Raw genomic sequence first — 142,996 nt, forward strand, 5'->3', positions numbered from 1 at the left:
TTTAATATGTATCATCACATAGACCAAATATTGTGTGTTAATCTTTGTGACATCATTGGACGGGTAATATTTTTTTCATTTCCTTGACAGGAAGAATACAAAATGAAGGTGCCACATGCCTAAACCAGTTGTAATCTGGTGAGTTACAGGCATAGGAAGATTAGACTTCAGGACTGCATTGCATTGTAAATAGGTCTTTACAAAGCTCCTGAGACTGACTTCTTTGAAAATGGAATTGTTCAAAAAACAAAGTAAAAACATGAATTTTAACAGCCAGTAGATATTATAACTGAGATCAATAGCCTAAAATCCAGTATCATGTATGAATTCATGTGGCTTTCAAGACTATCCTACATAGAGATATATCTTGTACCAACATTATATATATTTTACATATTGTTAAAATGCAGCTTAGAGAGTTTAAATGACTGTCCAAGGTCACAAAATCAATCAGATTCATATTGTTCTACTTTGAGTTTCATTTCATGCCTTAGAATGCTGAGCCACTGAACCTGGTTTCCTTTCAAATAATCACAGCTCTTAATTTGTTAATTTCCTAACAATAATTTTTCACAGAAATATTTGTTAACTACAAACTACAAATATTTACACATATTACTTTGACTAAGCAGCACTTCTGGTTACCATCAGTAGTGCCATCATGATTATTGTCATTATCACTTAAAATATGAGGATACAATGATGGACCAAAATATCTGCTCTCCTTCTCCATTGCAAAGCTCATAATTAAATAGTCCTACACATGTGTGCATGCAGTGGTGATGAGTTCGCTGAATCTGAGTTGATAGAATTATGCAGGTTAGAGAAGGTCTTAAGGAAATAATACATGAGCAGGAATTTGAAAAATAAGCTGGTATTAACTAGACAAAGATGAGAGGCATGAGCACTTCATAAGATTAAGAAATACAGCAAGAATGAGGGACTAAAAAACAATCAATATATTTAGAGGGGAAGGATAAGAAGAATAGGGGATAAAAAAGGGACGACATAGGCATGGGACAGATCATGCTGGACTTTCAGATCAAGTAGTTTCTTTGTTCTACCCAAACTTCAGTGGAGAGCTATAGTGTTAACCAGGGACTGTGACATAACCAGATCTTGATATCTGAACAACCATTCTGGCTGAAGCATGGAATGAGGTGGAAGAGGGCCAGCTGTTGGATCAGATACTCTAGTAAGGCGGTGCTTAACAGCAGTCCAGGTAAGAAATAAAGATATGCGTACTGGGATCATAGAGGTTGAGAGGGAAAGAAATGGACAGCTTTGGTAGATATTTGGGGGATAAAATCAACAGGACTTGGTAAGAACTGGATATGGTAGGTGGTTGAGAGGGAGTTTTAGAGATCATATCTTGGACATTGATTGGTGACAGGGAAACAAGTGAAGTAAAATGAATACCAGAAGGATGGAGAAATTTACCAAAAGTTTTATTTTCACATGAAGAGTTTGAGGAGATTTTAAGACAGCCAAAAGGAATTATTTAGGAAGCAGTTGGATTTATGGGTCTTGATAGAAATATACATTCATTGTCATCTGCATGAAATGATAATAGAATATTATCACAATATTATCTACAAAACTATAATGTGAGAAGAGAGAGCTTAGAATATAGCTGCTAATAAATCCAGTGGTTACACACCAGGTAGAGGAAGAGTACCTGGCAAGGAGACCAAGTAGGAGGCAAACTAGGAGTAGACTGTTTCACAAGGTCCAGAGAGGAAAGTGCTTCAAGAAGAAAGAAGCCAATGAAGAAAGTTATCATGGAAATGCCAAGTAATATAAGTAAAACAAATGTTCTTTGGCTTCAGTTACAAGGAATCCATGGGTAGATTTAGGAAGATCTCTTTCTTTGAATTAATAGGGCTAAAATCCAGATTGAGGATGCTGAGAAATAAAATGAGGAGGTTAGACAAGATCATGTCTAAAGTTCCTTCCAACTCTAAAATAATATGTGCCATGATTTCATTCTACTGGCCAGAGTCTCCTTTTGTCACAGGTTTCCATACTCACCCCACTCCTGGTTAATAACATGACTGTTGTTAAAAGAATTACTAGAAAAGACTTGCACTGCTTTAAGCATCATTAGAACTTTAAATTTGGGACAAATCATTTTGTCCTATTTTTACATTTGTATTTTCTTTTGAAAAGAATCCCAAGCACAAAAATATTGTATTATCATCCCATATAGTACCAATTGAAGAATGTATTTACAGAAATTGATTTTATTTTTGGGTCAAGGCTGCAGGGATAAAATCAGACCTAGAGTTTCTATGTGGATGAATTTGGAAGACAATAGATTTGATGCTGCAGTCCAAGGATGTCTTACAATATTCCATACTGTTTTCCTTTTACATTGAATCACATTCACTAGATCAAGGGTTAATAACATGCATCCAAAGACCTGATTTTGTATGTAAGCAGAATGCTTGGGTGCTGCTACATTCATCTCAGAGGCAGTTCCTATATTTTCATTGTCATGGTGGTATAGAAATGTAATGAAATGGCATAAAGAGCTTTGCTGTTCAAATTGTGATCTGTGAACCAGCAGGACCAGCTTCAACTAGGAACTTGTTAGAAATGCAGACTCTTAGGCCCCATGCTGGACCTACTGAATCAGAAACTTGCATTTGAACAGGATTCTCAGGTAATTTACATGAACATTAAAAGATTAAATAAAACTTGCAATTTTTCTCTCAGAATTCACTTTTCTAAAACACAGAATTCTTTGTTACTCTGCTGTAATATTTAAACTTATTCAAGGGCAGGGCACTCGCTTATGGACTAAAAATTAATTATATTACCTTGTTTTAAAATTAAAGCTGTTATGGAATGACAAGGTGACTAACAAGGTTTTATTTCACAGACAAAATGTAGAAATTGCTAGTTACTTGCATTTTATTATTATTTATTATTGCTTTTATTATTAGTAATATGTGTAAATATAACTTCAGATAACAGGGTTACCTGTCAAGAGTTTGCACTGCATTTTTTAACTTTCATTATTATCAGTCACTTTAACCAATCTGGGAGAAGAACATCTTACACTTTATTACATGACCCTTCCTAGTGGTTAATGTATGGCATGGGCAAATGAAACTGAAACCCCAGCCTCACTTTTCCTTCCTCCATTTCTAACAGGGAGCCTGATCCTAACCTTTAACCAGGGCAGGAAAAGATTGCTACTGCCCCCTGCTGGTCTATTATCTTTTTTTTTTCTTTTCTACAAATCTTTTTAACGTGAAGAGTATACCCAAAGATTTTGAGCCACTGAAGAAAGCTCAGTGGAAGGGACTTTCCCTTCAGAGGTAGAGAGGTCCTTGGAGAACAGACAGCTAAAATCAAATGAGAACACTCAAGAGGTGAGGCAGGTATAAAGGACCTCTAAATTAAATTATTGATCTACACGAACGTTTTTCTGTACACGAGCTTCTCTATGCCAAGGACATGTCCCCTTTTCTTCAGCACAGGACTTCTCTTTTGCCTACGATTTCCACTATCTAGGAGTGGACTACTCACGCCCTTGTTATAATTGCAGTACTCTGAATCCTGTTCTCTGTTTCCCCCAATTTGCTTTTCCCACGCCCAAACCTCATTCTCTTTTCTGCTTCAAACTCCCGTCCTGCCCACCCAACGACAGACCAGCAGTTCCAAAAGCACAGAGCCCTGTCGCCCTCATCCTCTCCTTTTCGCCTGACCTCTGCTCTCCCCTGGTCGTCATGGCACCCCCTTTTGCAACCGTGGGGGACATCTAAGTCGCTCTTTGCCTTCGAACAGTAGGCACGTCCCCTCTTGAATGCCTCTTTCCGACCCCCCGCCCCAAGCGACTGAAAAAGGAAACATGCGCACTTCAGAGCTAGGAGCTGTCCGAGTGCTGAAATTTATAGGCTGGGTAAGATCACGTCTCCGTCTCTCTCTGTAGCCCTCATTCCAGCACAGGATCTCAGCAATTTTCCTCTCTTTTCCCCACCCACTCCAACGCAGAGAGTCTTTTTTTTTTTTTCTCCCTCATTTACCAACTTCTTTTTTTTAAAAAGAACATTTTCTAGAGAAAAGAGCTTTGCTAAACAGAAAGCATATAAAACAAAAGCCACAGCAACCTGACTTCCAGCATGGCATTGTCACCAACCCCCTTTGCATGGTGATGTGATTAAGGTATCAGCATTTTTTTTATTATTCAGGAAAAGCAGCTGGGGGATTCATCAGTCCTGAGGCTTTGTCTTTGCTTGGTTAACTGATGGTCCTGAGCCTCGGTTTGACCTGACCATGATGCCCAGGACTGGCACTTTTTGTTTTTTCTCAGCAAACTGTTCAATTCCAAATCTCTTTTTGATTTTCAAGGAAACTAGATTTCTGCCCGATTTTGAATCTGGACAATAAATAAATACTTTTTCCTAGCTTCTTTCTGGAATCATTTCGGGATATCTTCCACAAGCATCACAGAAACAGGAATGAACCGGCAGCTAGTGAACATTTTGACAGCCTTGTTTGCATTTTTCTTAGAAACAAATCACTTCAGGTAGGTGAAACGACTTTGCATGCTGATATTTTGCACATGAAAACTGTTTGAAAGAGAACGGATCATGTAATTATTATCTATTTTTCTGTGTCCTGGATCATATTGTTTTAATTTTATAGTGAATAATTAATTTCTTTTTCTTCATTTAAAAAGCTTAATTATGGTGGGAAGGTGGTAAATTTTTACAAAAGCAAGTTTAATGTTCCATAGCTCCACTCTATGCATTTCAATACGCGTTTTCACAGCCAATACAATATTAAGGTAGTCTGATAAGTTGCATGTTCTTTATATTGCAATATAAGGGTGATATTTTTGCTTTTGAATTCTTCTGGAAGTCATTTAAAAGGATTATTGGGTGCAATATTTTTCATGTGGTGCAAGTGATTGGATTAATTTACCAGGAGCATGCCCATTTTATATAAACTATAAAAGAATCCTAATCCTCTGCCAACTTGGGACTTGTATTCCAGCAACTAGAAGCACACTACAATTGAGAAATTTTCTTGAAATGTTGGAAATCTCTTTTCAATGCTACGTTCTAGTGTATAGTCTATTTGGAAATCAATTGCCTACCAAAATTTAATTAATATGAGATCTTTGCCTTTATGTAGGTATGCAAAATGGAGCATGCATAATTAAAATAAGTGATAAATTATTTGCACACTTGCATTTTTCCACTTAATTGTCAAATCAATTGATACTTCAAAATATCAAATTATTACCTGTAAGTAAAATAATCATCTAATAGTAGATGGTCTAAGACAGGATAGAGATAGGAGATATTCTTACAACAAAGTGTAGGACTCTTCATTTAATTTATACCACATTTTATATTTTTTTCACAGAACCAAGTGAAATGGAACACATAGCAATAATGCTATGAATACTGGGAAAACTCACTATGTTCCTTTCAGGTTCACACCTCCTACTATGATTAAGAAAAAAATATAGACTGGGTTTTGTTAGAGTCATCATCCTCATCCCCATCATCATCCTCACCACTACCACCATCATCATAATCAAATAATACTTGATTAATCAGATGAATCTGCATATGGGAATGTGAGTATTTCTGGATGATTGTATCAATTTTAAGTCCTACCAAATATTTATGTTACCTTCACACTTACATTTGTGTCTCTTCATCGAAAAACTAGCAAAAGTGTAGTATTTTCTTAGTGACAGCCTTAATAAGACTTTTTGTCAAACTATTGAAAACAAAGCTTGTAAAATATATGCTTTGGGGGGAAATTAACATTCAGGCAACTGCTATGTATTGTGAAATAATTGATTTTGTTAAAATCCAAATATTATCTTTTATTAGATTTCTATTAATTTTTATCAGCAATATGAAAATTTGAGAAATTTCCCAATCTACTTTTAGCATTTTGATAATTCAAAAGACAAAATTATTTGTAAGTCTTTCTTATGAATTCTTATTGGACAGTCAACAATTTGAAGGCGCATATATAAATAACTACTGATAAAATAACATAGGTAAAGACTTGCTCATTGTTGACCTATTTTAAAATGAAGCTAAATTTCTAACTGAAGGTTCTTTTTAGTCATCACATTGAAAAATACTAATGTGATACCTGGAATAGAATCTATCAGGTGATAAAAAAAAAAAACAATGGGATAATTAGTTGCACCATTTACTTTGTTTGGCTTCCCACATTACATATCTCTTATAAAAGATAGAGAATTTATATTTAGGGCTGAAATACTGGAACATTTTTAAGCCAAGGGGAAATGATTTTAAACCGATCACATTAATTTCAGAAATTATCATCCTCACTTCTCTGATAACTCTAGAAAGAAAAATATATGGGCACAAAATCTACATCCTAAAGCTATGTAAATTGTCTCATCTTAAATCTCTTACAGTTTTTAAGTTCAGAAACTTATGACATATGACTCAGGATTTACACTTATCATTTAAAGTTAACTTCAGACCATGCACAAGTTCAGAAGTTGACCAAAGAGTTTGTTTTCTCTATTTTTCTTTTGAATAACACATCAAATAATCTTTACCAAAATATAATGTTAAACATTCTATGAGCATTCATTCTCAGAATACGAGAATGGAATTGTTGCTAAAATAGTTAATGATGTGTTTAGGACGGGTTTCTGCAAAGACCATGACTCCAGGTCTGGAAAACAACCTTCACAGACTCTGTCTCCCTCGGATTTCTTGGACAAATTAATGGGAAGGACATCAGGATATGATGCAAGAATCCGGCCAAATTTTAAAGGTAGGTTCCACTTAAATTTATAGGAATCCTTTGAGAAACTTTCTAAATGTTTGAATAGTTTATTCTGAAAATGTTTTACAGGTTTTTTTAATTATAGAATGCAGATGATAGCAAGTAGAGTACTTATTTCATTTTCACATTATTTGAAATAGCCCTATATTTAAAAATTTTATATTTTACTTATTATTGGCCAAGTTCGACAACTTTGTGTCTTCTTCCACAAGTAAAACTAATATCAGAGATTATTGCCACAGTTCCTGTTTTGTCTTAAGGGAGAATGTGGCTGGAAGGCAATTCAAAAGCAAGTAATAGACTTGATTTCATGAAGTCTACCATGACATATGAAAGATTCAGTGGTTACACCAAACATCTTTGGTTTTGCTTTTAAATATCTACATTAAAGTGCACTAAATCTCATAAAACCACGTCATTTTTCAAACTTCAGGCCTCTTTAACTTTTTACTTTGTGAGAAGAGGCTCTAAAACATGAAGAATTTTAGGTTCCTTCTTGTTTAAATATTCTAATTGTTTATTTGAAATTATTTATCTGAAATAACAAATAATATCATAGAATTATAAGGTGCACATGGCAAGGCTGGTGGATACTTTGTTCAATTAGATATCAACCAAAGAGTATTGTGGCTTTGTTTGTCTAATACTACAGAAATGTAGTTAATAGTCTACATAAATTGTCATTTCTTCTATTGTTATTCTGAATAAAAAGCTGTAAAAGGAAAGAATTAATAATTGAATTCTTTCAGTACTTTAGTTTATAGGCTCATATTTTAAATAATTATATTTTATCTTGTAAATGAATTTTACATAATGCATTGTGAAGTGTTCATATATTTTATAAAAAGAAATCTGTAATATTCTATATTATATATATTATATATTGTGTAATAATTCATACATTGCTTTGGTTTTGCTTATTAGCAATTTAATTGCATTGCTTTCTTTCAATTTTGATTAATTTTTATTGTTGGCAAATATAAGCCTGAAAACTAAATCCTAAATTCATTTGTTCTTTAACTGGTACACCTCTGAATATACTCAGCTGTGGGCACATTTCATAAAGCAATATGTCAGAATTTTGTCAAAACAAGCATTTTTAATTTATAAATTATTTCCAAACAGATGACTAAGTTCAGAGCTCAATTTTCCTGAAAAAATCCTCATGTTCATTCTATTTCCTATTAATTTTGTGGTTACTGCTTTGGAAGTCAATATTTGAAATAATATCCCATGAGTAACAAGCCAAGAATCAGCTTTCAGTGGAATGGCTCATTCATACATTTATTCAACAACTTTTGGGCTTGGACTATAAATAAAATACTAACTGCTGGGTGCTTTGGAAAGTTGAATAATGAAACAAGTTTGTGTTCACATCAAACATTTCAGTGGGGAGAGAAGATGTTACCTTATTGTATTAGAAATAATGAAGTATCACCAGGAAATATAGATAAAATGCCACCAGATCCCCAAGAATGGAGAGACGGTTTCTTATTATGCCACTTATGGAAAGCTTCATAAGAAGATGCAAAGATGGAAAGTTGCTTCAGATGAATGATAATCTTGTTTGATAGCAGTTATTAGTAAACGTTTCTAAAGATAAACAAATGATGAGAACATCAAGTTTAGCAAAACATGTCTGCTTTTTTCTAATCTATCCACTATTTAAAGGCTTCAGTACGGGATATTGTAATGATTTACAAAAGAGAAATGGAGTCGATATCATTTAAGACTCTAACATTAGTGAACTTCACAGAGTTTTGTCTATCTCTTTAACTCTCCATGTCAATGAGCACTGCTATTCCTTCATAAACTGTATTTATATAGAACATTTATATTATATCTCAAAGTTCTCTTCATTCTAGAAAACTTTGTTTTCCTAGATGTAAAATAATTCCCATTATTTTAGACTATACTAATATCTCTTCCTTGGTGTGCTCATGGAAGTTTATATATCTGTGTAATATGATTCTTTTTGCATATTTGTGTTTCATTGACCCACCCCCACATTGCATCTGAGAAGGCAGGAATGTGCCTTCAGTCAGAGTGGCAGGCAAATATGATCTTAGATGATCTGAAGAGAAAGACAAAAAACACAGAGATAACGAAGAATTCAAAGAGGCTAGGAAGAACTATATAATACTTAACCATTGTTATTTAGCAATGCATCAATGAGGTATTTCATATAGTAGGTAGAAATGAAGCGTGATTAGGAAATGTAATTGTATCTAGAATAGTGACAGGTTTCTGTAAATGCCAAAAAGCAAATTGGCTATGATAACAGTACACATGATCATGATGATAATGACAAGAACAATAATGGCTATTAATCAACAGAGAGAATGGCAAAATTTGACCACAAGTGTAAAAGCAAGAACCAAATATGGGCCATTCAGGTAAAGGAAGTGGTTATTTTAGAAGTCATATTAAATACGAGAATATTTGTTTTCATTGCAGTCATGCACGGGCAAAAGAAAAAGAAATAAATATATTAAATGTTGCTTATTGCAAAGAATGTTTTCTGCATACCTTTAAGTCAGTAAAATATTGCATATCTATGCCATATCCCTGATGGATTCTGAAAGACATCATAATGGACATATATACAAGAAATAAGATGGATATAAGCTAGAAAAGGGAACCAGAAATGATTCAGACTCAGGCTCTGTAATTGAGAGACATTCTTAGAAACTATAGGGAAAAAATAGCTTTTCTGATGTGTTGAAACATAGGAGTATAAACAAAGCTATGAGTCAGAGCTGCCAATTGCCAATTGAATTCTATAAGATCCTTAGAGACCTGGATCAGATCCTGTCAAAACATAAATTTCCAAAACCCTAAGTTCAGATAAAATACCAGCTATGTCCACTCACAATCTCCTGGTCCTAAAACCATGTTGATAGAAAATCAGCACAAGAGCTTCTTTCCCACTTGGGTGATTTGTCTCATTTTCAGTTGATTTATCATGGTGATATTCCATCATCCTATCAGATATTCCTTTGTCAGTACTATTGTATCTTGAAAATGTCACTTTAAGCATTAAGCTTTTACTGAAATGCTCAAACCTGAGCAAAATGCATTAGTTCTGTTACTCCCTTTTTGAAACAAGGCCTTTATCTATTTTAATGAAATTTTCTCTCAAAATAAAATTAACTTAGAGCTATATCCTGAGCTTCATTCTGATGTGAATAAATACATTGCATCATAACATTCTTTTTAGGGTAGGATCTAAAATAGATAATGCCAGGAGATAATTATTTACTCCACTTCCTTGTGCATGGCATGCACATGATAATTCTACATAAGTTTGAAAGTGTGACATGTGACATTAAAACCTGAATTTGGATGCAGCATGTTTTCTTGCAATTTCCAAGCAGTTAGCATCTTGAAAGGTATTTAAGATATAAGTAGAACCAAATTTGCTTCCATGAAACCAGAGGTCTTCAGGTTTCACCCCTTGGTAAGTCTCCTGTCTGTAGTCAAGTAGAGATCAAGTTCAAATGTGAATATCAACCCCAGCTGGGATGCTACTCTCAGTTAGTGAGAATGAAGCCCCAATATGAGCATTTCATTAATCAGTCTGGTGAGTCCTGGAATGAGACATTACTATGGGTCCTAAGAAAGAAGAGAAGCAGCTTCCAAGTGTCAGAAGCTTTAGACTTGAAGGTAGAATGTAGCTGAAGTCTTCAGGCCTGAAGGGGGTAGAACTATAGTCATTGCTGAGATTGTGGTTTTATCAGGAAAGGCAGAAAATAATTGGCTCAATTATAAATCACTTTGATAGAGATTATAGAACTTTCTGGATTATTCATTTGCTAGTTACCTGCTTCACAAAAGCTTCCTATTCTCCCTTAATTCTAGTTATCTATTAATATTCAACAGGCTTGAGGTAAACTGATTCTTAACTGCTAAGACGAAAAACGAAAATGCTGTTGGAATGAAGCCCGCATGGAAACATCTGAGAATCATTGTTAAGCATACAGAAAAATAGATTTGCAGGTGTCTATAAACTTCAAACGTGAATCAGAGGTGTGAAATGTAAAATGGACATAAATACAGCATATGATTTTTGAGGACACTACCTTTTAATTATGATAAGTGCATCCATTTCAACTGTCATACAACTAAGCCTGATTGCACAATTGCTGACATTCCAACTGGGGGAAAAATGTTTGCTTTTGGCTGAGTACATAAGCTATAGCTAGTCACTGAAGAAACTAGAGGACAGCTAAAGGAGAATAGAAAGGAGGAAACAGAATTACATGGTTGAAAGAAAGAATGATTTATTTTAGAATAAATTATTATAAAAATACCTGACAAAGTACAAATAGCATGCTTATATATCCACCTTCCAAAACACAAATAATACAGAGGAAAATGTATATGTAGTATGTCTGCATGAGTGTATATACATATACTATGTTTTTATTTGCCATACAGTATCTCTGAAAGATACACATAAGAGTATAAACATGGGTTGCCTCTGAGAAATGGAGCTGGATGTCAAGGGAACAGGAAGAACAATTACTTTTCTCTGCATGCGCCCTTGAATTTGATCATTATACAAATTTCTAATTCAAAAGCATAATATAAGTACTTTGAGGAAGGCAGAGTCCAAGGGAGCTCCTCTAGTACAGCACAGTCTATAGTTGCAGATTAGAGTCAGCATCACAATTGGCGTCAGTGAAGTAGCATGCCTGGGGCCTGATTGCAATAGCACCCAAAAAGACTGCTTGAAATCCGCTGTCCAATATACTTCCTAAATTAACTTGCTACTATAATGACTCTAATTACAGAACTGTTGCTTCTGTCTTTGGGTTATAGATTTTACCTCAGGGGACAGCATTGTGGCATAGTGGGTTAAGCTGCTGTCTGTGACACTGGCATTCCATATGGGCACTGGTTTGAGACCCGAGTTCTCCTCTTCTGATACTGCTCCCTGCTAATGCACCTGGGAAAGCAGCAAAAGATGGTCCAAGTCCTTGGGCCCCTGCATCAACCTCAGAGACCCAGAAGAAGCTCCAGGATCCTAGTTTCAGCCTGGCACAGGCCCAGCTGTTGGGGCGATTTGGGGAGTAAACTAGCAGATGAAAGGTCTCTTACTTCCCCCCCCCCACCTCCTCTAATTCAGCCTTTCTGATAAATAAATGAACCTTTAAAAAAGATCTTTATCTCATGCTAAAACCACTTGATGAAAATGACAGTAAGTCTAATCAGGCACTTACTCCATAATTTAAATGATAGTATTTGGTTTTAGTCTGGAGTTAGGGTAGAACATGAGGACCCTAGGAATTTTAGAACAAGACAACATGAAATCAAAGTAGGAGAAAAATTTTATTGAAAGGAAAGGCTAGGAGTAAAAAAGGGGGAAATTTATATATGAATGTTATGTTCAGAGATGATTTTCATAAAGATTTTTGAACACCTGAAATCTACTGGCTATGTCATGACTTATTTTAGCTTTTGTGTGCTTCATGAACACTAGTCTAAATTCATTTTTACATACTTAGCTCATACCATGAGCTGACAGGGTACTTGTCATGGATTTCAGGTGATGTCCAGAAGACATAAATGCATTTATAGCATTCTTTGTTTTCAACTTTTATTAAATAAATGTAAATTTCCAAAGTACAACTTTTGGATTATAGTGGTTTTCCCCCCTATAACCTCCCTCCCAGTTGCAACCATCCCATCTCCCACTCCCTCTCCCATCCCATTCTTCATCAAGATTCATTTTCAATTATCTTTATATACAGAAGATCAATTTAGTATATACTAAGTAAAGATTTCAACAGACTGCACCCACACAAACAAAGTATAGAGTACTGTTTGAGCAGTTTTACCATTAATTCGTACAGTACAACACATTAAGGACAGAGATCCTACATGGGGAGTAAGTGCACAGTGACTTCCGTTGTTGATTTAACAATTGACACTCTTACTTATGATGTCAGTAATCACCCGAGGCTCTTGTCATGAGCTGCCAAGGCTATGGAAGCCTCTTGAGTTCACAAACTCCAACCTTATTTAGACAAGGCCATAATCAAAGTGGAAGTTTTTCCTCCCTTCAGAGAAAGGTACCTCCTTCTTTGATGGCCCCTTCTTTCCACTGGGATCTCACTCACAGAGATCCTTCATGGAGGTCATTTTTTTTTTTTTTGCCACCGTGTCTTGGCTTTCCATGCCTATGAAACTCTCATGGGCTTTTTAGCCAGATCTAAATGCCTTAAGGGCTGATTCTGAGGCCAGAGTGCTGTTTAGGACATCTGCCATTCTGTGAGTCTGCTGTGTGTCCTGCATATATAGCATTCTTTTTTAAAATATTGATTTTATTTACTTGAAAGGCAGAGTTGGAGACAGGGAGGGAGAGAGAGAGAGAGAGAGAGATCTTCCATCCTTTGGTTCACTCCTGAAATGGTTGCAACAGCCAGGGCTGGGCCAAGCCATAGCCAGAAGCCTGGAATTCCACCCAGGTCTCCCACATGGATGGCAGGAACCCAAGCACTTGAGCCATCTTCCACTGCTTTTCCAGGTGTAATAGAAGGGAGCTAGATCAGAAGTGGAGCAGCAGGGGCCCAAACTGGCACCCATTTGGGATGTCAGCATCTCAGGTGACAGCATAACCTGTTGTAACACAATGAATGTTCAGCATTCCTGCGGGTGCAGGAACCCAAGTATCTGGGTTATCTTCTCCTGCTTTCCCTCTGCTGCACTAACAGGGAGATGGATAGGAAGTGGAGCGGCCAGGACCCAATCCAGCACTTTGATATGGAATGCTAATGTCACAGGAGAGGCTTAACCCATTGCGCCATGAAGCTGGCCCGCTATATAACATTCGAATGCCCTCTGGAATGAATATCAGTATATCTTCCATTCTGTGGTGATAGGGAAGTACAGTGGATAGAGCCTGGGAACTGGATTCAGAAGACATACACTTATGTCCTGGTTCAACCATATTTCAGAAAAGGTGTCTTTCCTATCCATACCTCAGATTTTCTTCTACCTTTCTCTATCTCATTTGGGTTTTTCTGAATACCAAATGATACCCTGTATTTAGATGACTCATTTTCAACTATTAAGCTCATTCTAAATAATCTGAATTATCATTCTTTTTTTATTTTATATATTTACTAGCTTATAGTATACATTTATCTTTTATGTATTTAATATATATTGTCAAATCTTACCCTTTGTTTTTGTGATGTGTTCTCATAGTTGTTTGATTTTTTTAATGCTGAAAGAAACTAATCAGAAAAAAAATCTAGCATTTTAGATTTGTACTGGAGTAATTACAATATAGATGTTAGCTTTCCTTTCATTAGTTCAGGGAGAAGATTTTCAACCTGAAAGGGATATTTAGTATTTCCAAATATAAAATAAAGACTGAGTGATTTGTGGGAAGTAATGATCTTTATACATTCAAGTCCTACAACTGATTATTTTTCTTGGCCTAATTTTAGAAAATAAACCAAGTAAAAGACAGGTAACACATTTCCCTTGGTCCTAGAAACGAGGACCTCAAATTGTTTAAACTGAAGATAACATGACTGTCATTTCTGCTGTATTTTCTTGTCCAGTTACTATAGTTGCAAGGTTCATTGAACAAAAAGTACTGAATTGATTTCCTATTTTAGAATCAGTATTTTTTCAAGATTTATTTATTTGAAAGAGTTACACACACACATGCACAGAGAGAGAGAAAGAGAGAGAAAGTCTTCCATCTGCTGGTTCACTCCCCAATTGGCTTCAGTGGCCCGAGCAGCACTGATCCAAAGCCAGGAACCAGGAGCATCTTCCGGGTCTCCCATGTGGGTGCAAGGGCCCAAGGACTTGAGTCATCATCTGCTGCTTTCCCAGGACATAGCAGAGAGCGAACCAGAAGTGCAGCAGGCGGAACTCAAACCTGTGCTCATATAGGATGCCGGCACTGCAGGTGGTGGCTTTACCTGCTACACCACAGCACTGCCCCCAGCATAAGCACTTTAAAGAGAGCATTTGGTCTCTACAACATGGCAGGTTAAGAGTACCAGAAATGGAAGCCCATAATTTAGTCCTTGAGAAAGTATTGCGTTGCCCCTTGGTTGATTCTCAATGATCCCATATCCTTAATTTTCATTATTGAAAGAGCCTGAATATTTTAACCTGAATTCTAGAGAGCTTGCTGCTATTCCCTATGCTAAAAGATATTTTAGTAAATTTTTTCTGTTAATCTGAGACTTCATTAAAAAAAAGATAATGGCATCAATATCAGGGTATATTGGCACCTGATGACTAACAGTTCAATGTGTCCATTTGGAGCAGTTAGATTTATAGTGAAAAAATATGGTCATTAGTTTTATTCTTGATGCTATTGGACATTTTCTTGTTGTTCTCTATCAGAAATTCTTGTAATAGGGTCTTTTTAAAAAAGATTTATTTATTAATTTGAAAGGCAGAGTTACAGAGAGGCAGAGGCAGAGAGAGAGAGAGAGAGAGAGAGAGAGAGAGAGAGAGAGAGAAGGTCTTCTATCTGCTGGTTCGGTCCCCAAATGGCTGCAACAACTGGAGCTGTGCCAATCTGAAGCCAGGAGCTTCTTCCAGGTCTACCACACAGGTGCAGGGGCCCAAGGACTTGGGCCATTTTCTACTGCTTTCCCAGGTCATAGCAGAAAGTTGGATTGGTAGTGGAGCAGCCAAATCTGAAACCAGTGCCCATATGGGATGCCAACACTGCAGACGGTGGCTTTACTGGTTGTACCACAATTCTGGCCCCAGAATAGGGTCTTAATTTTGGAAATATATCTGGTCAACCACATAATGAGGTATTTGTTTTGAAGATTTTTTTATTTATTTGAAAGGTGGAGTTATGGGGGTGGGGGCACAAAGTCAGAGAGAGATCTTTTATCTACTGTTTACTTCTCAAATGGTTGAAATTGCTGGTGCTATGCCAGATCAAAGCCAGGAGCCCAGAGCTTTCTCCAGGTCTCCTGCATGGGTGCCTGGGCCCAAGAACTTGGGCCATCTGCTGCTGCTTTCTCAGGCACATTAGCAGAGAACTGGATCAGAAGTGGAGCAGCCAGAACGCGAACCAGTGCCTATATGGGATGCCGGCATCACAGGTAACAGCTTTATCCACTATGCCACGATTCTGGCCCCCATAGTGAGATCTCTGGCCATGTTCTGTGCTCCCTTTGGAGATAACACTTGAGGCTGCCTCAGTTGTGGAACGCGGCATTCACTCGCTGACTGCTCCTCAGAGGGCCACTCTGAACCTTTGTGACTGATTTCAGATGCATTTAGCCATCTGAAAGCCACCAAAAGAAGAAAAAGGGCAAAAGACAGAGGTCTGTAAGTGACATTCTCAGATGTTCAGGACATTTAAAGAACAGAGTCACTAGGGGACTCTCTTGGAGTCACGTCTATCTGGCCAACCAAGATGTGTGTGAGGCAAATACAAGACAAAAGCCGGACCATCTCTCTAACTCATGTCCTGGCTTGTGTATCCACCATTCCATTAGGAACATGTACATACCAAATGATTGCTCTATTTTATAAACACACTTATCCAAAGGAAAAAAAGAATCTTAGATAGTACTGTTTACTACTTCTTCCTTTTTCTGATGGAGGTGGTGAGAGCTATATATTTTCTTGAGGGAAAAAAAAAAACACACTTGACTCTGCATTGTCAAAGTAATAGAATAAATTTGTGGCACCAAAATATTACATGTAAAGGTTTTACATCTTTATATTTAAGTATAAACACACAATTTATTCTTTCAATAAATATTGAAAAACTATATACCAGGCATCATAGTAGGTGCTAAGTTTATAGTGGTAAACAAAATTTTAAGCTTTTAAATTACAGTTTTTCACTGCTATTTTGTCATATTTCAATAAAAACTAGAATATAATTTGTAAGCTGAATGCTGTATTATCCAAGATCCTTGCCAAAAAGAGATGGTATACTCCAACTGGCTCTGGAAAGGTTTTGGAAGACTAAGCTCTAATAGGAAAATGTAGTACTCTGGGACTATCAGCACGTGATCTGAAGAAGCAAAGGAGGGAGTGGTTATCAGAACCTAGTGAACGTAGCTATATTGAGAACCCACCCAGTGGAAAATGTGGAACAATGTAGACGATCTGTGTTGTCTATGCAGAGAGCATGTTAGGGAATAAATGTCCTGACCTCATTGTCCTCTTCCTTTGCATTCTCCTGTGGAAGACTTTCATTGACAAAATAAACTAGTATTCATAGAGGAAGGTAGTCTTTGATGCAAAGCCTTAAGAGGGTACCTCTGGTGGGGAGAAATGGAACCAGAACAAATGTCCTCTTAGGAGCAAAGTTATACTTCAACCTTCAGATGGTCAAGTGGACATCTCCAAAACTCATGACAAGTTTAATAGGCCTTCCTTTATCAGTCTGAGAAATATGGAAATAAAAAAGGGATACTATTTGTATATATTAGTCCAATAGACAAATGCTCCTTCCAAGAGCAGAGGAGTGGGGAACATAATGTAATACGATAGTTCAGTCTCTTAAACAGTAAATTGGAAAAGGCTCAACCAATGACTTGGTGTATATATGTGTAGCAGAGAGAGCAAGAATGAAAGAAAGAAATGGAGGACAAGTGAAGGGGAGGGCAAGAGAACGAGAAGGTGAGCAAGGGAAGAAGAAGAGGCCGGGAGGGAGCAGAAGAGGAGGGAGAGAGATGGGCATTTGGCAGAAGCAGTTAAGTCTTCACATGGGATGTCTGCATCTCATATTGGAATGCCTGGTTCAAATACTGGCTCCTTAACTTCTGATTCAGCTTCCTGCTAGCGCATACCCTGAGAGGCAACAGATAATGACTTCATTCCAAGGATCCCTACTACCACATTGGGTGGCCCTGATGGGATTCTTGGTTCCTGGCTTCAGCCTGGTCCAACCCTAGCTGTTGTGGGCTTTTAGAGAGTGGGCCAGGGCATAAAACTCTCTCTCCCTCTCTCTGTTGCTATACCTTTCAAATAAAAATGAAAATAAACCTTCAAATATCCTAGAAAAAGAAAGGAGGCAGAAAGGGAGATTGGCACAGGGGAGGGGAAAACTATCTTCCTGTGGAGTATACGAAAATAATCAATATAGTTTCCTTCACATCTGATTTAATGTTTGCTAATATTGGTGTGTTTGTCCCAGCAATAATCCTCTTCAAATTCCCCATATTGGAATGTATTGCCAGCTTATATTTGAACACAAGACTTAATATCAAGTCTCTTTAGGGTAGCACTTCTGAGACACATTCTTTCTGTCCATGTTCTTCCATTTTAAGTAGAAATGGAGAGAAGCTTTAAAGGAAGGAAAGATTAGATGACAGTTCATAAAAGCATGAAGACGAGGAGCCGGGTAGCATGCAGGTTTTGAGGAAATGGTGAATGCTGGGAACAGTGGCTTCTTTCAGGTTGTTTCTGCTTATCAGGTTTGATTACCAACCTGAAACAGCAACTCACTGCAGAGATTTTGTTTCTTTAGGAAAACCTCAGAACCACTTTATCACACAGTTTCTCTTTCATTTAAAAAACCCAAGTGTACATAGGAAGATAATATAACCTATCCTCTTCGATTTATTTGCATTCAAGTACTTCAAGATGTTGGTTTCGAAGAACCATTTCATATCCAAATCTCAAAGCAGTTGAGACTTCTTTTATTGGGATTTCTCTTTTAAACAGTATTTTATCCCCACCCAGAATATTCAGAAACAGTAAATATGTTTACTTAGCATTGAATCTCAATATCTTCAAAAAGTGAGTCCTACACACATTTAGCAAACCACGCTATAACAACTTAAGTTAGATGACATGATTTCGGTAATTCATATATATACTATACATGTTCACAATGGATTCTTGTATTTGACTTTTTCAGTTGAATTACCTCTGGTTCCACTACACGAACTTTGTATGCAATATACCAAATTAAAGGATTTAGGTTTAATACTAAAGCAAATTAGCAACCATTCACATGTGTTTCTCAAAGCACATTTTTCAGAGTCATCTGAGGGTCCTATTCTTCTCCAGCTCTAGGTCTGAAGAATCTCTGGATAATGGTATCTTAGAATATGCATTTTAACAAATTCATTACTTTCTGCAGTTTAAGAACTACAAGACTAGAATGAGAATTTTTTGCCACTGTATCCAAAGCTTTCTCAAGGTACTTTGCGCCTTTAGGCCTTATCAAATGAAGTGGTGGGGGAATCTTACAAGAGAAAAAAATCTAAACTGAGATTCGTGAGGCCTGGTTTTAACTTCAGTTTTGATAGCTGTAGCCTAGCTTGTGCCACCTAACCTCTCTGGGATTCACTTTTTCACCTTCAAAATAAAGGCCTTAGACCCAGATGTCTCTTTATGTCCCTTCCAATGGTGGCAGCCCTTGGTCCCGAATGTCCATATTAATGTCTCTGAGTATATCCTTTCTTAAATGATTGATTAATCCGCAGAAGAGTTTAGGTGTACCTGACCTTCCCTGAGAACTGGCTTCTCCTCTGAGAAATGATCCAGAACTTTTTGCATTTGCCCATTTCTTATTTCAACTCCCAGTGTTTCAAGGATGGTCAGTCTCCCCTGAGAAAAACTTGGAAACTCATGAAGGAGTTACTGAAGAACTCATACATTTAGTTTTCCTTGCCTTTGCTTTGGAGGGAGCAAATTCATGGATAGAGGTTGTTTCTAGGAATAGTAGCTCCATGTTTCTTTAGTTTAGCATCTCAGTAAAGATATTTTATTTAGTGGAAGGTTAAGCTTGTAAAAATTAAAAGAAAAAAGGAGGGATGGTGGGAGCAAGGGAAGGAGGGAGGGTAGGGTGAGAAGTATCATTACAATCTTCAATCTGTATATATGAAATACATGAAATTCCCTTTATATAAATAATTTTTTTAAAAAGACATTTCTAAAAATATTTCACAAGTCCCATGAAGTGTTGTCTGATATAAATTTCTAAATATAAAATAAGTATGGGACATTCATCAAAATGTGCTCTAAGAGGGCCTCAATGTCCATTATTATATTTAAAAGTTTTGAGAAAATTCGTAGTAAAAACATTTATACAAGTCAATAAATATTCTTAAAACTTTTCTTTTTTTTTTTTTTTTTTTTTTTTTTGACAGGCAGAGTGGACAGTGAGAGAGAGAGACAGAGAGAAAGGTCTTCCTTTGCCGTTGGTTCACCCTCCAATGGCCGCCGCAGCCGGCGTGCTGCGGCCGGCGCACCGCGCTGATCCGATGGCAGGAGCCAGGAGCCAGGTGCTTTTCCTGGTCTCCCATGGGGTGCAGGGCCCAAGCACCTGGGCCATCCTCCACTGCACTCCCTGGCCACAGCAGAGAGCTGGCCTGGAAGAGGGGCAACCGGGACAGAATCCGGCGCCCCGACCGGGACTAGAACCTGGTGTGCCGGCGCCGCTAGGCAGAGGATTAGCCTAGTGAGCCGCGGCGCCGGCCTCTTAAAACTTTTCTACACAAAGGTTTGTCCCATACTCATTTATCATAGATTCCTTATAATGAGTAATATCTTGAGGGAGCTGGTTTCTTTTTGAATACTTATTTATTTTCATCTACTTAAAAGGCAGAACAACTGAGTGAGTGAGTGTGTGTGTGTGTGTGAGAGAGAGAGGGGGTGGGGGTGGGGCTGGGCCAGGCTGAAACCAGGAACCCAGAATTCCATCTGAGTCGCCCATGTAGGTGGTAGGGACGCAATCACTTGAGCCAGTATCTGCTGCCTCCCATGTTGCATTAGCAGAAAGCTGGATCAGAAATGGAGTAGATGGATTTGAAATGGCACTCTGATAGGGGATGCAGGCATCCCAAGTAGTGGCTTAACCTGATGCGCTATCATACGCACCCTGGAATTGGTGTCTTATGGAATACTTTGGAAAATGTAGTCCTGATAAAATCTAGACATCTAAATCTAAATAACTTGAGAAAACAGATCTTATCTTGAAAACAGAGGATGATGATGATGATGGGAAACCTAAATACATATGAAGTATGATAATCTTCTAGAAAGATAATATTCATAAGAGAAGGCCCCTACATTCAGCAAATGAGGCTTTCATTTTGATATATGTTCAATGTTAGCATTCTGATGCCACAAGAGAATTTTTCTACAGGTTAGAATATTATTGCTGGCTATTTATCTCCTAGTTCATTTACATGAATAAATAAAATTGGGTTTTACAAAAATAAGCATTGGAGAAAAAGGAAAAGATATCAGTCAATACAGCAAAACACTGTGATCTAATAATCGCCTTCTGTTTTAGTCTCTGAGTCACAAAACCTGAGTGACAAATACACATTTAAATCAGTGACCTTTAACCTTGAACTAGAAACATTTCTTCAGTGGGATATGACACAGTTTCATACCTATGTGAACAGAAGCATTTCCTTCTGGATTGTCATCTTCTTTTATGCAGTTTTCAAAGACATAAATCTGTTTGCTGAGAATTTTTTTCCCATTGCTTCTTTGAAATTAAATATTAAAACTTTTAATCTATACTAAAAAGTCATAAAAATTGAAATTATGCAATATTTATCTTAACAATTAACTTCCTATTTTATTAGTGTTAAAATATATTCCAAGTAGGTCTGCTTTAAAAATGACATTTCATACTTTTAGACATAAATTCCCAGGAAAAACTATTGGAAGCTTTTCAATGGATATGGGTGCAGAAAGTAAAAATGTCTTTGAAATATTACTAAATACCTCGGGGAAAGGTTGATATATACATATATTTATATCATCCTTCTTAAATATAATATACATTAATAATATATGTTCTTAAATATTATATTTAACTTATTTATCACTAGTTTCTCCTCCATACTTTCTCTGAGCAAGCAGGAATTTTTTCATCTTGTTTCTAGCTCCAGGTTCTTAGGAAGACAGAGAAAATGAAGAGGCAGGTGGGAAAATAGTGACACTACTTAGACTGACTGGCTCCTGATTCATTTTCATGCCATAGGTAAACAGCCATTGGTGATGGAGCCCCTGCACGTTCTGTGTCAGACTAGTCCTTTATTTGAAACATGGCTTCAAGGTATCCACAGTGATAGTGTTAGATTTACTAGTATTCCACTGTGGAACCCACAGATAATAGAATACTGATTAAGTTTTTCTGGTGATTGAGGGTTGGCAGCATTGAGCACATGGATCTTGAAGAGGAATTAAATGAAGATTAGCTAAAAAGAGATGACTTGACATGCACAGTTTGCTTACTCTGCCTTCAAATTGTGTTTTGCATAGCCTGGGTGCCTGACTCAGGTTTCTTATCATTTGCTTCCAGTATCACAGCTGCTTCTCATTTCCAAGGGGCAGAGGGTGGTACTAGATATTTGAGGATGGAGAGATGGCTTTGCTGAATCCTTAGTCATAGAAGTCACAGAATACAAACAAGAGAATAGCATTTTCTCCAGAACTCTGAAATTTGCTTTTCAAATGAATTAGGCTATGTCCTCTCAAAACACAAAATTTTAAAAATCCTCCCTATTTGAAAGAACATGTTACAGATGCCATTGCCACCACGCAGCTCTGAGTGCGGAATTTTCACGTTCTTCAGGGGAGTCTTAATAGACAAATGCCACCCTACAGGTTTTCTCTAAAATTTGAGAATGTGATTGTATCTGGAATATCTGATTTCATTCCCTGGCATCAGTGACTACTGTAATACATGACCTGATCCTTATCAAATTAGCCCTGTATTGTTAATGTATGTTTTCTGTAACTCTCCAAAAATAGAAGCAATTACCCACAATCTCGGATATGCATTTCTCTAATTCCCCCCCTCCAAGTACCTACATTTTTTTATCATGCACATGCGACTCATTTAAATGTATCCTTTATTCAAATATTCTGAGCAAATATTCCCACTTAAAGGCCAGCAGGAGGCTTCCTGTTCCGTAGATTTCCTGAATGCCAACCACGTCTAAAACGTGCAGACTTTCCACAAAGTACATGAATTTGTGACTTGGGGCAGATATCTTGAAGCCTATTAAATTACTTTTTCCTCAGCAAGAGAATACACATATCCCAAGGAGAAAATTTCACATTTCTACTGTCAACTAGTCTCCACAAATAGGATAATTACACACACATTTTATTTCTTTCCTTTTTTTGAAACTGGGTTTACAAAAGGCCCCGGGTGAAAGATCTTTCATAGCGCCACCCCCTTCCCTGATTGGGTTATTCCTTCAGTGTGAAGCCCCTCTAATTCCCCCCATAAATTGAAAGAAACAATTAGTACACAAGAACTTGGAGCTGTGTGCTAACAATATGTGCCACAATAAACTGTGCATACATGAAATCGCAAGTGAGCAAGTACCCCTTAAAGTCCACCTTTTCTAATCAACGCCAGAATAAATTATCTGCTTCAGTGATATAGAGACGCACTTGAGGGTAGTAAGTAAAAGTGTCCATCAGCGACATCATGCAGTGTGCCATATAAACTGCAGAATGACACCTTTGAAAAAAGTTATTGACTTGCGAGGAGTGATGTGGCAGGTGCAAAGAAGGCAAAGAAATAGAGTGGATAATAAATCCACTAAAGGAAAGCTAAGATCAGAAATAAACTTCTGCACTATTTTTAGAAAATCCATAGTGCAGCTGCTCTGGGTGCCTGATTGGCTACATCTTCATCTGAATGCACAGAAAAAGCAAGCTGAGCTGTCACCCAAGGGAGTGCATAGCTTAAAATACTAGTATCCTTGATGTTCCAGGATTCACATGACTTTTGAAACTCTCCTGGGACCTTCTGATAAAATGCAGACACCTGCACTTGGCTTACAAGGGTCTTTATGGGTAGGTTCTTGATTACATTTGTTTGAGGTTGAAGTTTCAAGCAGCAGATCCTGAGCACAAGTGATTTATTAAAGATGGCTAATCAGAGGAGACGTATAAGAAAGTGAGGAAATCAGATAAGGAAAGGGGGAAAGCAAGCGATGGTATCATCTCCATAAAGTTCAACAGGAGGTGGGTTCTGCATATTCCCTCAGGGGAGCTCCGAAGTATCAGCTACACACCAGCGTTGTCCTGAGAGGAAGCAAGAGCTGGGCTTTCATCCTCCTCACTGTGTCATTTATTGGATCAGGATCACCTTCAGGGTGTGACTGTAGGGGCAGGGGTGAGTATCCTAGACACTTTTATCTATTCTTATGTGGATCATGTGAGTTCCATGGGCCCCGGATAGTCCTCCATGAAACAGCACAGTTTCTGGCAAATGCTAACAAAAGTAGTCCAAGGCAAGAGGCACAGAATGATAAATGAGACTCAAGGAATGTGGATGGAACAATATCGTCAGCTTCAACATCTTCATTCCACATATCTAGCCGCAACCTCCTACTCTATATCCCAACCTCAATACCTCATCACCGGTTCCTCAAATGTTCACTTCTGGTGCTTCTTGAGGCTATCTGGTTGGGCTGGGTGTCTGTGGGCCCCTCAGGCTTTAGCAAGATGTCTTGAGCATGCAGGCTGTAAGCTGTGACAAGGAGGTTTGCTCTGAGACCTCTTCACACCTCTCCCCACTGTTAACATCCTGTTCTGTGTATGAGCCTGTGATTTTGACCACATCTTCAAGAGAGCTGCAATATTCCACCCAGAACTAGTGAAAGCAGGGCTGGGTCCATCAAAGAGGAAGCTAGCTCTTAGCAACTCCCATTTGGGCTGTTACCAAGGTACCCCTACTATCTTCACGGGCCCCAAGCCATGAGCATACATTATGTGAATCCCCCCTCCAGTAGGCAACCCCACAGGAGGATCCCATAAGAAAACAGCAAGACCTTAAAAGCCTGGTCAACTTGCTGAAAACCAGTGTCCCATTTGGGCACTCCCTCTGGGCTCCTCTCAGATAACACGCTTTTACTTTTGCTTTGCAAAACAGACAAAAAATAAAATTTCCACTTCTTTGAAAATTGTTTCCATATTCTTATTTCTATATTAAGCTGAGGAAAAGAACCCACCAAACTCACTCCAGTAACCACCCTCCTCTCCATGACCAGTAATACTTTGCGCCTGCATTTCCTTCTACCAGCCTACACGCTACTCATCCTTCAGATCTCAGCTTTGATGTCATTTCCTCTAGAAAGCCTCTTACACCAGCAACCCATCATCTCCCACATGCTCAGTGTGCAGTCGATCTTGTCATTAGCTGCCTTTTTCCATCGTAGACTGACTCAAGGAGACCAGGATTGGGTTTATTTCATTCTCCATAACGCCTTCAACATTTGAAACTAGGTAGGCAGCCAGTCAGCATTTATTAAATGAATAAAAATTTGATAATACCAATCTATAACCCCATATTCTGTACTAATGCAAACTGAGATATGAGCAGTCAATTTGCCTGATAATGTTTTGTGGTTCATTTAAAATGTATGTATTCCCTTCTTCTGTGTTACCTTCATTTGCCTTCTTACCATATATACTTGAATAGAAAATAGACAGAATTTTGCTTACCATTCTTGTTACTTAGCAGGAAGAAAAAGTTGTTTTGCTGTTAGACAGAAATTAAACCAACACTACCTTTCCAAATTCATAAAGCATAGGGTGGAAGGGAATGGAGCTCATTAGAGAATGATGACAGGGATACTCATTCTTGGTCTCCAACACTTCATTGAATGTATTTTTAACAGAGTTGTTCCCCTTTCTAATACAAGTCCTATCTCATTTATCTTTGAAGCTCTAGATTTTTGTGAACTTCCTATTTATATAGGAGTTTAATTTTTAAATGTTTAATGTTCAGTGGATTCATTCACATATAAACATAACAAACAGTCATTAAACATATGGCACTGTGCAAGGCACCAAGTAGAAAATGATTTAAAAATGTGGTTTCTAAGAAGATAACTCAAAATGCTGTTCAAAGGATACACTAGAATGCCAAGGGAATAAGTTACCATTACAATCACCCATAAGTAACAGACGGTGAACTTTTGGGCTTTGGAAGTGAAAATGGGGTTAGAAAGCAGGAGCCAGATTAAGAAGATAAATTTAAAGCTAAATTTCATCAAATTATGAAGGGTAAGGTAAAAAGAGAAGTGTTTGACTCATGGTTCCACTTGAAGTACTGAATGGAGATTGATTTTTTTTTTTTAACCTCAGGGAGAGGATATAAAATGAAAAAGATGATGGAAGAATAAGATGATGAGTTCAGCTTTGGATATCTTACATTTGAGGTGATTTCCATAAATCCAGATACATATGCCTAATTACTAATTTAAAAAGTTAATCTTGGACAAGAGATGCTAGGGCTAGAAATGTAGGAATGAGAGTCATCAGATAATGACAGTATTAAATAAGATCACCCAGTGAGAATGCTTAGAATTCATAGAGAGGGATAAGGATAGAATTTCCATGAACATGAACACTGAAGGAGTACAAGAGAAAGAATGACTCAACAAAGAAAACAGAGAAGGAGTGATTGGAAAATTTGGAGGAGAACCAGCAAAAAATACTGCAATTGACATAAGGGGTGAGTTCGTAGGAAGAGGAAATCAACCATGCGAAGTGAAGCAGGAATACTGAGTTGAAAGAACCAAGGAAAGAGGTCACTGAACTCGGGAAGTGGGGCATTTTTTACTACAGCAAGGACAATCTATCTAGACTAGTGAGATAAATTCAGTAGTGAGATAAAACTCAGTTTGAGCTAGTTGTAGAGTGAATGAGATTTAGAAAGTGAGGGAAAGTAAGTGTATAGATTGTTCATTTTAAAAATTGGCCCCAAAGAAAAAGAGGGAGAATGGATATTGTGTTAGAGAGTGTGAAGGAAGGGAATTTTTTTAAATGAAGATGAGAAAAACATGGAATAAAGTACATTAATACTGAAGGTACAATACAAGAGACTTGTCCACTGGTTGAGCCAGATTCTGGAGGGAGTGAGGGAAATTGGATCTCCACATACAGAGGTATGAAACAAGACCCCTACCTTATACCTTTATACAAAAATCCACTCAAAATGGATCAAAGACCTAAATCTATGACCCGATGCCATCAAATTACTAGAGAACATTGGGGAAACTCTGTGAGACACTGGCATAGACAAAGACTTCTTGGAAAAGACTCCAGAAGCACAGGCAATCAAAGCCAAAACTGACAAATAAGAATACATCAAATTGAGAAGCTTCTGTACTGCAAAAGAAACACTCAGCAAATTGAAGAGGAAACCAACAGAATGGGAGAAACTATTTGCAAACTATGCAACTGATAAAGGGTTAATATCCAGAATCTATAAAGAGCTCAAGAAATTCAACAACAATAAAACAAACAATCCAGTTAAGAAAGGGGCAAAGGACTTGAACAGGTATTTTTCCAGAGAGGAAATTCAAATGGCCAATAGACACTTGATAAAATGTTCAGGATCACTAGCCATCAGAGAAACGCAAATCAAAACCACAGTTAGGTTTTATCCCACTCCAGTTAGAATGATACTCATACAGAAATCAACAAATGACAAATGCTGGCAAGGATGTGGGTAAGAAGGTAACCTGGTCCACTGTTGGTGAGAATGTAAACTGATACAGTAACTGTGGAAGACATTATGGAGATAACTCAAAAACCTGAATATAGACCTACCATATGACTGAGTCATCCCGCTCCTGGGAATTTACCAATCCAAAAGAAATCAGCATATGAAAGAGTTACCTGTAACCCCATGTTCACTGCAGTACAATTCACTATAGCCCAGATATGGAATCAACCCAGATGTCCATCAACTGCTGACCGGATAAAGAAATTATGGTACATATACACTATGGAATAATACTCAGCTGTAAAGAGAAAAATGAAATCCCGTCTTTTGCAACAAGGTGGTTGCAACTGGAAACCATTATATTCCGTGAAATAAGCCAGTCCCAAAAAGACAGATATCATGATCTGATATCTGTTTTCCCTGATCTGAGGTAACTAATAGAGTACCTGAAATGTAATGTATTGGAGTGAAATAGACTTTTGAGATTCAATGATTATTTACAGTCCTTCTCTCTTCCATTGAGGAATGGTTATTTTTTTTAATTTCTCTTCATACTATTTGTTGAACTCTTTTACTTAGTGTAGGGTTAACTATATGATCATTGAGTACACTGAAAATAGATCTTTGTAAAAATTATGAGTGGGAATGTGAGAAGGAGGAGGAGGAAGGGTTGGAGTATGGGCAGACGGGAGGGTGGGGGGGAGTCAAGATGTTCCTAAATCTGTATATATCTAATACATGAAATTTGTATAACTTAAATAAAACTAAAGTAAATAAATAACAATATTAAAAGTGTAAGAGGAGGAAATTCTTCCAAATTGCTTCTGTGAGGCCAGCATTACCTTGATAACAAAACCAGACAAGGACACAGTGAAAAAGAAAACTACCAGCTAATATCCTTGCTGAAAATAGGTGCAAAAATCCTGAACAATATACAAGCAAAATTAAATCCAACAGTACATTAAAAAGCTTACTTACCATGATGAAGTAGGATTCATCCCAGGGATGGAGGATGGTTCAACACAGGCAAAACAATAAATGTGATGCACCACACCAAAAGAACAAAGGACAAAAATCCTATGAACATCTCAAGAGATGCAGAAAAAGTCTTCTGATAGAATTCAACATCCCTTCATGATAAATACTCTGAGCAGATTAAGTACAGAAGGAACTGACTTCAACAGAATAAAGGTCATATATAACAAACCAACAGATAACATCACATTGAATGGGGAAAAGCTAAAGGCTTTCTTTTTAAGATTTGGAACAAGACAAACATTCCCACATTCACATTTTTATTGAACATAACATTAGAAGTCCTAGACAGAGAAATTAGGCAAGACAAAGAAATAAAGACCATCCAAATCAGAAAGGAAGAAGTCAAATTGTCAATTTTTCAGATGCCATGATCTTATACATATCCAAGAAATGGAAACAGGGAACCAGCATTACGGAAAAGCAGGTTAAGCCTCAGCCTGTGACACCAACTTCCCATATGGATACCGGTTTGAGACCTGGATGCTCCACTTCCCAAACCACTCCCTACTAATGAGCCTGGAAAGAATCAGAAAATAGCCCAAGTCCTTGGGGCCCTGCACCCATGTGGGGAACCTGGAAGAAGCTCTGGGCTCCTGGATTTGGCCTGGCCCAGCCCCAGCCATTGCAGCCATTTGGGGAGTGAACCAGCAGATAGAAGATCTCTCTCTCTCTCTCTCTTTCTCTGTCTCTGTATCTGTCTCTATCTCTCCTCCTCTCTCTCTGTAACTCTGTCTTTCAAATAAATAAAAAATAAATTTTTTAAAAAGAAATGGAAATAACATAAGTGTCAATCCATGAATGAAGAGATAAAGAAAATGTGGTACATATGCAAATTGGAGTACTACTCAGCCCCAAAAGTATAAAATCTGTCATTTGCAGCATGGATGAAACTGGATGTCATTATGTTAACTGAAATAAGCTAGGTATGGAAAGCCAGACATCAGGGCCGGCACTGTGGTGTAGTGGGTAAAGCTACTGCCTGCAGTGCCGGCATCCCATATGGGTGCTGGTTCAAGTCCCAGCTGCTCCACTTTCCATCCAGCTCTCTGCTGAGGCCTGGGAAAGCAGTAGAGGATGGCCCAAGTCCTTGGGCCCTTGCACCCATGTGGGAGACCAGGAAGACATTCCTGGCTCCTGGCTTTGGATCAGCACAGCTCCAGTCACAACAGCTAATTGGGGAGTGAATCGGCGGATAGAAGACTCTCTCTATTTCTCTTTCTCTCTCTCTCTGCCTCTCCTTCTCTCTGTGTGTAAATCTGACTTTCAAGTAAATAAATAAATTTTTTAAAGCCAAATATCACATGATCTCACCCATATGTGAGATTTTAAAAATAGGAAATTTCATTGAAGTTAAAAATACAGTGGTGGTTACCAGAGGCCAGGGAGGGAGGTGAGAAGTGAAGGTCTGGGAAAGGTTGATTGATGGGTACCAGGTTCTAGGTAGACAGGAGTAAGAGGTTCTGGGGTTCTATTGCACAGTAGGGTGACTGTAGATAATGCTAATTCATTTAAAGAAACCTAGAAAATAGGATTCAGGGTTTGTTTTTTTTTTTTTACTATACAGAAATGTTAAATTCTTGAAGAGAGAAATATATTTACCCTAACTGTACAGTATTACATAATGTATGCATATAATGAAGCATCACATAATATCCCATAAACATGTACACATAAGACCCAGAAGATCAAAACAAGAAGGGAAAGTTTAAAAAGTCCAGTTTCCCAGTTATCTACAAGTTGCCTTCATGGTTAGCCTTTCATTCTGCCTTGTACCTATTCACATATTTCACACCATTTGCATTGTGGGGCCCTAGGAATAATTATTAGTAGTTCTGTTAGATTATATTGAGTCCTTACTATGTGTCAAGCATTAAGAACTTTACATATTAACTCATTTAATCCTCCTAATATCCTCATAAAGAAGTATGCATGGTATTATTATCCCTATCTTATAGACAAGGAAATAGAGCACAGAGCTTATGAACTTGCTCACGGCCCCACTGTTCCAGATGCAAAACTAGTTTTTTTTTAACTTTTATTTAATGAATATAAATTTCCAAAGTACAGCTTATGGATTACAATGGCTTCCCCCCCATAACGTCCCTCCCACCCGCAACCCTCCCCTTTCCCACTCCCTCTCCCCTTCCATTCACATCAAGATTCATTTTCGTTTCTCTTTATATACAGAAGATCAGTTTAGCATACATTAAGCAAAGATTTCAACAGTTTGCTCCCACACAGAAACATAAAGTGAAAAATACTGTTTGAGTACTAGTTATAGCATTAAATCTCAATGTGCAGCACACTAAGGACAGAGATCCTACATGAGGAGTAAGTGCACAGTGACTCCTGTTGTTGACTTAACAAATTGACACTCTTGTTTATGGCATCAGTAATCAAACTAGGCTCTTGTCATGAGCTTCCAAGGCTCTGGAAGCCCCCTGGGTTCATGGACTCTGATCATATTTAGACAAGGCCATGGTCAAAGTGGAGGTTCTCTCCTCCCTTCAGAGAAAGGTATCTCCTTCTTTGATGGCCCGTTCTTTCCACTGGGATCTCACTCGCGGAGATCTTTCATTTAGGTTTTTTTTTTTTCCCCAGAGTGTCTTGGCTTTCCATGCCTGAAATACTCTCATGGGCTTTTCAGCCGGATCCACATGCCTTGAGGGCTGATTCTGAGGCCAGAGTGCTGTTTAGGACATCTGCCATTCTATGGGTCTGCTGTGTATCTCACTTCCCATGTTGGATCGTTCTCTCCCTTTTTTATTCTATCAGCTAGTATTTGCAGACACTATTCTTGTTTATATGATCCCTTTGGTTCTTAGTCCTATCATTACGATCAATTGTGAACAGAAATTGATCACTGGGACTAGTGAGATGGCATTGGTACATGCCACCTTGATGGGATTGAATTGGAATCCCCTGGTATGTTTCTAACTCTACCATTTGAGGCAAGTCAGCTTGAGCATGTCCCGAATTGCACATCTCTTCCCTCTCTTATTCCCACTCTTATATTTAACAGCAATCACTTTTCAGTTAAGTTTCAGCACTTAAGAATTGTGTATTGATTACAGTATTCAACCAAAAGTATTAAGTAGAACAAACAAAAAAAAATACTAAGAGGGATAACATATTAAGTTGTTCATCAATAGTCAGGGCGAGGGCTGATCAAGTCACCGTTTCTCATAGTATTCATTTCACTTTAACAGGCATAGTGGACAGCGAGAGAGAGACAGACAGAGAGAAAGGTCTTCCTTTTTGCCGTTGGTTCACCCTCCAATGGCCACCGCGGCCGGCGCGCTGCGGCCGGTGCACCGCGCTGATCCGATGGCAGGAGCCAGGTGCTTCTCCTGGTCTCCCATGCGGTGCAGGGCCCAAGTACTTGGGCCATCCTCCACTGCACTCCCTGACCACAGCAAAGAGCTGGCCTGGAAGAGGGGCAACCGGGACAGAATCCGGCACCCCGACTGGGACTAGAACCCGGTGTGCTGGTGCTGCAAGGCGGAGGATTAGCCTAGTGAACCGCGGCGCCAGCCAAAACTAGTTTTTAATCCCAGGAAATCTTGCATGAGTCTGCCCTCATTACCATGAATGGGATAGTAAAGGCCTTAAATATTTGTGTTGCTATACATCAAGCCCATGATTTAGACTTGGTTCCATTTCTTAATTCCACAACCATGTTAGGAGCTTATAAGGAGGCCTTTACAATGTTTTGCCTAATGATGTTTATTTTTCAACTTTATATTCTCAGATTTGAGCACATTATTAACTCAACATAAAAACTTGGTAATGAAATTAATGAGCAAAGTTGATTTCTCTAATCACCCAAAAGCTTTCAGCTTGGGATGTATTGAACTAACTAGCAGGTGAGGGAGGTGTGGAGTTTCAGGGGTCAGTTAGTGACTGAGGAAAGGAGAAGGGATACAGGGACTGCTGCCTCCATGAGTTACACATTTTATGATTCGGTCTCTAGTGACATTTTGTAATCATTTTTTACGTCTTCTTTCAACACTAATTTGTGATGTATTTAAACATACTCCAGGAAATTGCTAATGATGACATACCAAAAGCATGTTCTTCCATCTGGCATTTTATCTAGTCCTGTAGTTTGCATCCCAGAAGACTTTACTGTCTGAGCTTTGGGAATGTTTTCATTTTTTAAAAATTATGTTAATATAAAGAGAACAGATTTCATGTATTTCATAGGTACAATTCTAAGAAAATAATCATTGCACGCTCCCTCCCCCACTCCCTCCCTCAATCCCCTTCCTCTCTCTTTTGTTTCTTTTAATTTTTGCCAAAGCATAGTTTCAATCCACTCTATAATCACAGGCTTAATGCACCACTAACCATAATACTCAACAAATGAAAAGTAGAAAGACCACTGTTCCACAGGCGTATAAACAAGAGCTAACAACAATAAAATCACAAGGGAATGTTTTAACAATCTCAATCATTTGGACAAAGTGAAAGAAAACTCTAAGACTCCAAGACCTGAGCTATTCAATTTTATTCTCATTATTACTTCCCAACACATATGAAGGCTCAGAGCTTGCTCATGGAACAGGAGGAGGAAGGTTTTAAAGTCCACTTGCTGGGCTAACCCTCTTCAGAACTAATGAGACTGCTCTCTGAAATAATTCACTTGGACTTTTCTTAAGCAGAGGAAGCATTTTCTGCCAACACACCAAGTCAAGTTGACTTTATAACAATGTGCAAATGGATCACGAAATATTTGGGAGAAATACTTACGGTGCACATAATTTACAGGGACTTTGGGGACTTCTAGAAGCACTGACAGCTAACCTCTGTACTCTAGCAGTGTATCATCCTCCTGAACAATAAATTACACATAAAACAGGTCCGAGCAACACAAGCCAACTCATCATACAATCATGCCATTGTGTACAGACTTATGTCAGAGAGACTAGAAGTTCTGAATAAGGGCAGTTGCTAATAGCTGAAGTACAAGGAAGATGTGGAAGAGGAGGGAGGACTCGGGTTATAGGTGGGTTTACAAAGATGATCATGCTTCACAATGTAGGAGGCAACATGGTAAGTGTGTTACACACGTGCTCTTATTCATTCACTACAAAACTGGTAAGTACTACCATTACCAACTCCCTTTCTCCAGATCTAGAAACTAATTATCACAATCTTTAGAGTTTGCAAAATACTCAACCACTCTGCTGCTCCTAATGTGGCCTACCCAGGCTAGCAGTGTCTGCTTTGAAAATGTACAGCACACACAAGTGGAGGTGCATGTTTGGAAAGATGTGCATCAACCAGGCTGACTTCCAAAAAAAAAGACTTTCTTAGGAAGATTCTTGCTTTTTGACTTTGCCAGATTTTCCCCTCTGTTACCTGAGGTTTGGGGAATAAGCCCTTTTTTCAACAAAGGATTTTCTTATTATGTATGGTACAATTCACAAAACTAGAGCCTTTTCAAAGCTTCAACGAATCTTGCCTCCAGTGTGAAGTTCTCATGGGTAAACACCCCATTTTATTTCTTTAGCAAACCATCCAAAATCTCATATTTTCAAATTATAACCCTCTCAAGGCCCCAATGCGATGTTGCTGCCCATTATCCTGAGCCCCCAGGAAGTGATGGTGTCTGATGGGAGAATGACTTCCTCCACTTCCAATGTGAACTTAATGGTAAATGAGAGGAGGCCACAGATCTGCTTTCCTCTTGGAGGGACAACTAAATTTAGCTGAGTGCCAAAGACCCTGTCGCACTGAGATGAAGGTAGAAATATAAATCAAAATCCAGACATCGACCAGTTTCTCTATCACTTCAAAAACCTCTAACAAACAATGCAAAATGTGGGGGGCTTCAAATTAGTGGGGGGAAATGCAATAAAGAGCAATGACGCAGATGTGGCCTTCAGTTACCAATTACACTTTGTCTAGTGACATATAGTCTCTGTAAAATGGAGCCATATCTCCTCTCTCCTCTGCATTTAACAAATACATCAACTATCTGCAGAACCTCTCCTCTTCCCTTTTCCCCATGCACAATTTATTTCTTCCTCTGCTAGATTTCCTTAAAATGCTGTTTTTTTTTTTTTTTATCACAGTACAGGGTAGTTAGTCCAATCCAGATTTTTCTGCCATGACAGATTACAGGTTTATTGAAAGCCAAGATTGGGCGCATTTTTATATTCCAAGGACCTCACATAGTATCATTATCAGTGCTTATGCCATATCCCCAATCCCTTGCCACATCAACACATAACTTGACTTCCAGATGTCAGCAGCTGCATTTTTGTGCTTGAGGGCTTTCTCTGATCCAATTCATTTTGCCCACCTCTGTGGCAGATCAGAAATGAAGATGGATTATGCCCCCCGGGAGTTCTCTCATCAAATGCTTAATGGGAATTCATGTAAAATATCCCAGCTCCGTCTCCCATTGGGCAGAAAGCTCAGAAGAGTGTCTGTACTGGCTTCCAGAGTTACTCATGGGCTAAAGCTTCATTTGCCAACCCAGGATAATGAACTTACTATGAACTCACCTTTTCTTTTCTGCTTCCCTTATCTTGACTCATTTCCATGATTTTATCTTGCATATCATTTATGGAAGCTGCTTTCACCTGAATCCTTGACTCAAGGGGAACCCAAGGAAACTGAGCACCTAATATATAGAAAGAGTCGAACAAATGCTTTTTAAGTAAGCTGAATTACCAAGATATATGGCACAGTATGACATAAGACACGGAAGTACTATGCTACTTAAATGTTCGGAATCTGGCAGTCAAATTTGAGTACTTGCTAAGACAACAAGCACCATGATTTCAGGGTTTCCCTTCGCAGTAGGGAAGTGGCTGTCCTAGTTGTTAGAGCGAAGAATACATATCAGGAATGCTGCCTTTTATTTTTAGAACTGTTGCTGACATAGAAAACCTGTTTCCTAACAGTACAGTGGTGACCTTCCCACCCCCAGAGAAATGGTGCAGAATGCCTAAGGAGGAAATAAGTCCACATTTGTGGGAGCCACAGAGGAACAGAGCAGGAAAATGAGAGCTTAGGTACTATTCATTGACAGACATGGTGCTTTAAGATCCCTTTTGACAGCTAAATAGAGAGTGTGGAGTAGCCCAGCACTGCAGTGGCTTTAACCGGATTTACATCTTCAAGTTTCAAAAGCCTGGCTCTGAGCCTAAGATTTCCAAAGGGTAATAATCTTTTATTTTTTGTAAATTCACATTAAAATATAACTTTCAAAAACAAATTAAAATCATGATTCTCACACAGATATAATGTTAATACATGTTAAAGATTTTATTTACCACATTAATAGTGAAGGAATCAGGCAGTTGGTATAACCAGTTGAAAAGGAAATTCAAACAGACACATTTTACAGGTCAAGAATTTGAAATGAATATGCAGATGGAGGCAAAACTAGCCTGTTCCACAGTTGGGGAAGGAAACTACCTGGATCTCTACAGGGGATAACAGGACAGAGTTCACCTGTCTATAAGCAAGAGATACATTGCATTACCACAAGGTATATAATTTGCACTTGTAAAATAGCTCACATAAAATCAGTCAGATAACACTAAAGGGTATACCATAAAAAACAATGCATAGTTTTCCTTTGGGGCACAATTTTTTCTTCATATTCCTGATTATTAGATTTAACAATGTAATCCTTCTCCACTAAGGAGAGATTTTTTGAGAGCTTATTTATACTTTTAAAGCTCAACTTTTTTTCTTAACATTATGACTAAAGATGAAAGGAGGGCAGAAATAATGTGTTTACAAAAGTACATATGATTGTTAAAAAAAAAAGAGGAAATCTCTATGTTTAGGAGTATGATCTTTACTTAATATGCATAGGGAAGGAGATGGTAAGAGAAAAGAAATAGCTGGTATTTCATACACACTATCTCATTTGGTGCTCCCAATGAACTTGAGAGTTAGGTGAAGTGATTTCTTCTTTCATAGATGAGGAGACTGGATCCCAGAGGAATTAAGTAGCTTACATAGAATCACACAAATAATACATAGCAGATCCCAGAAGTAAACCCAGTCCTTCTGGTCCTGAAGGTTATGATTTTTTTCCATTATGACACAGTGCACTGGAAGGGATGCTATTAGGAGGGAGAGCAATGGTTAAGAAGTTCTGTGACTCACCTCAAACAGGGAAGCTTAGCAGTGGTTTCAAAGGAGGCACATTGCAATACTTCTCATTGGTGAGTGTCAGATATTTGTCACACTTTTCTCACTTTGTTGAGTCCTATGAGGTGATAACAAACAAAAATTGCTTCTGATCTCATAGGCTTAGATGAGACCATTTATTTAAATGAAATGTTTTGAATGAACTATCAGTTGAAGCTAAAGGGATGGAAGCAGATTGATGGAGACAAAATGCCTTGCATTAAGAATGGTTCTGAATCAAACTTCTTTACACACGAAAAGCTTACATTCTGATCAATAATACTCATTGTGTATTTACTAAATACCTACTATGTGCTTAGTACTAGACTGAGTGCCCCAGGGTTCATAACAGTGAATCAAATGCAAATCAGATCCTGTTTGGAGCATACTAGGAAAGATGAGAAACAAAAAAAATGGACTTGAATACAACATGATAAGGGATATGGGGCTATGGAAATTCTCAGATAATATTCAGATGGGGAGAATCAAATTCATTGAGTGAGTATCATTTGACTTTGAAGGATTGGAATATTTGAGCATGAAAACAAGTTATATGTATGTATGCGTAGAGCCTAGCTACCAATTTCATTATTATAAATCCAAACACAGCAAAATTCCTTCTTAAAATTTTTAATGTTAAAAAATCTACTTTCAATATTTCAGGATCTAACAAATTGATCAACTTGCTATTCATTTTGCACAGTAGTAGAAGATTCAACTAACACAAGAGAAAATCTTCAATTCTATTTTTGTTACTTCCTAAAATGAAAGGAAATGTCATTTGGGTTCAGGAGAAATTCTCAGGTCTCTTTATTTCAAAACGAATTCCAAAATTAGCATTTAAAGTAGTCTTCTAAAGCTAAACGGGTGTTTATTATCTACTCCAATCCCAAGACAACAAGAATCCCATGTTTTCCAGCAATTCTCCATATGATGACATTTTATTACAGCATAAATAAAAGTATATGTAGATTACATTAGAAAATTATTCTTATCCTGAATGTTTCATTTAGTCTGTGCAATCTTTAAAATAGGAAATGAACCTGGTTACCACAAGCAAAGTGCCCTGAATCTTCCAAAACATAAACACTCACTTTAAGGTGATCCTATAATGAATAGCAACACCACCACCACCACCAGTAGTTTACTTGTATTAGAAAGAGTCTCAGCAAAAATACCCTCTCAGTGAGGCTTGGTTGGGCACATACTTGTTGCAGAATGACTCAAGGGCTTTTCAGCAAGACATTTCTGACTTGTCCTTAATGCCTGATTTTTTTATATTTGCCCCACAATACACCATCTAAGTGTAAATGATAACAAGTAGAACACTAAGTATAAACCAGGCACATAATTGATAATAAATATTTGTAACTCTAATGAGTAATGACATGGAAATATAAAGAATTCAGCAAACAAATGCAAATTTAATTTCCTAACAAATGAGTATAAGACCCATAACAGTGCTCTGTTTTAACAAAAAAGGAGGCTTATATATTTTTTAAAATCCACATTGTCGCTCCCCCTCTTCGCGGAGGAACGACACAGGACCCTGCGCTGTTCTTTTGTCTGCTCGGCCCTCCCCGGGTTTGCTGCTGGTTCTTCCCGGGTTGGCTACCGACCCTTCCACCTCTGTGGAAGGGCGGTTCCCCCTGCCACTTTCCCCACTTCCGCGGGGGAGCGGCACACCGCCGGCCGGCTCTCTCGGGGGCTGCTCAGGTGTTCCTTCAGATAGATGTTCCTGGTGCATGGTGTCTCTCTCCTCCTTTATAGTCCTCTTCCGCCAATCCCAACTCTGCTACCCACACGCCGAGTATGCTGCTCTCCTCCAATCAGGAGCAGGATCAGCTCCTGCAGGTCATCACTCAAGTTGGCGAGAGGCAGCTGTGTAGAAGTTGTTACTCCCTTCTCAGGGCCATACTGTGGGAGAGCAGATGCATAGAATAAGTCTTAATTCCAGTAACAGTCTAGTCCGAGTTGCTCCCCACACATATTCTGTTGAAATACATGAGGGCCTTTCATCAGAAAGCCATGCATCTGATACATGGTCTACTGTAACACAAGCATTTGTTTGATAAATCAGAAAAAGAATCTGAAGCTCATTTCATTTTAACATAAAACATGATCTTGTTAAATAATCTCAGTTACCCTATCATTTTTACCTTTTTTTACCTTATCTTTATAATTTAGTGGTTCCCAACAAGGGTGCACTTGGTAATGCTAGAAATGTTTTTGGTTATCACAACAGGGGCTGTAAGGGGTCAGGTGCCACTGGCATCTGATAAGTAGAAAACAGGGGTGCCCCTGAAGATCCTCCAGTGCTCAAGAAAGACCCCTACAACAAGGGATGATCTGGACCAAAATGCCAAAACCATAAAGATTCAGAAAGCCTATTTTAATAAAGAAGCTGGTAGCAATAATCGCAAATCCATTCTGGTTACAAGGGTTTCTTAGACATAAAGAATATTTATGTGTAACTCCTAGAAGCAAGAAAGCTGTAAAATGTGGTTGAGTCCTGCCAAACAAACAAAACACCTACGGTCAAAGAAGTTTGAGAAATAATAATACAAATGATTTTTTTCTTCAGGAATATCATAATTCACATGGTTATATAAAACTTTTTGAGAATCAGAGGTGGTATCAACAACATGGCAAGGTAGAAGGCTCCAGGTTCTTGTTCCCATACAGAAACATAGAAAGCAAAGGTAAACTGTTTACCTAACTACTTGAGCCACCACTGCTGCCTCCCAAAGCTTGCATTAGAGAGGAGAGCCAGAACCAGATATCAAAACCAGACATTCAGATGTGAGAACAGAAGGTCTTATCTGGCATCTTAACTGCTCAGCTAAATGCTTGCCCAATCCCCACCCTAATGTGGCCATTCCTAATAAAGATCACAACATTTAAAAAAAGAAATCACCATCCTTTCAGATTAGAAGCTTCTAATCCCTCCTCAGGAAAACAGCACTACCATGACAGTCCATTCCCTCCACTTGCAATCTTCCCACCCTCCAAAGCTCTCTCCTACATGGGCATGAAAGCACCATACAACACAGGAAGCAATTATAAAAAATGGGGCTTACATGTCTTCAGATATCAAGGCTCTGATGCTTAACGCTACATGCTTGTGATTCTGTATGCTTTGTTTTCTCCATTTATCTTTTGACTTAATGGCGAGGAAATTTTTGTTAGAAAAAATCTTATACCAAAGAAAATTTAATTTCAATATAAAGCAAACACATATATCAATATCCCATTCCCATCCAGGAGCCCCGCACTAAAACAATTGTTGTACTTGAAGAAACATTCAATTATTTACAAGAACTAACATGCAAGATGAAAATGCCATTCTTGTGTATTTCTGACAGAAGTGAAAAAAAAAAATAACAGTTTCATCTTAGAAGCAAAGAATGCCCTCTGCTCTCAAGTAGTCTTTCATCTTAAACATGTTGGAAAACAACGAGGGCAAAACTAACCGACAGTGACTAATTGTCTTATTACATAGGATCCCCTATGCTTTCCTGATGCTTGTTTTTAAATAGAATCTATCAAAAAATTTAATAAAATAGTATTTGTCATTAACTTAGAAAGCTTTGGTCAATACATAATACATGTATATGTATATATCATTATAACTGTAAATATACACATATATACTTTTAATAAGCTTATTTTAATATACCTACAATGAATAAAATTTCATTATCATGATAGAAATTATGCATATTAATTCTACAATCTGAATATGTAAAATAAAGGATCTTACTGCATTTTTATGAGTAAAGCCTGAGTCATTATATTAAATATATTGAATAAAATGAATGAGTCAAACACAGTATTTGTCATCAATATTGTCTGCCTTGTCCACGTTTCACTTCTATGCTACCTCATCACACTTGTGAAAACATAGTAGTCTCATTTGGTGCAACTGGCCCCAGGGACATCATTTTCTATCCAATTGTTCTGCTAAAGCAGACTTTGTTGATGCCACAGAGCATAGCATCAAATTTATTATATATAGTCATACATACAGTCCCTATGCTCTTCCATGCCCATGGCTAATCCTCAGTTTCAGTAATGGAACACCCATGGAGTTCCACAGAAATTTCTGCTGTACTCCAACCTCCCAATCTGATTCCAAAGCAAGGCCAAGTAAACTTGACCCATAGACTAAAGCTGGCCTACAACCTGTTTTGTAAATAAAGTTTTACTGGAACACAGCAACATTCAAGGTTTATATATTGCCTACAGTGCATTTTTACTGCAGAGGCAAAACTGAGTTGTCATGGCAGAGATTCTATGTCTAGCAAAGCCTAAACTATTTACTATCTGGTCCTTAAAAATGTTGTCAACTTGTCATCTAGGGTACTGAGTGTCCAAGATAGCTCATGGATGAATTCACACATTTGTCAAATCTGAACACAAGTATATTTTTTTCATTTGCATCACTGAACTGTAAATCTATACTAGATGATCATTATACAGATTTGTTCTTTGACAAATAGTTGGGAAACATTAAACTGATCTTTACTTAGTATTTACTCCTCTTCTCTTGTTCTCTCCATCCTCAGTACCTATTATGCAGCCCCCAATGAGACATTCCTTCCTTGGCAGGAGCACAGGACTTTACAATAGCCCTGTGATGATCGCCATTGGTGCTCATCATAGTTCTATTATCATCTAACGTATTTGCTACAAGAAGAATGAATTCTTTGTGCTCACTTCAGCATATACTGAACTTGGAAGAATGTATTAGTTGAGTTTATAAACTAATAATGTGGATCAGCATTTTCTAAACCATGCTTTGAAAACTGCTTGCTAACTTTGAAATTTAGTCCATAAAAAGTAAAGTCCATCTAAAAAAAAACAAAAAACCAATGGTCAAAATAAGTTTGAGAAATAATGACATAAATTACTTTCTTCAGGAGTATCATAATTCACATGGTTAGGGCCGGCGCCACGGCTCACTAGGCTAATCACTAGAATTCTGGCTGTTGGTGTTTTTCTGCTATACTAACTGAACATCCTTTAAAAATATATCTTCAGGGCCAGCGCTGCGGCTCACTAGGCTAATCCTCCGCCTTGCGGGGCCGGCACACGGGGTTCTAGTCCCGGTCGGGGCGCCGGATTCTGTCCCGGTTGCCCCTCTTCCAGGCCAGCTCTCTGCTGTGGCCAGGGAGTGCAGTGGAGGATGGCCCAGGTGCTTGGGCCCTGCACCCCATGGGAGACCAGAAGAAGCACCTGGCTCCTGCCATCGGATCAGCGCGGTGCGCCGGCTGCAGTGCGCCGGCCGCGGCGGCCATTGGAGGGTGAACCAATGGCAAAAGGAAGACCTTTCTCTCTGTCTCTCTCTCTCACTGTCCACTCTGCCTGTCAAAAAAAAAAAAATTCACATGGTTAAATAAAACTTTCAGCTAATAGGAGGTGATATCAACAAAATGGCAAAGTAGAAAGCTCCAGGTTCTTATCCCCCTACAGAAACACAAAAAGCAAAGTAGAAATGGCCAGGATCAACTTTGCCAGAATCTTGGAAAACTGTAAAAGTGTACAGTAACCATTTGACCACTGCATCAAGAAAAAGGAAACTTCAAAATAGCAGGAAGGTTTTGTGGTATTTTTACCTGCTGTTTCTATATGCCCTCCCTGTTACGGAAGTGATTTTGGTTTTGAGTAGATAACAGGCTGCATTCCCAGTGTGGGGCCCTGGGTCCTGGTTCTAGGAGAAGAGAAAACTTTAATGAAAGATTATTTTGTGTATCAGCACTAACCTATCTATAGGCTTCCAGAAGGACAGATGTAAGCCTTGTATTTGCTTTCTAGGGTTACCATAACAACGGATCACAGACAGGGTAGGCTAAACAGCAGACATTTTCTCCCCATTCTGGATGCTAGAAATCCCAAACCCAGATGTCGGCATCTGTGGTCTCCTTTGGCTTGTAGATGTCTGCCTTCTGACTGTATCCTCATATGTTCCTTTCTCCATGCACACACATACTGGCCTATCTTTTCTCCTCCTCTAAGTATGTTAGTCACATAATATTAGGGCTCACTCTCGTGACATCATTTAACCTTATTTATTACTTTCTAGATCTTATATCCAAAGCTGTTTACATTCTTAAGTTCTAGAGGTTAGGATGTATGAATTTGGGGGAGACAGAGGGGACACAATCCATGCCATAACAGTGTTTATCACTGTTTTCTCCTAACTTCAAACCTCAGATGAAAAAAAAAAAAAAGTGGTACTGATGAAAAACATTGCAAGCCAAATCAAAAACCTTTACACACCACAGGGGAAAAGATTAACATACAATATGTTGTCATTTAGACAACGTAAAAGCCTGGAAGTAAAAGCTGGAGAGAGTTTCCTAAGGAAATGAGGACATTCAAAATCAGCCAAGTACATGGCAAACTTAGAAGGCCACTGCATTCTCAGGCAAGATGTGTATACAGAAAAGATATGATCAGACCGGAAGCTTCCTCCTTGGGCTGATTCCTAGACTCATTTCAAGTCTGGCTAAGTGCTGAAGAAATGCTCCAGGACAGAACCATTCTGCAAAAAAACGAGAAAAGTGTGGTTTAGTTTTATTTGTTTGGTCAACTGGTTTTTATTTTCAATTTTCTAGTGTTCAAGAAAATCTCTGTTATTGTGTACCTGAGCACAAACTGAGGGAGAGAGACTTTAGTAAACATATGAGACGTGAAACATTATAGTCTTGGCAAAAATAGTTTTGGCAAGTCACTAAATAAATGGTCTACTATAGATTTAAACAATCTGCGTACCCAACAAACTTTGGGAAGAGAGATAATATGGCTTTCAAAGTTACCACATTATAATTTTCAAATGTCCATTTTTCAACAAAAATCACAAAGTAATAGGAAAGTATTACTCATTCAAAAGAATAAATAAATTGACAGAAATCATCCCCTAGGAAAATGAAATATTGTGCTTAACAAAATATTGTACTTAAACAAAAACTTTAAAACAACTGTCTTAAATATGCTCAAAGACCTAAAGGCCAAGGAAAAACAATGGAAAGAAATCAAGAAAATGATATATGAATTAAATGAGAGTACCCATAAAGAGATAAAAATTATAAAAAGAAGTCAGACAGGAATTCTGCAGATGAAATGCGAAGGAGAAATGCAAAATCCACTAGAAGACGGCCGGCACCGCGGCTCACTAGGCTAATCCTCCGCCTTGCGGCGCCGGCACACCGGGTTCTAGTCCCGGTCGGGGCGCCGGATTCTGTCCCGGTTTCTCCTCTTCCAGGCCAGCTCTCTGCTGTGGCCCGGGAGTGCAGTGGAGGATGGCCCAAGTCCTTGGGCCCTGCACCCCATGGGAGACGAGGAGAAGCACCTGGCTCCTGCCATCGGATCAGCGCGGTGCGCCTGCTGCAGCGCGCGGGCCGCGGCGGCCATTGGAGGGTGAACCAACGGCAAAGGAAGACCTTTCTCTCTGTCTCTCTCTCTCACTGTCCACTCTGCCTGTCAAAAAAAAAATCCACTAGAAGAATTCAGTAGTAAATTTGAGCAGGCAGAAGACAAAAAGATAGGACAAATGAAAGTATCAATTCTGAGGAGCAGAAAGGAAAGAGAATGAAGCAAAGTGAACAGAGTATAAGATGTCAAGGAGACATCAACAAACCAACATACACATTCTGAGAGTTCCAGAAAAAATAAAGAAAAGGTGGAAATGATTTTTTTTTTTACAGGCAGAGTGAGACAGTGAGAGAGAGAGACAGAGAGAAAGGTCTTCCTTTTTTCCGTTGGTTCACCCCCCAAAATGGCCGCTACTATGGCACCGATCTGAAGCCAGGAGCCAGGTACTTCCTCCTGGTCTCCCATGCAGGTGCAGGGCCCAAGCACTTGGGCCATCCTCCACTGCCTTCCCAGGCCACAGCAGAGAGCTGGCCTGGAAGAGGGGCAACTGGAACTAGAACCCGGTGCCCCAGCCGGGATTAGAACCCGGAGTGCCAGCACTGCAGGCAGAGGATTAGCCTAGTGCGCTGTGACGCAGGCCAGAAATAATTTTTAAATAGAATAATTTAAAGAGTTTCCCATATTTGGTACAAGCATGAATCTACACATCCAAGAAGTCTAATGAATTCTAAGCAGAATAAACTCAAAAAGATTGACACCAACATACATTATAATTAAACTGTTGAAAGCCAAAGAGTAGACACTTTAAAAGCAGCTAGAAAAAGACAACTTATTACATTCCTGGGATCTCCAATAATATTATCAGCTGATTTCTCAGCAGAAATTTTGAGGGGTGAAGACAGTACGATGATGCAAAGTGCTGAAAAACCAACCCTCTAATTTATAGCCAGCACAACTGCCCTTCACAAATGAATGGGAAATGATGACATTTCCAGATCAACAAAAGCTGAAGGAGTCCATTACCCCTAGACTTACCCTACAAGAAATGATAAAGGGAGTCTTCCCAGTGGAAATTTTTTAAAATGCTAGATAGTGATTAAAGTCTTATGAAGTAATCAAGGGCTCCAATAAAATATAAATCTAAAATATATTTAACAGTGAAAATATAACATATAAAAGCAATGTCCTGTAGCTTTGTTTTATAACTCACTTTTTATCTCCTACATGCTTTAAAATACAAATGCATAAGAGAATTGTTAGCCTGTTTTATTGGGCATTCAAAAATATGTAATCTGTGTCAACAGTAATACAAAGGGGACAGGATGGAGCTGGATGGGGTTTTTATATTTTATTGAAGTTAAGTTGGTATCATTTTTTACTAGGTTGTAATAAATTTAGGATATTAAATGTAATCCCTGTGGTAACATAAGGAAAATATCTGAAAAGTATACAAAAAATGAAATGAGAATTCCAGTGACTCACCACAAAAATATCACACTAAACACAAAGAGTAGTAATAGTAATAGAAGAAATTAGGTCCCAAAACAGCTATAAAAATGCTATAAGATATTCATAAAGCAAATACTAAAATGACAGAAGTCTTTATAAGTAATCACTTTATTTCTAAGTGGGTTAAACTTCCCAGTCAAAAAACGTAAATAAGAAGAATGTATAAAGCACACCTTGATCCAACTATATGCAATCTACAAGAGACTCACTTAAGATCCAAAGACGTAATAGCTTGACAACAAAAGGATAGAAAAAAAAATTCTATAGAAACAGTAACCAAGAAAGGGTGAGATATTGGCCTCAGGCATTTTATTCCTCTTAGGAAAAATGTCCTTAAAGTATGGCAATTTCTGCCTCTTACAAACTCGGTGACTGTGGGAAAATTAATCAACCACCTTTGTGCCTTGTTTTTTCTCATCTATAGAATGGGGACCATGATGGCACCTAAATATTGAAGAATGAAATAAGACACTCATTGGCCAGGAGCGAGGTTTTAATATTATGTGTCAGTTCTTAGTACAAGTATGTGCTAATTCCTCATAAAAAAAGAAAAAGAAAAAGAAAAAAGAAAAGCTTACTGGAGCAGGCAGGCATTTGGCCTAGTAGTCAAGATGTGCTTGAGAGACCAGCATCCCCTATCAGAGTGCCTGAGTTTGAGTCCCAGCTCTGCTTCTGATGCAGCTTCCTGCTAATGCACACCCTGCCAGGCAGCAGGTGATGGCTCAAGTAGCTGAGTCCTTGCTGCCCAGGCAGTAGACATGGCTTGGGTTCACAGCTCCCATCTCAAGCCTGGATCAGCCCTGATTACTTCACACATCTGAGGAGTGAGCCGGCAGATGTATGTTCACTCTCTCTCTCTTTTTCTCTCTCTCTTGTGCTTCCCTCTCTCCTTTAGTCCATGTCTCCCCATCTCTGCCTCTCAAACAAAAATAAATATTAAAGGAACTTTCAAAAACTGTTTTTCTGTCCAAGGTTTTATATAGAAGTGCAAGAACTTTGAAACAAGATGCCCAGAATTGATGGGGTCAGATGTAAAGGAGCAAGAAACACACAAACAGGTGTAAAGTAGCATGGTAGCAAAGTGGTTGAAAGTTTAGGGTTTTGAAACATCAATGAGACATTGAGTCTCAGCTTTTCTAATTCCAGTAGCCTGACATGAAGCAAGTTCCTTAACCTCTCAGAACCCCTACTTTTCTCATCCACAATTATGTACTAGAAAAGTAAGGAAAAAATCTCTTTTATGGTTATGGAACTAGATGGCTATTAATGTGCTTAGCATAATGTTATCATCTATGGTAGCTGAAAAATATTTCAAGTTCCCAGAATATATTTACACTGCCATTTACCAGAAAGGATACAAACATATGTATGATGGTAGGACCCAGACTCTAATGCTTCCAAGTTAGTTGGGTAGGCCAGACAGATAATATACAATGTTTCAAATCTCAAATCCCTCTTGTTAAAAAGAAATTTCTCTTTTTCATGTTTCTTCCTCCCCATCATTCATTTTCTCTCTCTCTTGCATATACGAATTCATGAAAACTTTCCACCCTGAATTGGATGATTTACAAGGAAATGTTTCTTGGTGAACAGAGAAAAAAAAGGCAAATACACATAATATGTTATGACTTGCCTCTCCCTTGCCTAATTTATTTCTTAACAGGAAACATATTTTTAAAGATTTATTTATTATTTATTTGAAATACAGACAGACTTGGGCGGGGAAAGAAAGAGAGAGAGAGAGAGAATCTCCCATCTGCTGGTTCACTTTCTGAATTGCTGCAGCGGCCGGAGCTGGGCCAGACTGAAGCCAGGAGCCTAGAACTCCATTCAGGTCTCCCATTTGGGTATCAGGGTCCCAAGTACTTGGGCCATTCTCCACTGATTTGCAAGGTACTTTAGCAGGAAGCTGGATAACAAATGAAGCAGCTGAGATTCAAGCAGTGCTCTGATATGGGGCACCAGCATAGTAACCAGTGTCTTACCCCACTGTGCCACAACGTCAGCCCCGGCAGAAAAATAGATTCACAATGAAAATACAATTATATAGCTAGAAAAGAGAAGAATGGTTTTTATTGTGTTTTGAGTAACCAGAAAGTAAAGACAAAATGAAGTCGAGTAGGAAGTGACTCGGGAGAACTCATCTTGGGAGATGCTGATATAAGAGGGTAGAGATCAATTAAGAGAGGTGGGGTGTTTCAAAAAATTCAGTGGGAAAACACTTGGTAATATGGTACTTCCTGTCCTTTCAAGTCTATAAAAATTTTATGAGAAAATAAATGCAATAATTTTTCATCAAAAACAGAAAAACTAATTACATTTCAAAAAGAAAATGTTACCACATCTTCTTTTTTCTTTTTTTTTTTATCAAAACTGCTTGCTCCTTTTGCCAAAAGACCTGAATTGGGGACTTACATGGCTATTTTACTCCAAGCTTTCTGTCCTCATTTCAGGAACCTAACCCGGACGTGGACCTTTAGAGATAAAACCTGGTGCTCGAGTCCGGCCACAACTGAGGTTTTTACTACCAGGTTTGAGAGGCTGCAAGCCTAGCTTACTGGGTCTGAGTACCCTAAGGTGTTGCTGAGCCTTTCTCCAGCAAGAGACAAATTTCCACAGGAGGAAGGACTAGGTGGCTCAGCATTTTCTTCTCTCAGAAAGCCTTAGGGGAAAGTACCGCAAAGGTAATCAACACATTCAAACCTGAAGCAGGGAACTGTCAGTGACTTAGCTCTTGATGAAACACAGGAGAAGACGAGCAGGAGAAGACGAGAAGTCAGGCTAGTGTCTGGTTTCTGGCCAGAAGAGTGGACTCTTAGGTCAAAGCACGTTTCGGTGTAATTACCCTGGCGCTACACTACAGTTACTGAGGCAACAATACAGGCATTAAGTGGCATTTCTGCTGGTGTTTACAACTTACAATGAGTTAATGTTCCTTGTGTTTGTATTTCTGCATATCATTTTGAATTGGGACTCAGAATATGCGAAGAAGGAATGGAGTAAATTCAGAGGTGTCAAAAGAAAGCAAGTAACCCACCGTTTTAAAAGTTGTTATACAAAAGGAAGTAGATGTTCCTGACCCATAAAACAAAATGCAGCTCTATTTTGACCTTATGGCCCCTATGTCATCACCATAGAACACCCAACAGTTGATGCCTACAAAGTTGATTATCCTAAGGTCAAAGAAAGCCACCCACTCTAACGGCTATTTTTATAGCAACATATGGCAATGAATTCCATTAAACAGTCTTCTGCTTATATTTTCCAAATCTAAAACTTCAGGGTAAGTTGCCGTTGCTTAACTGTCATTGTCCAAAATTCTAGTGGGAATGTTATCATTATATAACACTAGGTACAATTTTCTTTGCAATCACATCATCATTTCAGTTTTATTTACATTTTTAGCCATTTGCACAGATGTTGATGGAGCTATATATTTTTGCTTCAATGTCCATTGCAATATTCTTATTGCGTTCTGCAGGTCCTCCAGTAAACGTTACTTGCAATATTTTTATCAACAGTTTTGGATCAGTCACAGAAACCACCATGGTAAGTGCTACAATGCCACTGGCAAGAGAAAAACGTGACTCAATTATGCCATGAACACAACCTGTCAAACTTTCTATTGTTCAACTTGCAGGGCCTCCTGTAAATGTTACCTGCAACATATTTATCAACAGCTTTGGGTCAATAGCAGAAACTACAATGGTGAGTGGGACTGAGCATTGAAGCCATCATGTGAAGGAATGGGATGTGGGATCACAGAGCGTATCTGCGAGACATTCGCTGAGTGCCAATTTCCAACACTGTTCACCTCTAAAAGCAATGATTGATATGCTTTAATTTTGGACAATCACTAGCAAGTGATAAGTTCTTAAAATTCAATAGTCTTTTATTGATGATGCCAGAGAAATTTTGGAAACATTTGATGTTTGGCTAGTTTTTGGTAGAATTATCAGTAATAAGCAGGATGTATAGTCAAGGATATTTAATAATATGCATCTCTAATGTTTCATAAGTATAAATGTTAAACTTGAAGACATATTTATAATGGCTGATCTTATACATATAATGGAAGTTGTAACATAGTTAAACCTCCCTATTAAATACTTGTAAGATATATACCAAGATATATACCAAGATATATACCAAGTAGCTGAACTTATAATAGCACCCACACGTATATACACACACACATATCTATGTGTGCACAATCTTGTTGGTAATAGACAGTAGTCCCAAGTCCATAGCAATTATATCATATGCATTTTTTAAAAGAAATAGATAAAACTAAAAGCCCATCATAGATTACGTTTAAACATCTTTCATATATGTGAAAAAGATGTCAGATACTATAAAACCACCCAATATTCTTTATAAATGTCATGGTCATGTTGACTGCAAAACAACTTACTGAGATCATTAGTTTTACCCTACAGAGTAGTAGTCTATAGTATGGAGATTGCTTTTTGAGTAAAATATTTTCTTGGCCCCAATACAATTTAAGTCCTGAATCAATTGGTTGGTTCCAATTTGCATGTCTCTGTAAAGTACACATCCATATTATTGTATAACTAAGTATTACAGTGGCTGATGTGCTCAAAACTCTCAAGTAGTGAATTGAGCATAATGCCATTGAGGCCATGGAGAAGTAAAAGACAGAGTTTCCTGCTTTCATGAATTTCCTCTTTAGGACACTAGGACCATGCTTAATAAATGACTATATTTTGTGGCCTCCTCGATGCTAGAAGTCATTTACAATTTGTCACTCCTTTACACTGGAGAAATTAGACAAAATCCAACTCCACTTCTCATTTTAATATTATTCTGAAATAGCATTGTCAAGAAATGAGGTTTTAGGGATTTGACCAGATATAATGCATAAAGTATTTTACCTAAACAAGATAGTTTTGATAGGATTATTGAAAGATTCACAAGAAAAGCTAAACATGCAAAGAGTAATACAACTCTGACTTGGCATTCAGCTTCTGTCTCTTTCCTCTTGATTTTATCTTAATAAGAGAGGGGAAAGCCTCCCATAGCCCAAATCACTGTCACCAGCTTTACACGATGGCATTCAATGACAATATTTGCACGACCTAATGCTGATTGCATTAATTAAACTCCTGAGTTGCTTTGATTAAATCTCCTCATTGCATCTTACTCTCAATCAAATATGTAAATGCACACCTTTTCAATGTTCATTAATGCAAGAAAAAGCCAAACGTTTAGGAAGATGAAATGGAAGCTATGGATATTCTTGTTTTCCTCTGTCCTTAAAAGCTACTGAAGGTATTTAATAAATGGGCTGCTTATTAAATATCCTTTGTCACATTTCCTATCAGAAAATTTGGAAAGCGTTGCTCAAGGGTAACATCAACAGCCTGCCTATCCTGCTGTGTGACATAGAGTGGTTGAACTGCATGGTTAGAAAAGTGACGTGTATTTGTGCTTCTTTTGACTTTTTAGCTTTTGGTGTAATGATGAACTTCCTTTGGCTTTGAAAAATATTTTTTTTATTTTCTTCAACTATGGATTTTATGTGAAACTACAAAAATATTTTTAAACTCAACCATGCTTACATCAAAGAAGAAATCCCCATGACAATCAAGGATGGGGATTAGCAAACTTCTTCTGTAAAAAATCAGAAAGTAAATACTTAAGACTTTGAGAGCCAGACAGCCTCTATTACAATTACTCTGATTTTGTTGGCATAAAAGCAACCATAAGAAACAAAAGGGTGTGGCTGTTGTGTTCCACTAGATCTTTATTTACAAAAACAGGCTACGACCAAATTTGCCCCACAGACTAAAGTTTACCAATCCAAGATCAAAGGCACAAAATTTTCAAATGGACAGTGTTCAAATGCTCGTAAGGACATGAGCGTTGCTCCACCAAGAAAGGGTCTGATCTTTCAAGACACTTGAGGCCCTGTCTGGAAATGTGCCCTATGCCAGCTAGGTCTGGTTCTGGTGAGGATTCTATTTGAGTTAAAGACTGCTGACTTCTCCTTGTATCTCACATGTTGGAAAGTTCACAGGGGCCCCTTTTATAATGCCAGTAATCTCACTACAATGGAGGTTGGAGTTTCAACATAGAAATTCAGGGTGGAGGTAGCACAAAAACACTCAGTCCATTGCACACTCAGCATGTCATCATAGCCCAAGCTTCCTTTACCAAAACTATAACATTTTACCATCCATAAATTTACTGATATTTTTAGGAAAAGTGACTTAGATGAAATGGTCAAACAAAATAAATAGAACCAAATTCTTTCCACAATTGTCTTCAGTTGGAGTCAGAACCCCTAGCTTTTGCACATAAGGATGAGGTCACTGAGGACCTTGACTCACATTGTTTTCTGGGGATACTAGTTTTGTTTCTCTACATTTTCTGGAATGAATTTTCCCAATAATGCCTACGAATTTTGAGTTTTTTCTAAACATGTTTATTTTTCTCTCTCGCCTCATACCTCACTCTCATCCCATTATATGGATAGCATTATTGAAAGCTTCAGTTTTGGGAAATTGTTTCTAGATGAGGGGCAATGGTGATCTGTTTCAGGAACTCAGTGTGACTCTGTTTTGGTGCTATCTGATCTGCTCCCCTTATGGTTAATGAAATCCCAGTGGTTTACCATTGGTACTATCAGTCCACAGGCTTCAAGCTCACAGAGAGCTAATAGCAATCTTACTCCTTTGATATGTGAGGATAAGATGTGTACACACAGGGCAGAGTATATTTCTGCTAGACTAAGGAATATTTTTATGGATCATTATGATGATATGCATCATTCAAAAATATACGTTTTTCATTAAGAGACAGGGGATAACTCAGTAGTCATTCCTAGTTGACCCTATGTTAAGAGTATTCAGTAGAACAAATTTTGTATGGTCACAGAAGGGTTACAAGACAAGTAAGGAATACATGATGAAATAGCTAATATTCTGTTTTTGGAAGGTCAGTTTACCATTTCCTTTTCTTTTTCTTTCCCCCTTTCCTTAGTTGCTGATGCCAAGAGAATTTACAGGAAGGGGAGTATATTTGCAATCCTCTTTTTCTAGTTGTAAAGGCCTAGTTTGAGAATATTAGCAATGTCAGTAAAGATCAAGGGTGGCGTGCACGCCATGAGCATACAGCTCTCTCCAAAGCTAGGCCAACACAAATGCAGAAGAGATGGTCTCTTCCCAGCTTCCAAATGATACCTGGGAGGAAATGAGGACATAGTGTGTGATGTGGACCTGTGGATGCTGAAATTCTACCTATGCCACAGCAGTAAACCCTTAGCCTCTCGTCAGCTGCAACGGGGAGCTGAGAGCATATAAAATGTGTCCACTCTGAGAACATAATTCTGCTTCTCCCAAACTCTGCCTCAAAAGGTAACTTCCACATGCTCTACTGGTGACTGCAACAGGGTGCAGAACTGCTTTACCTTCTATCTGAAATCATGTTCCTGAGGAACTTGGTTAAGAAGTTAGATCATCTTTTCATTCTATGGCTTTTCATTCTGCTTTTCATTCTATGGCTACATAAGCAAGTCGTAAGAAGAAGCTCACTTATCAGGGATAGCAGGTAGCCCAGATCTTACTTCTGACTACGTATGTAAGAATCTGGAATCTACCATAAGCCTGGCATTTTAAAAAACTGATATATAAGGTAACCTTGGTCTCTAAATTAGCAATGTAATGTTAAATCCTGAGCTTTGCATAAAAAAAAAAAAAAACCCGTCCCATGATTTCAAGCTCAGGGCCAGCTTTCCACATTAAAGCTAGCACAGACTCGAGATTATAAAAACTTTACTGCAGTATAGCCAGAGGTAAAACAAAAGTGTCACATGGACAGTATTGGGAACGAAGCATACACTTGTATCTGATACCTTTGTGATATAATTGGATTGAACAGTGTATGTATACAAAAATAAGAGTAATTATATAGTTTAATAAGAGTATTAGGAGATACAGTGACAATCTCTGTGTACAAATGCTAATGCAAATAGAATAGTGTCAAGATAATTCAATTTTTAAAAAGATAATTCAACTTAAGGAAACAATCTGTAGGGTAAGCAAAGCATTAGAAAGCACCAGGAAAAGTGAAACTTGAAAAATTTTCAATTTGCCATGAAATAATAATATAGAATGTAGGTAATCAAATCACTTGTGCTAAGAATATAATAAAGATTAAATGATTTAAACGTAGCTTTTAAAAATTAAAGATATATGTATGTATAGAATTTGAATATTTCCAATTCCTAATCTGATACCCAGATAGTCAATAGTAGGGAAACAAATTTTGGTTCAAGGAAATATGTCATTTATTGAAAGCAGGAAATATCCCTGTAGAAAGAAGGCAGTGGAAAAGAAAACTGAATATGTACTTAAGCATTTTTGTCAATATTTACTTCCCTTTTAATAATTCATTAAATCTAAAAGCAAAAATAAAGGCAAAGAAAGACTAAAGAACAATATAACTAGCCTCTTGTGGCTTGGGATATTGTGAGACAATAAATATACCTGTAAATAAACAGAAATGATGCATAGGAATAGATAACTCACATGTGTCAAATTTTTTACCCTACATTGAAAACAATAGTGAATTGGAAGCATGAGGCAGCCACAGCTCCAGATATCTATTTTTTGGTTATCTGCTTCTCTTCATCCTTACATATCCTTTTCTATTCTTAATGATTTCTCAGAGTGGCTTTTTATTTTAGAATTGTGTATATTATTGTAAATAAAATGTGGATATATTTCAATTACTATATATTAAAAAGTATAAATACTTAACACCAAAATCTCTATAAAGGTCTTATTTCATATATTTGCTATAACTGTGGTATAAAATATTTTCCTCTAAGTTTTACACTTACTTTTGCTTAAAAACAACAGAATTACCTTACTTTAAGGTCACCTTTTAGACATTTAATGATTCTACTGAAATAAGATAGACTCCAAGCTCTTTTTAAAGTTCTAATATCTATTTCATCATTTCTACATATAATACTCAAAATAGAAATCGAGAAAACACTATGAATATATTGAGATACTTTTCTTAAAGGTCATTGTTTTCCTATTGTATGATACTAATGTAATAGTCTCTAGAGTCTTTCAATATGCATCTTTAACTCAAGGGAGGTTTGCAAGGATGTCCTAATGGCAATTTTGCTGCCTGATGCTCTCTGGTTTCTCATGGTCTCTTCTGCTCTAAGATTAATTCTTGAGGAAGGGGAGGTTCACTGGCCTCCCAATGGCCCAAGAGACTTTTCATCTGTCATTTCCACTCATCATTATCTCCCATACTTAGAGTTTCTCTATCTCCATAATGGGCTGAGGGGTAGGATCTTCTTCTGTTCTATTCTACACCCTGTTCAAACAAGCGTACAGGCTCCTCACAAATACTTTTGTTAAAGATAACTGGGATACTCCAGGGAAAGAAAAGACAATAAGTGTCAAACACTGGAGAAGCTGCATTCCTCCTCAGGAAACCTTAAGAAAATCTCACACTTGATGTACCTAATGTATACTTATATGTAAATTGGATTGTTCTATGCTTAATAGCCCCTTCTTTGATTCTCACAATTTTCTTTTTTCTTTTTTTTTTTTTTATTTTTTGGACAGGCAGAGTTAGACAGTGAGAGAGACAGAGAGAAAGGTCTTCCTTTTTCCATTGGTTCACCCCCCAAGTGGCCGCTATAGCCAATGCGTTGCTGCCGGTGCACTGCGCTGATTGGAAGCCAGGAGCCAGGTGCTTCTCCTGGTCTGCCACAAGGTGCAGGGCCCACGCACTTGGGCCATCCTCCACTGCACTCCCGGGCACAGCAGAGAGCTGGCCTGGAAGAGGAGCAACCAGGACAGAATCTGGCGCCCCGACCTGGACTAGAACCCAGGGCAGGCAGAGGATTAGCCTAGTGAGCCGCAGCACTGGCCAATTCTCATTCTTTATTCACACAACACTTCAAAGTTTCCAGTAACTCCAGTTCCCAATGAGACACTGTAATGATAATAATCTCTTTCTAGTTACAACCCTCTGGTCACTTTGGACAATTCCTAATCTGTGTGATTGGAAATTCTGAGGTTTTACCGTTCCCTGGGCCCATTCCCTGGGGGGTCCAGTGAGCACAGAGGATGGGATGAAAGTAAGACTAGACCCCAAATGGCACCCTCTTGAGTCTGAGAATTTGCTATGCAGATCTGGTATAATCCCAAGCAAGTTTTTCCACGGAGAAGTTTATGCAATGGAAAAGCTCATTATATTCTTTTAATAGCCTAGCCTTTCCTGATGATCTGGGTTTCCATGATTAATTAGTAGTTCGTAACTATTTGATTATTAGCCTTGTTTTTTCCAACACTGAATACTTTTACCAGAACTTCTAGCTCCAAAATATTCTATGAGCCTGATCATCATTCTGACTGCTCGTACAGTCGCAGGAATTTGAATAGTTTAGTAAATTGGTAAAAGGGATTCATTGAAGCTCTTTTCCATACATCCGAATCTTTACAACTTAGCTATTCTTTTCCTTTTGGTCCTGAGAGAATTAACTCTAGCTGGCCATCCTGAGATCATCTTCACAGCACCTGGTAGAGTGGCCAACCATCCTTGTTTGTCTGGGGTTGAGGAGAATCTCAGGCAAGCCAGGACAAATCATTATAGTGAGATAAACAATACCAAAATCCAGGTGCCAAATATGCGGACATGAAGAAAATGAGGATAAAAAGTTAAAAAGAGAATAAGAGTAAATGAGTAGATATCATTGCAAGTAACAACAATTATCAAGAACTATTGACTCGGAAGCCATAGTCTCACCTGACTAAAGAACATGGCTGAAACCTCAGAGTCCAGATTATCAAATGAAGCAACACACTCTGTGAACCTAAAGACCTTTGAATAGAGGTATCTAGGAGAGCAGTCATTAACCCAGACTGATTAACTAGCCCAGAAGGAAACTCCCAGAACAAGTGGGAATGCCTGAGTTGTACCTGAGGCTTCTACAAGGGAGAACACCTTTGTCAGAAAGTGTTCAGCTTGAGAATACATGAAAAAAATGTTTGGCGGAAGCATGAATATGGCTAGTATAGATACAACGCATTCAGAGGAATGATGAAATATTTAAGAATTTCAAAAGTAAGTAGCTATGAGGGAATTATTTTGTCAATGTGAAAAATGTTAAGGTTTTTGCTGATGGATACAAAAAATATTGCCCTATCATTTCACCATTTCATAAGATTTTCACTACCAAAATTGCAGAGTGGGTTTCCTTCTGCCCCCAGCATCTAAGCAGAAAGACACTAAAGATCATTTCAAACCCGATTTGGAAAATGAATCCGTTTTATTTAACACTAAGGCCATCACAGCTGACTTGTGTACTCATTGTTACCTTTTCCATAGCAAAAGAAGGTGGGGTTGGTATGACTTCCTCCCAGATGAGTAGTTTAAACAAAAGGTTCCAACTGGTGCTCTGGTTTGCTTACGTTTTTTTGTTTCTTTCCTCCCTCTGTCTGCACTCCTAACAGGAGTGGTTTATTTTGACGGATATTTATACAGCCTGGTTTACCCAGACCCCAGTGCTATCTGTATTCAATAAGAGAAAAGGGCGAGAGGGAAATGCAGATGGACTGCTTAGGCCAAGGTGGGCAGTAAGTGACTCTTGTGGGTGACTTTTCCGTAGGACTATCGAGTGAACATTTTTCTGAGACAACAATGGAATGATTCACGGCTGGCATACAGTGAGTACCCAGATGACTCCCTGGACTTGGACCCATCTATGCTAGACTCCATTTGGAAACCAGATTTGTTCTTTGCCAATGAGAAGGGTGCCAACTTCCATGATGTCACCACTGACAACAAATTGCTACGGATTTCAAAAAATGGCAAAGTGCTGTACAGTATCAGGTAAGTCTCCATTGGCTGTGTCTGTTCACTTCACCATATCTCTGTTGGCCAAAAGCTGCCTGATTCTGTAGGGCAGAATCATATGAACACTTGACTTTTGTGGTTTTTTATTTATCATTTGAATCTGTTGGTGGACAGTGCCAGAAATTCCCACGATTTCATAAGCCTGAGTCTCCACAATAAAAATGTCTGATAGAATAGTAGGCAGGTGATGATAGTGCATAAATGCCTCCACAAATGTGTTTTTGGTGGCTTCAATAGAGAAAGTAAGGCTTTTTAGTTCCATCATCACTGAATATAATGTAAAAATTTCCATTTTTTCTCATTCCCACACTTCTGCCATTCTGTAACTAACTACACATAAAAAAAAAAAATCAATTGTTCAGCATGGTCACTGACAGCATACACACCGTGGGCTAGGTGAGTAGAGACCTGGTTCTAATCTAATCTCAGCTGTGCTTCTAACTAAACATACAACTTTGACCTTTTAATTTGGCTTGGGCTTGGGAAAAATAATTCCTGAAGTCCATTTTTGCTTTTATATTTACATGGTCTTCTCCAAAATCTTTACCACAACAGGCTCAAAATAGTCTCCCTTTTCTGAACTCTAATGTCAGTTTCTCTGTGACTCTGTAAGGCTCTTACTTTTTCCTGCCTTATATTTTTGGCTATGTCTGTATGTGAGTATAGCATAAGAACATGGATTTTTGGAATAATATAAAATCAAACCTAAATTTGGTCACTAAGTTACATAACCTGTAATGCTGAGTTACCTTCGCTGAAAATGAGAAACACCAGATTTATCTCCGAGTATTCTTGTGAGAATGAGTGATGGAGATGTCAGAAAGTATTTTCTGGAAATAATCAACAATGGGTATTGGAAATTTTGCTGGCCGAACTGCCTCTACGGCATCTACTCCACTCTGTCCTTTTAGCTCAAAATCAACTATAGATAATAAGCAAACAATTGAGTGTGGCTATATTTCAGTAAAATTTTATTTACAAAAACAGGTAGCAGAAAAATATAGTCTAGTAGCTGTAATTGTCCACCATAAATAAATACAATAATTGTTGATAAAAATAAAAAGAAACTAGCATTAAAAAGCTTTCAAAAAATCAGCACTTTTAAAATAGTAAACTCTTCGAGGCCAAGATACTTGGTTTTGCCTCTTTTGTAACATTTTCTAAAGGGCTAACAGTATACCGTATATGAGAGGCACTTAATTTATTGAGTGACTATTAACATTTTAAAGGTCTTTTGCATTATCTCCCCTTTTCTCAATTTTATTACAAAGAAAATCCTTGCAAATAATTTTCACACATTTGTAGACTCGTCAACATCACAACCTCATTTAACAACTCTAAAATTTGTGTGTATGCATCTCTGAGTTGTCGCTCCCCCTCTTCATGGAGGAACGACACAGGACCCTGCGTTGTTCTTTCGTCTGCTCGGCCCTCCCCGGGTTTGCTGCTGGTTCTTCCCGGGTTGGCTACTGTCCCTTCCACCTCCGTGGAAGGGCGGTTCCCCCTGGCCACATTCCCCACTTCTGCGGGGGAGCGGCACACCGCCGGCCGGCTTTCTCGGGGGCTGCACAGGTGTTCCTTCAGATAGATGTTCCCCTTAGATGTTCCCCGTGCATGCCGTCTCTCTCCTCCTTTATATTCCTCCTCCGCCAATCCTAACTCGGCTGCCCACATGCTGAGTACGCTGCTCTCCAATCAGGAGCAAGTCCTACAGTTTATTGGCTGAACTGGAGGCAGCTGTGTAGAAGCTGTTTTCTTCTCCCCCAGCGCCATATTGTGGGAGAGCAGATGCATAGAATAAGTCTTAATTCCAGTAACAGTATAGTCCGAGTTGCTCCCCACACTGAGTATATCTATATATGCATTTGTTTACATCACTCTTATATCTGAATAATTTCTCAATGTGCTAATGGCCAACAGCTCCAATGTCTTGTGAAATGCAAGAGGTTGCTCGTTTGTAAAAGGTGGCAAAGTCATTGTCTACAAAAAGAACCAGGGGACTTTTCCTAATGCTACTTCATTTTTAAGGAAACATGGAACATTCCGCATGGTGCAGCATTTGTTTGGTACAAGATGCAGAATTGAGCATGACCTAAGTTGATGTGACCTGATGAAATGGGACATATGTAGAGCATGGTGCTGGGAAGGAGTTATAAAAAGCAGCACAGGGTATCAGCTGCTTCAGCGAATCCTCTGGGCCTTGGGTGGCGTTTGCTCTGGTAAATACCCAGCCATCAAGCACTGGTGAAAGAAAAGCAGGTTGTTGTTATGGTTTTCCTTCTATTCGATGATGGGCTTCTCATTCCCCAACGGTGAAGGATAGCACACTCCTCTGACCTAGATCCAGAGGCATTTCTTATAACTCTGGCTCCTGGGGATAGCATATTACAGGCTCTGGAATGTCCTAACAATTGTTTTTGATTGGACAGGGTTTGTCCTACAGCAGGCTGATTTAGACTATTCCTTCATTGTGGGCATTTGCTGAAATCAGAGGAAAAATCCTTGGGGAAGAAGAAGTGGAGATGTCACTTTAAGAAAACACACATTCTTGGCAGATTTCAACTGCAGGAATCTAATTATTGGCCTGGAAGGGTTTTCAATGAGCCAGTCACTGTGCTGAGCCTAAAGATCCAGAGCTGAATAACATGTGGCCCCTGCCCTGGAAGGGTTCCAGTCTAATTAGGCAAGTGGATGCATGATAAATTAAATAACTGGACTAAGTAGGAAACAAGGAAATGGAAGTGGCTCTAATTCTGCAAATGAATTGTGTGACACAAGTATTGTTAGAATTTAGGATTCACTCCCATACTCCTGTTTGAGTTACAGGACTGTTTAACTAGAGGCCAAGGAATAACTAGAGCTAATATTTGCTGGATTCAATATATGCAATATAATAAATTAATGTAAATGTGAGGACATAATGGGCTCGTGGTGGACAAGATTAAAGAAAAAAGGAGAAGCCGGCACCCCGGCTCAATAGGTTAATCCTCCACCTTGCGGCGCCAGCACACCAGGTTCTAGTCCCAGTCAGGGCACCGGATTCTGTCCCGGTTGCCCCTCTTCCAGGCCAGCTCTCTGCTGTGGCCAGGGAGTGCAGTGGAGGATGGCCCAAGTCCGTGGGCCCTGCACCCCCTGGGAGACCAGGAAAAGCACCTGGCTCCTGCCATCGGATCAGCGCGGTGTGCCGGCCGCGGCGGCCATTGGAGGGTGAACCAACGGCAAAGGAAGACCTTTCTCTCTGTCTCTCTCACTGTCCACTCTGCCTGTCAAAAAAAAAAAAAGGAGAAGGTGAGCATTACTGGAGAAAAGCATCTTGTCCATGTTACTTCTTGCTGATATTTGTTTGCTTCATTTAAATCCTATTGCTTCTGAAAATTTTGTGGGAATTCTGACTTTATAAAAATATAAGATTTTTCTTTAAAATTTGAAGTCTCTTTGAAAATATCTAGTCCAACACCCTTGTCCTACTGATGAAATGGCTTCCTTTAGAAGTTAGGTGAGTCAAATAATTAGGAAAGGTAGGACAAGGATCAAAATTTTGGACTTCTGTTTCAATGCTATTGTCTTGTACCCCATATAACCTCTTCATTTATCCCAACTTAGGTCAAATACATAAATAAATACAATTCCAAAGATGTATCATTTTGGAAGGAACCTTTTTAGGAGGGTGTTTAGGAGCATAAGATATAAAGATGAAAACGTGGAGTGTCTTAAATTTTATAAATATCTGACAAAGCTGTTTAAATTCAAAATGAAATAATTTTCTATCCAATAGGGAGATCTCATTTATAATTTCATATAGCCTATGTACCTTACAGAGCATATCTACTTCTTGTAAATTTTTGCTATCCCAGGGATCAAAGGGCTGAAGAGATTCTAAAATCATTAGGTTAACCTCCTGCCTTTAGGCAGCCTGCTGAGAACTCATTCTATTTTTTATTTTTATTTTCAATTGATATATAATAATTGAAAAGACCTTCAGAAGAGATTTTGAATTCTGTCTTTAGATTTTATAAGGATAACAAGTTCCAGTGACATTGCAAAGAAATGATTTTTATATGACTTAAATTACATGTGCCGAAGCTTGAATCAGTGGCTTTTGCTTCCATCTGTTAATATGATAAAAAAAATTCCCACAATTTTTTGAAAGACAGAAGGCTTACCTTACTACTTCTTGCTTTAAACACTTCTGCCCCACCAGAATTAGTGTTTGTTTACAGTTTGGGGCACCTACTCTGAACCCTGTGTGTTGAACACTATCCTTGTTACTTCTGATACTATAGGAGATACAGGCTTTAGAGTCAAACACCCTTGGGAATGAGTCTCTGGTTCCAATGCTAGCTGTATGATTTACAGGAATTTGCTATTTTTTGGGACCTCTATGCTCAACTTTGAAAAATAGATAATTTAGTTATGAGCATTAGTAGAAAACAGTGTGTTATATGCCTAGACACTCAAGATGTCATTGCCATACGTTCTAGGGCTCTTAATATTGTCTTGAAATCTAAGCATCGTGCATTATGTTCTAGCCTCTAAAATTAAGTAAACTGACAAAAATAGATCCCTACAAACTCAAAACCTAAAGGACACAACTGATACACGCACTCTTTGGGTATGATCCTATATTTAGTAGCAGTTCTTAACCTGAAGACTAGGTGAAAATCCAAGGGTTCTTTGAACCTCTCAAAAAGTGCCTGGGTATCTTGTATGCCAGGATATTTAAGCTCTTTTATGCTTTGCTTGTTTAGAAAAAAAAAAAGGTCCTTATCTTTACTAAAGTGGCTATGACCCTCCAAATGTTAGCAACTTACTCCTAGATTTAGTGCATACTCCCATGTGAAGTTATTAAGGAACTATTGTTCGCCTCCAGTGTCTTATTTGACTGACCATGTGCCTGGGGGACTCAGCGTCCTCCAACTACAGAGAACACCCCAAATCACCAATAACTGTGGCATTGTTGCTCCATAGTGGCATCCCATTTCTCCAAGGCATCTGCTCACCTCGACATCAACATCCATCTGATCTAAAATGTATTCCTTTATGGCATTGAAAGTGATTTTCTTGTTAATACATTTTGAGTCAATTCGCAACCCCAGGTGTTGATGATTCAGCGTGCCACCTTCTCAGTAGTACATGAGTTTTAACAGAGAACTCTTGGGGAGTGACAGCACTTTTCCCTCTGATGGTAGATTACAGGCACCACTAAGATAGATGAGTGCTGATTTTTAATACTTCCAACAGTGCCCCCCAAACAATCCTGTGTAAAGACCAACTCTACCTACACAGATAAAAGGCCAGCTTTTCTCACATGGCCTCCCATTATTGACTCAGCCTATGATGTAGGATGTAGGAACTGATGTAGGAACTTCAAAAGATTCTAACTTTAGTTATAGGATCATTTTATGGCATAGGAAAAGAAAGCATCCTATTTAGATGTCAGAGCTGAAAATGAAATGCACAGTGAACTAAGACCTGCCTAAATATTATCATTGGTGATGCTTTGGTTATCTTACTCTAACTTTTGATTGAACATATAAACCTGTATTTTCTATCAGAAAGCAGCTGTGGAAGGCTGTAATTTCTTCTCTATGTACATATTTGGGCCATGTTTATCATTATCCTATAATCCAGGCAAAATTACATTCTCATTTCCCAACTCTGTGTCCAAATCCTCATTAGTTTTGTGACTTGACTTAATACAGTAATTAATGACTGTAACATACGTGCCCACGTCAGAATGAAGCAGCAAGTCTTCAGGGAAGTGCTGGGTAATGCCATGGAAACCACAATGTGTGGGGAGCAACCCGGACTAGACTAAGTTACTCAAATTAAGACTTATTATATGCATCTGCTCTCCCACAATATGGCGCTGGGAGAGAAGAAAACAGCTTCTACACAGCTGCCTCCAGTTCAGCCAATAAACTGTAGGACTTGCTCCTGATTGGAGAGCAGTGTACTCGGCGTGTGGGCAGCCGAGTTAGGATTGGCGGAGGAGGACTATAAAGGAGGAGAGAGACGGCATGCACCAGGAACATCTAAGGGGAACATCTATCTGAAGGAACACCTGTGCAGCCCCCGAGAGAGCCGGCCGGCGGTGTGCCGCTCCCCTGCGGAAGTGGGGAAAGTGGCCAGGGGGAACCGCCCTTCCACGGAGGTGGAAGGGACAGTAGCCAACCCGGGAAGAACCAGCAGCAAACCCAGGGAGGGCCGAGCAGACGAAAGAACAGCGCAGGGTTCTGTGTCGTTCCTCCACGAAGAGGGGGAGCGACATAATGGTGCCGTGACTCGGATATGAAGCCTAGGCAGGGCTTAGTGTCGTTCCTCCACGAAGAGGGGGAGCGACATAATGGTGCCGTGACTCGGATATGAAGCCTAGGCAGGGTTTAGTGTCGTTCCTCCATGAAGAGGGGGAGCGACATAATGGTGCCGTGACTCGGATAGGAAACCTGACTCGGATAGAAAACCTAGGACGGATAGGAAACCTAGCTCGGATAGGAAACTTAGGACGGATATGAAACTTAGGAGGGAAGAAACGGGAAGAGCTGGGAAAATACCGGAGAGAGAGACTAGCAAACAGCCTAGGGAAAAGCCGGACGAAAAAGGTGCCAGAAAAAGCTATTGAAAGCCTAGGCATAGACTCAGATACGGACTACGGGGGGAAGCTGGGAGAAATCTCTAAGGTCGAAAGCGAAAGTGAAAGCTAGAACAAACAGACTCGGATGCGGACTGTGGGGAGAGGCCAGGAGAAATGAGGGAGGAGTATTGTTGGAAGAAAGCTTGGGGAAACATACCGGGTAGAGAAAAATGTTAGGGAAATTGAAGCCGCGGGGGGCAGGCCGAGGCAGAGACGAAAGCCACTTTGGGATTCTCAAGTTAGCCCGGGAATAGGGGGCGAAAAGTTGAAACCAGAAGCTGAAACGTGAGCCAGATTGGGATCCGTCTGATTAGCCCGGGGAGCAAAGGACGGGAAGCCAAATCGTGGGGCGGAGACGTGAGCTGGGTTGAATTCGCCAGGCTAGCCCGGGGAACTTAGATTGAATGCTAGTGGCGGAGACGTAAGCTACGCTGTGTGACTCGCGGAGGCTGCCGCGCGCAGACAGAGCGTGCGGGGCTCAAGTAGATAGGGAACGCTGGGCTAAGTGCGAGACCGTGGAGTGTGCGCGCAAAGCCGAGCCGCGCATATGAGAGAGGCGCGGGCTGAAGCAGCTCAGAGCCAGAAAGCCGCCGAGAAGCAGCCTCGGGGCGGGCACCGCCGGGAAGCCGCAGGGATAAGAGAAACAGAAGTTTAGAAGTAAAATGAGAGAAATAGGAATGCTGGAAGATAGAAGTAAAATGGGAGAAATAGGAATGCCCGGAGATAGAGAAATAGAAAGGCCTCCCCTCAACATGGCAATGAGAAAGCTTGGATTTGGTCTGCCTGATTAGGGAGGCGATGAGCACCTGCGGCGGCTAGCAGCTTATGCGCCGCAGGTCACCGAAGACAGGCACGAATTAACATCAATAAGGCCTCCCCACAACACTGCAATGTGAGAGCTTGGATTCGGTCTGCCTGATTAAGTGAGGCGATGAGCACCTGCGGGCGGCTAGCAGCTTATGCGCCGCAGGTCATCGAAGACAGGCACGAATTAACATCAGTAAGGCCTCCCCACAATACAGCAATTAGGAGGCTTGGATTTGGTCTGCCTGATTAAGGAGGTAAGCACCAGCAGATGGCTCGACCAGAGTGTGAGCCGCAGGTCACCGAACACAGGCACGCATCAGCGCCTAAAAACCTCCTCACAACATGGCGAAGAGAGGACCCGGATTCGGTTTGCCTGATTGATAGGACTTGTAAGCACCTGTGGGCAACTCTAGCAAGTAGAGCAGAGTGTGTGCCGCGGGACACCGAAGACAGGCGCGTATCAACGCCAAAAAATAAAAAGAAAGGGGGATCTGTGGGGAGCAGCCCGGACTGGACTGAGTTACTGGAATTAAGACTTATTCTATGCATCTGCTCTCCCACAATATGGCGCTGGGAGAGAAGTAAACAGCTTCCGCACAGCTGCCTCCAGTTCAACCAATAAACTGTGGGACTTGCTCCTGATTGGAGAGCAGCGTACTCGGGGTGTGGGCAGCCGAGTTGGGATTGGCGGAGGAGGACTATAAAGGAGGAGAGAGACGGCATGCACGAGGAACATCTAAGAGGAACATCTAAGGGGAACATCTAAGGGGAACACCTGTGCAGCCCCCGAGAGAGCCGGCCGGCGGTGTGCCGCTCCCCTGTGGAAGTGGGGAAAGTGGCCAGGGGGAACTGCCCTTCCACGGAGGTGGAAGGGACGGTAGCCAACCCGGGAAGAACCAGCAGCAAACCCGGGGAGGGCTGAGCAGACGAAAGAACAGTGCAGGGTCCTGTGTCGTTCCTCCACGAAGAGGGGGAGCGAGAGGAGCTTAAGGGTGTGGGGTTCTGGCGGGAGACTGGCAGGTTCCGGGTGCCGTTAGGGGCGTCAGGAGAGCTAAGGGGCTGGGTTTTGATAGCAAACTGACAGATTTCTGGTTCAGTCAGTGGACCCGCGAGGGAGCGACGGGTGTGGGGTTCTGGCTGCAGACTGACAGGTTCCCTGTCCAGTCAGGGGTACTCAGTGGAGCTTCAGGGGGTGGGGTTATGGTGGCAGACTGACCGGTTCCTGGTCGTGAATGGATAGGCAGGGGAGCTAAGGGGGTGGAGTTCTGAACAGACTGAGGTTTCCCGGTCCCATCAGGGGCAGGCAGGGGAGCTGAGGATGTGGGGTTCTGGCCACAGACTGACGAGTTCACAGTCCTCTCAGGGGCATGCTGGGGAACTAACAAGGTGGGGTTCTCTGTGCTGACTGACAGGTGTCCGGTCCTGTCAGGGGCACTCAGTGGAGCCTAAGAGGGTGGGGGTTCTGGCTGCAGCCTGACAGTATGGACGGCCCAGTATGGACAGGCAGGGCAACTAAGGACCCTGGTTTCCTGCCGCAGCCTGACAGTTCCAAGTACCGTCAGGGGCATGTGGGGAGCTGGCGAGTGGGGGTTCTAGATGCTAGCTAACAGGTTCCTCATCCAGTCAGGGGCATTCAGTGGATCCTAAGGGAGTGGGTTTCTGGCTGCAGACCGAGAGGTTCCCCGTCCCATCAGGGGCAGGCAGGGGAGCTCAGGGGGTGGGGTCCTGGCGGCAGACTGACAGGTTCCCCGTCCAGTCAGGGGCAGAAGGAGCGCCGAGGGGCTGGGGTTTAGGCGGGAGACTGACAGGTTCCCGGTCCAATCAGGGACAGGCAGGGGAGCCTAAAGGGGTGGGTTTCTGGCGGGAGACTGACAGGTTCCCGGTCCAATCAGGGGCAGGCAGGGGAGCTAAGGGGGTGGGGTTTAGGCGGGAGACTGACAGGTTCCCGGTCCAGGCAGGGGCAGGAAAGGGAACCAAGGAGGTGGGGTTCTGGCGGGAGACTGACAGGGTCCCGTCCAGTCTGGGGCAGGCAGGACCGCCAAGGGGGTGGGGTGCTGGCGGCAGAGTGACAGTTTCCCGGTGCAGTTGTGGGCCGGCAGGGGAGCTAAGGCCTTGGGGTTTGGGCGCAGACTGACAGGTTCCTGGTCCAGTCAGGGGCAGGAAGGGGACCCAAGGAGGTGGGGTTCTGGCGGGAGACTGACAGGTTGCGGGTCCATCAGGGGCAGGCAGAGGAGCTGAGGTGGTGGGTTTCTGGTCGTACACTGAGAGCTTCCCGGTCCCGTCAGTGGCAGTCAGGGGAGCCAGTGAGCTGTGGTTTGAGCGGCAGACTGACAGGTTCCAGGTCCACTGGGGTAGGGAGGGGAGCTGAGGAGGTGGGGTTCTGGCTGCAGACTTGGAGGTTCCGGGTCCCATCGGGGCAGGCAGAGGAGACGAGGTGGGGTCCAGGCTGCAGAAAGAGAGATTCCTCGTCCAGCAGGGGCAGGCAGAGCAGATAAGGAGGTGGGGTTCTGGCCACAGACTGACAGGTTCTGGACCAGGAACCTGTCAGTCTGCGCCCAAACCCCAAGGCCTTAGCTCCCCTGCCGGCCCACAACTGGACGGGACCCTGTCAGTCTCCCGCCAGAACCCCACCTCCTTGGCTCCCCTGCCAGCTCCTGACTCGGACCAAAAGCTGCCCGTCGTCAACCAGAACCCCGCATCCCTAGCTCCCCTGCCTGCCCCTGCCTGGACCGGGAACCTGTCAGTCTCCCGCCAGAACCCCACCCCCTTAGCTCCCCTGCCTGCCCCTGATTGGACCGGGATCCTGTCAGTCTCCCGCCTAAACCCCAGCCCCTCGGCGCTCCTTCTGCCCCTGACTGGACGGGGAACCTGTCAGTCTCCCGCCAGAAACCCACCCCCTTAGCTCCCCTGCCTGCCCCTGCCTGGACCGGGAACCTGTCAGTCTCCCGCCAGAAACCCACCCCTTTAGGCTCCACTGCCTGCGCTGATTGGACCGGGATCCTGTTAGTCTCCCGCCTAAACCCCAGCCCCTCGGCGCTCCTTATGCCCCTGACTGGACGGGGAACCTGTCAGTCTCCCGCCAGAAACCCACCCCCTTAGCTCCCCTGCCTGCCCCTGCCTGGACCGGGAACCTGTCAGTCTCCCGCCAGAAACCCACCCCTTTAGGCTCCACTGCCTGCCCCTGATTGGACCGAGATCCTGTCAGTCTCCCGCCTAAACCCCACCCCCTCGTCGCTCCTTCTACCCCTGACTGGACGGGGAAACTGTCAGTCTCCCCCCTAAACCCCACCCCTTTAGCGGTCCCCTGCCTGCCCCTGACCGGACGGGGAACCTGTCAGTCTCCCGCCTAAACCCCACCCTCTTGGCGCTATTTCTGCCCCTGACTGGACAGGGAACCTGTCAGTCTCCCGCCAGAAAACCACCCCCTTGGCGCTATTTCTGCCCCTGACTGGAAGGGGAACCTGTCAGTCTCCCGCCTAAACCCCACCCTCTTGGCGCTATTTCTGCCCCTGATTGGACAGGGAACCTGTCAGTCTCCCGCCAGAAACCCACCCCCTCGGCGCTCCTTCTGCCCCTGACCGGACGGGGAACCTGTCAGTCTCCCGACTAAACCCCACCCTCTTGGCGCTATTTCTGCCCCTGACTGGACGGGGAACCTGTCAGTCTCCCGCCAGAATCCCACCCCCTTAGCTCCCCTTCCTGCCCCTGATTGGACCGGAATCCTGTCAGTCTCCCGCCTAAACCCCAGCCCCTCGGCGCTCCTTCTGCCCCTGACCGGACGAGGAACCTGTCAGTCTCCCGCATAAACGCCACCCTCCTGGCGCTATTTCTGCCCCTGACTGGACGGGGAACCTGTCAGTCTCCCGCCTAAACCCCACCCCCTTGGCGGTGCTGCCTGCCCCTGACTGGACCGGGATCCTGTCAGTCTCCCGCCAGCACCCCACCCCCTTGGCGCTCCTTCTGCCCCTGACTGGACGGGGAACCTGTCAGTCTCCCGCCTAAACCACACCCCCTTGGCGGTGCTGCCTGCCCCTGACTGGACCGGGATCCTGTCAGTCTCCCGCCAGCACCCCACCCCCTTAGCGCTCCTGCTGCCCCTAACGCGACCCGGAAGCTGCCGGAGGGCGCCTCCTCCCGCCCTCTGCACTGCCGCTAATGACTTTTTCCAGTGCGCGCTCAGAACGCCACCTCCTTCCTCGCCGGTGGCTGCCTGGCCTCCCTGGACGAGTGAGGCGCAGGTCTAGGTTCAGAACCTCGCCCTCTGCCCGGCCCTGACTGGCTCTGCTGGATGAGGAGGAACAGTCCGGCCTGTCCCGCCCGTGCTGGGCGCGGGCAGGCAGCGTGGCAGAAGACAGGTTCTGGGCTCCTACTGCGCGTTCCTCCTCCCAGACAAGGGCAGGCAGGGCCAAGCTACAGGGCGAGGTTCTGGCGGACGGACAGGCGGGTACGCGCCCGCTCAGGGGCTGCCAGGGACGTGCGGGACCCAGACCCGAAGCTGCCCCGTCCGGTCCGAGCTGGACATGGGCGGGACGACTGCCGCGTGGTGCGCGCAGACGTCACTTCCCGCGTCCAGTCAGGAGCCGCGAGGGGCGTGGCTCGAGGCGGTTCCTTTCCACACCATTTCCGCCCCGAGCCGCAGAAACAGGGCGACACAACCACTCAGCATCTGATTGGCAACGGAGTCTGAGACCGCGTGAAGCCAATGGCTGCCCGACCTGTCACTCAGACGAGCCCAGCCGCAGAGCGCCCTGCCGCTGAGGCTTTGGGGAGTTGTAGTCTGCCCGGTCCACCCTGTCCAAGCAGAGGGTGGCTGGGCAATGTGAAACCAGGAAATATGGCCCACAGATGATAACAGGAAAATGATAGCTCAGGTCAGGAAAATTAGGCCTCACAGCTTTTTTTTTTTTTTTTGAAAGAAAAGAAAGCTTTCTCAGCTCTTACATATAGAATTTCCGCCCCGAGCAGACGCCTCCGAAACAGGAAGCACACACCCACCCCGCGTCTGAGTGGTCCGGAGTCTGAGACCGGGGAAGCCATTGGGTGGGCTACCTGTCACTCAGGCCAGTACAGCCCACACGTAGAGCGTCGCCACCGCCCCTGAGGCTTCGGGGAGGTGTAGTCTCCCCGCCCCGCTCTGTGCAAGCCGAGCGTGGCTGGACAATGTGAAACCAGAGAATATGGCCCACAGATGATAAAAGAAAAATGATAACTTAGGTCAGGAAAATTAGATCATAGAGCTTTTTTTTTTTTTTCCAAGAAAAGGAGAGATCTGGGTTGAAACGGGGTTCCTTTCAAGACCATGTCCGCCCCGAGTCGCAGAAACAGGACGCACACACCAACCCGGCCTGTGATTGGCCCCCGGGTCTGAGACAGGGGGAAGCCATTGGTTGCCTGACGTGTCACCCAGGCGAGTCCAGCCCAGACGCAAAGCGACGCTCTCGCTGAGCCGTTTGGGAGTTGTAGTCTCCCCGCTCCTCCCTGTCCAAGCCTACTGTGGCTGGACGGTGTGAAACCAGGACATATGGCCCACAGATGATAAAAGCAAAATGATAATTTCGGTCAGGAAAATTAGATCAAGGAGCTTTTTTTAAAAGAAAAGAGAGGAAGAGTTGTGTGAAATGCGGTTCAGCACCACTTCCGCCCCGAGCCGCTGAAACAGGAAGCACACGCCCGCCCAGCCTCTGATTGGTCCCCGAGTCTGAGACCGGAGAAGCCATAGGCTGTGCTACCTGTCACTCGTACGAGCCCAGCCCAGTCGTAGAGCGCCGCATCCGCCGCCGCTAGGGCTCCTGGCAGCTGTAGTTCAGGGCTTCGTTCAGACAAGGCAAGTGTGCCTGCACAATTTGAAATCAGGAAAGATGGCCCAAAAATGATAAAAGAAAAATGATAACTTAGGTCCGAAAATTAGATCATAGAGCTTTTATTTTCAAGAAAAGAGAGAAGTGAGCTGGGTTGAACGTGGTTTGTTTCAAGACCACGTCCGTCTGGAGCCGCAGAAACAGGAAGCCCGCAACCACCCAGCATCTGATTGGCCCCCCCGGGTCTGAGACGCGTGAAGCCATTGGCTTGCGGACCTGTCACTCAGGCGAGTCCAGCCCAGACGCAAAGCGACGCTCTCGCTGATGCGTTTGTGAGTTGTGGTCTCCACGCTCCGCCCAGTTCAAGCCTAGCGTGGCTGGGCAATATGAAACCAGGAAATATGGCCCACAGATGATAACAGGAAAATGATAGCTCAGGTCAGGAAAATTAGGCCTCACAGCTTTTTTTTTTTTTTTTTGAAAGAAAAGAAAGCTTTCTCAGCTCTTACATATAGAATTTCCGCCCCGAGCAGACGCCTCCGAAACAGGAAGCACACACCCACCCCGCGTCTGAGCGGTCCGGAGTCTGAGACCGGGAAAGCCATTGGGTCGGCTACCTGTCACTCAGGCCAGTACAGCCCACACGTAGAGCGTCGCCGCCGCCGCCGCTGAGGCTTCTGGGAGTTGTAGTCTCCCCGCCCCGCTCTGTGCAAGCCGGAGGGAATCCATAGACTCGGATGGAGCCTTAGGAACCCAGATAGAGCCTTAGGAACTCGGATGGAGTCTTAGGGACCCGGATGGAGTTCAGATACTCGGATGGAGCCTTAGGTACCCGGAAGGAGCCAAGAGACCCGGATGCAGCCAGAGACTCGGATGGAGCCCAGAGAACCCGATGGAATCCAGAGACCTGGAGGTGGCCCTGGGGACCCGGATGTGGCAATGGGGACTCGGATGTGGCTCGGAGACCCTGGTGGAGCCCAGAGACCTCGATGGAGCCTTAGGGACCTGGAGTGATCCTAGAGACTCGGAGGGAGCCTTATACACAAGATGGAGCCTTAAGAACCCGGATGGAGCCCAGAGACTTGGATGGAGTCCAGAGATTCGAATGGAGCCCAGAGACCCGGATGGAGGCCAGAGACCCGGATGGAGCCCAGAGACCCGAATGGAGCCTTAGGGACCCGGATGGAGCCCAGAGACTCGGATGGAGCCCTGAGACTAGGATGGAGCCCAGAGAAGAGGATGGAGCCTTAGAGACCCGGATGTAGCTGAGAGACCTGGAGAGAGCCCAGAGACTCGAATGGAGCTGAGAGCCCGATGTGGCCCAGAGACCCGGATGGAGCTCAGAGACCCGGATGGAGCCCAGTGACCCCGATGTGGCCCAGAGACCCGGATGGAGCCTAGTGACCCGGATGGCGCTCAGAGAGCCCGATGTGGCCCAGAGACCCGGATAGAGCCCAGAGACTCGGATGGGGCCCAGAGACCTGGATGGAGCCCAGAGACTTGGATGGAGCCCAGAGACCCAGATGGAGCGCAATGACCCGGATGTGGCCCTGGAGACCCGGGTGGAGCACAGAGACCGGAATGGATCCTTAGCGACCCGGATTGAGCCCAGAGACCCGGATGGAGCCTTAAGGACGCGCATGGAGCCTTAGGGACCTGGATGGAGCCTTAGGGACCTGGATGGAGCCCAGAAACCCGGATGGAGTCTTAGGGTCCCGGATGGATCCCACAGACCCTAATGGAGCCCAGAGACTCGGATGGAGCCTTAGGGACCCGAATGGAGCCTTAGGGACCCGGATGGAGCCTTAGGAACCCGGATGGATCTTAGGGACCTTGCTGGTGCCCAGAGACTCGGTTGGAGCCCAGACTCGGATGGAGCCTTATGGACACGGATGTAGCTCAGAGACCTGGAGAGAGCCCAGAGACTCGGAGAGAGCCCAGACACCCAGATGTTGCCCAGAGACCCGGATGGAGCCCAGTGACCCGGATGGAGCCCAGAGAACCCGATGTAGCCAGGAGACCTGTTGGTGGCCCTGGGGACCCAGATGTGGCCCTTGGGACCCGGGTGGAGCCCTGGGACCCAGATGTAGCCTTGGAGGGAGCCCTGGAGACCCGGATGTGGCCCTGGAGACCTGGATGTGGCCCTGGACCCGGATGGAGCCCTGGAGACCCCAATGTGGGCCTGGAGACCCAGATGTGACCCTAGAGATCCTGATGTAGCCCTAGAGACCCGAATGTAGCCCTGGACACCTGAATGTGGCCCTGAGGATCCGGATGTGGTGTGGAGACACGAATGTTGCCCTGGAGACAGGGGTGGAGCCCTAGAGACCCGGATAGAGCCCTTGAAACCCGAATGTGGCCCTGGAGGGAGCCCTGGAGACCCGGATGTGGTTCTGGAGACCCGGATGTGGCCCTGGAGACCCCTATGTGGCCCTGGAGACCCGGGTGGAGCCCTGGGACCCAGATGTGGCCCTGGAGGGAGCCCTGGAGATAATGGATGTGGCCCTGGAGACTCGGATATGGCCCTAGAGACCCGGATGTAGCCTTAGGGACCCGGATGGAGCCCAGAGACTCGGATGGAGCATCAGGGACCCAGATGGACCCCAGAGACCCGGATGGAACCTTAGGGACCCAGATGGAACCTTAGGGACCCGGATGGAGCCCAGAGACCCCGATGGAGCCCAGGGACCAGGATGGAGCCCAGAGACCAGAATGGAGCCTTAGGGACTGGATGGAGCCTTAGGGACCCGGATGGAGCCCAGAGACCCGGATGGTGCCTTAGGGACCCGGATAGAGCCTTATGGACCCGGTTGGAGCCTTAGGGACCTGGATGGAGCCTTAGGGATTGGGATTGAGCCCAGAGACCCAGATGGTGCCTTAGGGACCCGGATAGAGCCTTATGGACCCGGTTGGAGCCTTAGGGACCCGGATGGAGCCTTAGGGATCGGGATGGAGCCCAGAGACCTGGATGAAGCCCAGAGACCCGGATGGAGCCCAGAGACTCGAATGGAGCCCATAGACTCAGATGGAGCCTTAGGGACCCGGATGGAGCCCAGAGACTTGGATGGAGCCCAGAGACCCGGATGGTGCCTTAGGGACCCGGATAGAGCCTTAGGGACCCGGTTGGAGCCCAGAGACCCGAATGGAGCCTTAGGGACTGGATGGAACCTTAGGGACCCGGATGTGGCCCAGGGACCCGGATGTGGCCCAGAGACCCGGATGGAGCCCAGAGACCCAGATGTAGCCCAGAGAACTGGATGTGGTCCTGAAGACCCAGATGTGGCCCTGGGGACCCGGAAGTGGCCCTGGAGAACTGGAAAGTGGCTATGGGGACTCGGATGTGGCCCTTGGGCCCCAGGTGGAGCTCTGGGACCCAGATATGGCCCTGGAGGGAGCCCTGGAGATCCGGATGTGGCCCTGGACGCTGGTGTGGTCCTGGGGACCAAGATGTGGCCTGGAGGCCCGGATGGAGCCCTGGGGAACCGGATGTGACCCTGGAGACCCGGATGTGGCCCTGGACACCCGTATGTGGCCCTGGAGACCTGATTGTGGCCCTGGGATACCCAGATGTGGCCCTGGAGACCCGGATGTGGCCCTGCGGACCCGGATGGAGCCTTAGGGATCGGGATGGAGCCCAGAGACCCGGATGGAGCCCAGAGACCCGGATGGAGCCGAGATACCTATGGAGTCCAGAGACTCGGATGGTGTCCAGAGAGTGAGATAGAGCCTTATGGCTCGGATGGAGCCCAGAGACCCGGATGGAGGCTTAGGGACTGGATGGAGCCTATGGACCCGGATGGAATCTTAGGGACTCGGATGGAGCCCAGAGACCCGGATGGAGCCGAGATACCTATGGAGTCCAGAGACTCGGATGGTGTCCAGAGAGTGAGATAGAGCCTTATGGCTCGGATGGAGCCCAGAGACCCGGATGGAGCCCAGAGACCCGGATGGAGGCTTAGGGACTGGATGGAGCCTATGGACCCGGATGGAATCTTAGGGACTCGGATGGAGCCCAGAGACCCGGATGGAGCCGAGATACCTATGGAGTCCAGAGACTCGGATGGTGTCCAGAGAGTGAGATAGAGCCTTATGGCTCGGATGGAGCCCAGAGACCCGGATGGAGCCCAGAGACCCGGATGGAGGCTTAGGGACTGGATGGAGCCTTAGGGACCCAGATGGAATCTTAGGGACTCGAATGGAGCCCAGAGACTTGGATGGAGCCCAGAGACCTGGATGGAGCCCAGAGACCAGGATGGAGCCAGGAGTCCCGGATGGATCCTTAGGGACCTGGATGGAGCCCAGAGACCCGCATGGAGCCTTAGAGATGCGGATGGAGCCTTAGGGACCCAGATGGAGCCCAGAGACTCGGGCGGAGCCCAGAGACCAGGATGGAGCCCAGAGACCAGGATGGAGCCTTAGGGACCCGGATGTAGCTCAGAGACCTGGAGAGAGCCCAGAGACCCGGGTGGAGCCCTGGGACCCAGATATGGCCCTGGAGGGAGCCCTGGAGATCCGGATGTGGCCCTGGACCCTGGTGTGGCCCTGGAGACCCTGGTGTGGCGCTGGGGACCCGGATGTGGCCCTGGAGACCCGGATGGAGCCCTGGGGAACCGGATGTGGCTCTGGAGACCCGGATGTGGCCCTGGGGACCTGGATGTGGCCCTGGAGATCGGGGTGGAGCCCAGAGACTGGGATGGAGCCCAGAGACTCGGATGGAGCCCAGAGACTGGATGCAGCCTTAGGGACACGGTTGGAGCCCCGAAACCCGGATGGAGCCCAGAGACCCGGATGTGGTCCAGAGACCTGGATGGAGCCCAGAGACTTGGATGGAGCCTTAAGGATTCAGAAGGAACCTTAAAGACCTGGATGTAGCCTTAGTGACCCTGACGGAGCACAGAGACCTGGATGGAGCCTTAGGGACCCGGATGTTTCCTTAGGGACCCAGATGGAGCCCAGAGATACAGATGGAGACCAGAGACCCCGATGGAGCCCAGAGACCTGTATGGAGCCCAGAGACTCGGATGGAGCCAGGAGTCCCGGATGGAGCCCAGAGACCCGGATGGAGCCAGGAGTCCCGGATGGAGCCCAGAGACCCGGATGGAGCCCTAGGGACCCAGATGGAGCCCAGAGACCTGGATGGAGCACTTAGAGCCGGATGTGGCCCTGGGGACCAGGATGTGCCCCTGGGGACCTGGATGTGTCACTGCGGACATGAGTGGAGCCCTGGGGAGCCGGATATTGCACTGGAGACCCAGATGTGGCCATGGGGACCCGGATGTGGCCCTGGGATCCTGGTGGAGTGTGACTGGCTGCCAGTGGAGTCGGGGAGAACCCCCCCAGTGTCACTCAGGGCTGATTGACAGCCACCAGATGACAGAGCCCACCCCCTTGTCAGTGAACGGTGACTGACAGTGCAGGGAGACCCGGAAGTAGCCTCTGGGTTCCTCCACCAGCTCGCTCTGTCTTTTGACGGAACAATAAAAATCGTTTAAAATAAACGACTGGGACTGTGCCTGGGATGAGTTTATTCTATGAACAGGAAGCAGAGAAAGCCGGGGACAGCCGATTCTAGAATGTTCCGGAGCTTTCTAGAAATTCTGGAACAATCCAGACCATCTTGGATCAATCCAGAACGTTCTAGAATGTTCCGGAGCATACTAGCGCATTCGCAGGTGGGAGGAGATGGTGAGGCGATCAGGGGCGGTTCTGGAATGGTCTAGAACGTTCTGGCACCTTCTCCAAGGGAGGCGTCCTCAGGGTGGACAGGTGTCTGTTGGAGAGAGAGGAAAGCCGAGTCAGCGCTGAGTCAGCGCCGAGTCAGCCCGGAAGCCGCCGAAGCCTCACCTGTGTCGCCCACACGCCGGATGTACTTCCGCGGGATCCCATTCTGCTCCGTGAGCCTCGCGTAGTCCTCCAGCCGGTCGTCGTTCATGACTGCCAATTTGACTGTGGCACGAGTGGGCACCGACTGAGTACGCTCGCTTTAGTGTGCGCCTACTGCATACACTCGCTTTAGTGACTGTATACACTCACCCCATCTAGCGAGCGCCAACTGTATATGCTAGCGTTAGTGGGCACTGACTGTATATGCCCACCATGTCTAGTGGGCACTGACTGTATACACTCGCTTTATCCAGTGGGCACCGACTGTATATGCCTGGCCATGCAGCCCCCCTTTCCCCGTATACAGTCGGGCTCAGACTCTCGGGTCGAGGGGCGTATCCCTAGCGGGCACCGGCAGTGTACATGTGTGTGTGAGGGGGGCTCACCCACAAGGAAGCTGAGGCGGCTGGTCTTGCCTTTGGACCCCATGTTATTGATGAAGATGATTTGCCTAACAGGATTCAATTCGTGGAACTGGAAGGAGGTCTGGCCCTCGACTGTAGGGAGAGAGGTGGGTGTTCTGGATGTGCCGGGGCATGCTGGGACATTCTAGCGCATTCTGGAACATTCTAGAACATTGAGGAACTGGAGCATTCTGGGACATTTGCAGCATCCTGGAACATTTCTGGGAACATTCTCGAACATTCTGGAACACACCGGACATTCCCTGGGGTCATCTGGAATTGTCTGGAACTTTCCGAAATGCTCTGTACTCACAGTCAGTGGTGTAGATGCCGTCTGCGTTCTTCTGGGCCACAACCCTGTGCGGGGTGCATACCTTGTTCTTCCTGAAGGAGAGACCGGGAACATGGCCGCTCGCTGTGGGCTCAACTGCTTCTGTCTGCTCTCCCTCTGGGCTCGCCTGGTTCACCATGGCCTGCTCTTTGACTCTGGGATCGGCTGGTCCTGTCTGCTCACTCTCAGCTCCATTACTCCCCTTTAGCCCACATGCTTTCTGACTCTGGGCTCAACTACTCCTGTCTGCTCTCTCTTGGGCTCGGCTGGTCGCCCTGACCTGCTCTCTCTCTCTCTGGGATAGCTTGGGCTTGGCGGCGCCTGTCTTCCCTGCTCTCTGGGCTCGATTGCTCCCCCCTGGCTCTCTGTCTCTGGTCTCGGCTTGTCTCCCCTGGCCCCGCCCCTCACTTGACGTAGAAGAAGACGTTCAGGGCGTTGCATTCCTCGTTGCACTCCACCTCGCGGAGCAGCATCCGGAGTGGCCCATCCTCCATGATCATTTCCAGGTTGTCGGAGGCCATGGCGGAGGTGCGCCAGGGCCCGGAGATCTGGGGAGGTGAAGAAATGACGTGAATTAATGATACGGCTGAAGAAACAACGCGAAGTAGTGATGCGAATTAGTGATGCGAAGTAATGATGTGAAGAAATGATATGAATTCATGACGAGAATTAATACTGGGAACTAATGATGCAAATTTATGATACCTGGGCGGGGTCGACGTCCGCACAGGCCACGCCCACCGTGAGGGCGAGGAGGAGAGCCTTCGTCACCGTCATCTTCATCACCATCGTCTTCGTCGTCGTCTGAGCTGGCGGGGACCGGGCGTCTATTTATTGCCAGGGCTGGGGGAGGAGTTGGCGGGGCCGAAGGTTCTGCAAACATCCTGGTGGACATCAGGGACGTTCTGGAACGGTCAGTGCTCCCAGGGAATTCTGGGAGAGTCTGTCGTGCGTTCTTTGGCCTTGGAATTTTCCAGAACCCCTGGTGGGTGTTTCCAGGATTCCAGAATGTTCTAGAATGCCCAGGGAATGTCCTTGGAATCGCGAGGAATTCTGTGGAATGTTCCAGAATGTTCTAGAACACGTCCAGAGAGCCCGGCGCACGTCCTCGGGGCCTTAGAGTATTCTAGAGCGCCTGGTCTTGGAGTGTTCCGGAATACTGGTGGATGACGTAGAATTTTCTAGAATGTTCGTAGGATGCCCTGGACCGCTTGGAGAGTGTCTTTGGGGTCTTGGAATGTTGTAGAATGTTCCAGTATGTTCCAGAGAACCCAGCGAGTGTCCTGGGAGGTCTGAGACCCTCTGCCGACGTGCTGGAAGTTTCCACAGCCCCGGTGGGCGCGGGATGTCACGTCAATGTCCGCAGGGCCAGGCTGGCACCAGGACGCCCGTCACACCCAGCCGGGAAACTTCTACTCAGACCCGGATCCCAGAATCCCCCAGACTCACTTGGTGATGTTCTGGTACATTCTAGAACACCTCGGAAAAATTCTAGGGATCCCAGAACATTCTAGAACGTCCTAGAATGTTCCAGAACCTGGATTTTTTTTTTTAGCTTTTTTCGTGCCCAGGCACCCAGACATGACCTTGAGAACTCCAGGGAGGTCACTCTAGTTTCTGTCTCTCGATGGGAAAAACCGACTTGACCGGTTCTGCGTTGTGTAATCCTTTAATCCGGTTTTCTGCTCCACTCACTCCATGGCTCAGGCTGGCTCTTCTCTCAGGTGGCCCGGGAGAGGAGGGTCATCAACGGGGCGTGTAGAGCACGCTGGACAAGGCAGATTCATAACTACAAAGTTTGCTCATCTTCTAATACCAAGACCCCCAATATCTCAGTTATTTTTTTTTTAATTTTTTTTTTTTGACAGGCAGTCAGATCCATCGGAAATGCCTTGAAAACATGGTCGTGTATAGACACGTTTGCTTCCTGAAAGGGTTTGCAGCTTCGTCGTCAGTACTGTCTCCTCAGTGACTTTAGAGCAGGAGAGAACAGGACACAGCGGACACTCTGAACAGCAACTTCAGTGAGTGAGTGATGAAGTGCCCAGACGAGGGAGGCGCAGTGGGTGACACGTCGATTCAGAAACGAGAGCAACTAGCCTGGGATTACCATGAGTGTGTTGGCAGAAGAATTAAAACTTGAAATAAGATTCCCGAAACGTACGCGCGGTCTTCACCACCTTGAACGAGTCTTGGTTTTTGCTGATAGGCTCTTTTTTTTTTTTTTTTTTGACAGGCAGGAGTGGACAGTGAGAGACAGAGAGACAGAGAGAAAGGTCTTCCTTGGCCGTTGGTTCACCCTCCAATGGCTGCCGCGGCCGGCGCACCGCGCTGATCCGATGGCAGGAGCCAGGTGCTTCTCCTGGTCTCCCATGGGGTGCAGGGCCCAGGCACTTGGGCCATCCTCCACTGCACTCCCTGGTCACAGCAGAGAGCTGGCCTGGAAGAGGGGCAACTGGGACAGAATCCAGTGCCCCGACCGGGACTAGAAGCCGGTGTGCCGGCGCCGCAGGTGGAGGATTAGCCTGGTGAGACGCGGCGCCGGCTTGTATGATCATTTTCATAAACTGTGCTTTGAACAGGGACACAAGTGATTGAGCACAAGCCATGCAGTGTCCTCTGAACCACTCAGTGATAGCTGAGGGTCTCCGTCCTTTATAGACTTCAAGTTGTGAGCCAGGGGTTAGTGTCTACATGAAGAGGCAGGGGGAGATCACCTGTTGTGGGCCACTTTGTAAACCACCTTGAATGTCACAGCCTTGCCATCTGACCAGGTGTGTGCACTGTCTGTTCTTCCCTAGTTTCTGCACCCAGCTGGACTTTCACATTCAGATATGGCGGAGAAGGTGAGTTGTGGTTTTTTTTTTTTTTTTTAATTTTAACTCATAAGAAAAAAAAAGATACGTGGCACTCATAAGAAAAAAAAAAGATAAACCATAGCCTTTAAAGTCCTTATTCCCTCCTTCTGTGATGGAGAAGACTGAAGAAACACATCAGAAAACTAAAAGTGTGGTATTCATTTCTTGTCTCAAGCATTGAGGAATGGGCCAGGCCAACAGATCACCCGTAGTTTAGGAGACAGAAGAGGAGGAACCAAGTCTGTCTCCCTGGCTCCAGGCAGGCCATTTCTAACCTAGAACTAGCCAAAGATGATAACCATCAGGTCCTTGTTTGTCCTTGTATCTTACCTTAAAAGATCATTGTTAGGCTCTGCCCGCACGTTATAGTGTTCCGTAGCCTTCAGCTAACTAACTGTCTTGAGTGTCCCTCATGCACCTAATACGTAAAGAGCAAGTGTGCTTTACATTTGATGTTCATTGTGGATGCTGACCTGCCTTTATATCTTTTCTGGCCCAGTAAGAAACACATGAAGAGTAGGTATTCAGTACACACCTGTTGGCTAGTTCATTAAAAAGTTTCAAGATTTGGGCCGGCGCTGTGGCTCACTAGGCTAATCCTCCGCCTTGCGGCGCTGGCACACCGGGTTCTAGTCCCGGTCGGGGCGCCAGATTCTGTCCCGGTTGCCCCTCTTCCAGGCCAGCTCTCTGCTGTGGCCCGGGAGTGCAGTGGAGGATGGCCCAAGTGTTGGGTCCTGCACCCCATGGGAGACCAGGAGAGGCATCTGGCTCCTGCCATCGGATCAGCATGGCGCGCCGGCCACGGCGGCCATTGGAGGGTGAACCAACGGCAAAGGAAGACCTTTCTCTCTGTCTCTCTCTCTCACTGTCCACTCTGCCTGTCAAAAATAAATAAAAAAAAAAAGTTTCAAGATTTCTCTTGAAGTAGAAATGTTTGGTATCTGCCCTGCCCTTCCTTTTTTTTTGTAGGTGTCAGCATCGAAAGCCACCAGTTCGTGGTATTCTCATCCTGCATATTCAAGGTACTGGCAACATTACCATCAAGCCATGGCTTGGATGCGAAGCCACCAGAACGCCTACAGGAAGGCGGTAGAGTCCTATTTCAGCTCCCTGTGTCACTCTGCTCCTGGGCTTCAGCCCCAAAGTGCCTGTGACCGTGAGGCAGGGTACCCTCAGCTCTCCGCTGACCGTCCAATGGTCTCAGAGGACTTCCGCCGCACTTACTCACCTCGTGAAAGGTACGGGCGGCTTCCACATGACAGCGGTAGGATGCAGGTGTCCATGAGAAAAGACCAGACTGTGTCCGAGGAGGAGGAGGAGGAGGAGGAGGAGCTGGGGTCTGAGTCGGATGCGGAGGTGGAATGCGACCTGAGCAACATGGAGATCACCGAGGAGCTGCGCCGGTACTTCGCGATGACTGAGAAGCACCGAGAAGAGCGACGTGAGTGCGCGCCTCTGTCTCCTCATCCCTCCCTTCTGCCCCGACATTTGCACTCTTTCTTCCCCGATATGTAAAGCTGTTTTATAGCTCCTCGTTTGGGGCACAGGTAATATTCCAAATCTGGCCCTAAGGCTGGGAACGGTGATGTAACATTTCCGTTGTATTAGCTTCCAGACTTGTTTGAGTTCAAGGGACCTTCAAAAAAATTTATGGAAAAAGGATTGTGAAAAAACTACACATGGACTTCAATCTTTTTTTGCACCAAAATTCCATTTTCTATGAATTTTTTTTTTGACAGGCAGAATGGACAGTGAGAGAGAGAGAGAGAAAGGTCTTCCTTTTGCCATTGGTTTACCTTCCAAGATGGCCGCCGTGGTGGGAGCCGTGCCAATCCGATGCCGGGAGCCAGGTGTTTCTCCTGGTCTCCCATGGGGTGCAGGGGCCAAGCACTTGGGCCATCCTCCACTGCTCTCCCTGGCCACAGCAGAGAGCTGGCCTGGAAGAGGGGTAGCCGGGGCAGAATCCGGCGCCCCGACTGGGACTAGAACCCGGTGTGCCGGCGCCGCAAGGCAGAGGATTAGCCTAGTGAGCCGCGGCGCCGGCCTCTATGAATTTTTAAAAGCATGTTTGGCTTCATCTACTTGAAAGGCAGAGCAACAGCAGAGTGGGGGGGAATCTGCTCTCTGCTGGTTACTGGTCCACCCCCCAAATGCACACAATATACAGGGCTGGGCCAGGCCAAAGCCAGAGTGCCCAGGGGACACCCACATGCTGTTTCAGGATGCCAGTTCTAGTCCCGCCTCCACGTCCATTCCAGCTTCTGCTAACGCTCCTGGGAAGGCAGCAGGTGGTGGCCCAAGTCCTTGGGTCCCTGCCACCCATGTGGAAGACCCCAATGGAGTTCCACTCTCCTGGCTTCAGCCTAGCCCAGCCCTGGCTGTTGTGGACATAAGATTGATTGATTGATTTGAGAGGCAGAGTTATAGGGGCGGGGTTCCATCCGTCCACTGGTTCACTCCCCAGATGGTCACAACCACCAGAGCTGGACTGATCCAAAGCCAGGAGCCAGGAGCTTCTTCTGAGTCTCCCACGCGGGTGCAGGGCCCCAAGGACTTGGGCCATCTTCCACTGCTTTCCCAGGCCACAGCAGAGAGCTGGATCAGAAGTGGAGCAGCTGGGACTCGAACCCGCGCCCATACGGGAAGCCGGCGCCACAGGCAGAGGCTTAACGTGCTAACACCACAGCCCCAGGCCTGTGTCACAGCTTTTGAAAAAGAAAAATGTTGGGCTTATTCCTGCTGTCCTTATCTACAGGTAGGATGACATGTTTTTCCTGCCAGAGATTGGTACTTTTTTAGTGGAAACTATAAGTAAGGATGAAAGCAAACCACAGTCATCTTAAAGGCCATTGGAATTTTCTGCTTATTTAAAATAAACCGGGATAATTGTCAATTTTAAAAAAAGTGGTGTGGGCCGGCGCCGTGGCTCAATAGGCTAATCCTCCACCTTGCGGCGCCGGCACACTGGGTTCTAGTCCCGGTCAGGGCGCCGGATTCTGTCCCGGTTGCCCCTCTTCCAGGCCAGCTCTCTGCTATGGCCAGGGAGTGCAGTGGAGGATGGCCCAGGTGCTTGGGCCCTGCACCCCATGGGAGACCAGGAAAAAGCACCTGGCTCCTGGCTCCTGCCATCGGATCAGCGCGGTGCGCCGGCTGCAGCGGCGGCCATTGGAGGGTGAACCAACGGCAAAAGGAAGACCTTTCTCTCTCTGTCTCTCTCTCTCACTGTCCACTCTGCCTGTCCAAAAAAAAAAAAAAAAAGTGGTGTGAATGAAATGAAAATAAAATCATGAAATGTGTCCTGCAGCCAAAGAACAAAAGGCAGGAGGTAAGTTACGGATATGGTTAACAACCAGCCCTCTTCTTCTGTTTTGCCTTTACCAGGTAGGATTCTAAAGATGTAGGTAATAGGCCGGCGCCACAGCTCACTAGGCTAATCCTCCGCCTGGCGGCGCCGGCACACCAGGTTCTAGTCCCGGTCGGGGCGCCGGATTCTGTCCCGGCTACCCCTCATCCAGGCCAGCTCTCTGCTGTGGCCCGGGAGTGCAGTGGAGGATGGCCCAAGTGCCTGGGCCCTGCACCCCATGGGAGACCAGGAGAGGCACCTGGCTCCTGCCATCGCATCAGCGCAGTGTGCTGGCCGCACGGCGGCCATTGGAGGGTGAACCAACGGCAAAGGAAGACCTTTCTCTCTATCTCTCTCTCACTATCCACTCTGCCTGTCAAAAAATAAAATAAAAAAAAATAAAATAAAGTAAAAATAAGAAAAGAGAGAAGTCAGCTGGGTTCAAGACCATGTCCGCCCCGAGTCGCAGAAACAGGACGCACACACCAACCCGGCCTGTGATTGGCCCCCGGGTCTGAGACAGGGGGAAGCCATTGGCTGCCTGACGTGTCACCCAGGCGAGTCCAGCCCAGACGGAGGGCGAGGTCGGCGGCGAGGCTTCCGGGAGTTGTAGTCTCCCCGCTCCGCCCTGTCCAAGCCTACTGTGGCTGGACGGTGTGAAACCAGGACATACGGCCCACAGATGATAAAAGAAAAATGATAATTTAGGTCAGGAAAATTAGATCAAGGAGCTTTTTTTAAAAGAAAAGAGAGAAGAGAGCTGTGTGGAATCGCGGTTCAGCACCACTTCCGCCCCGAGCCGCTGAAACAGGAAGCACACGCCCGCCCAGCGTCTGATTGGTCCCCGCGTCTGAGACGGGGGGAGCCATTGGCTGTGAACTCGTCATTCTGCGCCCAGAACCCCACCCCCTGAGGCTCCACTGCCTGCTCTCGACTGGACGGGGAACCTGTCAGTCTGCCGCCAGGACCCCACCCCCTTAGCTCCCCTGCCTGCCCCTGATGGGACGGGGAACCTCTCGGTCTGCAGCCAGAAACCCACTCCCTTAGGATCCACTGAATGCCCCTGACTGGATGAGGAACCTGTTAGCTAGCATCTAGAACCCCCACTCGCCAGCTCCCCACATGCCCCTGACGGTACTTGGAACTGTCAGGCTGCGGCAGGAAACCAGGGTCCTTAGTTGCCCTGCCTGTCCATACTGGGCCGTCCATACTGTCAGTCTGCAGCCAGAACCCCCACCCTCTTAGGCTCCACTGAGTGCCCCTGACAGGACCGGACACCTGTCAGTCAGCACATAGAACCCCACCTTGTTAGTTCCCCAGCATGCCCCTGAGAGGACTGTGAACTCGTCAGTCTGTGGCCAGAACCCCACATCCTCAGCTCCCCTGCCTGCCCCTGATGGGACCAGGAAACCTCAGTTGTTCAGAACTCCACCCCCTTAGCTCCCCTGCCTATCCATTCACGACCAGGAACCGGTCAGTCTGCCACCATAACCCCACCCCCTTAAGCTCCACTGAGTACCCCTGACTGGACAGGGAACCTGTCAGTCTGCAGCCAGAACCCCACACCCGTCGCTCCCTCGCGGGTCCACTGACTGAACCAGAAATCTGTCAGTTTGCTATCAAAACCCAGCCCCTTAGCTCTCCTGACGCCCCTAACGGCACCCGGAACCTGCCAGTCTCCTGCCAGAACCCCACCTCCTGGGCTCCCCTGCCCGCCCCTGACTGGCACAGGAACCTGTCAGTCTGCCGCCAGAACTGCACCTGCTTAGCTCCCCTGCCTGCCCCCGAGGAGAATGGGAACCTGTTGGTCTGCGGCCAGAAACCCACCTCTTGGTTCCCTGCCTGCCCCTGACTGGACAGGGAAACTGTCCGTCTGCGGCCCAAACCCCACACCATGAGCTCCCTCGCCTGCCCATGACAGGACCAGGAACCTGTCAGACTGTGACCAGAACCACACCTCCTTAGACCCCTGCCTGTCCCTGATGGGAAGGGAACCTCTCAGTCTGCAGCAGCCAGAAACCACTCCCTTAGGATCCACTGAGTGCCCCTGACTGGATCAGGAACTGTCGCAGAGTGACAGGTTCTGGGTCAGTCAGGGGCAGGCAGGAGAGCTAAGGACTTGGGGTTCCTGCCGCAGACTGACAGGTTCCCGGTCCTGTCAGGGGCAGGCAGGGGAGCCAAAGACGGCGTTTCTGGCCCTAGACTGGCAAGCTACCAGTCCCATCAGCGGCAGGCAGGGGAGACAAGGAGGTGGGGTTCTGGCCCCAGACGGACAGGTTCCCAGTTCCATCAAGGGCCGGCAGGGGATCCAAGAGGTGGGGTTGTAGTCCGAGACTGTCCGGTTCTCAGGCCAGAAAGAGGCAGGCAGGGGAGACAAGGAGGTGGGGTTCTGGCCGCAGAATGACAGGCTCTGGTTCCAGTCAGGGGCAGGCAGGGTAGTGTAAGAGGATGGTGTTCCTGCCACAGACATACCAGTTCCCTGTCTAGTCAGGGACAAGCCGGGGAGCTAAGCATGTGGGGTTCTGGCCGCACATGGACAGGTTCCCGGTCCATATGGCCAGGCAGGGAAGCTAAGGCGTTCTGGCTAAGGTTCTGGCAGCAGCATGACAGGTTCCTGGTCCCATCGCGGGCAGTCAGGGGAGCCAAGGAGGTTGGTTCTGGCCACAGACTGACAGGTTCAGGTCTATCAGGGGCAGGCAGGGGAGCTGAGGACATGGGGATCTGGCCACAGGCTGACAGGTTCCCGTTGCTGTCAGGGGAGCCCAATGAGGTGGGGTTCTGGCTACAGAGTGACAGGTTCCTGGCCCCCTCAGGGAAAGTCAGGGGAGCCACGCAGGTTAGGCTCTGGTCGAGACTGACAGGTTCCGAGTCCCGTCACAGGTAGGCAGGGGAGCCTAAGGAGGTGGGGTTCTGGCCACAGGTGACAGTTGCGGGTCCATCGAGGGTAGGTAGGGGTGCTGATGGGGTGGGGTTCTGGCTGCAGACTCACAAGTTCCTGGCCCAGTCAGGGGCGGGCAGCGTAGCCTACGGAGGTGGGGTTCTGGCCACAGAATGACGACAGGTCTCTGGTCCCATCAGGAGTAGGCAGGGAGCTAAGGACATGGGGTTCCTTCCGCAGACTGACTGACAGATTCCAGGTCCAGTCAGGGGCAGGCAGGGGAGCTACGGGGTGGAGTTCTGGCCACAGACTGACAGGTTCCTGGTCCAGTCAGGGACAGTCAGAGGAGCCAAGGAGGTGGGGTTCTGGCCACAGACTGACAGGTTCCTGGTCTAGTCAGGGGCAGTAAGGGCAGCTAAGGACATGGGGTTCTGGCCGCAACTGACAGGTTCCCAGTCCCGTCAAGGGCAGGCAGGGGAGCCAAAGTGGGTGGGGTTCTGGCCACAGACTCACGGGTTCCATTTCCAACAGGGGTAGGCAGTGGAGCTAAGGATGTGGGGTTTGGCTGCACACTGACAGGTTCCTGGTCCAGTCAGGGGCAATAAGGGTGAAGAGTTAAAATTGTATATGTGTGGGTGTCAAGAGTTAAGCTTAAGCTTACAGGTTTAAAAACCTTCCTGGTGCAGCTGTGAAAATAAGACAGAGTAAAGTAGCACCTTGACAGTAGGGACTCCATTTTGGAGCACTTGAGACTGCATTCTGGGAAAGCAACCCCCCCACCGTGAGACTCTGGTCTGAAACTATGATCTCAAATAGTCGGACAATAGCAGTACACTACATCACCCTTGGCAATGCACAAAAACCCCCTAGCATGATTGCTCAAGCTTAAAAGTAAAAAGGTTACACCTGGGTTACCTGGGCTAATAATAAAGATGTGATTTGTCTATGTCTTAAGATCATAATTGCTGATTGTAAGACTTTAGCAACCGCTTAACAACCGTGTATTCTCTTCCCCTTCCCGGTTTTGCGGTTTTTGCCTTTATAAACCCTAACCTTTGGTTATTCGGGGCTGCTCTGCTCATGATGATCAGACAGCCCCAGCATGCTGGATAATCAATAAAACTTCCCCGTGCTGTTTGCATAAGAGACGTGTCTCTTGGTGATGTTTTTCGGGCGGTCGACTCTCACATTTGGAGGCCCCAGCGAGATCTGGGCTGCCCGTGGACGCCTCCAACAGAAGTCTCTTGGGGTAAGTATAAAGGCGCCTAAGGTAGGGACTCAGTATATGCGCGCTTCAGGTTTCAGTTTTTCGGGTTACAGGCCTGTTTTGGTTTTGGTTTTTGGGTTGGCACGGTATGCACTGTGGCTGGCAGACGTGCCTGGAAGCCCCAGGCTACCACCTTGGGGGACGCCCCGAGAGGACCGGGAGACTGAGGACGCTCAGCGAAACTCCCATCAGAAATTCCCCTAGGCGGGAGTTTGGTGCCAACAGCGGTTACATTTTAGGTTTCAGTTTTTTTTGGGGGAATTGCTTTTCTGTCTGTAACATGGGTCAAACTGTGTCCACGCCGCTATCTCTTACTTTGGCTCACTGGCCTGATGTGTGGGCTAGGGGATCTAATCTCTCTCTTCTGATTAAGAAGGTAAAGCAGCAGTCTTTCTGTGCCTCTGAATGGCCTACTCTTGGAGTGGATTGCCCCCCCCCCCCCCGGAGGGCTTATTCCATTTACCACTCATTTGCTGAGTGAAAGAGGCCATTCTCCTGCCTGGCCGTCATGGGCACCTGGACCGGGATTTTGAGAAGACATCGGAGGTCAGTATTCCTTCCCTCAAGCGGGACCGGATCTGTGGAGGTGACCGTTGAGTGTCCGGCACCCCACAGCTCTCCGCGAATGCAGCTTAGCTACGGCCGAAACTCCAGAGGGATTGTAAGGAACGGGAGGGAAATTAGGAAGGGCAGTTGGCTGAGAGCCTGGAGACCCCCTGAGCTCGCTTTGGCTTCCCGGCGGCCGGACTGCGACCCGAGCACCAGGTCTCTCTCTCGGAGGGACGCCTGGTCACGCTGCCTACTGCTACGCGAGCAGGGCTTAGCTTCGGTCGAGGCTAATATTGGCCCTTCAGGTAAACTCAGACAACTAGGTTGTGGGTAACCTTGAGCAATAGGAGATTTCAAACCCCACCCAGCCCCCAGACTGGAGGAGGTCATTGCTTTCTGCCTTCCTCCTCCTGGGGGGGGGGCTCCTTCCCCCACTCTTTTGCTCTCCTCATCTCCATTCCTATACCACTGGGCAGGAGAAAGGGAGAGGGAAATTCCACAGGTCTCTCCACCTAGGAAAAAGCTGTTACCTGTTAGCTGTTAACCCTTTCCAACCTGGTAGAAAGTTTTCCGTCTTTGCAGCTTATGGTAGCTCTGGTGCGTCTTAAAGTTTTTTGTGAACTATTACTGTTGCTAAGCTTTGATTGCCTGAGGACTAAATCTGAAAAAGAGCTAAAGTTAACTATCTGTTGTAATTGACTGAGTGTCTGCAGTAGTCCTAATTAATCTGGCTTTGGTTAAATTATAGGAGGTTCCCAACACTCTTGGTAAAACAGCGCACCTACCCAACCCCACGGTTAGTCCTGCCAAGCCCTGGTGTGTGCAGTCTTCCCTGTAAATGGGGGACCACAGCCTTTCTCTGCACTCTATTCTAGTCTGTGTGGCCTGCCGCACCCAGGCAGGCATAGCCAAATATCTCTAGGCAGAGCCCCCACCCAAGGGCTGCTTTTTTCTCTCCTCTCCTGGAGGAATTTCCAATTCAATACCACTGCTGACCTTACCTAAGGGAGCCAGAACCTTAAGCCATTAACCCTTTCCAACCTGATGGGTTTTTCTCTTTGCAGCTAATAAAAACCTAAACAATGGGTTCATATGCTGATAATCAGCTCTTTTCTGTGCTGTTGTCCCTGACTCATCTGAGAGCGTTCACCTGTCTTAAAGGTTTTGCGTTTTTCTATTGCCATTATAAGTCTTGATTGAAAAAAACTACAGCGCAAAGTTTGTTTACATTGTTTATCTGTTTTTAACCTCTGAGTGATTACCCAACTGATCAAAAATGTACTAATTTTGGCTAAATGGTTTGACTCTCTGACAGCTTAAATTCTAAACCGAGTCTTCCAACTTTGGGCTTCCAGTCGGATCCCTGGAACTCTCAAAGGATGAGACTCTAAATTTGTTAAAGTAACAGCTGCTTGAGTCAATTCAGATTATATAAAATATATTAAAATATTATAAATGGTGTCAGACCTATGCTGTATTTATGTTTTTGCTTTCGAGCTAAAGTGGTCTTATAAAAATAAGAGTAAAATTCTATGTATACAAGCCTTTATGTTGTTAATTAAAGTAAGCCAATGCAGATTGGTTCAGAAAATTGAGGTAATGCAAATGCCCTTAGGTTTGCTCAGTGGCTTGCTTGCTCAGTTTTACATGTCTTTAATATGCTTTAAACTTATTTCTCTTAATGATAAAGATGTTTTCAAAGTTATAAACATGCACTAATGTTTGCTGTCCAGGAGGTGTTATCCTCCTGTTACTTAAAAACATAAAAATGTAATTTTAACTTTTATTTCAAATAATGGTGTGGTATTCATTAATAACTCAGTGTCTTAAGTCATCTAGGCATCAGTGCTAAGTAAAACTTAAAAAAATGTATTATATATACTTTTAACATCTCAAATTCGATAAAAAAAAAAACTGTTTGAGTTTGTTAACATGTATTCTCATAGGTTGTCCATACATGACAATTCAAAGCTATGTAAAAGTAACTACAGGTATAAAGTTTCAAAAGGTATAAACAAGTCATAAAAAGTTTTAAAATGTTTACGATTTTAAAATATTGTTTACAGAGTTGAGTGCTAATGCCAAAATTACACTGACCTAAAGTTGAAGTCTGATCTTCTGTTATAACAATGGGTTTAAAAAAAAAATGTGTACTAATATTAGTAAATATCTAAAAATGGTCTAAATCATAAATCTTAAAATCTGTTTTTGCAAAAACTGTAACGTCTATTTTAACAGTGTCTGCTTAATCGGTTACTCTGCCATTTCTAGAGTTAGGTCCTGTAAGCTCTTTTTAACTCTGTTAAATAATTTTAAATTATGTAAACTCTTATATACAAGGTTTTTTTTTTTTTTCTGGTTTATTCGACAACAAAAAAAACATAAAATTCATGTTAATCCATTGTGTACTCTACTGTCTCTGTTAAGTTATGGTTATGCGGCAGATACTAGAAAACTGGGTTCCAGAAAACCAAAAAAGCTCTAGTGTTCACAGGCTACACGGTAAATACTCGGAAGCCAAAGAATGGCAGAGACCTCTGCCACAATTTCTCCTCTAAGTCGGGCTACGCAGTAAACACTGGTTAAACTGCCAGTTAAATCTAAAAGCCCAAAAAGTCAGGCTAGAGACCCAACTTGCTGCCTCACTTCTCCTCTTTTCTCTTCCAGAAGGGAAGTTACTACTGTTCTGCAGGACTCTCCACTGTGACGTAGGGTTTGATCCCCAGACCTTATGTAAGGGATGACTGACCTTTTCTGTAATAATGCCTGGCCACAGTATAGGGCCCCAAACAACAACAACAACAACAAAAAAAAGGTTAAACTATAAAATAATGTGACAACTAGATCAATTTTTCGGTGTAAAAATTTACACTGATGACCTCAAAGTATGCAAGCAGGTCACCACAGTTGATCTTACCTAAAGGGTCTTAACTCGCAGGAAAATACTAAGTGTCAGAATTTGCCCATGACCATAATTTTTCTAGCTCACCCTGATATTAAAAAATCTCCAAAAATCAGGATTGGGTTGAGCACCCCCTTGACTGACATCATAGAGGCTGCCTCCTTGGTCTACTTTATTAGAGACCAGGAAAACGAGGAGCAAGCAAGCAGCAGAGGATAGGCAACAGACCAATCAATGGCTGCTTTACACGGTGATTGCCATCAAGGAGACCCAGCAAGGCCAGTGCACCCCAAACGGCACCTGTTGCTGATATAAGGAGCCAGGGCATTGGGCAAGCAGCTGTTGTAACAGCAAATGCCTTCTGTCAGCCCTGCCAAGAGCACGGCCACTGGATACGGAACTGCCCTGGGTGTCGAAGGACTCCTGGTTCAGAACTACAGACCCTGTGGCCCTGAGCTAAAAAGCCTTTGGCTCTGCCCAGCCTCTGCCCAGCTTCCAGCTCCAGCCACTGCTATTGAGGGGATGGCCTAGGGTCAGTGAAACACAAGTTGCCTATTTCTATCAGCCTCCTATTCAGCTCTCCTCCTAGTCCAGCCATGTAATGCAAGTCAACAGGGTGCCTCCCTTAAAGGAGATTTGCATCTCTTTCAATTCTCTTCCAGCACCCCATGGATAGGTCTGGGCCTCACACACCCAGCCAGGCCTTAAAAGTCTGTCCAATAACATTAAGCTTAGAAAGCCCTCCCTGCCAGTTCCTAAAAACAGGGCTTTCAATAACAGCTAACTCAGATAGCCCTACACCTATTTGGACAGGTCCTCACTGAGGACTTAAAGGGCCTATCTCTTAAGGGGTGTGCACAATAATCCATAATATATGTAAGTAATTCATTAGTCTGTCTTCTTTCCCAGCCTGAGACTCTAGTCTTGTACATTGGCTTAACTTCCTAGCAAAACTGGCTACTAAATATCTAATATATATATATATATATATATACACACACATATAGTCTCTGGGTCAATCAGACTAGACAGACACAAACCCAAATTTGTACTTTTTCTGGAAAAAGCCAAACAGCTCCAGGACCAGGCCAAGCAGGGCTGGGATTTCTGGCCTAACATCTGATCATAAAAATCCTGGCTATTTCCTCTCCTTGGCCCACTAACTTCTGCAATCTTGATGCTTCTCTTTGGGCCGTGTGTTTTTAATGCCCTTGTTCGTTTTGTCTCTAACAGACTAAAAGCTGTTGAACTCCAAATGGTCATCAGGCAAGACTTCCAGCCCATTCCACTGGACGACTTGAGCAGCCCTCTGGACCGAGCAACACAGTCTTTCCAAGGCCACTGTTGCACACCATAAGACAGGTAGCAAGAGGAAATACCCAAATCCCCCTCGACGCCCACATGCCAGCTTCGAAGAAGTTACAGAAAACGGAACTCCATCCATAATCCCAAAGAAGAATTTTGGGTATTACCTCTTGAGGGAAAAATATTAGGCAGAAAGTCAGTTATGAGCTTATGTGTGTGTGACATAAAGGCCTAATGTGTCCAGCATATGCATCTACATCTCAGTCATCTTGACAATGTTTCACGGGCAGCCTGGCCTTTGCATCCTGCCCTGCCCCCTTCTACCTGATAACCTTCCAGGTGGAGATGCCCGCCCCTTCTGCCTGACAAATCTTCCACAATCTCCCAGATGCAGCCCAGTATCTGCATTTCAGTATTACAGAACAGGCGGGGGGTTAAATCTCATTTTCATGGGGGTGGGTTATGCGCGGCCCTAAAGAAAAAATGTTGTTTTTATGCCGACTGAACCGGGGTGGTTAGAAACTCCATGGCCAAACTCAAAAAATGACTGGAAAAATGCAACGGGAAAGGAAAACTCAACAGGGATGGTTTGAGTCATGGTTCGGCCGGTCCCCATGGCTTACTACTCTACTGTCAGCCCTAACAGACCCTTAATTGTTCTACTCCTAATTGTAACCATAGGACCTTGTGTGTTAAATAGACTCATCACCTTCATGTGGGAACAAGTTAAAAATGTTAAACTCATGGTTGTAAGACAACAATATGTCACATTAAAAGAGACAAAAACGAATAATCTCTAAGATTAGAGATCCTCACAACAAGGAGTGGGGAATGAAGAGTTAAAATTGTATATGTGTGGGTGTCAAGAGTTAAGCTTAAGCTTACAGGTTTAAAAACCTTCCTGGTGCAGCTGTGAAAATAAGACAGAGTAAAGTAGCACCTTGACAGTAGGGACTCCATTTTGGAGCACTTGAGACTGCATTCTGGGAAAGCAACCCCCCCACCGTGAGACTCTGGTCTGAAACTATGATCTCAAATAGTCGGACAATAGCAGTACACTACATCACCCTTGGCAATGCACAAAAACCCCCTAGCATGATTGCTCAAGCTTAAAAGTAAAAAGGTTACACCTGGGTTACCTGGGCTAATAATAAAGATGTGATTTGTCTATGTCTTAAGATCATAATTGCTGATTGTAAGACTTTAGCAACCGCTTAACAACCGTGTATTCTCTTCCCCTTCCCGGTTTTGCGGTTTTTGCCTTTATAAACCCTAACCTTTGGTTATTCGGGGCTGCTCTGCTCATGATGATCAGACAGCCCCAGCATGCTGGATAATCAATAAAACTTCCCCGTGCTGTTTGCATAAGAGACGTGTCTCTTGGTGATGTTTTTCGGGCGGTCGACTCTCACAGGGGAGCTAAGGACATGAAGTCTGCATGCAGACTGACAGGCTCCTGGTCCCCTCAGGGGCAGCCAAAGGAGCTAAGGATGTGGGGTTCTGGCGGCAGACTTTCAGGTTCCATGTCCATGTGGAGTAGGACAGGGAGGCAGGGTGGTGGGGTTCTTTCCGCAGACTCCAGGTTCCAGGTCTATCAAAGGCGGGCGGGCAGCTAAGGACGTGGGGTTCTGGCCACAGACTGACAGGTTCCCAGTCCTGTCAAGAGCACTCAGTGGAGCCAAGCTGGGTGGGGCTTTGGCTGCAGACTGACAGGTTCCTGGTCCAGTCAGGGGCAGGCAGGGGAGCCTAAGGAGGTGGGGTTCTGGCCACAGACTGACAGGTTCCCAGTTCTGTTCCGGGCAGGCAGGGGAGCTAAGGACGTGGGATTCCTGCCGCAGACTGACAGGTTCCAGGTCGAGTCAGGGGCAGACAGGTGAGCCTCTGGTCGCAGACTGACATGACCCGGTGCTGTTAGGGGCAGGCAGGGGAGCCTAAGGAGTTTGGGTTCTGGACCTGTCAGACTGGCAGGTCCCGGTGCAGGATGTCCAGGAAGGGGAGCAGATGGAGTGGGGTTCTGCTCAGAGACTGAGAGGTTCCTGGTCCCATCAGGGAAAGGCAGGGGAGCTAAGGAGGCGGGGTTCTGGACGCAGACTGACAGGGTTTCAGTTCTGTCAGTGGCAGTCAGGGAAGCCATGGAGGTGGGGTTCTGGTCGCAGACTGACAGGGTCCCAGTCCAGAACGGCCAGGCAGGGGAGCTAAGGGGTGGGGTTTTGGCGGCAGACTGACAGATTCCCGGTCCCATCAGGGGCAGGAAGGGGAGCCAAGGAGGTGGGGTCTGGCCAGAGGCTGAGAGGTTCTGGGTCCATTAGGGGGAAGTCAGTGGAACCAAGCATGTGGGGTTCTGGCCGCAGAGTGACGGATTCCACCTCCATCAGGGGCAGGCAGAGGAGCTAAAGCGGTTGGTTTCCGGTCACACACTGACAGGTTCCCATGCTGTCAGGGGCAGTCAGCGGAGCCAATGACGTGGGGTTCTGTCAGCAGGCCGACAGGTTCCCGGTCCCGTCAGGGCCACTCAGTGGAGACTAAGGGGGTGGGCTCTGGCTGCTGACCGACAGGTTCCTGGTCCCCTCAGGGGCAGGCAGGTGAGCCAAGGACGTGAGATTCCTGCCGCAGATGGAAAGGTTCCCAGGTTTGGCCACAGACGGAAAGGATCCTGGACCACAACGTCCAGGCATGAGAGCTAAGGGGGAGTGTCTGGTCGCAGGCTGACAGGTTCCCTGTGCACTATGGCAAGGGGTAAGGTGAAAAGGTCGTTAAGGTGAAGAGGTCCTGTCAAGATAGCCACTGAGGGAAAAAGGTCATGCCAAATGGCCGCCGAGGAGGAAAGGTCATGCCAAGATGGCCGCTGACCACAGAAATTGCCTGGCACCAGGCCGTGATTGGATGGCTTCTGAAACCACATGGCAACAGAGGAAACCACATGACAACAGAGCCTGACTGACAGCCGGCCGGCCGTGATTGGATGCTTTCAGAAACCACATGACAACAGAGCCTGACTGATGGCAGGCCGTGACTGGATGGTTTCAGAACCTGCCTGGCACCAAGAGCCTGCCTGGCCACAGGCTGTGATTGGATGGCTTTGGAAACCGCCTGGCCACAGGCTGTGATTGGTGAGGGCCTAGACCGCCCCTTGACTGGATGGGCTGTCTTGGCCATAGAAGCAGCTGTAGCAACTGAAATAAACGAGTCTGCTGGCTGCCCGCCTCAGGACTGCTCTCACCCGCCTCCCGGCGTCCATGCGGTGACTCCGCACCTCTTGCCCCCACCACGCTCCTCCTCTCAGACCGCATCCTCTCAGGAAGAAGTAAACGTCCACAGTTTCTTGGCTCACCCGAGTGCCCCTGACTCGCCGAACGGGAACCTGTCAGTCTGTGGCCAGAACCCCACCTCCTTATCTGCTCTGCCTGCCCCTGCTGGACGAGGAATCTCGCTTTCTGCAGCCTGGACCCCACCTCGTCTCCTCTGCCTGCCCCGATGGGACCCGGAACCTCCAAGTCTGCAGCCAGAACCCCACCTCCTCAGCTCCCCTCCCTACCCCAGTGGACCTGGAACCTGTCAGTCTGCCGCTCAAACCACAGCTCACTGGCTCCCCTGACTGCCACTGACGGGACCGGGAAGCTCTCAGTGGACGACCAGAAACCCACCACCTCAGCTCCTCTGCCTGCCCCTGATGGACCCGCAACCTGTCAGTCTCCCGCCAGAACCCCACCTCCTTGGTTCCCCTTCCTGCCCGACTGGACCAGGAACCTGTCAGTCTGCGCCCAAACCCCAAGGCCTTAGCTCCCCTGCCGGCCCACAACTGGACCGGGAAACTGTCACTCTGCCGCCAGAACCCCACCCCCTTGGCGGTCCTGCCTGCCCCAGACTGGACGGGACCCTGTCAGTCTCCCGCCAGAACCCCACCTCCTTGGCTCCCCTGCCAGCTCCTGACTCGGACCAAAAGCTGGCCGTCGTCAACCAGAACCCCGCATCCCTAGCTCCCCTGCCTGCCCCTGCCTGGACCGGGAACCTGTCAGTCTCCCGCCTAAACCCCACCCCCTTAGCTCCCCTGCCTGCCCCTGATTGGACCGGCATCCTGTCAGTCTCCCGCCTAAACACCACCCCTTCGGCGCTCCTTCTGCCCCTGACTGGACGGGGAACCTGTCAGTCTCCCACCACCACCCCACCCCTTTAGCGTTCCCCTGCCTGCCCTTGACTGGACGGGGAACCTGTCAGTCTCCCGCCTAAACCCCACCCCCTTGGCGCTCCTTCTGCCCCTGACTGGACGGGGAACCTGTCAGTCTCCCGCCTAAACCCCATCCCCTTGGCGGTGCTGCCTGCCCCTGCGTGGACCGGGAACCTGTCAGTCTCCCGCCAGAAACCCACCCCCTTAGCTCCCCTGCCTGCCCCTGATTGGACGGGGAACCTGTCAGTCTCCGCCTAAACCCCACCCCCTCGGCGCTCCTTCTGCCCCTGACTGGACGGGGAACCTGTCAGTCTCCCGCCTAAACCCCACCCTCTTGGCGCTATTTCTGCCCCTGACTGGACGGGGAACCTGTCAGTCTCCCGCCTAAACCCCACCCCCTTGGCGGTGCTGCCTGCCCCTGACTGGACCGGGATCCTGTCACTCTCCCGCCAGCACCCCACCCCCGTGGCGCGCCTTCTGCCCCTGACTGGACGGGGAACCTGTCAGTCACCCGCCTAAACCCCATCCCCTTGGCGGTGCTGCCTGCCCCTGACTGGACCGGGATCCTGTCACTCTCCCGCCAGCACCCCACCCCCGTGGCGCTCCTTCTGCCCCTGACTGGACGGGGAACCTGTTAGTCTCCCGCCTAAACCCCACCCCCTTGGCGGTGCTGCCTGCCCCTGATTGGACCGGGATCCTGTCAGTCTCCCGCCAGCACCCCACCCCCTTGGCGCTCCTTCTGCCCCTGACTGGACCGGGAATCTGTCAGTCTCCCGCCAGCACCCACCCCCTTAGCGCTCCTGCTGCCCCTAACGCGACCCGGAAGCTGCCGGAGGGCGCCTCCTCCCGCCCTCTGCACTGCTGCTAATGACTTTTTCCAGTGCGCGCTCAGAACGCCACCTCCTTCCTCGCCGGTGGCTGCCTGGCCTCCCTGGACGAGTGAGGCGCAGGTCTAGGTTCAGAACCTCGCCCTCTGCCCGGCCCTGACTGGCTCTGCTGGAGGAGGAGGAACAGTCCGGCCTGTCCCGCCCGTGCTGGGCGCGGGCAGGCAGCGTGGCAGAAGACAGGTTCTGGGCTCCTACTGCGCGTTCCTCCTCCCAGACAAGGGCAGGCAGGGCCAAGCTACAGGGCGAGGTTCTGGCGGACGGACAGGCGGGTACGCGCCCGCTCAGGGGCTGCCAGGGACGTGCGGGACCCAGACCCGAAGCTGCCCCGTCCGGTCCGAGCTGGACATGGGCGGGACGACTGCCGCGTGGTGCGCGCAGACGTCACTTCCCGCGTCCAGTCAGGAGCCGCGAGGGGCGTGGCTCGACGCGGTTCCTTTCCACACCATTTCCGCCCCGAGCCGCAGAAACAGGGCGACACAACCACTCGGCATCTGATTGGCAACGGAGTCTGAGACCGCGTGAAGCCAATGGCTGTCTGACCTGTCACTCAGACGAGCCCAGCCGCAGAGCGCCCTGCCGCTGAGGCTTTGGGGAGTTGTAGTCTGCCCGGTCCACCCTGTCCAAGCAGAGGGTGGCTGGACAATGTGAAATCAGGAAATATGGCCCACAGGTGATAGACGAAAAATGATCATTTAGGTCAGGAAAATTAGGCCTCAGAGCTTTCTTTAAAAGAAGAGAAAGAAGACAGCTGGGTTGAAACACGGTTCCTTTCCACACCATTTCCGCCCCGAGCAGATGCCTCCGAAACAGGAAGCACACACCCACCCCACGTCTGAGCGGTCCGGAGTCTGAGACCGGGGAAGCCATTGGGTCGGCTACCTGTCACTCAGGCCAGTACAGCCCACACGTAGAGCGTCGCCGCCGCCGCTGAGGCTTCCGGGAGGTGTAGTCTCCCGGCCCCGCTCTGTGCAAGCCGGAGGGAATCCATAGACTCGGATGGAGCCTTAGGAACCCAGATAGAGCCTTAGGAACTCGGATGGAGTCTTAGGGACCCGGATGGAGTTCAGAGACTCGGATGGAGCCATAGGTACCCGGAAGGAGCCAAGAGACCCGGATGCAGCTCAGAGACTCGGATGGAGCCCAGAGAACCCGACGGAATCCAGAGACCTGGAGGTGGCCCTGGGGACCCGGATGTGGCCCGGAGACCCTGGTGGAGCCCAGAGAACTCGATGGAGCCTTAGGGACCTGGATTGATCCTAGAGACTCGGAGGGAGCCTTATACACAAGATGGAGCCTTAAGAACCCGGATGGAGCCCAGAGACCCGGATGGAGCCCAGAGACCCTGATGGAGGCTTAGGGACTGGATGGAGCCTTAGGGACCCGGATGGAATCTTAGGGACTCGAATGGAGCCCAGAGACCCTGATGGAGCCTTAGGGACCCCGATGGAGCATTAGGGACCCGGATGGAGCACAGAGACCCGGATGGAGCACAGAGACCCGGATGGAGCCTTAGGGACCCTGGTGGAGTCTTAGGGACCTGGATGGAGCCCAGAGACTTGGATGGAGCCCAGAGAGTGAAATAGAGCATTAGGGGCTCGGATGGAGCCCAGAGACCCAGATGGAGTCTTAGGAACCCGGATGGAGCCCAGAGATACGGATGGAGCCCAGAGACTCTGATGGAACCCAGAGACTTGGATAAAGCCTTAGAGGCCTTGATGGAGCCCTGGAGACCCTGATATGGCCCTAGGGACCTGGATGTGGTCCTGGGACCCGGGTGTGGACATGGGGACCAGAATGTGGCCCTGGGAGAACCGGATGTGGCCCTGGGGACCTGATGTGGACCTGGATGGAGCCCTGGGAGACCCCGATGTGGCCTTGGCAACCAGGATGTGGACCTGGGGGACCTGGATGCGGTCCTTGGAGACGCAGATGTGGCCCTAGAGACCCGGGTGTGGCCCTGGAGACCCCCATGTGACTCTAAGGACCCGGATGTGGCCCTGGGAGCCCGTATGTGGCCCTGGAGATCCGGATGTGACCCCGGAGACCCGGATGGCGCCATAGAGAGCCGGATATAGTGATGGAGACCTGGATGTGGCCCTGGAGAGAGTCCTAGAGACCCGGATGTGGCCCTGATCATGCTGATGTGGCCTTGGAGACCCAGATGTTCCTGGAGACCTGGATGTGGCCCTAGACCCGGATGTGGCCCTAGACACGGATGTGGCCTGGAGAACCGGTAATGGCCTGAGACACCTGGATGTGGCCCTGGGGACCCCGATATGTCCCTTGGGGAACCGGATGTGGCCCTGGGTCCCGTATGTGGAGCCCTGGAGACCCGAATGGAGCCCAGAGACCCGAATGGAGCCCAGAGACCCGGATGGAGCCTTAGGGACCCCGATGGAGTCTTAGGGACCCGGATGGAGCCTAGACACTCGGATGCAGCCCATAGACGTGGATGGAGCCTTAGAGACCTGGATGGTGCCCAGAGACCCAGATGGAGCCCAGAGACCCGGATGGAGCCTTAGGGACCCGGATGGAATCCAGAGACCCGGATGGAGCCCAGAGACCCAGATGGAGCCAGAGACCGGGATGGAGCCCTAGGGACCCAGATGGAGCTCAGAGATATGGATGGAGCCTTGAGACTCGGATGGAGCCAGAGACCGGGATGGAGTCCAGAGACCCGGATGGAGCCTTAGGGACCCAGATGGAGCCCAGAGATCCGGATGGAGCCATTGGAACCGGATGGAGCCCAGAGATCCGGATGGAGCCATAGGAACCGGATGGAGCCCAGAGACCCGGATGGAGCCCAGAGACCCGGATGGAGCCCAGAGACCCAGATGGAGCCAGAGACCGGGATGGAGCCCTAGGGACCCAGATGGAGCCCAGAGACTCGCATTGAGCCCAAAGACCCGGATGGAGCCTTATGGACCCGGATGGAGCCTTAGGAACCCGGATGGAGCCCAGAGACCTGGATGGAGCCCAGAGACCTGGATGGAGCTTTAGGACTTGGATGGAGTCTTAGGGAATCGGATGGAGCCCAGAGACTCGGATAGAGCCCAGAGATGTGGATGGAGCCTTAGGGACCCAGATGGAGCCCAGAGATACGGATGGAGCCCAGACACCTAGATGGAGCCCAGAGACCCGTATGGAGCCCAGAGACTCGGATGGAGCCAGGAGTCCCGGATGGATCCTTAGGGACCTGGATGGAGCCCAGAGACCCGCATGGAGCCTTAGGGATGCAGATGGAGCCTTAGGGACCCAGATGGAGCCCAGAGACTCGGATGGAGCCCAGAGACCAGGATGGAGCTTTAGGGACCCGGATGTAGCTCAGAGACCTGGAGAGAGCCCAGAGACCTGGGTGGAGCCCTGGGACCCAGATATGGCCCTGGAGGGAGCCCTGGAGATCCGGATGTGGCCCTGGACCCTGGTGTGGCCCTGGGGACCCAGATGTGGCCCTGGGGACCCGTATGTAGCCCTGGGAAACCCGGGTAGAGCCCTGGGAGACTGGATGTGGCCCTGGGGACCTGGATGTGGCCATAGAGACCTGGATGTGGCTCTGGGGACCTGGATGTAGCCCTGGACCCGGGTGGAGCCCTGGGACACAGATGTTGCCCTGGAGGGAGCCCTGGAGACCTGGATGTGGCCATGGAGACCGGGATGTGGCCCTAGACACCACGATGTGGCCCTGGGGGACCCGGATGTGGCCCTGGAGACCCGGATGGAGCCCTGGGGAACCGGATGTGGCCCTGGAGACCCGGATGTGGCCCTTGGGACCTGGATGTGGCCCTTGGGACCTGGATGTGGCTCTGGAGATCAGGGTGGAGCCCAGAGACTGGGATGGAGCCCAGAGACTGGATGCAGCCTTAGGGACACGGTTGGAGCCCCGAAACCCGGATGGAGCCCAGCGACCCGGAAGTGGTCCAGAGACCTGGATGGAGCCTTAAGGACTCGGAAGGAACCTTAAGGACCCGGATGTAGCCTTAGTGACCCTGAAGGAGCACAGAGACCCGGATGGAGCCTTAGGGACCCGGATGTTTCCTTAGGGACCCGGATGGAGCCCAGAGACTTGGATTGAGCCCAGAGACCCGGATGGAGCCCAGAGACCTGTATGGAGCCCAGAGACCCCGATGGAGCCCAGAGACTCGGATGGAGCCAGGAGTCCCGGATGGAGCCCAGAGACCCGGATGGAGCCCTAGGGACCCAGATGGAGCCCAGAGACCCGGATGGAGCACTTAGACCCGGATGTGGCCCTGGGGACCAGGATGTGCTCCTGGGGACCTGGATGTGTCACTGCGGACACAAATGGAGCCCTGGGGAGCCAGATATTGCCCTGGAGACCCGGATGTGGCCATGGGGACCCGGATGTGGCCCTGGGATCCTGGTGGAGTGTGACTGGCTGCCAGTGGAGTCGGGGAGAACCCCCCAGTGTCACTCAGGGCTGTTTGACAGCCACCAGATGACAGAGCCCACCCCCTTGTCAGTGAACGGTGACTGACAGTGCAGGGAGACCCGGAGGTAGCCCCTGGGTTCCTCCACCAGCTCGCTCTGTCTTTTGACGGAACAATAAAAATCGTTTAAAATAAACGACTGGGACTGTGCCTGGGATGAGTTTATTCCATGAACAGGAAGCAGAGAAAGCTGGGGACGGCCGATTCTAGAATGTTCCGGAGCTTTCTAGAAATTCTGGAACAATCCAGACCATCTTGGATCAATCCAGAACGTTCTAGAATGTTCCGGAGCATACTAGCGCATTCGCAGGTGGGAGGAGATGGTGAGGCGATCAGGGGCGGTTCTGGAATGGTCTAGAACGTTCTGGCACCTTCTCCAAGGGAGGCGTCCTCAGGGTGGACAGGTGTCTGTTGGAGAGAGAGGAAAGCCGAGTCAGCGCCGAGTCAGCGCCAAGTCAGCCCGGAAGCCGCCGAAGCCTCACCTGTGTCGCCCACACGCCGGATGTACTTCCGCGGGATCCCATTCTGCTCCGTGAGCCTCGCGTAGTCCTCTGGTGGGTCCTCATTTATGATATTCAATTTGACTGTGGCAAGAGTGGGCGCCGACTGAGTACGCTCGCTTTAGTGTGCGCCTACTGCATACACTCGCTTTAGTGACTGTATACGCTCACCCCATCTAGCGAGCGCCAACTGTATATGCTAGCGTTAGTGGGCACCGACTGTATATGCCCACCATGTCTAGTGGGCACTGACTGTATACACTCGCTTTATCCAGTGGGCACCAACTGTATATGCCTGGCCATGCAGCCCCCCTTTCCCCGTATACAGTCGGGCTCAGACTCTCGGGTCGTGGAGCGTATCCCTAGCGGGCACCGGCAGTGTACATGTGTGTGTGAGGGGGGCTCACCCACAAGGAAGCTGAGGCGGCTGGTCTTGCCTTTGGACCCCATGTTATTGATGAAGACGATTTGCCTAACGGGATCCAATTCGTGGAACTGGAAGGAGGTCTGGCCCTCGACTGTAGGGAGAGAGGTGGGTGTTCTGGATGTGCCGGGGCATGCTGGGACATTCTAGCGCATTCTGGAACATTCTAGAACATTGAGGAACTGGAGCATTCTGGGACATTTGCAGCATCCTGGAACATTTCTGGGAACATTCTCAAACATTCTGGAACACACCGGACAGTCCCTGGGGTCATCTGGAATTGTCTGGAACTTTCCGAAATGCTCTGTACTCACAGTCAGTGGTGTAGATGCCGTCTGCGTTCTTCTGGGCCACAACCCTGTGCGGGGTGCATACCTCGTTCTTCCTGAAGGAGAGACCGGGAACATGGCCGCTCGCTGTGGGCTCAACTGCTCCTGTCTGCTCTCCCTCTGGGCTTGCCTGGTCCACCATGGCCTGCTCTTTGACTCTGGGATCGGCTGCTCCTGTCTGCTCTCCCTCTGGGCTCGCCTGGTCCACCATGGCCTGCTCTTTGACTCTGGGATCGGCTGGTCCTGTCTGCTCACTCTCAGCTCCATTACTCCCCTCTAGCCCACCTGTTCTCTGACTCTGGGCTCAACTGCTCCTGTCTACTCTTTCTCTCTCTGGGCTCAGCTGGTCCACCATGGACTGCTCTTTGACTCTGGGATCGGCTGGTCCTGTCTGCTCACTCTCAGCTCCATTACTCCCCTCTAGCCCACATGCTCTCTGACTCTGGGCTCAACTACTCCTGTCTGCTCACTCTCCCTGGGCTCGGCTGGTCCCCCCTGGCTTGCTCTGTGACTCTGGGCTCAACTACTCCTGTCTGCTCTTTCTCAGCTCCATTACTCCCCTCTAGCCCACATGCTCTCTGACTCTGGGCTCAACTATTCCTGTCTGCTCTCTCTCTGGGCTCGGCTGGTCGCCCTGGCCTGCTCTCCCTCTCTCTCTCTGGGATCGATTGGGCTTGGCGGCGCCTGTCTTCCCCGCTCTCTGGGCTCGATTGCTCCCCCCTGGCTCTCTGTCTCTGGCCGCAGCTTGTCTCCCCTGGCCCCGCCCCTCACTTGACGTAGAAGAAGACGTTCAGGGCGTTGCATTCCTCGTTGCACTCCATCTCGCGGAACAGCATCCGGAATGGCCCACCCTCCAGGATCATTTCCAGGTTGTCGGAGGCCATGGCGGAGGTGCGCCAGGGCCCGGAGATCTGGGGAGGTGAAGAAATGACGCGAATTAATGATACGGCTGAAGAAACAACGCGAATTAGTGATGCGAAGTAATGATGTGAAGAAATGATATGAATTCATGACGAGAATTAATACTGGGAACTAATGATGCAAATTTATGATACCTGGGCGGGGTCGACGTCCGCACAGGCCACGCCCACCGTGAGGGCGAGGAGGAGAGCCTTCGTCACCGTCATCTTCATCACCATCGTCTTCGTCGTCGTCTGAGCCGGCGGGGACCGGGCGTCTATTTATTGCCAGGGCTGGGGGAGGAGTTGGCGGGGCCGAAGGTTGTGCAAACATCCTGGTGGACACCAGGGACGTTCCGGAACGGTCAGTGCTCCCAGGGAATTCTGGGAGAGTCTGTCGTGCGTTCTTGGGCCTTGGAATTTTCCAGAACCCCTGGTGGGTGTTTCCAGGATTCCAGAATGTTCTAGAATGCCCAGGGAATGTCCTTGGAATCGCGAGGAATTCTGTGGAATGTTCCGGAACGTTCTAGAACACGCCCAGAGAGCCCGGCGCACGTCCTCGGGGCCTTAGAGTATTCTAGAGCGCCTGGTCTTGGAGTGTTCCGGAATACTGGCGGATGACGTAGAATTTTCTAGAATGTTCATAGGAAGCCCTGGACCGCTTGGAGAGTATCTTTGGGGTCTTGGAATGTTGTAGAATGTTCCAGTATGTTCCAGAGAACCCAGCGAGCGTCCTGGGAGGTCTGAGACCCTCTGCCGACGTGCTGGAAGTTTCCGCAGCCCCGGTGGGCGCGGGATGTCACGTCAATGTCCGCAGGGCCAGGCCGGCACCAGGACGCCCGTCACACCCAGCCGGGAAACTTCTACTCAGACCCGGATCCCAGAATCCCCCAGACTCACTTGGTGATGTTCTGGTACATTCTAGAACACCTCGGAAAAATTCTAAAAAAAAATTCTCTTACTCACCTCGTGAAAGGTACGGGCGGCTTCCACATGGCAGCGGTAGGATGCAGGTGTCCATGAGAAAAGACCAGACTGTGTCCGAGGAGGAGGAGGAGGAGGAGGAGGAGGAGCTGGAGTCTGAGTCGGATGCGGAGGTGGAATGCGACCTGAGCAACATGGAGATCACCGAGGAGCTGCGCCGGTACTTCGCGACGACTGAGAAGCACCGAGAAGAGCGACGTGAGTGCGCGCCTCTGTCTCCTCATCCCTCCTCTCTGCCCCGACATTTGCACTCTTTCTTCCCCGATATGTAAAGCTGTTTTATAGCTCCTCGTTTGGGGCACAGGTAATATTCCAAATCTGGCCCTAAGGCTGGGAACGGTGATGTAACGTTTCCGTTGTATTAGCTTCTAGACTTGTTTGAGTTCAAGGGACCTTCAAAAAAATTTATGGAAAAAGGATTGTGAAAAAACTACACATGGACTTCAATCTTTTTTTGCACCAAAATTCCATTCTCTATGAATTTTTTTTTGACAGGCAGAGTGGACAGTGAGAGAGAGAGACAGAGAGAAAGGTCTTCCTTTTGCCGTTGGTTTACCTTCCAAGATGGCCGCCGTGGCGGGAGCTGTGCCAATCCGATGGCGGGAGCCAGGTGCTTCTCCTGGTCTCCCATGGGGTGCAGGGGCCAAGCACTTGGGCCATCCTCCACTGCACTCCCTGGCCACAGCAGAGAGCCGGGCTGGAAGAGGGGCAACCGGGGCAGAATCCGGCGCCCCGACCGGGACTAGAACCCGGTGTGCCGGCGCCGCAAGGCGGAGGATTAGCCTAGTGAGCCGCTGCGCCGGCCTCTATGAATTTTTAAAAGCATGTTTGGCTTCATCTACTTGAAAGGCAGAGCAACAGCAGAGTGGGGGGGAATCTGCTCTCTGCTGGTTACTGGTCCACCCCCCAAATGCACACAATATACAGGGCTGGGCCAGGCCAAAGCCAGAGTGCCCAGGGGACACCCACATTCTGTTTCAGGATGCCAGTTCTAGTCCCGCCTCCACGTCCATTCCAGCTTCTGCTAACGCTCCTGGGAAGGCAGCAGGTGGTGACCCAAGTCCTTGGGTCCCTGCCACCCACGTGGAAGACCCCAATGGAGTTCCACTCTCCTGGCTTCAGCCTAGCCCAGCCCTGGCTGTTGTGGACATAAGATTGATTGATTGATTTGAGAGGCAGAGTTATAGGGGCGGGGTTCCATCCATCCACTGGTTCACTCCCCAGATGGTCACAACCACCAGAGCTGGACTGATCCAAAGCCAGGAGCCAGGAGCTTCTTCTGAGTCTCCCACGCGGGTTCAGGGTCCCAAGGACTTGGGCCATCTTCCACTGCTTTCCAAGGCCACAGCAGAAAGCTGGATCAGAAGTGGAGCAGCTGGAACTCGAACCCGCGCCCATACGGGATGCCGGCGCCACAGGCAGAAGCTTAACGTGCTAACACCACAGCCCCAGGCTTATGTCACAGCTTTGGAAAAAGAAAAATGTTGGGCTTATTCCTGCTGTCCTTATCTACAGGTAGGATGACATGTTTTTCCTGCCAGAGATTGGTACTTTTTTAGTGGAAACTATAAGTAAGCATGAAAGCAAACCACAGTCATCTTAAAGGCCATTTGGAATTTTCTGCTTATTTAAAATAAACCGGGATAATTGTCAATTTTAAAAAAAGTGGTGTGAATGAAATGAAAATAAAATCATGAAATGTGTCCTGCAGCCAAAGAACAAAAGGCAGGAGGTAAGTTACGGATATGGTTAACAACCAGCCCTCTTCTTCTGTTTTGCCTTTACCAGGTAGGATTCTAAAGATGTAGGTAATAGGCCGGCGCTGCAGCTCACTAGGCTAATCCTCCGCCTAGCGGCGCCGGCACACCAGGTTCTAGTCCAGGTCGGGGCGCCGGATTCTGTCCCGGCTGCCCCTCATCCAGGCCAGCTCTCTGCTGTGGCCAGGGAATGCAGTGGAGGATGGCCCAAGTGCCTGGGCCCTGCACCCCATGGGAGACCAGGAAAAGCACCTGGCTCCTGCCATCGCATCAGCGCGGTGCGCCGGCCGCAGCAGCCATTGGAGGGTGAACCAACGGCAAAGGAAGACCTTTCTCTCTGTCTCTCTCTCACTGTCCACTCTGCCTGTCAAAAAATAAAATAAAAAAAATAAAATAAAGTAAAAATAAGAAAAGAGAGAAGTGAGCTGGGTTCAAGACCATGTGCGCCCCGAGTCGCAGAAACAGGACGCACACAGGCGAGTCCAGCCCAGACGGAGGGCGAGGTCGGCGGCGAGGCTTCCGGGAGTTGTAGTCTCCCCGCTCCGCCCTGTCCAAGCCTACTGTGGCTGGACGGTGTGAAACCAGGACATACGGCCCACAGATGATAAAAGAAAAATGATAATTTAGGTCAGGAAAATTAGATCAAGGAGCTTTTTTTAAAAGAAAAGAGAGAAGAGAGCTGTGTGGAATCGCGGTTCAGCACCACTTCCGCCCCGAGCCGCTGAAACAGGAAGCACACGCCCGCCCAGCGTCTGATTGGTCCCCGCGTCTGAGACGGGGGGAGCCATTGGCTGTGAACTCGTCATTCTGCGCCCAGAACCCCACCCCCTGAGGCTCCACTGCCTGCTCTCGACTGGACGGGGAACCTGTCAGTCTGCCGCCAGGACCCCACCCCCTTAGCTCCCCTGCCTGCCCCTGATGGGACGGGGAACCTCTCGGTCTGCAGCCAGAAACCCACTCCCTTAGGATCCACTGAATGCCCCTGACTGGATGAGGAACCTGTTAGCTAGCATCTAGAACCCCCACTCGCCAGCTCCCCACATGCCCCTGACGGTACTTGGAACTGTCAGGCTGCGGCAGGAAACCAGGGTCCTTAGTTGCCCTGCCTGTCCATACTGGGCCGTCCATACTGTCAGTCTGCAGCCAGAACCCCCACCCTCTTAGGCTCCACTGAGTGCCCCTGACAGGACCGGACACCTGTCAGTCAGCACATAGAACCCCACCTTGTTAGTTCCCCAGCATGCCCCTGAGAGGACTGTGAACTCGTCAGTCTGTGGCCAGAACCCCACATCCTCAGCTCCCCTGCCTGCCCCTGATGGGACCAGGAAACCTCAGTTGTTCAGAACTCCACCCCCTTAGCTCCCCTGCCTATCCATTCACGACCAGGAACCGGTCAGTCTGCCACCATAACCCCACCCCCTTAAGCTCCACTGAGTACCCCTGACTGGACAGGGAACCTGTCAGTCTGCAGCCAGAACCCCACACCCGTCGCTCCCTCGCGGGTCCACTGACTGAACCAGAAATCTGTCAGTTTGCTATCAAAACCCAGCCCCTTAGCTCTCCTGACGCCCCTAACGGCACCCGGAACCTGCCAGTCTCCTGCCAGAACCCCACCTCCTGGGCTCCCCTGCCCGCCCCTGACTGGCACAGGAACCTGTCAGTCTGCCGCCAGAACTGCACCTGCTTAGCTCCCCTGCCTGCCCCCGAGGAGAATGGGAACCTGTTGGTCTGCGGCCAGAAACCCACCTCTTGGTTCCCTGCCTGCCCCTGACTGGACAGGGAAACTGTCCGTCTGCGGCCCAAACCCCACACCATGAGCTCCCTCGCCTGCCCATGACAGGACCAGGAACCTGTCAGACTGTGACCAGAACCACACCTCCTTAGACCCCTGCCTGTCCCTGATGGGAAGGGAACCTCTCAGTCTGCAGCAGCCAGAAACCACTCCCTTAGGATCCACTGAGTGCCCCTGACTGGATCAGGAACTGTCGCAGAGTGACAGGTTCTGGGTCAGTCAGGGGCAGGCAGGAGAGCTAAGGACTTGGGGTTCCTGCCGCAGACTGACAGGTTCCCGGTCCTGTCAGGGGCAGGCAGGGGAGCCAAAGACGGCGTTTCTGGCCCTAGACTGGCAAGCTACCAGTCCCATCAGCGGCAGGCAGGGGAGACAAGGAGGTGGGGTTCTGGCCCCAGACGGACAGGTTCCCAGTTCCATCAAGGGCCGGCAGGGGATCCAAGAGGTGGGGTTGTAGTCCGAGACTGTCCGGTTCTCAGGCCAGAAAGAGGCAGGCAGGGGAGACAAGGAGGTGGGGTTCTGGCCGCAGAATGACAGGCTCTGGTTCCAGTCAGGGGCAGGCAGGGTAGTGTAAGAGGATGGTGTTCCTGCCACAGACATACCAGTTCCCTGTCTAGTCAGGGACAAGCCGGGGAGCTAAGCATGTGGGGTTCTGGCCGCACATGGACAGGTTCCCGGTCCATATGGCCAGGCAGGGAAGCTAAGGCGTTCTGGCTAAGGTTCTGGCAGCAGCATGACAGGTTCCTGGTCCCATCGCGGGCAGTCAGGGGAGCCAAGGAGGTTGGTTCTGGCCACAGACTGACAGGTTCAGGTCTATCAGGGGCAGGCAGGGGAGCTGAGGACATGGGGATCTGGCCACAGGCTGACAGGTTCCCGTTGCTGTCAGGGGAGCCCAATGAGGTGGGGTTCTGGCTACAGAGTGACAGGTTCCTGGCCCCCTCAGGGAAAGTCAGGGGAGCCACGCAGGTTAGGCTCTGGTCGAGACTGACAGGTTCCGAGTCCCGTCACAGGTAGGCAGGGGAGCCTAAGGAGGTGGGGTTCTGGCCACAGGTGACAGTTGCGGGTCCATCGAGGGTAGGTAGGGGTGCTGATGGGGTGGGGTTCTGGCTGCAGACTCACAAGTTCCTGGCCCAGTCAGGGGCGGGCAGCGTAGCCTACGGAGGTGGGGTTCTGGCCACAGAATGACGACAGGTCTCTGGTCCCATCAGGAGTAGGCAGGGAGCTAAGGACATGGGGTTCCTTCCGCAGACTGACTGACAGATTCCAGGTCCAGTCAGGGGCAGGCAGGGGAGCTACGGGGTGGAGTTCTGGCCACAGACTGACAGGTTCCTGGTCCAGTCAGGGACAGTCAGAGGAGCCAAGGAGGTGGGGTTCTGGCCACAGACTGACAGGTTCCTGGTCTAGTCAGGGGCAGTAAGGGCAGCTAAGGACATGGGGTTCTGGCCGCAACTGACAGGTTCCCAGTCCCGTCAAGGGCAGGCAGGGGAGCCAAAGTGGGTGGGGTTCTGGCCACAGACTCACGGGTTCCATTTCCAACAGGGGTAGGCAGTGGAGCTAAGGATGTGGGGTTTGGCTGCACACTGACAGGTTCCTGGTCCAGTCAGGGGCAATAAGGGTGAAGAGTTAAAATTGTATATGTGTGGGTGTCAAGAGTTAAGCTTAAGCTTACAGGTTTAAAAACCTTCCTGGTGCAGCTGTGAAAATAAGACAGAGTAAAGTAGCACCTTGACAGTAGGGACTCCATTTTGGAGCACTTGAGACTGCATTCTGGGAAAGCAACCCCCCCACCGTGAGACTCTGGTCTGAAACTATGATCTCAAATAGTCGGACAATAGCAGTACACTACATCACCCTTGGCAATGCACAAAAACCCCCTAGCATGATTGCTCAAGCTTAAAAGTAAAAAGGTTACACCTGGGTTACCTGGGCTAATAATAAAGATGTGATTTGTCTATGTCTTAAGATCATAATTGCTGATTGTAAGACTTTAGCAACCGCTTAACAACCGTGTATTCTCTTCCCCTTCCCGGTTTTGCGGTTTTTGCCTTTATAAACCCTAACCTTTGGTTATTCGGGGCTGCTCTGCTCATGATGATCAGACAGCCCCAGCATGCTGGATAATCAATAAAACTTCCCCGTGCTGTTTGCATAAGAGACGTGTCTCTTGGTGATGTTTTTCGGGCGGTCGACTCTCACATTTGGAGGCCCCAGCGAGATCTGGGCTGCCCGTGGACGCCTCCAACAGAAGTCTCTTGGGGTAAGTATAAAGGCGCCTAAGGTAGGGACTCAGTATATGCGCGCTTCAGGTTTCAGTTTTTCGGGTTACAGGCCTGTTTTGGTTTTGGTTTTTGGGTTGGCACGGTATGCACTGTGGCTGGCAGACGTGCCTGGAAGCCCCAGGCTACCACCTTGGGGGACGCCCCGAGAGGACCGGGAGACTGAGGACGCTCAGCGAAACTCCCATCAGAAATTCCCCTAGGCGGGAGTTTGGTGCCAACAGCGGTTACATTTTAGGTTTCAGTTTTTTTTGGGGGAATTGCTTTTCTGTCTGTAACATGGGTCAAACTGTGTCCACGCCGCTATCTCTTACTTTGGCTCACTGGCCTGATGTGTGGGCTAGGGGATCTAATCTCTCTCTTCTGATTAAGAAGGTAAAGCAGCAGTCTTTCTGTGCCTCTGAATGGCCTACTCTTGGAGTGGATTGCCCCCCCCCCCCCCCCCCCCGGAGGGCTTATTCCATTTACCACTCATTTGCTGAGTGAAAGAGGCCATTCTCCTGCCTGGCCGTCATGGGCACCTGGACCGGGATTTTGAGAAGACATCGGAGGTCAGTATTCCTTCCCTCAAGCGGGACCGGATCTGTGGAGGTGACCGTTGAGTGTCCGGCACCCCACAGCTCTCCGCGAATGCAGCTTAGCTACGGCCGAAACTCCAGAGGGATTGTAAGGAACGGGAGGGAAATTAGGAAGGGCAGTTGGCTGAGAGCCTGGAGACCCCCTGAGCTCGCTTTGGCTTCCCGGCGGCCGGACTGCGACCCGAGCACCAGGTCTCTCTCTCGGAGGGACGCCTGGTCACGCTGCCTACTGCTACGCGAGCAGGGCTTAGCTTCGGTCGAGGCTAATATTGGCCCTTCAGGTAAACTCAGACAACTAGGTTGTGGGTAACCTTGAGCAATAGGAGATTTCAAACCCCACCCAGCCCCCAGACTGGAGGAGGTCATTGCTTTCTGCCTTCCTCCTCCTGGGGGGGGGGCTCCTTCCCCCACTCTTTTGCTCTCCTCATCTCCATTCCTATACCACTGGGCAGGAGAAAGGGAGAGGGAAATTCCACAGGTCTCTCCACCTAGGAAAAAGCTGTTACCTGTTAGCTGTTAACCCTTTCCAACCTGGTAGAAAGTTTTCCGTCTTTGCAGCTTATGGTAGCTCTGGTGCGTCTTAAAGTTTTTTGTGAACTATTACTGTTGCTAAGCTTTGATTGCCTGAGGACTAAATCTGAAAAAGAGCTAAAGTTAACTATCTGTTGTAATTGACTGAGTGTCTGCAGTAGTCCTAATTAATCTGGCTTTGGTTAAATTATAGGAGGTTCCCAACACTCTTGGTAAAACAGCGCACCTACCCAACCCCACGGTTAGTCCTGCCAAGCCCTGGTGTGTGCAGTCTTCCCTGTAAATGGGGGACCACAGCCTTTCTCTGCACTCTATTCTAGTCTGTGTGGCCTGCCGCACCCAGGCAGGCATAGCCAAATATCTCTAGGCAGAGCCCCCACCCAAGGGCTGCTTTTTTCTCTCCTCTCCTGGAGGAATTTCCAATTCAATACCACTGCTGACCTTACCTAAGGGAGCCAGAACCTTAAGCCATTAACCCTTTCCAACCTGATGGGTTTTTCTCTTTGCAGCTAATAAAAACCTAAACAATGGGTTCATATGCTGATAATCAGCTCTTTTCTGTGCTGTTGTCCCTGACTCATCTGAGAGCGTTCACCTGTCTTAAAGGTTTTGCGTTTTTCTATTGCCATTATAAGTCTTGATTGAAAAAAACTACAGCGCAAAGTTTGTTTACATTGTTTATCTGTTTTTAACCTCTGAGTGATTACCCAACTGATCAAAAATGTACTAATTTTGGCTAAATGGTTTGACTCTCTGACAGCTTAAATTCTAAACCGAGTCTTCCAACTTTGGGCTTCCAGTCGGATCCCTGGAACTCTCAAAGGATGAGACTCTAAATTTGTTAAAGTAACAGCTGCTTGAGTCAATTCAGATTATATAAAATATATTAAAATATTATAAATGGTGTCAGACCTATGCTGTATTTATGTTTTTGCTTTCGAGCTAAAGTGGTCTTATAAAAATAAGAGTAAAATTCTATGTATACAAGCCTTTATGTTGTTAATTAAAGTAAGCCAATGCAGATTGGTTCAGAAAATTGAGGTAATGCAAATGCCCTTAGGTTTGCTCAGTGGCTTGCTTGCTCAGTTTTACATGTCTTTAATATGCTTTAAACTTATTTCTCTTAATGATAAAGATGTTTTCAAAGTTATAAACATGCACTAATGTTTGCTGTCCAGGAGGTGTTATCCTCCTGTTACTTAAAAACATAAAAATGTAATTTTAACTTTTATTTCAAATAATGGTGTGGTATTCATTAATAACTCAGTGTCTTAAGTCATCTAGGCATCAGTGCTAAGTAAAACTTAAAAAAATGTATTATATATACTTTTAACATCTCAAATTCGATAAAAAAAAAAACTGTTTGAGTTTGTTAACATGTATTCTCATAGGTTGTCCATACATGACAATTCAAAGCTATGTAAAAGTAACTACAGGTATAAAGTTTCAAAAGGTATAAACAAGTCATAAAAAGTTTTAAAATGTTTACGATTTTAAAATATTGTTTACAGAGTTGAGTGCTAATGCCAAAATTACACTGACCTAAAGTTGAAGTCTGATCTTCTGTTATAACAATGGGTTTAAAAAAAAAATGTGTACTAATATTAGTAAATATCTAAAAATGGTCTAAATCATAAATCTTAAAATCTGTTTTTGCAAAAACTGTAACGTCTATTTTAACAGTGTCTGCTTAATCGGTTACTCTGCCATTTCTAGAGTTAGGTCCTGTAAGCTCTTTTTAACTCTGTTAAATAATTTTAAATTATGTAAACTCTTATATACAAGGTTTTTTTTTTTTTTTCTGGTTTATTCGACAACAAAAAAACATAAAATTCATGTTAATCCATTGTGTACTCTACTGTCTCTGTTAAGTTATGGTTATGCGGCAGATACTAGAAAACTGGGTTCCAGAAAACCAAAAAAGCTCTAGTGTTCACAGGCTACACGGTAAATACTCGGAAGCCAAAGAATGGCAGAGACCTCTGCCACAATTTCTCCTCTAAGTCGGGCTACGCAGTAAACACTGGTTAAACTGCCAGTTAAATCTAAAAGCCCAAAAAGTCAGGCTAGAGACCCAACTTGCTGCCTCACTTCTCCTCTTTTCTCTTCCAGAAGGGAAGTTACTACTGTTCTGCAGGACTCTCCACTGTGACGTAGGGTTTGATCCCCAGACCTTATGTAAGGGATGACTGACCTTTTCTGTAATAATGCCTGGCCACAGTATAGGGCCCCAAACAACAACAACAACAACAAAAAAAAGGTTAAACTATAAAATAATGTGACAACTAGATCAATTTTTCGGTGTAAAAATTTACACTGATGACCTCAAAGTATGCAAGCAGGTCACCACAGTTGATCTTACCTAAAGGGTCTTAACTCGCAGGAAAATACTAAGTGTCAGAATTTGCCCATGACCATAATTTTTCTAGCTCACCCTGATATTAAAAAATCTCCAAAAATCAGGATTGGGTTGAGCACCCCCTTGACTGACATCATAGAGGCTGCCTCCTTGGTCTACTTTATTAGAGACCAGGAAAACGAGGAGCAAGCAAGCAGCAGAGGATAGGCAACAGACCAATCAATGGCTGCTTTACACGGTGATTGCCATCAAGGAGACCCAGCAAGGCCAGTGCACCCCAAACGGCACCTGTTGCTGATATAAGGAGCCAGGGCATTGGGCAAGCAGCTGTTGTAACAGCAAATGCCTTCTGTCAGCCCTGCCAAGAGCACGGCCACTGGATACGGAACTGCCCTGGGTGTCGAAGGACTCCTGGTTCAGAACTACAGACCCTGTGGCCCTGAGCTAAAAAGCCTTTGGCTCTGCCCAGCCTCTGCCCAGCTTCCAGCTCCAGCCACTGCTATTGAGGGGATGGCCTAGGGTCAGTGAAACACAAGTTGCCTATTTCTATCAGCCTCCTATTCAGCTCTCCTCCTAGTCCAGCCATGTAATGCAAGTCAACAGGGTGCCTCCCTTAAAGGAGATTTGCATCTCTTTCAATTCTCTTCCAGCACCCCATGGATAGGTCTGGGCCTCACACACCCAGCCAGGCCTTAAAAGTCTGTCCAATAACATTAAGCTTAGAAAGCCCTCCCTGCCAGTTCCTAAAAACAGGGCTTTCAATAACAGCTAACTCAGATAGCCCTACACCTATTTGGACAGGTCCTCACTGAGGACTTAAAGGGCCTATCTCTTAAGGGGTGTGCACAATAATCCATAATATATGTAAGTAATTCATTAGTCTGTCTTCTTTCCCAGCCTGAGACTCTAGTCTTGTACATTGGCTTAACTTCCTAGCAAAACTGGCTACTAAATATCTAATATATATATATATATATATATACACACACATATAGTCTCTGGGTCAATCAGACTAGACAGACACAAACCCAAATTTGTACTTTTTCTGGAAAAAGCCAAACAGCTCCAGGACCAGGCCAAGCAGGGCTGGGATTTCTGGCCTAACATCTGATCATAAAAATCCTGGCTATTTCCTCTCCTTGGCCCACTAACTTCTGCAATCTTGATGCTTCTCTTTGGGCCGTGTGTTTTTAATGCCCTTGTTCGTTTTGTCTCTAACAGACTAAAAGCTGTTGAACTCCAAATGGTCATCAGGCAAGACTTCCAGCCCATTCCACTGGACGACTTGAGCAGCCCTCTGGACCGAGCAACACAGTCTTTCCAAGGCCACTGTTGCACACCATAAGACAGGTAGCAAGAGGAAATACCCAAATCCCCCTCGACGCCCACATGCCAGCTTCGAAGAAGTTACAGAAAACGGAACTCCATCCATAATCCCAAAGAAGAATTTTGGGTATTACCTCTTGAGGGAAAAATATTAGGCAGAAAGTCAGTTATGAGCTTATGTGTGTGTGACATAAAGGCCTAATGTGTCCAGCATATGCATCTACATCTCAGTCATCTTGACAATGTTTCACGGGCAGCCTGGCCTTTGCATCCTGCCCTGCCCCCTTCTACCTGATAACCTTCCAGGTGGAGATGCCCGCCCCTTCTGCCTGACAAATCTTCCACAATCTCCCAGATGCAGCCCAGTATCTGCATTTCAGTATTACAGAACAGGCGGGGGGTTAAATCTCATTTTCATGGGGGTGGGTTATGCGCGGCCCTAAAGAAAAAATGTTGTTTTTATGCCGACTGAACCGGGGTGGTTAGAAACTCCATGGCCAAACTCAAAAAATGACTGGAAAAATGCAACGGGAAAGGAAAACTCAACAGGGATGGTTTGAGTCATGGTTCGGCCGGTCCCCATGGCTTACTACTCTACTGTCAGCCCTAACAGACCCTTAATTGTTCTACTCCTAATTGTAACCATAGGACCTTGTGTGTTAAATAGACTCATCACCTTCATGTGGGAACAAGTTAAAAATGTTAAACTCATGGTTGTAAGACAACAATATGTCACATTAAAAGAGACAAAAACGAATAATCTCTAAGATTAGAGATCCTCACAACAAGGAGTGGGGAATGAAGAGTTAAAATTGTATATGTGTGGGTGTCAAGAGTTAAGCTTAAGCTTACAGGTTTAAAAACCTTCCTGGTGCAGCTGTGAAAATAAGACAGAGTAAAGTAGCACCTTGACAGTAGGGACTCCATTTTGGAGCACTTGAGACTGCATTCTGGGAAAGCAACCCCCCCACCGTGAGACTCTGGTCTGAAACTATGATCTCAAATAGTCGGACAATAGCAGTACACTACATCACCCTTGGCAATGCACAAAAACCCCCTAGCATGATTGCTCAAGCTTAAAAGTAAAAAGGTTACACCTGGGTTACCTGGGCTAATAATAAAGATGTGATTTGTCTATGTCTTAAGATCATAATTGCTGATTGTAAGACTTTAGCAACCGCTTAACAACCGTGTATTCTCTTCCCCTTCCCGGTTTTGCGGTTTTTGCCTTTATAAACCCTAACCTTTGGTTATTCGGGGCTGCTCTGCTCATGATGATCAGACAGCCCCAGCATGCTGGATAATCAATAAAACTTCCCCGTGCTGTTTGCATAAGAGACGTGTCTCTTGGTGATGTTTTTCGGGCGGTCGACTCTCACAGGGGAGCTAAGGACATGAAGTCTGCATGCAGACTGACAGGCTCCTGGTCCCCTCAGGGGCAGCCAAAGGAGCTAAGGATGTGGGGTTCTGGCGGCAGACTTTCAGGTTCCATGTCCATGTGGAGTAGGACAGGGAGGCAGGGTGGTGGGGTTCTTTCCGCAGACTCCAGGTTCCAGGTCTATCAAAGGCGGGCGGGCAGCTAAGGACGTGGGGTTCTGGCCACAGACTGACAGGTTCCCAGTCCTGTCAAGAGCACTCAGTGGAGCCAAGCTGGGTGGGGCTTTGGCTGCAGACTGACAGGTTCCTGGTCCAGTCAGGGGCAGGCAGGGGAGCCTAAGGAGGTGGGGTTCTGGCCACAGACTGACAGGTTCCCAGTTCTGTTCCGGGCAGGCAGGGGAGCTAAGGACGTGGGATTCCTGCCGCAGACTGACAGGTTCCAGGTCGAGTCAGGGGCAGACAGGTGAGCCTCTGGTCGCAGACTGACATGACCCGGTGCTGTTAGGGGCAGGCAGGGGAGCCTAAGGAGTTTGGGTTCTGGACCTGTCAGACTGGCAGGTCCCGGTGCAGGATGTCCAGGAAGGGGAGCAGATGGAGTGGGGTTCTGCTCAGAGACTGAGAGGTTCCTGGTCCCATCAGGGAAAGGCAGGGGAGCTAAGGAGGCGGGGTTCTGGACGCAGACTGACAGGGTTTCAGTTCTGTCAGTGGCAGTCAGGGAAGCCATGGAGGTGGGGTTCTGGTCGCAGACTGACAGGGTCCCAGTCCAGAACGGCCAGGCAGGGGAGCTAAGGGGTGGGGTTTTGGCGGCAGACTGACAGATTCCCGGTCCCATCAGGGGCAGGAAGGGGAGCCAAGGAGGTGGGGTCTGGCCAGAGGCTGAGAGGTTCTGGGTCCATTAGGGGGAAGTCAGTGGAACCAAGCATGTGGGGTTCTGGCCGCAGAGTGACGGATTCCACCTCCATCAGGGGCAGGCAGAGGAGCTAAAGCGGTTGGTTTCCGGTCACACACTGACAGGTTCCCATGCTGTCAGGGGCAGTCAGCGGAGCCAATGACGTGGGGTTCTGTCAGCAGGCCGACAGGTTCCCGGTCCCGTCAGGGCCACTCAGTGGAGACTAAGGGGGTGGGCTCTGGCTGCTGACCGACAGGTTCCTGGTCCCCTCAGGGGCAGGCAGGTGAGCCAAGGACGTGAGATTCCTGCCGCAGATGGAAAGGTTCCCAGGTTTGGCCACAGACGGAAAGGATCCTGGACCACAACGTCCAGGCATGAGAGCTAAGGGGGAGTGTCTGGTCGCAGGCTGACAGGTTCCCTGTGCACTATGGCAAGGGGTAAGGTGAAAAGGTCGTTAAGGTGAAGAGGTCCTGTCAAGATAGCCACTGAGGGAAAAAGGTCATGCCAAATGGCCGCCGAGGAGGAAAGGTCATGCCAAGATGGCCGCTGACCACAGAAATTGCCTGGCACCAGGCCGTGATTGGATGGCCTCTGAAACCACATGGCAACAGAGGAAACCACATGACAACAGAGCCTGACTGACAGCCGGCCGTGATTGGATGCTTTCAGAAACCACATGACAACAGAGCCTGACTGATGGCGGGCCGTGACTGGATGGTTTCAGAACCTGCCTGGCACCAAGAGCCTGCCTGGCCACAGGCTGTGATTGGATGGCTTTGGAAACCGCCTGGCCACAGGCTGTGATTGGTGAGGGCCTAGACCGCCCCTTGACTGGATGGGCTGTCTTGGCCATAGAAGCAGCTGTAGCAACTGAAATAAACGAGTCTGCTGGCTGCCCGCCTCAGGACTGCTCTCACCCGCCTCCCGGCGTCCATGCGGTGACTCCGCACCTCTTGCCCCCACCACGCTCCTCCTCTCAGAACGCATCCTCTCAGGAAGAAGTAAACGTCCACAGTTTCTTGGCTCACCCGAGTGCCCCTGACTCGCCGAACGGGAACCTGTCAGTCTGTGGCCAGAACCCCACCTCCTTATCTGCTCTGCCTGCCCCTGCTGGACGAGGAATCTCGCTTTCTGCAGCCTGGACCCCACCTCGTCTCCTCTGCCTGCCCCGATGGGACCCGGAACCTCCAAGTCTGCAGCCAGAACCCCACCTCCTCAGCTCCCCTCCCTACCCCAGTGGACCTGGAACCTGTCAGTCTGCCGCTCAAACCACAGCTCACTGGCTCCCCTGACTGCCACTGACGGGACCGGGAAGCTCTCAGTGGACGACCAGAAACCCACCACCTCAGCTCCTCTGCCTGCCCCTGATGGACCCGCAACCTGTCAGTCTCCCGCCAGAACCCCACCTCCTTGGTTCCCCTTCCTGCCCGACTGGACCAGGAACCTGTCAGTCTGCGCCCAAACCCCAAGGCCTTAGCTCCCCTGCCGGCCCACAACTGCACCGGGAAACTGTCACTCTGCCGCCAGAACCCCACCCCCTTGGCGGTCCTGCCTGCCCCAGACTGGACGGGACCCTGTCAGTCTCCCGCCAGAACCCCACCTCCTTGGCTCCCCTGCCAGCTCCTGACTCGGACCAAAAGCTGGCCGTCGTCAACCAGAACCCCGCATCCCTAGCTCCCCTGCCTGCCCCTGCCTGGACCGGGAACCTGTCAGTCTCCCGCCTAAACCCCACCCCCTTAGCTCCCCTGCCTGCCCCTGATTGGACCGGCATCCTGTCAGTCTCCCGCCTAAACACCACCCCTTCGGCGCTCCTTCTGCCCCTGACTGGACGGGGAACCTGTCAGTCTCCCACCACCACCCCACCCCTTTAGCGTTCCCCTGCCTGCCCTTGACTGGACGGGGAACCTGTCAGTCTCCCGCCTAAACCCCACCCCCTTGGCGCTCCTTCTGCCCCTGACTGGACGGGGAACCTGTCAGTCTCCCGCCTAAACCCCATCCCCTTGGCGGTGCTGCCTGCCCCTGCGTGGACCGGGAACCTGTCAGTCTCCCGCCAGAAACCCACCCCCTTAGCTCCCCTGCCTGCCCCTGATTGGACGGGGAACCTGTCAGTCTCCGCCTAAACCCCACCCCCTCGGCGCTCCTTCTGCCCCTGACTGGACGGGGAACCTGTCAGTCTCCCGCCTAAACCCCACCCTCTTGGCGCTATTTCTGCCCCTGACTGGACGGGGAACCTGTCAGTCTCCCGCCTAAACCCCACCCCCTTGGCGGTGCTGCCTGCCCCTGACTGGACCGGGATCCTGTCACTCTCCCGCCAGCACCCCACCCCCGTGGCGCGCCTTCTGCCCCTGACTGGACGGGGAACCTGTCAGTCACCCGCCTAAACCCCATCCCCTTGGCGGTGCTGCCTGCCCCTGACTGGACCGGGATCCTGTCACTCTCCCGCCAGCACCCCACCCCCGTGGCGCTCCTTCTGCCCCTGACTGGACGGGGAACCTGTTAGTCTCCCGCCTAAACCCCACCCCCTTGGCGGTGCTGCCTGCCCCTGATTGGACCGGGATCCTGTCAGTCTCCCGCCAGCACCCCACCCCCTTGGCGCTCCTTCTGCCCCTGACTGGACCGGGAATCTGTCAGTCTCCCGCCAGCACCCTCCCCCTTAGCGCTCCTGCTGCCCCTAACGCGACCCGGAAGCTGCCGGAGGGCGCCTCCTCCCGCCCTCTGCACTGCTGCTAATGACTTTTTCCAGTGCGCGCTCAGAACGCCACCTCCTTCCTCGCCGGTGGCTGCCTGGCCTCCCTGGACGAGTGAGGCGCAGGTCTAGGTTCAGAACCTCGCCCTCTGCCCGGCCCTGACTGGCTCTGCTGGATGAGGAGGAACAGTCCGGCCTGTCCCGCCCGTGCTGGGCGCGGGCAGGCAGCGTGGCAGAAGACAGGTTCTGGGCTCCTACTGCGCGTTCCTCCTCCCAGACAAGGGCAGGCAGGGCCAAGCTACAGGGCGAGGTTCTGGCGGACGGACAGGCGGGTACGCGCCCGCTCAGGGGCTGCCAGGGACGTGCGGGACCCAGACCCGAAGCTGCCCCGTCCGGTCCGAGCTGGACATGGGCGGGACGACTGCCGCGTGGTGCGCGCAGACGTCACTTCCCGCGTCCAGTCAGGAGCCGCGAGGGGCGTGGCTCGACGCGGTTCCTTTCCACACCATTTCCGCCCCGAGCCGCAGAAACAGGGCGACACAACCACTCGGCATCTGATTGGCAACGGAGTCTGAGACCGCGTGAAGCCAATGGCTGTCTGACCTGTCACTCAGACGAGCCCAGCCGCAGAGCGCCCTGCCGCTGAGGCTTTGGGGAGTTGTAGTCTGCCCGGTCCACCCTGTCCAAGCAGAGGGTGGCTGGACAATGTGAAATCAGGAAATATGGCCCACAGGTGATAGACGAAAAATGATCATTTAGGTCAGGAAAATTAGGCCTCAGAGCTTTCTTTAAAAGAAGAGAAAGAAGACAGCTGGGTTGAAACACGGTTCCTTTCCACACCATTTCCGCCCCGAGCAGATGCCTCCGAAACAGGAAGCACACACCCACCCCACGTCTGAGCGGTCCGGAGTCTGAGACCGGGGAAGCCATTGGGTCGGCTACCTGTCACTCAGGCCAGTACAGCCCACACGTAGAGCGTCGCCGCCGCCGCTGAGGCTTCCGGGAGGTGTAGTCTCCCGGCCCCGCTCTGTGCAAGCCGGAGGGAATCCATAGACTCGGATGGAGCCTTAGGAACCCAGATAGAGCCTTAGGAACTCGGATGGAGTCTTAGGGACCCGGATGGAGTTCAGAGACTCGGATGGAGCCATAGGTACCCGGAAGGAGCCAAGAGACCCGGATGCAGCTCAGAGACTCGGATGGAGCCCAGAGAACCCGACGGAATCCAGAGACCTGGAGGTGGCCCTGGGGACCCGGATGTGGCCCGGAGACCCTGGTGGAGCCCAGAGAACTCGATGGAGCCTTAGGGACCTGGATTGATCCTAGAGACTCGGAGGGAGCCTTATACACAAGATGGAGCCTTAAGAACCCGGATGGAGCCCAGAGACCCGGATGGAGCCCAGAGACCCTGATGGAGGCTTAGGGACTGGATGGAGCCTTAGGGACCCGGATGGAATCTTAGGGACTCGAATGGAGCCCAGAGACCCTGATGGAGCCTTAGGGACCCCGATGGAGCATTAGGGACCCGGATGGAGCACAGAGACCCGGATGGAGCACAGAGACCCGGATGGAGCCTTAGGGACCCTGGTGGAGTCTTAGGGACCTGGATGGAGCCCAGAGACTTGGATGGAGCCCAGAGAGTGAAATAGAGCATTAGGGGCTCGGATGGAGCCCAGAGACCCAGATGGAGTCTTAGGAACCCGGATGGAGCCCAGAGATACGGATGGAGCCCAGAGACTCTGATGGAACCCAGAGACTTGGATAAAGCCTTAGAGGCCTTGATGGAGCCCTGGAGACCCTGATATGGCCCTAGGGACCTGGATGTGGTCCTGGGACCCGGGTGTGGACATGGGGACCAGAATGTGGCCCTGGGAGAACCGGATGTGGCCCTGGGGACCTGATGTGGACCTGGATGGAGCCCTGGGAGACCCCGATGTGGCCTTGGCAACCAGGATGTGGACCTGGGGGACCTGGATGCGGTCCTTGGAGACGCAGATGTGGCCCTAGAGACCCGGGTGTGGCCCTGGAGACCCCCATGTGACTCTAAGGACCCGGATGTGGCCCTGGGAGCCCGTATGTGGCCCTGGAGATCCGGATGTGACCCCGGAGACCCGGATGGCGCCATAGAGAGCCGGATATAGTGATGGAGACCTGGATGTGGCCCTGGAGAGAGTCCTAGAGACCCGGATGTGGCCCTGATCATGCTGATGTGGCCTTGGAGACCCAGATGTTCCTGGAGACCTGGATGTGGCCCTAGACCCGGATGTGGCCCTAGACACGGATGTGGCCTGGAGAACCGGTAATGGCCTGAGACACCTGGATGTGGCCCTGGGGACCCCGATATGTCCCTTGGGGAACCGGATGTGGCCCTGGGTCCCGTATGTGGAGCCCTGGAGACCCGAATGGAGCCCAGAGACCCGAATGGAGCCCAGAGACCCGGATGGAGCCTTAGGGACCCCGATGGAGTCTTAGGGACCCGGATGGAGCCTAGACACTCGGATGCAGCCCATAGACGTGGATGGAGCCTTAGAGACCTGGATGGTGCCCAGAGACCCAGATGGAGCCCAGAGACCCGGATGGAGCCTTAGGGACCCGGATGGAATCCAGAGACCCGGATGGAGCCCAGAGACCCAGATGGAGCCAGAGACCGGGATGGAGCCCTAGGGACCCAGATGGAGCTCAGAGATATGGATGGAGCCTTGAGACTCGGATGGAGCCAGAGACCGGGATGGAGTCCAGAGACCCGGATGGAGCCTTAGGGACCCAGATGGAGCCCAGAGATCCGGATGGAGCCATTGGAACCGGATGGAGCCCAGAGATCCGGATGGAGCCATAGGAACCGGATGGAGCCCAGAGACCCGGATGGAGCCCAGAGACCCGGATGGAGCCCAGAGACCCAGATGGAGCCAGAGACCGGGATGGAGCCCTAGGGACCCAGATGGAGCCCAGAGACTCGCATTGAGCCCAAAGACCCGGATGGAGCCTTATGGACCCGGATGGAGCCTTAGGAACCCGGATGGAGCCCAGAGACCTGGATGGAGCCCAGAGACCTGGATGGAGCTTTAGGACTTGGATGGAGTCTTAGGGAATCGGATGGAGCCCAGAGACTCGGATAGAGCCCAGAGATGTGGATGGAGCCTTAGGGACCCAGATGGAGCCCAGAGATACGGATGGAGCCCAGACACCTAGATGGAGCCCAGAGACCCGTATGGAGCCCAGAGACTCGGATGGAGCCAGGAGTCCCGGATGGATCCTTAGGGACCTGGATGGAGCCCAGAGACCCGCATGGAGCCTTAGGGATGCAGATGGAGCCTTAGGGACCCAGATGGAGCCCAGAGACTCGGATGGAGCCCAGAGACCAGGATGGAGCTTTAGGGACCCGGATGTAGCTCAGAGACCTGGAGAGAGCCCAGAGACCTGGGTGGAGCCCTGGGACCCAGATATGGCCCTGGAGGGAGCCCTGGAGATCCGGATGTGGCCCTGGACCCTGGTGTGGCCCTGGGGACCCAGATGTGGCCCTGGGGACCCGTATGTAGCCCTGGGAAACCCGGGTAGAGCCCTGGGAGACTGGATGTGGCCCTGGGGACCTGGATGTGGCCATAGAGACCTGGATGTGGCTCTGGGGACCTGGATGTAGCCCTGGACCCGGGTGGAGCCCTGGGACACAGATGTTGCCCTGGAGGGAGCCCTGGAGACCTGGATGTGGCCATGGAGACCGGGATGTGGCCCTAGACACCACGATGTGGCCCTGGGGGACCCGGATGTGGCCCTGGAGACCCGGATGGAGCCCTGGGGAACCGGATGTGGCCCTGGAGACCCGGATGTGGCCCTTGGGACCTGGATGTGGCCCTTGGGACCTGGATGTGGCTCTGGAGATCAGGGTGGAGCCCAGAGACTGGGATGGAGCCCAGAGACTGGATGCAGCCTTAGGGACACGGTTGGAGCCCCGAAACCCGGATGGAGCCCAGCGACCCGGAAGTGGTCCAGAGACCTGGATGGAGCCTTAAGGACTCGGAAGGAACCTTAAGGACCCGGATGTAGCCTTAGTGACCCTGAAGGAGCACAGAGACCCGGATGGAGCCTTAGGGACCCGGATGTTTCCTTAGGGACCCGGATGGAGCCCAGAGACTTGGATTGAGCCCAGAGACCCGGATGGAGCCCAGAGACCTGTATGGAGCCCAGAGACCCCGATGGAGCCCAGAGACTCGGATGGAGCCAGGAGTCCCGGATGGAGCCCAGAGACCCGGATGGAGCCCTAGGGACCCAGATGGAGCCCAGAGACCCGGATGGAGCACTTAGACCCGGATGTGGCCCTGGGGACCAGGATGTGCTCCTGGGGACCTGGATGTGTCACTGCGGACACAAATGGAGCCCTGGGGAGCCAGATATTGCCCTGGAGACCCGGATGTGGCCATGGGGACCCGGATGTGGCCCTGGGATCCTGGTGGAGTGTGACTGGCTGCCAGTGGAGTCGGGGAGAACCCCCCAGTGTCACTCAGGGCTGTTTGACAGCCACCAGATGACAGAGCCCACCCCCTTGTCAGTGAACGGTGACTGACAGTGCAGGGAGACCCGGAGGTAGCCCCTGGGTTCCTCCACCAGCTCGCTCTGTCTTTTGACGGAACAATAAAAATCGTTTAAAATAAACGACTGGGACTGTGCCTGGGATGAGTTTATTCCATGAACAGGAAGCAGAGAAAGCTGGGGACGGCCGATTCTAGAATGTTCCGGAGCTTTCTAGAAATTCTGGAACAATCCAGACCATCTTGGATCAATCCAGAACGTTCTAGAATGTTCCGGAGCATACTAGCGCATTCGCAGGTGGGAGGAGATGGTGAGGCGATCAGGGGCGGTTCTGGAATGGTCTAGAACGTTCTGGCACCTTCTCCAAGGGAGGCGTCCTCAGGGTGGACAGGTGTCTGTTGGAGAGAGAGGAAAGCCGAGTCAGCGCCGAGTCAGCGCCAAGTCAGCCCGGAAGCCGCCGAAGCCTCACCTGTGTCGCCCACACGCCGGATGTACTTCCGCGGGATCCCATTCTGCTCCGTGAGCCTCGCGTAGTCCTCTGGTGGGTCCTCATTTATGATATTCAATTTGACTGTGGCAAGAGTGGGCGCCGACTGAGTACGCTCGCTTTAGTGTGCGCCTACTGCATACACTCGCTTTAGTGACTGTATACGCTCACCCCATCTAGCGAGCGCCAACTGTATATGCTAGCGTTAGTGGGCACCGACTGTATATGCCCACCATGTCTAGTGGGCACTGACTGTATACACTCGCTTTATCCAGTGGGCACCAACTGTATATGCCTGGCCATGCAGCCCCCCTTTCCCCGTATACAGTCGGGCTCAGACTCTCGGGTCGTGGAGCGTATCCCTAGCGGGCACCGGCAGTGTACATGTGTGTGTGAGGGGGGCTCACCCACAAGGAAGCTGAGGCGGCTGGTCTTGCCTTTGGACCCCATGTTATTGATGAAGACGATTTGCCTAACGGGATCCAATTCGTGGAACTGGAAGGAGGTCTGGCCCTCGACTGTAGGGAGAGAGGTGGGTGTTCTGGATGTGCCGGGGCATGCTGGGACATTCTAGCGCATTCTGGAACATTCTAGAACATTGAGGAACTGGAGCATTCTGGGACATTTGCAGCATCCTGGAACATTTCTGGGAACATTCTCAAACATTCTGGAACACACCGGACAGTCCCTGGGGTCATCTGGAATTGTCTGGAACTTTCCGAAATGCTCTGTACTCACAGTCAGTGGTGTAGATGCCGTCTGCGTTCTTCTGGGCCACAACCCTGTGCGGGGTGCATACCTCGTTCTTCCTGAAGGAGAGACCGGGAACATGGCCGCTCGCTGTGGGCTCAACTGCTCCTGTCTGCTCTCCCTCTGGGCTTGCCTGGTCCACCATGGCCTGCTCTTTGACTCTGGGATCGGCTGCTCCTGTCTGCTCTCCCTCTGGGCTCGCCTGGTCCACCATGGCCTGCTCTTTGACTCTGGGATCGGCTGGTCCTGTCTGCTCACTCTCAGCTCCATTACTCCCCTCTAGCCCACCTGTTCTCTGACTCTGGGCTCAACTGCTCCTGTCTACTCTTTCTCTCTCTGGGCTCAGCTGGTCCACCATGGACTGCTCTTTGACTCTGGGATCGGCTGGTCCTGTCTGCTCACTCTCAGCTCCATTACTCCCCTCTAGCCCACATGCTCTCTGACTCTGGGCTCAACTACTCCTGTCTGCTCACTCTCCCTGGGCTCGGCTGGTCCCCCCTGGCTTGCTCTGTGACTCTGGGCTCAACTACTCCTGTCTGCTCTTTCTCAGCTCCATTACTCCCCTCTAGCCCACATGCTCTCTGACTCTGGGCTCAACTATTCCTGTCTGCTCTCTCTCTGGGCTCGGCTGGTCGCCCTGGCCTGCTCTCCCTCTCTCTCTCTGGGATCGATTGGGCTTGGCGGCGCCTGTCTTCCCCGCTCTCTGGGCTCGATTGCTCCCCCCTGGCTCTCTGTCTCTGGCCGCAGCTTGTCTCCCCTGGCCCCGCCCCTCACTTGACGTAGAAGAAGACGTTCAGGGCGTTGCATTCCTCGTTGCACTCCATCTCGCGGAACAGCATCCGGAATGGCCCACCCTCCAGGATCATTTCCAGGTTGTCGGAGGCCATGGCGGAGGTGCGCCAGGGCCCGGAGAGCTGGGGAGGTGAAGAAATGACGCGAATTAATGATACGGCTGAAGAAACAACGCGAATTAGTGATGCGAAGTAATGATGTGAAGAAATGATATGAATTCATGACGAGAATTAATACTGGGAACTAATGATGCAAATTTATGATACCTGGGCGGGGTCGACGTCCGCACAGGCCACGCCCACCGTGAGGGCGAGGAGGAGAGCCTTCGTCACCGTCATCTTCATCACCATCGTCTTCGTCGTCGTCTGAGCCGGCGGGGACCCGGCGTCTATTTATTGCCAGGGCTGGGGGAGGAGTTGGCGGGGCCGAAGGTTGTGCAAACATCCTGGTGGACACCAGGGACGTTCCGGAACGGTCAGTGCTCCCAGGGAATTCTGGGAGAGTCTGTCGTGCGTTCTTGGGCCTTGGAATTTTCCAGAACCCCTGGTGGGTGTTTCCAGGATTCCAGAATGTTCTAGAATGCCCAGGGAATGTCCTTGGAATCGCGAGGAATTCTGTGGAATGTTCCGGAACGTTCTAGAACACGCCCAGAGAGCCCGGCGCACGTCCTCGGGGCCTTAGAGTATTCTAGAGCGCCTGGTCTTGGAGTGTTCCGGAATACTGGCGGATGACGTAGAATTTTCTAGAATGTTCATAGGAAGCCCTGGACCGCTTGGAGAGTATCTTTGGGGTCTTGGAATGTTGTAGAATGTTCCAGTATGTTCCAGAGAACCCAGCGAGCGTCCTGGGAGGTCTGAGACCCTCTGCCGACGTGCTGGAAGTTTCCGCAGCCCTGGTGGGCGCGGGATGTCACGTCAATGTCCGCAGGGCCAGGCCGGCACCAGGACGCCCGTCACACCCAGCCGGGAAACTTCTACTCAGACCCGGATCCCAGAATCCCCCAGACTCACTTGGTGATGTTCTGGTACATTCTAGAACACCTCGGAAAAATTCTAAAAAAAAATTCTCTTACTCACCTCGTGAAAGGTACGGGCGGCTTCCACATGGCAGCGGTAGGATGCAGGTGTCCATGAGAAAAGACCAGACTGTGTCCGAGGAGGAGGAGGAGGAGGAGGAGGAGGAGCTGGAGTCTGAGTCGGATGCGGAGGTGGAATGCGACCTGAGCAACATGGAGATCACCGAGGAGCTGCGCCGGTACTTCGCGACGACTGAGAAGCACCGAGAAGAGCGACGTGAGTGCGCGCCTCTGTCTCCTCATCCCTCCTCTCTGCCCCGACATTTGCACTCTTTCTTCCCCGATATGTAAAGCTGTTTTATAGCTCCTCGTTTGGGGCACAGGTAATATTCCAAATCTGGCCCTAAGGCTGGGAACGGTGATGTAACGTTTCCGTTGTATTAGCTTCTAGACTTGTTTGAGTTCAAGGGACCTTCAAAAAAATTTATGGAAAAAGGATTGTGAAAAAACTACACATGGACTTCAATCTTTTTTTGCACCAAAATTCCATTCTCTATGAATTTTTTTTTGACAGGCAGAGTGGACAGTGAGAGAGAGAGACAGAGAGAAAGGTCTTCCTTTTGCCGTTGGTTTACCTTCCAAGATGGCCGCCGTGGCGGGAGCTGTGCCAATCCGATGGCGGGAGCCAGGTGCTTCTCCTGGTCTCCCATGGGGTGCAGGGGCCAAGCACTTGGGCCATCCTCCACTGCACTCCCTGGCCACAGCAGAGAGCCGGGCTGGAAGAGGGGCAACCGGGGCAGAATCCGGCGCCCCGACCGGGACTAGAACCCGGTGTGCCGGCGCCGCAAGGCGGAGGATTAGCCTAGTGAGCCGCTGCGCCGGCCTCTATGAATTTTTAAAAGCATGTTTGGCTTCATCTACTTGAAAGGCAGAGCAACAGCAGAGTGGGGGGGAATCTGCTCTCTGCTGGTTACTGGTCCACCCCCCAAATGCACACAATATACAGGGCTGGGCCAGGCCAAAGCCAGAGTGCCCAGGGGACACCCACATTCTGTTTCAGGATGCCAGTTCTAGTCCCGCCTCCACGTCCATTCCAGCTTCTGCTAACGCTCCTGGGAAGGCAGCAGGTGGTGACCCAAGTCCTTGGGTCCCTGCCACCCACGTGGAAGACCCCAATGGAGTTCCACTCTCCTGGCTTCAGCCTAGCCCAGCCCTGGCTGTTGTGGACATAAGATTGATTGATTGATTTGAGAGGCAGAGTTATAGGGGCGGGGTTCCATCCATCCACTGGTTCACTCCCCAGATGGTCACAACCACCAGAGCTGGACTGATCCAAAGCCAGGAGCCAGGAGCTTCTTCTGAGTCTCCCACGCGGGTTCAGGGTCCCAAGGACTTGGGCCATCTTCCACTGCTTTCCAAGGCCACAGCAGAAAGCTGGATCAGAAGTGGAGCAGCTGGAACTCGAACCCGCGCCCATACGGGATGCCGGCGCCACAGGCAGAAGCTTAACGTGCTAACACCACAGCCCCAGGCTTATGTCACAGCTTTGGAAAAAGAAAAATGTTGGGCTTATTCCTGCTGTCCTTATCTACAGGTAGGATGACATGTTTTTCCTGCCAGAGATTGGTACTTTTTTAGTGGAAACTATAAGTAAGCATGAAAGCAAACCACAGTCATCTTAAAGGCCATTTGGAATTTTCTGCTTATTTAAAATAAACCGGGATAATTGTCAATTTTAAAAAAAGTGGTGTGAATGAAATGAAAATAAAATCATGAAATGTGTCCTGCAGCCAAAGAACAAAAGGCAGGAGGTAAGTTACGGATATGGTTAACAACCAGCCCTCTTCTTCTGTTTTGCCTTTACCAGGTAGGATTCTAAAGATGTAGGTAATAGGCCGGCGCTGCAGCTCACTAGGCTAATCCTCCGCCTAGCGGCGCCGGCACACCAGGTTCTAGTCCAGGTCGGGGCGCCGGATTCTGTCCCGGCTGCCCCTCATCCAGGCCAGCTCTCTGCTGTGGCCAGGGAATGCAGTGGAGGATGGCCCAAGTGCCTGGGCCCTGCACCCCATGGGAGACCAGGAAAAGCACCTGGCTCCTGCCATCGCATCAGCGCGGTGCGCCGGCCGCAGCAGCCATTGGAGGGTGAACCAACGGCAAAGGAAGACCTTTCTCTCTGTCTCTCTCTCACTGTCCACTCTGCCTGTCAAAAAATAAAATAAAAAAAATAAAATAAAGTAAAAATAAGAAAAGAGAGAAGTGAGCTGGGTTCAAGACCATGTGCGCCCCGAGTCGCAGAAACAGGACGCACACAGGCGAGTCCAGCCCAGACGGAGGGCGAGGTCGGCGGCGAGGCTTCCGGGAGTTGTAGTCTCCCCGCTCCGCCCTGTCCAAGCCTACTGTGGCTGGACGGTGTGAAACCAGGACATATGGCCCACAGATGATAAAAGCAAAATGATAATTTCGGTCAGGAAAATTAGATCAAGGAGCTTTTTCTAAAAGAAAAGAGAGAAGAGAGCTGTGTGGAATCGCGGTTCAGCACCACTTCCGCCCCGAGCCGCTGAAACAGGAAGCACACGCCCGCCCAGCGTCTGATTGGTCCCCGGGTCTGAGACAGGGGGAAGCCATTGGCTGTGAACTCGTCATTCTGCGCCCAGAACCCCACCCCCTGAGGCTCCACTGCCTGCTCTCGACTGGACGGGGAACCTGTCAGTCTGCCGCCAGGACCCCACCCCCTTAGCCCCCCTGCCTGCCCCTGATGGGACGGGGAACCTCTCGGTCTGCAGCCAGAAACCCACTCCCTTAGGATCCACTGAATGCCCCTGACTGGATGAGGAACCTGTTAGCTAGCATCTAGAACCCCCACTCGCCAGCTCCCCACATGCCCCTGACGGTACTTGGAACTGTCAGGCTGCGGCAGGAAACCAGGGTCCTTAGTTGCCCTGCCTGTCCATACTGGGCCGTCCATACTGTCAGTCTGCAGCCAGAACCCCCACCCTCATTGGCTCCCCTGACTGCCACTGACGGGACCGGGAAGCTCTCAGTGTAGACCAGAAACCCACCACCTCAGCTCCTCTGCCTGCCCCTGATGGACCCGCAACCTGTCAGTCTCCCGCCAGAACCCCACCTCCTTGGTTTCCCTTCCTGACCCTGACTGGACCAGGAACCTGTCAGTCTGCGCCCAAACCCCAAGGTCTTAGCTCCCCTGCCGGCCCACAACTGCACCGGGAAACTGTCACTCTGCCACCAGAACCCCACCCCCTTGGCGGTCCTGCCTGCCCCAGACTGGACGGGACCCTGTCAGTCTCCCGCCAGAACCCCACCTCCTTGGCTCCCCTGCCAGCTCCTGACTCGGACCAAAAGCTGCCCGTCGTCAACCAGAACCCCGCATCCCTAGCTCCCCTGCCTGCCCCTGCCTGGACCGGGAACCTGTCAGTCTCCCGCCAGGACCCCACCCCCTTAGCTCCCCTGCCTGCCCCTGATTGGACCGGGAACCTGTCAGTCTCCCGCCTAAACCCTAGCCCCTCGGCGCTCCTTCTGCCCCTGACTGGACGGGGAACCTGTCAGTCTGCCGCCAGGACCCCACCCCCTTAGCTCCCCTGCCTGCCCCTGATGGGACGGGGAACCTCTCGGTCTGCAGCCAGAAACCCACTCCCTTAGGATCCACTGAATGCCCCTGACTGGATGAGGAACCTGTTAGCTAGCATCTAGAACCCCCCACTCGCCAGCTCCCCACATGCCCCTGACGGTACTTGGAACTGTCAGGCTGCAGCAGGAAACCAGGGTCCTTAGTTGCCCTGCCTGTCCATACTGGGCCGTCCATACTGTCAGTCTGCAGCCAGAACCCCCACCCTCTTAGGCTCCACTGAGTGCCCCTGACAGGACCGGACACCTGTCAGTCAGCACATAGAACCCCACCTTGTTAGTTCCCCAGCATGCCCCTGAGAGGACTGTGAACTCGTCAGTCTGTGGCCAGAACCCCACATCCTCAGCTCCCCTGCCTGCCCCTGATGGGACCAGGAAACCTCAGTCTGTTCAGAACTCCACCCACTTAGCTCCCCTGCCTATCCATTCATGACCAGGAACCTGTCAGTCTGCCACCATAACCCCACCCCCTGAAGCTCCACTGAGTACCCCTGACTGGACAGGGAACCTGTCAGTCTGCAGCCAGAACCCCACACCCTTCACTCCCTCGCGGGTCCACTGACTGAACCAGAAATCTGTCAGTTTGCTATCAAAACCCAACCCCTTAGCTCTCCTGACGCCCCTAACGGCACCCGGAACCTGCCAGTCTCCCGCCAGAACCCCACCTCCTGGGCTCCCCTGCCCGCCCCTGACGGGCACAGGAACCTGTCAGTCTGCCGCCAGAACTGCACCTGCTTAGCTCCCCTGCCTGCCCCCGAGGAGAATGGGAACCTGTTGGTCTGCGGCCAGAAACCCACCTCTTGGTTCCCTGCCTGCCCCTGACTGGACAGGGAAACTGTCCGTCTGCGGCCCAAACCCCACACCGTGAGCTCCCTCGCCTGCCCATGACAGGACCAGGAACCTGTCAGACTGTGACCAGAACCACACCTCCTTAGACCCCTGCCTGTCCCTGATGGGAAGGGAACCTCTCAGTCTGCAGCAGCCAGAAACCACTCCCTTAGGATCCACTGAGTGCCCCTGACTGGATCAGGAACTGTCGCAGAGTGACAGGTTCTGGGTCAGTCAGGGGCAGGCAGGAGAGCTAAGGACTTGGGGTTCCTGCCGCAGACTGACAGGTTCCCGGTCCTGTCAGGGGCAGGCAGGGGAGCCAAAGACGGCGTTTCTGGCCCTAGACTGGCAAGCTACCAGTCCCATCAGCGGCAGGCAGGGGAGACAAGGAGGTGGGGTTCTGGCCCCAGGCTGACAGGTTCCCAGTTCCATCAAGGGCCGGCAGGGGATCCAAGAGGTGGGCTTGTAGTCCTAGACTGTCAGGTTCTCAGGCCAGAAAGAGGCAGTCAGGGGAGCCAAGGAGGTGGGGTTCTGGCCGCAGAATGACAGGCTCTGGTTCCAGTCAGGGGCAGGCAGGGTAGTGTAAGAGGATGGTGTTCCTGCCACAGACATACCAGTTCCCTGTCTAGTCAGGGACAAGCCGGGGAGCTAAGCATGTGGGGTTCTGGCCGCACATGGACAGGTTCCCGGTCCATATGGCCAGGCAGGGAAGCTAAGGCGTTCTGGCTAAGGTTCTGGCAGCAGCATGACAGGTTCCTGGTCCCATCGCGGGCAGTCGGGGAGCCAAGGAGGGTGGTTCTGGCCTCAGAGTGACACGTTTCGGTCCAGTGACGCCAGGAAGGGGAGTTAGCTACGTGTGGTTCTGGCCACAGACTGACAGATTCCTGGTCCAGTATGGTCAGGCAAGGGAGCTAAGGGGGTGGAGTTTTGGCCGCAGACTGACTGGTGCCCGGTCCTGTCAGGAGCACTCAGCAGAGACTAGAGGGTGGGGTTCTGGCTGCAGACTGACAGGTTCCTGCTCCGGTTAGGGGCAAGTCAGGGGAGCAAAGAAGTTAGGGTTCTAGTGGCAGACTGACACATTCCGGGTCCATCTGGGGCGGGAAATGAGCCCAGGAGCTGGGCTTCTAGCCGCAGACTTACAGGTACTGGGTCCAACAGAGGCAGGCAGTGGAGCTAAGGATGTGGGGTTCTGGCTGCACACTGACAGGTTCCCGGTCCCGTCAGGGGCAGTAAGGGCAGCTAAGGACATGGGGTTCTGGCCGCAACTGACAGGTTCCCAGTCCCGTCAAGGGCAGGCAGGGGAGCCAAAGTGGGTGGGGTTCTGGCCACAGACTCACGGGTTCCATTTCCAACAGGGGTAGGCAGTGGAGCTAAGGATGTGGGGTTTGGCTGCACACTGACAGGTTCCTGGTCCAGTCAGGGGCAATAAGGGGAGCTAAGGACATGAAGTCTGCATGCAGACTGACAGGCTCCTGGTCCCCTCAGGGGCAGCCAAAGGAGCTAAGGATGTGGGGTTCTGGCGGCAGACTTTCAGGTTCCATGTCCGTGTGGAGTAGGACAGGGAGGCAGGGTGGTGGGGTTCTTTCTGCAGACTACATACAGGTTCCAAGTCTATCAAAGGCAGGCGGGCAGCTACGGACGTGGGGTTCTGGCCACAGACTGACAGGTTCCCGGTCCTGTCAAGAGCACTCAGTGGAGCCAAGCTGGGTGGGGCTTTGGCTGCAGACTGACAGGTTCCTGGTCCAGTCAGGGGCAGGCAGGGGAGCCTAAGGAGGTGGGGTCCTGGCCACAGACTGACAGGTTCCCAGTTCTGTTCAGGGCAGGCAGGGGAGCTAAGGACGTGGGATTCCTGCCGCAGACTGACAGGTTCCAGGTCGAGTCAGGGGCAGACAGGTGAGCCTCTGGTCGCAGACTGACATGACCCGGTGCTGTTAGGGGCAGGCAGGGGAGCCTAAGGAGTTTGGGTTCTGGAGTCAGACTGACAGGTCCCGGTGCAGGATGTCCAGGAAGGGGAGCAGATGGAGTGGGGTTCTGCTCAGAGACTGAGAGGTTCCTGGTCCCATCAGGGAAAGGCAGGGGAGCTAAGGAGGCGGGGTTCTGGACGCAGGCTGACAGGGTTTCAGTTCTGTCAGTGGCAGTCAGGGAAGCCATGGAGGTGGGGTTCTGGTGGCAGACTGACAGGTTCCCGGTCCAGAACGGCCAGGCAGGGGAGGTAAGGGGTGGGGTTTTGGCGACAGACTGACAGATTCCCGATCCCATCAGGGGCAGGAAGGGGAGCCAAGGAGGTGGGGTCTGGCCAGAGGCTGAGAGGTTCTGGGTCCATTAGGGGGAAGTCATGGAACCAAGGATGTGGGGTTCTGGCCGCAGAGTGACGGATTCCACCTCCATCAGGGGCAGGCAGAGGAGCTAAAGCGGTTGGTTTCCGGTCACACACTGACAGGTTCCCATCCTGTCAGGGGCAGTGAGCGGAGCCAATGACGTGGGGTTCTGTCGGCAGGCCGACAGGTTCCCGGTCCCGTCAGGGCCACTCAGTGGAGACTAAGGGGGTGGGCTCTGGCTGCTGACCGACAGGTTCCTGGTCCCCTCAGGGGCAGGCAGGTGAGCCAAGGACGTGAGATTCCTGCCGCAGATGGAAAGGTTCCCAGGTTTGGCCACAGACGGAAAGGATCCTGGACCAAAACGTCCAGGCATGAGAGCTAAGGGGGAGTGTCTGGTCGCAGGCTGACAGGTTCCCTGTGCACTATGGCAAGGGGTAAGGTGAAAAGGTCGTTAAGGTGAAGAGGTCCTGTCAAGATAGCCACTGAGGGAAAAAGGTCATGCCAAATGGCCGCCGAGGAGGAAAGGTCATGCCAAGATGGCCGCTGACCACAGAAATTGCCTGGCACCAGGCCGTGATTGGATGGCTTCTGAAACCACATGACAACAGAGGAAACCACATGACAACAGAGCCTGACTGACAGCCGGCCGGCCGTGATTGGATGCTTTCAGAAACCACATGACAACAGAGCCTGACTGATGGCAGGCCGTGACTGGATGGTTTCAGAACCTGCCTGGCACCAAGAGCCTGCCTGGCCACAGGCTGTGATCGGATGGCTTTGGAAACCGCCTGGCCACAGGCTGTGATTGGTGAGGGCCTAGACCGCCCCTTGACTGGATGGGCTGTCTTGGCCATAGAAGCAGCTGTAGCAACTGAAATAAACGAGTCTGCTGGCTGCCCGCCTCAGGACTGCTCTCACCCGCCTCCCGGCGTCCGTGCGGTGACTCCGCACCTCTTGCCCCCACCACGCTCCTCCTCTCAGAACGCATCCTCTCAGGAAGAAATAAACGTCCACAGTTTCTTGGCTCACCCGAGTGCCCCTGACTCGCCGAACGGGAACCTGTCAGTCTGTGGCCAGAACCCCACCTCCTTATCTGCTCTGCCTGCCCCTGCTGGACGAGGAATCTCTCTTTCTGCAGCCTGGACCCCACCTCGTCTCCTCTGCCTGCCCCGATGGGACCCGGAACCTCCAAGTCTGCAGCCAGAACCCCACCTCCTCAGCTCCCCTCCCTACCCCAGTGGACCTGGAACCTGTCAGTCTGCCGCTCAAACCACAGCTCACTGGCTCCCTGACTGCCACTGACGGGACCGGGAAGCTCTCAGTGTAGACCAGAAACCCACCACCTCAGCTCCTCTGCCTGCCCCTGATGGACCCGCAACCTGTCAGTCTCCCGCCAGAACCCCACCTCCTTGGGTCCCCTTCCTGCCCCTGACTGGACCAGGAACCTGTCAGTCTGCGCCCAAACCCCAAGGCCTTAGCTCCCCTGCCGGCCCACAACTGCACCGGGAAACTGTCACTCTGCCGCCAGCACCCCACCCCCTTGGCGGTCCTGCCTGCCCCAGACTGGACGGGACCCTGTCAGTCTCCCGCCAGAACCCCACCTCCTTGGCTCCCCTGCCAGCTCCTGACTCGGAGCAAAAGCTGCCCGTCGTCAACCAGAACCCCGCATCCCTAGCTCCCCTGCCTGCCCCTGCCTGGATCGGGAACCTGTCAGTCTCCCTCCAGAAACCCACCCCCTTAGCTCCCCTGCCTGCCCCTGCCTGGATCGGGAACCTGTCAGTCTCCCGCCAGAAACCCACCCCTTTAGGCTCCACTGCCTGCCCCTGATTGGACTGTGATCCTGTCAGTCTCCCGCCTAAACCCCAGCCCCTCGGCGCTGCTTCGGCCCCTGACTGGACGGGGAACCTGTCAGTCTCCCGCCAGCACCCCACCCCTTTAGCGTTCCCCTGCCTGCCCCTGACTGGACGGGGAACCTGTCAGTCTCCGGCCTAAACCCCACCCTCTTGGCGCTATTTCTGCCCCTGACTGGACGGGGAACCTGTCAGTCTCCCGCCAGAAAACCACCCCCTTAGCTCCCCTGCCTGCCCCTGATTGGACCGGCATCCTGTCAGTCTCCCGCCTAAACCCCAGCGCCTCGGCGGTCCTTCTGCCCCTGACCGGACGGGGAACCTGTCAGTCTCCCGCCAGCACCCCACCCTCTTGGCGCTATTTCTGCCCCTGACTGGACGGGGAACCTGTAAGTCTTCCGCCAGAATCCCACCCCCTTAGCTCCCCTGCCTGCCCCTGCCTGGACCGGGAACCTGTCAGTCTCCCGCATAAACCCCACCCTCTTGGCGCTATTTCTGCCCCTGACTGGACGGGGAACCTGTCAGTCTGCCGCCAGGACCCCACCCCCTTAGCTCCCCTGCCTGCCCCTGATGGGACGGGGAACCTCTCGGTCTGCAGCCAGAAACCCACTCCCTTAGGATCCACTGAATGCCCCTGACTGGATGAGGAACCTGTTAGCTAGCATCTAGAACCCCCACTCGCCAGCTCCCCACATGCCCCTGACGGTACTTGGAACTGTCAGGCTGCGGCAGGAAACCAGGGTCCTTAGTTGCCCTGCCTGTCCATACTGGGCCGTCCATACTGTCAGTCTGCAGCCAGAACCCCCACCCTCTTAGGCTCCACTGAGTGCCCCTGACAGGACCGGACACCTGTCAGTCAGCACAGAGAACCCCACCTTGTTAGTTCCCCAGCATGCCCCTGAGAGGACTGTGAACTCGTCAGTCTGTGGCCAGAACCCCACATCCTCAGCTCCCCTGCCTGCCCCTGATGGGACCGGGAAACCTCAGTCTGTTCAGAACTCCACCCCCTTAGCTCCCCTGCCTATCCATTCACGACCAGGAACCTGTCAGTCTGCCACCATAACCCCACCCCCTGAAGCTCCACTGAGTACCCCTGACTGGACAGGGAACCTGTCAGTCTGCAGCCAGAACCCCACACCCGTCGCTCCCTCGCGGGTCCACTGACTGAACCAGAAATCTGTCAGTTTGCTATCAAAACCCAGCCCCTTAGCTCTCCTGACGCCCCTAACGGCACCCGGAACCTGCCAGTCTCCTGCCAGAACCCCACCTCCTGGGCTCCCCTGCCCGCCCCTGACTGGCACAGGAACCTGTCAGTCTGCCGCCAGAACTGCACCTGCTTAGCTCCCCTGCCTGCCCCCGATGAGAATGGGAACCTGTTGGTCTGCGGCCAGAAACCCACCTCTTGGTTCCCTGCCTGCCCCTGACTGGACAGGGAAACTGTCCGTCTGCGGCCCAAACCCCACGCCATTAGCTCCCTCGCCTGCCCATGACAGGACCAGGAACCTGTCAGACTGTGACCAGAACCACACCTCCTTAGACCCCTGCCTGTCCCTGATGGGACGGGGAACCTCTCAGTCTGCAGCAGCCAGAAACCACTCCCTTAGGATCCACTGAGTGCCCCTGACTGGATCAGGAACTGTCGCAGAGTGACAGGTTCTGGGTCAGTCAGGGGCAGGCAGGAGAGCTAAGGACTTGGGGTTCCTGCCGCAGACTGACAGGTTCCCGGTCCTGTCAGGGGCAGGCAGGGGAGCCAAAGACGGCGTTTCTGGCCCTAGACTGGCAAGCTACCAGTCCCATCAGCGGCAGGCAGGGGAGACAAGGAGGTGGGGTTCTGGCCCCAGGCTGACAGGTTCCCAGTTCCATCAAGGGCCGGCAGGGGATCCAAGAGGTGGGCTTGTAGTCCTAGACTGTCAGGTTCTCAGGCCAGAAAGAGGCAGTCAGGGGAGCCAAGGAGGTGGGGTTCTGGCCGCAGAATGACAGGCTCTGGTTCCAGTCAGGGGCAGGCAGGGTAGTGTAAGAGGATGGTGTTCCTGCCACAGACATACCAGTTCCCTGTCTAGTCAGGGACAAGCCGGGGAGCTAAGCATGTGGGGTTCTGGCCGCACATGGACAGGTTCCCGGTCCATATGGCCAGGCAGGGAAGCTAAGGCGTTCTGGCTAAGGTTCTGGCAGCAGCATGACAGGTTCCTGGTCCCATCGCGGGCAGTCAGGGGAGCCAAGGAGGTTGGTTCTGGCCACAGACTGACAGGTTCAGGTCTATCAGGGGCAGGCAGGGGAGCTGAGGACATGGGGATCTGGCCACAGGCTGACAGGTTCCCGTTGCTGTCAGGGGAGCCCAATGAGGTGGGGTTCTGGCTACAGAGTGACAGGTTCCTGGCCCCCTCAGGGAAAGTCAGGGGAGCCACGCAGGTTAGGCTCTGGTCGAGACTGACAGGTTCCGAGTCCCGTCACAGGTAGGCAGGGGAGCCTAAGGAGGTGGGGTTCTGGCCACAGGTGACAGTTGCGGGTCCATCAAGGGTAGGTAGGGGTGCTGATGGGGTGGGGTTCTGGCTGCAGACTCACAAGTTCCTGGCCCAGTCAGGGGCGGGCAGCGTAGCCTACGGAGGTGGGGTTCTGGCCACAGAATGACGACAGGTCTCTGGTCCCATCGGGAGTAGGCAGGGAGCTAAGGACATGGGGTTCCTTCCGCAGACTGACTGACAGATTCCAGGTCCAGTCAGGGGCAGGCAGGGGAGCTACGGGGTGGAGTTCTGGCCACAGACTGACAGGTTCCTGGTCCAGTCAGGGACAGTCAGAGGAGCCAAGGAGGTGGGGTTCTGGCCACAGACTGACAGGTTCCTGGTCTAGTCAGGGGCAGGCCTGGGAGCTAAGGGGTGGAGTTCTGTCCGCAGACTGAAAGGATCCCAGTCCCATCAGGGGGACTCACTGGAGCCTCAAGGGTTGGGGTTCTGGCTGCAGACTGACGGGTTCCCGGTCCCATCAGTGGCGGTCAGGGGAGCCAAGGAGGGTGGTTCTGGCCTCAGAGTGACACGTTTCAGTCCAGTGACGCCAGGAAGGGGAGTTAGCTACGTGTGGTTCTGGCCACAGACTGACAGATTCCTGGTCCAGTATGGTCAGGCAAGGGAGCTAAGGGGGTGGAGTTTTGGCCGCAGACTGACTGGTGCCCGGTCCTGTCAGGAGCACTCAGCAGAGACTAGAGGGTGGGGTTCTGGCTGCAGACTGACAGGTTCCTGCTCCAGTTAGGGGCAAGTCAGGGGAGCAAAGAAGTTAGGGTTCTAGTGGCAGACTGACACATTCCGGGTCCATCTGGGGCGGGAAATGAGCCCAGGAGCTGGGGTTCTAGCCGCAGACTTACAGGTACTGGGTCCAACAGAGGCAGGCAGTGGAGCTAAGGATGTGGGGTTCCGGCTGCACACTGACAGGTTCCCGGTCCAGTCAGGGGCAGTAAGGGCAGCTAAGGACATGGGGTTCTGGCCGCAACTGACAGGTTCCCAGTCCCGTCAAGGGCAGGCAGGGGAGCCAAAGTGGGTGGGGTTCTGGCCACAGACTCACGGGTTCCATTTCCAACAGGGGTAGGCAGTGGAGCTAAGGATGTGGGGTTTGGCTGCACACTGACAGGTTCCTGGTCCAGTCAGGGGCAATAAGGGGAGCTAAGGACATGAAGTCTGCATGCAGACTGACAGGCTCCTGGTCCCCTCAGGGGCAGCCAAAGGAGCTGAGGATGTGGGGTTCTGGCGGCAGACTTTCAGGTTCCATGTCCGTGTGGAGTAGGACAGGGAGGCAGGGTGGTGGGGTTCTTTCTGCAGACTCCAGGTTCCAGGTCTATCAAAGTCGGGCGGGCAGCTAAGGACGTGGGGTTCTGGCCACAGACTGACAGGTTCCCGGTCCTGTCAAGAGCACTCAGTGGAGCCAAGCTGGGTGGGGCTTTGGCTGCAGACTGACAGGTTCCTGGTCCAGTCAGGGGCAGGCAGGGGAGCCTAAGGAGGTGGGGTCCTGGCCACAGACTGACAGGTTCCCAGTTCTGTTCAGGGCAGGCAGGGGAGCTAAGGACGTGGGATTCCTGCCGCAGACTGACAGGTTCCAGGTCGAGTCAGGGGCAGACAGGTGAGCCTCTGGTCGCAGACTGACATGACCCGGTGCTGTTAGGGGCAGGCAGGGGAGCCTAAGGAGTTTGGGTTCTGGAGTCAGACTGACAGGTCCCGGTGCAGGATGTCCAGGAAGGGGAGCAGATGGAGTGGGGTTCTGCTCAGAGACTGCGAGGTTCCTGGTCCCATCAGGGAAAGGCAGGGGAGCTAAGGAGGTGGGGTTCTGGACGCAGGCTGACAGGGTTTCAGTTCTGTCAGTGGCAGTCAGGGAAGCCATGGAGGTGGGGTTCTGGTCACAGACTGACAGGGTCCCAGTCCAGAACGGCCAGGCAGGGGAGGTAAGGGGTGGGGTTTTGGCGGCAGACTGACAGATTCCCGGTCCCATCAGGGGCAGGAAGGGGAGCCAAGGAGGTGGGGTCTGGCCAGAGGCTGAGAGGTTCTGGGTCCATTAGGGGAAGTCAGTGGAACCAAGGATGTGGGGTTCTGGCCGCAGAGTGACGGATTCCACCTCCATCAGGGGCAGGCAGAGGAGCTAAAGCGGTTGGTTTCCGGTCACACACTGACAGGTTCCCATCCTGTCAGGGGCAGTGAGCGGAGCCAATGACGTGGGGTTCTGTCGGCAGGCCGACAGGTTCCCGGTCCCGTCAGGGCCACTCAGTGGAGACTAAGGGGGTGGGCTCTGGCTGCTGACCGACAGGTTCCTGGTCCCCTCAGGGGCAGGCAGGTGAGCCAAGGACGTGAGATTCCTGCCGCAGATGGAAAGGTTCCCAGGTTTGGCCACAGACGGAAAGGATCCTGGACCAAAACGTCCAGGCATGAGAGCTAAGGGGGAGTGTCTGGTCGCAGGCTGACAGGTTCCCTGTGCACTATGGCAAGGGGTAAGGTGAAAAGGTCGTTAAGGTGAAGAGGTCCTGTCAAGATAGCCACTGAGGGAAAAAGGTCATGCCAAATGGCCGCCGAGGAGGAAAGGTCATGCCAAGATGGCCGCTGACCACAGAAATTGCCTGGCACCAGGCCGTGATTGGATGGCTTCTGAAACCACATGACAACAGAGGAAACCACATGACAACAGAGCCTGACTGACAGCCGGCCGTGATTGGATGCTTTCAGAAACCACATGACAACAGAGCCTGACTGATGGCGGGCCGTGACTGGATGGTTTCAGAACCTGCCTGGCACCAAGAGCCTGCCTGGCCACAGGCTGTGATCGGATGGCTTTGGAAACCGCCTGGCCACAGGCTGTGATTGGTGAGGGCCTAGACCGCCCCTTGACTGGATGGGCTGTCTTGGCCATAGAAGCAGCTGTAGCAACTGAAATAAACGAGTCTGCTGGCTGCCCGCCTCAGGACTGCTCTCACCCGCCTCCCGGCGTCCGTGCGGTGACTCCGCACCTCTTGCCCCCACCACGCTCCTCCTCTCAGAACGCATCCTCTCAGGAAGAAGTAAACGTCCACAGTTTCTTGGCTCACCCGAGTGCCCCTGACTCGCCGAACGGGAACCTGTCAGTCTGTGGCCAGAACCCCACCTCCTTATCTGCTCTGCCTGCCCCTGCTGGATGAGGGATCTTTCTTTCTGCAGCCTGGACCCCACCTCGTCTCCTCTGCCTGCCCCGATGGGACCCGGAACCTCCAAGTCTGCAGCCAGAACCCCACCTCCTCAGCTCCCCTCCCTACCCCAGTGGACCTGGAACCTGTCAGTCTGCCGCTCAAACCACAGCTCACTGGCTCCCTGACTGCCACTGACGGGACCGGGAAGCTCTCAGTGTAGACCAGAAACCCACCACCTCAGCTCCTCTGCCTGCCCCACACTGGACGGGACCCTGTCAGTCTCCCGCCAGAACCCCACCTCCTTGGTTCCCCTTCCTGACCCTGACTGGACCAGGAACCTGTCAGTCTGCGCCCAAACCCCAAGGTCTTAGCTCCCCTGCCGGCCCACAACTGCACCGGGAAACTGTCACTCTGCCACCAGAACCCCACCCCCTTGGCGGTCCTGCCTGCCCCAGACTGGACGGGACCCTGTCAGTCTCCCGCCAGAACCCCACCTCCTTGGCTCCCCTGCCAGCTCCTGACTCGGACCAAAAGCTGCCCGTCGTCAACCAGAACCCCGCATCCCTAGCTCCCCTGCCTGCCCCTGCCTGGACCGGGAACCTGTCAGTCTCCCGCCAGAAACCCACCCCTTTAGGCTCCCCTGCCTGCCCCTGCCTGGACCGGGAACCTGTCAGTCTCCCGCCAGGACCCCACCCCCTTAGCTCCCCTGCCTGCCCCTGATTGGACCGGGAACCTGTCAGTCTCC

General features: G+C 48.6%; 4 protein-coding genes and 2 long non-coding RNA genes across 7 annotated transcripts; 4 read left to right on the forward strand and 2 right to left on the reverse strand.

The window, feature by feature from the left end:
• Positions 1–3,723: 3,723 nt before the first annotated feature.
• LOC149119093 (glycine receptor subunit alpha-2-like) lies at positions 3,724–57,560 on the forward strand. 2 transcript variants are annotated; one of them, XM_089325046.1, is made up of 5 exons: positions 3,724–3,910; positions 4,417–4,537; positions 6,659–6,792; positions 48,831–48,898; positions 57,012–57,467. In XM_089325046.1, exons 2-5 carry the CDS (start codon positions 4,470–4,472, stop codon positions 57,237–57,239), a joined length of 498 nt encoding a protein of 165 aa, XP_089181172.1. In that variant the 5' UTR covers positions 3,724–3,910; positions 4,417–4,469; the 3' UTR covers positions 57,240–57,467. The 2 variants fall into 2 exon arrangements, with proteins under 2 accessions (XP_089181172.1, XP_089181173.1); XM_089325047.1 differs by lacking the exons at positions 3,724–3,910; positions 48,831–48,898 and adding an exon at positions 48,990–49,057 and having other exon boundaries at positions 3,928–4,537; positions 57,012–57,560.
• A 19,494-nt stretch (positions 57,561–77,054) lies between these two features.
• On the reverse strand, positions 77,055–78,001 carry LOC149119094 (male-specific submandibular salivary gland protein-like). The gene is made up of 3 exons (XM_089325257.1): positions 77,822–78,001; positions 77,525–77,664; positions 77,055–77,169 (listed from the first exon to the last, which is right to left on the reverse strand). The coding sequence occupies exons 1-3, from the start codon at positions 77,903–77,905 to the stop codon at positions 77,055–77,057; spliced, it is 339 nt and encodes a 112-aa protein (XP_089181383.1). The 5' UTR covers positions 77,906–78,001.
• Positions 78,002–79,894: 1,893 nt separating this feature from the next.
• On the forward strand, positions 79,895–81,641 carry LOC149119095 (gem-associated protein 8-like). The gene is made up of 2 exons (XM_089325168.1): positions 79,895–79,962; positions 80,944–81,641. The coding sequence occupies exons 1-2, from the start codon at positions 79,951–79,953 to the stop codon at positions 81,487–81,489; spliced, it is 558 nt and encodes a 185-aa protein (XP_089181294.1). The 5' UTR covers positions 79,895–79,950; the 3' UTR covers positions 81,490–81,641.
• A 5,809-nt stretch (positions 81,642–87,450) lies between these two features.
• LOC149119096 (uncharacterized) lies at positions 87,451–93,586 on the forward strand. Its single transcript, XR_016228748.1, has 2 exons — positions 87,451–88,008; positions 92,147–93,586. It is a non-coding gene; the product is annotated as an uncharacterized LOC149119096 (long non-coding RNA).
• A 10,029-nt stretch (positions 93,587–103,615) lies between these two features.
• LOC149119097 (odorant-binding protein-like) lies at positions 103,616–104,224 on the reverse strand. Its single transcript, XM_089325246.1, has 2 exons — positions 104,024–104,224; positions 103,616–103,879 (listed from the first exon to the last, which is right to left on the reverse strand). Exons 1-2 carry the CDS (start codon positions 104,105–104,107, stop codon positions 103,736–103,738), a joined length of 228 nt encoding a protein of 75 aa, XP_089181372.1. The 5' UTR covers positions 104,108–104,224; the 3' UTR covers positions 103,616–103,735.
• A 6,436-nt stretch (positions 104,225–110,660) lies between these two features.
• On the forward strand, positions 110,661–116,802 carry LOC127490269 (uncharacterized). Its single transcript, XR_016228749.1, has 2 exons — positions 110,661–111,224; positions 115,363–116,802. It is a non-coding gene; the product is annotated as an uncharacterized LOC127490269 (long non-coding RNA).
• Positions 116,803–142,996: the final 26,194 nt, after the last annotated feature.

The sequence above is a fragment of the Oryctolagus cuniculus genome, chromosome Y (assembly GCF_051225735.1).
Source record: "Oryctolagus cuniculus isolate XC-2025 breed Fujian yellow rabbit chromosome Y, ASM5122573v1, whole genome shotgun sequence".
NCBI lineage: Eukaryota > Metazoa > Chordata > Mammalia > Lagomorpha > Leporidae > Oryctolagus > Oryctolagus cuniculus.

Coding starts and splice junctions, on each gene's coding strand:
- LOC149119094 (XM_089325257.1), bottom strand. CDS start 77,905: ATGGTGATGAAGATGACGGTGACGAAGGCTCTCCTCCTCGCCCTCACG. Junction 77,665..77,821: donor CGGACGTCGACCCCGCCCAG/GTATCATAAATT, acceptor TCACCTCCCCAG/ATCTCCGGGCCCTGGCGCAC. Junction 77,170..77,524: donor AACGTCTTCTTCTACGTCAA/GTGAGGGGCGGG, acceptor TCTCTCCTTCAG/GAAGAACAAGGTATGCACCC.
- LOC149119093 (XM_089325046.1), top strand. CDS start 4,470: ATGAACCGGCAGCTAGTGAACATTTTGACAGCCTTGTTTGCATTTTTC. Junction 4,538..6,658: donor TTAGAAACAAATCACTTCAG/GTAGGTGAAACG, acceptor TGATGTGTTTAG/GACGGGTTTCTGCAAAGACC. Junction 48,899..57,011: donor CAGTCACAGAAACCACCATG/GTAAGTGCTACA, acceptor ACTTTTCCGTAG/GACTATCGAGTGAACATTTT.
- LOC149119097 (XM_089325246.1), bottom strand. CDS start 104,107: ATGGTGATGAAGATGACGGTGACGAAGGCTCTCCTCCTCGCCCTCACG. Junction 103,880..104,023: donor CGGACGTCGACCCCGCCCAG/GTATCATAAATT, acceptor TCACCTCCCCAG/ATCTCCGGGCCCTGGCGCAC.